This window comes from Anas platyrhynchos, chromosome 2 (genome assembly GCF_047663525.1).
Source record: "Anas platyrhynchos isolate ZD024472 breed Pekin duck chromosome 2, IASCAAS_PekinDuck_T2T, whole genome shotgun sequence".
NCBI lineage: Eukaryota > Metazoa > Chordata > Aves > Anseriformes > Anatidae > Anas > Anas platyrhynchos.
The window spans coordinates 116,911,980-117,026,928 of NC_092588.1; the positions used below are offsets into that span (position 1 = coordinate 116,911,980).

The following is a 114,949-nucleotide window of genomic DNA, read 5'->3' on the forward strand; positions in this document are numbered from 1 at the left end:
ATGCTTTTTGGATACTATGTTTCTGCTCTGTTCCACCTAAGCAGACAAACAGAATTGAAAATAAAATCCTCTGGAACACATAAAAAACATGCACATTGCTTTTATGGCCCTGGCTGTACCAGAGTGAAGAGGCACAGCATGAATTCACTTGCTTACCAGAACTAATCCTAAGGACACTTGTGCAAATGGGCAGGTTTAAGAGGAATTCACAACACCCCTCTGTTTAAAAGTCTTTATTAAAACAAATATTATCCTGCTTACCTGTAACATCTCGGCAGGTTTTCAGAAGGGTATCCATATTTATCCTAACCACTTGGGAGGAAATTCAGCTCCATTTGAGAGGCAAGAAGGTATAGACAACCATTTATGTCTCACTTAGAGCCTTGTTTTGAAGGTTTAAGTGCAATTTTCTATACGGAGATGAATTTGATTCTCTGGTAGTTTTAAGAGTGCTGTTAAAATTGGCTATATGTCACACTGAAGGAACAGCTCATCTCATGGTCTCTGTTAAGTTCCTTTACCTGTTCTACATGTACAATACCTCTAAAACCTGGAACAAAATTGCATCCTCCTTCCATCCCTCCTTTAATAAGAAATAGACCATATTTGGTTGGTCAGAACAATTCTTGAGTTTGAGAGGAATTCCACAATTATGTTGGCTAAGGCAAACAAACAAATGAAAAAGATAGTGGAAATGACAAGAATAGTTCTGATATTGTCCAAACATGAGTACTTCAGCATTAGAAATTTGATTCAGAAAGGAAATTGGATACTGCTTGCCATAACAAAAAAGAAGGGGGGGTGGAGGGAGGAGGGAAGGCGTGTGCCTTTCTTTTCTCCATTAATATCCCATATTCCAATGGTTCTTTCTTGGGGTTTAGATAAGAAGGTTTCTAATCCAAGCCAAACCTAAATCACAGCAGTGGCTCTCATGTCTTGGAACAGCCTTTGTTACTCATCTCTAGGACATTGTGTGCTGGCTTCCTCCCATGGGAACATCTTTCTGTGCAGTGATACAGAAAAATACATCACAGCAGCAAAGCGAGGCCAGATAGCATTTTTACAAGAGAGCTAGGTCCATCCAGAGTGACTCTTACTGTTCTTCTCTTGTTAAACAATTATTTGAATATGTCCCATATTAAAAATAATGTTCAAATTAAATAAAAATAGTTAAGTGTTGAGTCAATATTTTCCCCCATTTTTTGGTTTGGTGGCTGAACCAGAAAAAAAAAATAATTATTATTTTTAAAAAATGTTATTCATGACTCAAGACAGAAGAGCTTTCGAAGAATATGCTTTTAGCAATGTACATATTAATTATGATGTGCACTAGTAAGTGCTAGAGTAGGAAGTTTTGAGCAGATTAAATAATAGTTTAAATAGAGTATATTGCACAGACATAGCTATTTCAGCAGCAAACTCCCACCAAAGGTAAAAACCAACGTAAAACCATACAGACTTTCCATTAACAAGATATAGCTGAATCACCGTACTAGATTGCAGGGATAATAGAAATGGCCAGCAAAAAATATTTGGTAAATCATTTCCAGTTTCCCAGGAACCTGGGCACAATAAGCGAGCTAAGAACAGGGTATGTTAAAATAATTAAGATAAACCAAGCTCTGAGCAGCCCTTAGCTCTGGGTTCAGTGAAAATTATGTCATTAAAACAAGAGGCTGGAGGGAGAACCATGAATATCTACAGAGCTGGTTCTCCTCTGCTGCAGCTCTAGCTTCTTTTTTTGGCTATGGCAATAAGAAGACAAAACTCAGTGCCTGCAAAATGGATCTGGTGATGATAATTATTGAAATCCAGCTGTGCTATTTCCTTTGTTCAACTCCTATTACATAATATCTTTCTGCAAATTCCCAAGATGAATTCCTTTTCATACACACTTTTAACTTTGGTGTAGAACTAATACTTTTCATGTTGTGTCTCTGAAAATTTGCTGAAGTAGGAAAAATTGCACAGCTTTTGCATTTCTTTTGTTCTGGGAAGGTCTCCAAAAATCTGTTCCTTAATACAGGCTAATTTCCCCCTTGCCCAACCTCTACCCCCAGCATTTACAACTCTCCTCTGTCTGGCAAGTCTATTATGTTTAAAATTAAACTTCTGTTAGCATTTTGGGTAGCATTTCCCAGTTGTCTTGTAAGGCTCTCTCCCATACAAGGTATTCTCTTTTTAAAGGTTGTACCAGCTGTCTTAGATGAAGGTTACTATATACCAGATACACCCTCCTGGCCTCTCACCCACAAGAAACAACTTTAAAGCCTTCTACTCCAATTGTTACCACTTCCATTTGGTTGACAAGCATGTTTTAAAAGTGGACTGTCATTTCTTTCTTCTCTTCTTTCTCCCTGCTCTTTTCATTCCCTCCCCCACCAAGTCCATTTGTGATATGCTTGTGGAGTTGTTCTTCTGCTTCATTAGAGCATTGTTTTTTTTAGGTTAATTTACCTAATTCCCAGTCAAATGAGGACATGGTACTTGTAAATCATTTAGTTTCTCATTAATCTCTTCCAGTGTTGGCTCCAATTTTCAGCTGTCTCCCTGTTTACTATCTCTAGCGAAAAATATCCACCGTTCCCATCGCTTGTCACAAGTAATGTCACGGTTGCTGTGGATCCATTGACCTGCATAATCAACATTTTTTTTTATATTAGAAATCAAAATATTTGCTGCTGCTGTAGAAAGCTGCATCTTAAGACCCATGCAAAGAAATTCAGTAAATGAAATGCAATAAACCAAAGATCTAAAGCTTACCCTGTTACTTCATGCCAAATCTTATTCATTAGATTTTCTTTAACAATAGCTGTTGAATTTTAAGATGCTGTTTAGAAGAGCAGAAATCCTGCGAGCTGCATCCTTATGCCTTGATACCTCTCTGGCAGAGATCCCACTGAGAAGAGGGGAACAAGGACTCGGCATTCATTTGCGAGATGCAAGTATCCAGCTACAGTCAAGCGCGGAGATAAAGAATTCTCTGCGGCTGTCCTCTACCATAAAACAGTAGTATCACATCTGACTTACAAGCTATTTACACATAGATTGGCAGGCCAGGCGGGGTGCCTGCTCACATTGCAAACTAGCAAGAAAATTTTCTCCTGAAATGAAGAAACGCTTTTCATGGCAATGGGTTGTGCTCCCCATCGCAGGTCAGCACCAAACAGGGCCTAGGGAGTAGGAAAGAGAATTAGGCGAATTCCCATCTAAAGGGAATGGCTGTTACTGCCATTGCATGGTCTATGTTTATTAGTTTTGTTGTTGAGGTAGAACAGGCCTCACCCTTCATGTCCCCATGCCAAATCTGTCCTTCAGATGGGTGCAAAAAGTTGACTCCTTTGTCCCCTAACATTGCTCTGTGCCATATGACAGCTTTTCAATGTGGTTTTTGTTGCATTTCAGAAATGCTTGCGGGTTATTTCAGTTTAAGTCTGTATATGCTTTGTGATCTTTAGATCATTAATCTCTTATTATTGATCTCATTGAAAATACTTTGAAAAGAGACAGATTTTGCCAATAGACTCTTGTTTGGCATCACTCATCCTGACTTTTCCCACAGGCTTTGTGCAATAGTCACTGAAAACAACTTCAATGCCACTGTTATTTCAGTTGGCACTCAGTGACTCATCTTCCTCTAACTGTAATGGGATTTAAGGAGCATTTAATGTTCTCTGCCATGTACGGGGCAGCCACTCAGCCAAGAGAATGATAAGCATCTTAGACCTACTATAGATAGAGATGTTAGGCTGATGGGAAGGATTAAAATGTGTACGTGTTTTGTATTGGAGACAGCAAATAACAACTACTGCCACTTTAAGAAGTCCTGCGTGGGGTAGATCAGGCCACAGTGTTCTTCATGTAGCAGCAAAGGCAAAAAATATCAGAGGAAATGGAAGGAAATTGATGAAGCTTTGTTTATAAAGTATGTGCCGGTTAAATTGCTGCCCCTTGCTGATCAGTCTAATCCTTTTAATGAGGCTAGGTAAGCAAAAAGGAGGCGGTAATGATGTTGATGACTCAGAGATTTCTCTCTGTGAAAGAAAACAAGCAGAAGCTGGTTGTCTAAACAGTGCAGTGCAGTGACTCTCCAGGTGTCCTTTTCACCTGTGAAATGGTTGCTGGATGGCAAGCTAACCGAACTCAGAGGCTCCTGGTGTCCCTGGGTATAAGTGCTAGAATACAAATCTATATATTGTAAGGGTGTGAGATTTGTTATCTCTCGGTCACCCTTCAGCTTGCAGTATGCATTTTTCTGAAGCCTAAATTTATGTTGGTCCTTTTGGTTTAAAGAATGATGCAGCACAACAGCAGCTCGGGGGCTAGGACCAGCATGCAAAGACGCTGGGACACAGTGCTCTGCTCTGCCTGATGGGATTTAACCCATCTTTCCTCATGAAACTGCCCTGATCTGAGGGTAAAGGACGGTACTTTTTTGCACCTCCTCCTTCTCATTCTGGTTTGCTTAAATAATTAAAGACCTGGGGGAAGATATACCTTGTAAAAAGTGATTCCCCTGTGGAAGACCCTGGGACACCATCTCTTCTCCATCATTGTTTTCACTGTTTTTTTTTTTTGTAGGTTTTATTGCAAAATGTGTAGTCACTTCCATAGCCCTGGGAATGAGAACTCCCTGGGGAGAATCCTGACAACGAGGTGACAGAGTCAGGTTTCTTTCCTTCACCCAATGCACTCTAAATTTTTTATACAAAGTGAAGGAGGCTCAGCCAGAGAGATGGTGAAGGCGTCTGCCTCATGAAATAGCCAGACCCTTGTGATAAGAGCAGTTTTCTGGAGAGGCAAATTTGCATGCCACCAGGCAGAACGTGGCTTTGAACGTGTGTTTTTCTGTTGCCTCATTTGCTGAATTTACCACTAGATTGCTGTACATAAGGGGGAGCAGTACTTCATCTGTTAGCTGTGCTTCAAAAGGCAGAAGTGACACTCTTCCTTTAGACACGCTGGTAGACCACCAGCTGGATCACCCACCAGCTGGAGCACCAACTGGTGGGCCCCAGCAGGGCTTGCCACTTGATTGCCAAGTCATGTTAAGATTTAAGTGTCTGTGTCCATGGCCAGAAGTACTTTAGATACTTGGGAAACACTCATGTTTACGCTTGAGTCCCTTGAGGAACTTGGGGATTTATGTGCCAGCTGAGGAAGGAAGCAGCCAGCAGAAGTTTTTTGCATCCGAACTACAGGGTTGGGTGGTATATGCAGAGACAAGTACAATGTAGATGCCCCATCCTTTTTGTGCATCTGGTACTTAGCAGCTTTATTACTTGAACAACATGGATTTGTGCCATAGCAACCTCATGCCAAGAAAACCACAGCAATGCATGTTTGGTGCCAGCTGCAAAAGTTACACAAAGAAATCTAGATGGAGAAAAGTTTCGAAAATCTGAATGTTTCCTGCAGGGGATTCTTTTTTTTAACTTTTTCGTTTTTTTTTTTTTTTTTTTTTTTTTTTTCACCTGCAAGGCTTAATTAGCAAGACTCCAGATTGTAACAGCGCGGTGCTTGAAAATGTGTTGGATTGACATGCATTTTATGGGATGTTTTCATATGCAAGTTTTAATGATATAGTAAAGTTGTTGAAAAACCTAGCAGCATTTGCTCAGACAGCTCCAGCTCACGCACACTGCTTTGGATGTCAGAACACATTTTTTTTTTGTGGGCCAGAGAGTTTCACTTTGCCTCCTTTTTCTTTGTATAGTCCTTGCAGCAGTTTTATTTTTGGATTTGTCACTGTGGAAATCTACATGACCTTTACTATAATCTTAGGTAGTTGTAGCAGGCTCAGTACAATGTATGTTCAAATGTACAAGGCAGGTGAGAATGTTACATGAAGTGCAGAACATCTCTGTGCTTTGCCTGGGGAGCTGTTAGCGTACGATGCAAAGGAAAGCAGAACAGAGCCCAGTGCATTTCACACTGCATAGGACTAGCTGAGCACTTAGGTACTTTTCCCCCCCTTTCTATCAATAAACCATGAAGCAAAAATGTTATTGTACCTATTTCTAGTCAACAGCTCATTTTTGCACATTGGTAAATACCCTAATTCTCTTCTGCTTGTCAAGATGTACTACCCACGAGTGTGGGGCTTCAAAGGAGGCCATTTAAAATCATAATTTTCCAATCTGGATTGGCACGTACATGCCCCCTAAAAGCAAGTCATTGAGACAGCAATTTTGAAATCCTTCTCAAAAAACACGTCACTCTCCTGATGTGTCTGTGCACTTACGGCTGGAAACCAGTTAAATCGAGGGAATATTTATAGCACCAGTGAGAGAAGAAAGTTGGTCTCTTAACTGTGACAGAGCCCATTTGAGTCCTGTCAGCTGTCTTCCCTTCTTAGCCGAACATCAGAGAGCAAGTGCTGTTCAATGGTGGCTTCATGCTGCTCTCTGCTGCTAGATGAATCTCCAGTCAAAGTCAGTGTGAGTTGGTTATTAGACTCTTCTGTCTGTACCGGCTGCAGCTCCTGCTCTTGATCCCTGCTCTCCTGCATCTTGCCCTCATGATTGTGTAATGCTTCGTGGAAGTTTTCTAGTCCATCCCTATGTAGGAGATTTTAAGTATATGCTAATGTTATTGTAAATTATTGACAGGACGAACATGGAAAGATCTGTTTGTTTAATCCTTTAGATACAGGAGAAATCTGATCAGATGTTTCCATCCAGTAAGCTGCTTGTCCTGTTTTCCCCTCTTTGTGTGCTTCATTGTGAGTGTCTCCTGCTTGGCAAGTGGTCTGGGAAACTAAGAATGAGCTCCCTGAGTGTTCATAGCTGCAAATACGTGAAGGGTACAAACAAGTTTAGGCAGCTCAGGCTGACTATTTATGTTGGTGTCTGCACTTCAGCACCGTGGTGACTATCACCAATTCCCTCCCTGTGGGTTAGGATGAGGACGCCCCTTTCTCAGACATGCTCAAGAGGGCCCAAAGAACAGCATTTAAGGTGGTTGGATGTCGTTAAAATCACAAATGAACTAGCTTAAAGTTAATAGCAATTCTTGTTTGACCTTTCAGTTATCATGGGTTGATATAAGAATTATTTTTAGGGTGTTATCAAGATGATTGTCATTAGGAATAAGGGGTCCAAGCTTTTTTACTCCAGAAAAGATAATATATTACTTTTATTTGAGATTAAGGAAATCACAAATCTGTCAAATCTCATGATTGCTCAAGAGGTTCTTGCCATGGAGTCCCATCCTGTTTTCCTCACCTGCCTTTCCTTTGTCTTAGCCATCCACTGTATAACATCCTATCCTTTCTTCCTTTCTCCTACTTTGTGGAGGAGGTTCTATGTGACCGATGTGATCTGTAATCTGACTTTTGTTGGGCTGTGAAGGGTCAAGGCCACAGTGCTGCCATGAAGCGCAGATACACCATCTCATGAGATCCAGTATGTGAAAGAGATTTCCAGAACTTCTTCAGCAGGAGCCAGATCCACTGCTCTAACACACACTGAAGGCTTTGGTACTTGAATATTGGGAAAGAAACAGCTTGCAAAGACTGATATCAGGAAGAAAAAACAAAGCAAAACAAGCTAAAATGATCTCCTTCATGATGGCTACAAACAAAAAATGTTTGCTATGCTAAGGAATCTGAAAGCACAATATACAGAATACAGGCACTGCATAAATCACAGAATTTGAGAATATTGCTCTGATGTTCCCTCTGCAGATCCCTGTTATTATCTGAGTTTTAGAGAATATAGTTTTTATTTCCCACCTGCAAATTAATCTTGCATATACTTGTCTGACATACATTTTTTTTTATTATTATTATTTTTTTTAATCTTTTTTTTTTTTTTTTTAAGTTAAAAGAGTCTGTAGCTCTACATTTGCTGGCACCCCAAGTTCCTCCAATTAGCTGCCAGAACTTAAATCCAGGCTCTTTGATTCATGACCATGTCTCTTTTCCATTATACTTGAGCACTGATATCCTAAATATTGATTTCTGGGAAATTGATTCTCAACTTAACAGTCTTGGCCTCTCCATCTGTGTGCACATACCCAATGGGTACCATGTCCTTATATGCTCTCAATTGCTATCTCTGTTTAGGGATTCTTGTCTGATATTTCTAGAAGTTGGAATTTGCTCTTTTGGATTTTCTTGGCAGAGAGACCTGAGCTTGGTCCTCTGCCTGCTTCCTTTGGCCTTTAGCCTTTGCAGTGGTATGTTCTTCTTTCCTGAGACCTGCCTTCATCTCAGCTGCTTGGGAGAACTCTGTGACTTTTCTCATCCTTTGCCCTCTGAGTCTACAGAGAGTCTGATCTGATTGGGATCTGCATGGGTCACTGATACTGGAAGGAATGGATTAGAAGGAAGATTTCTGAGAAATCTTGCTCCTGATGTTCTTTTTTTTTTTTTTTTTTTTTTTTTTTTCCCTTTCCCTTTCCAAGTACCTATCTTAACATCTTTGCTTTTCACTTGGTCTCTATTTAATATTTCATGCACTTTGTCCACTTCATAGCATTTTATCTACCTGATAATGACATTAAACTAATTCAAAATGTTTAACAGATTGCTGATTCAGATATATATAAATCATATATATATAATATAATATAATATAATATAATATAATATAATATATAAAATATATATAATAAATCTTAAAATACTTTAAAAAATATCAATGTAGGGAACGCTTCTCAAAGGAGATAAAAAAAAAAATCCCTATTATTGTCCTATTATTGTTTAAAAACCAACCAAACAAAAAAGTACATCTGTTGTACTTGGGTATAGACTGCTGGATGTGAAAAGGTCCTTTTTAGATTAAAAATTGTGGAAAATTTGGTCTGGGGTCATTAATGACTTCAAAATAGAACAGTTAATTTTCATTTCCCTTCCTCTTGAAAAAAAAACACACATGTAATTTGGTGATCTAACCTGTGATGATGTGAACTCTCAGTAAAAGTTTTACAGATTTCCTGAGTGTTTGATAATTTTCATTGTTGGAAAAAGTTGTCGTTCTGTCACACCTACGTACATATCTATTTTCTTTCAGAGAACCTTTTAAAAATAATTTCTCTTGCCAAGTTTTAATTCATAAAGTCATAGAATGACTTGGGTTGGAAGGGACCTTAAAGATCATCTAACTTCAACCCCCCTGCCATAGGGTGGCCTCCTAGGGGACACCTCCCACTGGATCAGGTTGGCCAAGGCCACATCCAACCTGGCCTTGAACACCTCCAGGGATGGGGCATCCACAGCTTCTCTGGGCAGCCTGTGCCAGTGCCTCACCACCCTCGGAGTGAAGAATTTCCTCCTAATGGCTAACCTAAATCTATCCTCTTTTAGTTTAAGTCAATTCTCCCTTGTACTATCATTATCTACCTGAGTAAAGAATCCTTCTCCATCGTTTTTATAAGACCCCTTTAAGTATTGAAAGGTTGCAATAAGCTCTTCCCAGAGCCTTCTCTTCTCCAGGCTGACCATCCTCAGCTCTCTCAGCCATTCTTCATAGGAGAGGTGCCCCGGCCCTCTGATCATCTTTGTAGCCCTCCTCTGGAGAGCTAATTATTAAAATTGTTTCAGTCTCAGTGAGGAGACAGACTGAATCAGAGTGAGTCTCACAGATTAAGATTGAACTTCTTGGTATTTTAAGTTCCCCCGTTGCACATTAGACGATGATTACTGTGATGGTAGGATCATAATGATAATGATTATCAACAACACTGACCAGCAAGGCAAAGAACATCTGCTATTAATAGCTAACAATTTCCATCAAAATTAAATAAACTTAGAAAAGATGTGAAGCTACTCCTGTTCTCCTTACTTCATTCGCTTTGGATGGATTTCATATTATGTGACTACGAATGTGTAAGTGGGGTAAGAAATCTTTGCTCCCTCAGGGAAAATATACAATTAAATTAAAAAAAAAGACCAGATGGCACCTTTGACTTGGAAGTGTTGCCACAGTTAGAATATTAAATAATTTCTTTTTGGTCTGAAATAATTTCTTCCTATGGAAAATGTGCATTTGCATGTTGCTACTCTGAGCCAAGTATTTTCAAGCTTTTGCCTTGAGGTACGCTGTCCTTGACAATTCTGATCATGTAGCCATAATCCTGTGCTTTGGTACAAGCCTTCCTTTTCATTCCTAAAAATGCTTTTTTTTTTTTTTTTTTTTTTTTTTTTTTTTTTTTTCAGCTCAGTTATAAGATGACCTAACAAATGTATCTTCTATAACCTCATCTGTTGTTGGAATGGTCAATGCAACCCAGCAACAAATGTCAGAAAATTTCACTCTTCCACTTTCTGTTGCAGTGAAAAGGAGCAGCAGTTCAACATGTGGTAGGTCAGAGGTGGACAGAGAAGCATAGCACTAATTAGCATTCCCTAGGTGATTTTCATCCAGTTCATTTTTTTACAGCTTGGCAGGACAGTACTGTTTTCATAGGTCTATGATCTGAAAGTCATAAGTGTCAAAATGGATCAGTGTTCTCTTCCCCTAATGCATGACTATTATCTTAATTTAGTTTTTTGTTTTTAGGAGAATAATGATAATCCAGTCACTTGGTTAAAACATAAAGGCCTCTGGGAATTCCAGGTCCTATTCTTTTTTCTAGAAAATTCCAGTTAAATTGATTTCTGATAAGCTGGTAAGTTGATAATATCCTTGAAAATTATTGTTATTATTATTTTTAAAGTAGCATTTGATCATTTGAATGTAGGTTTTATTTATCTAGGAAAAGGCATGAGGAAAGAGCTTATTATGGCACAGTTTTGTGTATGACTGCCTTTAATAAGTCCATCTGACAAGGGGGTGGCTCCTGTCAGGCTCGTTCAGGGATAGAAACATCTATCTGTTCAGCCACCCTATGAAGACAGATGAGGACAGGAGGGAGCTCCACTGGGAAACTGCAGAGCACAGCCCTGCTGGTGTACCTGGGCTGGATTCAGCGAGCAACATCACTGAAGGAGTAAAAAGGGTCAACCTTGCCTACAAGCCCTCTTCCTCTGGAGCCAGGCTGCTGATTTACTTTCATCACTGGTAGATCTACTGAGAATGTGGCCAAGCAAAGGGATGTGGCAGGAGATAACAACTTAGCATCCATTTGGTGAAGCTGCTAGAACTTTTTTTGTTTGCTGTTCAAGCTAAGCAGTTGCTAAGAAAACAGCTGCATTGGTTTAAAGTCTTACAGCCCCTTTGCTGTTTGCTACCCTCCCTCTGCCAGCAGTTACTGTTCCTGTAGGAGACCTGGCAGGAAGAAATGTGTACTCATGCCTCAGCCATTCCCGTTCACAGTCTGGCATCTTCGTGGAAACCCACCTTCTTTGGTGTTGCAAACTACCAGGCACATTGGGAGATAATGAGATTTTGTTTGAAACTTGATGAGCGGGACTTAAACTAACACACTTTGTGTTTGAATTAATTTAAATTAACTTAAATTTTAAATGACTTTAAATGAGTTGGAAACCAGTTTTGGCTAACCTAATGTTACTTCATCGTGAAGTTAAATCCTCTGATTCATATCTGACTACTCAGAAATGTGAGTTGTTGTGAAGATTTTTTTTTCCTTAGCATGGAATTATGATTTTTGTTTCAGACAGGAGTAACAGTTTTTGGTACTGCGCCATCATAAATGTATGTTACTTGAATCTTTATTGCACCAGATCAAATGCTTCAATGCAAACCACAAAAATGAAATCCAAGAAAATTGCCTTCATTAAGGTATAAATGAAACCATTTGCTGTACTTACAAAGACATTCCCAACCTGCTTTTGGCATAAAACGAGTCTTTTACAACCTATCTTTGGCGCACGACTCTCCTGCCTCCCAATTATGAATGCCTTGGGGTGACCAAGTAAGCAATAATTCCAGCTGCTCCTGACAGAAGAAGACAGTGCTGCACTGCATTATTTTTCTGATGAATGTATATTCTCGATAAGCTGAAATAGGTTTTGCATCAGCAACATCTGCAACAACGGGGATTTAGAAAGTGGGTCAGGTATATTGATGGATGGGAGAAAGCGAATGTGTAAAGGAGGGTGCGTGTGAGTATGTGTATAAATGTGGATCTACTTATGCCTTCATATTTTCCTCCAAATGCCTCGCTAATTGATTCAGGTCCTCTGACGGTGGTCATAGAGGGAGCTTTCAGCATAAAGTACTTAGAGCTTTGGTCACCACAGCAGAAAATCCGACTCTGTTGCAGTTAGTAGTGATTCATTCTCTTGAGTTGCATGGAACAGCATTTTTCCTTATAACTCCTAAACTAGTTCAGGGCAGGAACTAGGTAGCACATTGATTATGCCGTTTATCCTCAATACCTCTCTTTACTATTGTCTTTGGAATTGCACACGTGGCAATGATGGTAGGTTGTCTGAGGCTTAAAATGTCTGAAATGAGATGAAATTTCAGGAGGGAAAGGGCTAAAACCTGCAGACCAAGGACTACTATCAGCTAAAGGAAAGGGTAGATGGAAAAACTGTGTTCTTTTCAGTCTGGTGTTAAGATACCAGGCAACTGGGTGGGGGGATGTATTGTGGAAACATCTGCAGTGTGAAGTTTGATTCCCTGGGGTGAGAAAGGAGATGGTGGAAGCAGCAGCAGCTGCAGTCAGACTGAGAAATCTCTGCTTTTATTGTTTATTTTAACAGCAATACTGTGCTTATGCTGTGTTGATGGCTCTGGAGACTTTCTAGCTTTCCTTTCAGTGGCTGGGCAGGACAGATTTGGAGCACTTTTCCTGGGAGCTATCCTTGAAATTGGCTAATGCATAAACTGGAAGGGCCAACTGGAGGGAGCAGGGATCTGGATGGAAGCACACGAGCCATCAAATTTAGTCCTTTGCAGTAGCAGGCAGCCCTGTGATGAATGTTTAGTACAGACAAACCGACAGAAATGCTACTCTGTGTGTATCCCAGGAGCCACAGAACACTTCTGACAGATCTGTGGTAACATAAAAGCCCATAATACAAAAGCCTGAAACAAAAAAGCACACCATGCCACAGAACGAGAGCAGAAGAGGCTGGGGGCATTACAAGTGTGTTCAGACTCTAAAGTATAAGGGAATTTGTCTGCTAAAGAAATCTGGAAGGTCCTGCAGAGTTAGCAATCCCTCGTGCTATTGATGCAGACCAAAACCTTCCAAGGCTTTCCTGCCAATCTCCCCTGAAAGAATTTTTGGGTTCCATACTTGGAGACAAGCTTAACTTGATGCCTGAGCGAGATGCATCATGATTTGGATTTATCCTCCATGCCTGTTCAGATCTGTCACTGGCCTCTGGCCTCTGAGACAGGTAATGAAGTTGTCTGGCAGTAGCAATTATGGATGCAGTGATATTGAGACACACTGTGACTAACTGAAAAAAATAAAAATAAATCTGAAAATAAGCTAACTTTTTATGTTTGTTTGTTTTCCAGTTAGTCCTTGCTTCGAGAGGAAGGAGAAAGAGCTCATTAGAGATTAGCACACGAATCTGGTCTGTTGGCTTGCTTCTGTGCCACCATATGTGTCTACCTTCTTTTTCACGATTGCTGTCTATAGTAACAAGGATCAGATAGAAAATCTGGCCTCTCCTGTGCATTTTTTATAAATTCCAACCCTCTAGGTGGGACTGCTGTCAAACTAGGCTAACTTTTAGACTCTGTGTCATAGACAATGTCTCTTAAATTACCTCATGGGGTTTCAAGAACACTAAGGACCATATGCTTCTGGCCTTTCAATAAAACAAAAGTATGCAGATGGGTAGATGTAAGAGATATCAAGTGAAAAATTCAGTCCATCAAGAAGTTATATAAAGCATTCTGGAGTGGGACACACAAGGAGGGGGCTGTGAAAGAGTCTGTGGCATTTCAGCACACAAATCACCCATCAGTCTGAACTCTGGGTTGCAACCCTTTTAAAGTCTCACATATAAATGGATGACTTGTTCCTAATAGGTGGGAAATACTTGGTTTCTAATACTTTAATGTAAGAAGAGTTCCATATTCTTTTTAGTGCCAAGTAGGTTCTGAAAACCCCCTGAATGCAGTTATGTTTTTACCATTTTGCTGTAACCTTTTTATTGAATTGAATTTTTGGGCTGGTAAGGGAGAAAATACTAATTAGCTCTCTCCTTTTTTGATAGCCTGCCTTATTATAAAACTAATTAGTGCCTGACTTTTATTGTTGTATTAGAATACTGAAAAAAGCCTCAGAGTAACAAAATTAAAAATGTGATATTTTTCTAATGATTCTGTGCCTGGTCAGACACTTAATGTATTTCTTCCAATAAACTTTCATTTTCTTTGTTGAAACAAAAAATGTACACTTTGGGACACTTGAAGTTCCATTACTGCACCATTTCTTAATACTAGCCTCTGAAAAAATGGGAGCAGTAAAGTGTAGAAGATATCCAGGGTTAGACTCGTTAAGTAAAAATTCCTGTTTGCCATCGATAGAGGTTTTTGCCTGAAAAATGATGGCACAATTAGTGCCATTCATTCTAGTACCGAGGATATTCAGGAATTTGTTAGACATCTGGAATGAAACTGAAGCACCCAGAATGGATCAAAAGCCCTTATTGCCACTCCATCACTGTGAATGAAGTGAGTAACAAGGGACCAGGATTGAAAAGTATATAAATGGATTAACAGAGAAGGTAAAAAATAATAGTAATTGTGTTCATTGTCCAGATATTGTAATAAAAAACAAACAAATGGCCCTAGTAGGTTATTTTACATAAGTGGAAGTAGTCTTAGGCACCTATTTTTTCTGCAGTGGGTCAATTTATATTAGTGGACTAAAACTATTAATTGAAAAAATCTGAACAGCAGGGATTGACCTTTGAAGAGGAATCAAATAGCTACATGATTAAGAAGAATTATCTGTATCAATATAAGTAGCCCTATCTTGAAAGGCAATTAAGCGTGCTGATTTGAGCTACTGATTTAGCACTTCTAAATGCCAGTCGTAGCAGAATCTGTTTCAGTGATTTTGTTAGTTTTTCTATGTCTCAACTGCTACACTGACACTAAAATTCAAACCTTTAGAAATGGATTGCTTGTGTGAAGGATGCAACACAGATGATGCAAAATGGCATGTTTTGGTTTTATGTTGCTGTTGACATTAAATGTTTGGAGGCAGTTATGATTCAGGAGGGAATGTAACTGGTTTTAATGGAACACAGTTGGTTGAGGAGTATATAATTTAATGGCATCTTTATGCCTAAATGTGTTATATACCACTCCGTATTACTTTACATAAGTAGGTACTAAAAGAACATGTTAAAATGATGCATTTGCTCTTTGTTTAATTTTTATCAGTATGTATGTTTATACATTTTAGAGTTATATACTTGTCAAATATTCCCCGTAGTTCAGTTTGTTTGTTAAATGGTACTGGCTTCTTTCCTAAAACAAAGGTGGAAGGTCATTTTGATTTCTTTCAGTTGCACTGCTTGTACTTTGTGACTCATTATGCTCTGCTCTTTCTGATACGGCTGTAGAATAGATTTTTGTAGCTGTATCCTTCTGTGTTGTCAAGCACAGAAGACTACGCAGTGTTGTCATCCCTACTGTTTTGAGTACAACCGGTTGAGTGAGCAATCGCAGCCTGCATTTCTTTACCTGGACAGTCCAAAGAGAGCTCAAGAGAAAAGATGCCTTAGCAAAGAATTCCCGAAAGGTTGGAATGGAGGATGTCTATGAAGAAAGTCAGTTCTGAATGATGAAATAATAATAATAAAAACATCTTGGAAATAATGAATCCTTCTTCCTGCTTGGGCAGTCTGACAGCAGCACACCCTATGGAGAAGAGTCCACATAACTGAAAGATCCAGGACTCAAAACCATTTCTTCAAGCTGCAACTTGCAGCTGACTATTTTTTTCTCTAATTTTCTTTCTAGAAAGAAGTCTTAAAAATATGGTGTGAATTGCTGTTTGCAAGAGACCAGATCACATAATCCTAGTATTTCCCAAAGTGTTTGATAGTGAAAGGAGTAGTATTGCTGCAGTTTAGCTATTCAGTTCTGAATGTCTTTGCCAAAGTGAAAATGGGGCTGAGAACTGTCAAAAGGCTCTCCGGGTTCAAACTCCTCCTTTGCACACTGCCATTTCTACACTGGAAATTCTAGTTTCTATTTGTCATTAATACATTAATCAGATTGCAAAAGCTCTGTAGGTGCCCATGTCAAAACTCTACTCCAGAAAAAAAGGTTGTGCTGTACTCATTAAGTACGACATCGTATGTTATATCAGCACCTTTCTCAGGTAAGCCTGAACTAGCTTTGCTTCAGCCCTATCAGCAGAAACAGCTGGTGCTTTCAATGGGGGTCTTCTTTGGGGGAAGTGGTCTTTCTAGTCCTTAAGAAGCAGAAACAAGGGTTGCAGTCTTTCAGTAAAAAGGATATGCTTTTCTCCTACTTAAGTGTGTGTGTGTGTGCGTGTGTGTGTGTATAACAATTCTGTATCACTGGCTCAGTCTCAGAACAAAACGTACTCCAGATGCAGGGCACTACACAGGACACAGGAGATGAGAATACAGATCCCAGCTCTCTCAGGAGTGTACCAGCTAACTTACTTCTAGAAAGTCATTTGAAGTGACATACCCTGACCTTTCTGTACACCATATTGTCTGGATGCAAGCTATGCAAGATGTTGTCTTTAATCTAATAATAGGGACTTTTGAAAAGTTATTTAAAAGCGAAGTAGGCTAAGAGGAATGAGGGCTTAGCATAAAATTCTTGTCCAGAGAGGTGCTTATATTTTCTGTTTGTCTCCTTTGGTCTTAGAAAAGGTACTTTGTCACAACCTAACTTTTTATTTATTTATTTATTTTCCTCACTAGAAAATAGTTGCTGGGGGAAATAACTAAAAAATATATATATATATAAAAAAAATGAGGCTACAGATATTCCAAATATGCACCATATTGTGCCCAACTCCCAGTCATCTCTGTTTCTTGATGTTTAGCTTGAATTTGCATGGCCAGCTTGTTGCATACGTTGCCTATTTGTAGATGGCAATGTAGTTCAGTGCTCTGAAAGTTACATGACAACCCAATGGATCACAACAGATTCTCATTGAAGTTGAATGTGTGTCCATTGAAAGTAACAGGTCACTTTATGTTCTGCGTGGAGCCCTAGATATTAAAACTCCTTTCAGTTATCACAATAACAGCCTTTGGCATAGCTGTGCCTTTTAACCAACAGCATACAGGGAACCAAAAGGGCCATTTAACTCCTTCAATCCTGACTATGCTATCATGAGAGAGCTGACACAGGCCAGAAGTGCCTTCTGGTTTCATGCAGCTAACACTGTCCTGATGAAGTTAGTCCTCTCCTTATTGCTGCTTCTTTTCTCCTAAAAGCCACCTGACTGAAACTAACTCTCTAATCTACATGTGATATTTGCGTTATTTAAAACATGTTACCATTAAAAAAATAATACTTTGTTCTTCGTGTGGGCTGGCGACATCTGTTTCCTTCTTGCCTTTGCCTAGGCTCTATATCCCAGCCACAACTATTACTGTGCCTACATACAGCAGATTTCCTTTCACCCTAGACTTTTGGCCAAAACAGGTCTTAGTACGATTACAAGAAATTGTACCAGGTAATATCATATCTTAAGATGATTCAAAGAAGTGTTTTTTTTTTATTTATTTATTTTTGGTCTTTCCTAATGCAGTTTCATGATGCTCGATGTTTATACGTAGAATTCTACATTTGCTATGTACAGGTGAATGTTGGAGTCATTTCATTTGCAGAACCCACAGGCTCCTTTTTTTCTTCCTCCCTCTAAATAACACTGCTCAGTATGATTCAGAAATTGCCTGCTGCTTTGCATCTTTCTCAGTCTTCTGTGGTCCATGACTCTTATTTTGCAAACAGAAAGAATTCATATAAAATCTGTCTGGAATCAATATTAGCTTTTTTCTGAAGTTTACAGAGGCAGGAAACTTATGCATTAGCCCTCCTTACTCGATGTGGTTACATGCTCTGGAAGGCATTGTAGATGTGTTCCTCTTATACTTCGAGGTATCCGTATATAATTCCAAGTGTTTCCACACAGTGCCCTGCACTGTATGGAGTGTTAGACATGATGGTGTGCATTTCTTCAACTTATGTTACTTTTTGGTGGCTGCAGGTTACAAAGGACATCAATCCTGATTATAGAAACAATATTAATGCCTCTCGTTTTATGTGTTGCTCATGTGAAAATGGCAGCTTTTTCCATAGATGTATTTCAAGATTGCATACACTCAGCGTAGCTCAAAATTTCCTAGTTGTTCTTTTAGAAAAATACAAGAGTTTTTGTTGTTGTTGTTGTTGAAGTAACAAACATGCAAGCTGATTTATGTGGAAAATCAAGTATATAGGGTATTTTGAAGAAAAAGTGTTCTGATACTTCAAAATGTAAGTAAGGGTGGACAGTCTGTCCCTTCTCCACCTCATCCCCCCTACTGTTGTACTCTGCAGAGTTCATTCTCTCAAGAGTATCTAGTGAATCAAGCTTGATTTGAACATATTTATAAAATATCTTGGAAAAGAGCCACCATGGAAGAGTCTAACTGATGCAGCTGACTCTCATGAGTCAAAGCTTGTATTTTTGCTAATTGCACCTTCAACTTTTGTTATCTTCACACGTGGATTTTATCTGCTAACTTCCAAGGTCTGTTCTGCCAGCACATATAATACCCTGTGACAGCCTTGTGTATGGTGTATGGTAGCGCTCTGGCTACAGCAGAGTGTAGCTCCACGTGGGCCATGTGCAAAATACCCAGCCTTGACGAAGAGTCTGTGGCTTGCCTTGAGCATTGTGCTACTTTTGCTACTCCATTAGCAATATCCAGGCTCGCTAGTTTAAAGATAGCTCATACGTGCCCACACTAGCTGCAGGGACTGCAGTAGAGCTGTATCTGGTGTTTCTCTAATTTTTCTCTGTCCCTCCTTTTTGATCCTTTTTCTCTTTTGATGCTTGAAGAAGCATGTTAACACACTTGCACGTTAAAAAAAAAAGGCAGCTATGTTTATTCTAGTACCTTTGTTTATTAAACACATCAAGTACAGATACATAAGGATGAAAACACCTTTCTTTTATTAGTCTTTTTTCCCTAGGCTTTTCTGCCTGGAACACAATGAAACAGGCAAATACAAATTATATGCCTATCAAAGATTTTGATAATGGTATAAACAATAAGAATAAAGCTTATAGGCTCTTTTTCTTTGTAATCAATGAGATCTTGAGATGAAATTAGAGCCTGAAATTTGAAATAACCTCATTTATTTGTTACAATACTTGAGCATGGTTTCCTTATTGCTTCTGCTCACTCTTTTGTCTGCCTGATTCAAATAGCACACAGAAGCCCTGCTCTAATCGGTTGATTGTCCTATTTTTAATTTGCAGGAGTGATTTAATCCCTCTGAATTACAGAAGGGGCAAGTGACTTCATAAACCTGAATAATGAGATTTGTTAAGCATTATTTTACCATGAGGATCTTTGCTAGAGAACATATCTACCCCAGAAAACATCTAATTAAAACACAGTGGGTGAAGCATTGTGTTGATCCCCACGTCCTGCAAGGTTCTTCCTGCTATGAGGTGTTACATTCCTTTGCCTCCCACCAAAGCCAGCATTAGCAAAGGGATATGGGATGACCTGGTTTGCCATCACTGATTAAAGGAGAATGTACAAGATGCTCAAGTTCTTCAAAAATGGCATTATAATTTGAAGATCAAGCATCTTGGGTAGCCTACACTTTAATAATGTATGGTGCAAGGCTTCTTTTATTAAACATGGGAATAATAACAGTTAGATCTGTAATCGTTATTGTGTTGAATCAACAAAAGCCAGTCCTGAAAGTTTGCATGTTCAAGCGTTATAAATAGCCGCATTTAGATTTCACTACATTTTTTTTCCCAAGAAAATACAGACATGATTTACTAAATTTAAATACACAACATGGGTGTCTAAACTGGTTCTGTGAAACCACAAAAGACTTGCCACCAGTTTGAGTCAGCTTCCATTTGAGCAGCAAGTGAGGGTGAAGCTGGTGACATGGGGTTGCTGGTTGACATGGTGACATAGTCCAGTCCAGGCCTGCGGTGGAAGGATGGGCTGTTCTCTCAGTGCCTCTGGTTCTTTTAGGCTGCTGTTGTCTCTTGCTCACCCTGCCCTGGGACCAACTGCAGAGACAGCAGCCAGTTCTGCCATTTGATAGCTCCTTGCCCTGCCTCCTAAGAACACGGAGGCTTTTGCTGTTTGAGAAGTGTTCCCTGTGCTTTCCTCCACCTGGACTCTTCATAGTATGTGTGACCTTTGGGTAGCTGAAGATGCAATGTCTGAGAGAAGATGTGGCCTATGTGTGTCTCAAGGGAATGACATTTCATCACCTCTGATATGCCAAGTAAATCTCCAGAAATTGTCCTGTAGTGATATTTTGCTGCTTGAATTCACTATTCCTACTGCTGGCTCTGTTGTCTTTGTTGATGCCTTCAGGGTCCAAGCCTCACTTATTGATGTTTTGTTGTTTTAAGCCTTGCTGTTCTGAACAATGTGTTTTGCCAGCCAGCTAATGTAATAGTGCTCCTTTGAAGGCATCAGATGCTGCAACTTGAGAGTCTAACTACTTCTCCACTTTACTGTGTAGAATGATCAAGTCTTCACCTTCGGCTGGCCTCCAGTAGCACAGCAACATTATGCCTCTAGGCATCGAAAAGGTAATGAATGCCCTTCGACCTCTTAATCCTTTTTCTTTCCCATCTCAGTTACCTGCACTGGACTACTAATATTTGAGTTCCACAGGTGATGTGGATACCAATAGAGGTAGCCATGACACTTCAATTATTAATGCCCCAGGATCTGATTTTCGGAAGCTCAGTGATCCTGCAGCTTTTGTTTACTTCGTTTAGAGTTGGGAATACTTTGTAATTCTAAAAATGAAGTCCACAGTTTCTCCTGGTGAAAACACAAAAAGAGAGGTGAGATGCTACTTTATGCAGCTTCCAGGTTAGACTTGCAAAAGTATCTGGTGATTTTGAAAGCTTATATTCTTAACACTTTCTAAAGGGCCTGCATTTTTCTGAATAATATACAGAAATTGGAAACATCCATAGGTTTGCATACCAAAATTAGGCATTTAAACATCTTTGAGATCTTTATGAACAATATTGTTTTCTTGTTTGGAAAAAACTGTGTTTTGGATTTTAGGGTAGTGGAACTGAAAAAAAGTTTACATGGTAAGTCCAAAATGAATTGTCTCTCTCCCACTTCATTCTTTCTTCCATCAGTAAGGAATGTATTGTCTTTCCACTGTTTTGTTTTATCTATCTGTTCAGGGCTTGCAGTTTTCTGTGTAGGTTAGAGGAGGTTCTGTACTTGATGAAAAGGTTGTATCTCCGTGTAACAAACTTCAGAGAGAGGGGAAGATGATGAGAACAGAAAGGGCATTGAGGTAAATGTTGCCATATCAACTTTGTGAACAGAAGAGAGAAGATGCAGGTTCACATCCTAGCAAATACAACAATTTAAGAAGAATGTTAGTTCATTAATGTTTAAGCATAGTTCTCAATAGTTTATGTGCAACACAATTCAGTTGTGTGGTCCTGGCTGCTTTCAGAGAGCTAGGTATTACTTGTCAGTGTCAAACCTTTTAGTCCTCATTGCATACCACAGCTCATTATGGGGGATCATAGCTTCAGGTGAAGTAACTTGATTCATTTATGCACAAGCTGGGCAAGAAACATATAAATATTTAAAACTGATGTATATTTACTAGTGTAATATTGCATATAGAATTAGTTGTCTGGTTTGTCTGCCAGAGTTTCAAAGCTTGCAGTTTAATTGTCATGCTAGCTTAATCTGACGGCCTGTTTTTAATGGATTCATTCTTCTGTCCCTTCAGCTTCTCCTTAAGCTCTTCTGAGCTCCTTTGTGACCCAGATGAATCGAAACCTTGTCAGCTTAGCTCACTGACAAATGAAAATAGGTGACTAACGTTGATTGTCTTTTGATATTTCATACTCTGCTTGCCAAGAATGCCTCCAGTCCTGTGATCATTTTAAATCCTACACATTGTTTTTCACACAGACTGATTGCAGTCAGTTGATAAAGAATATCATCTTGAGCAGATGCTCACCGGTAGCCACCTCTTCTTATATTTACTTAGTATAACAAGAAACAATGAAGATCACTTAGTTATATGGTCCAATCTCCTCTGTCTCCTATGTCATTAAATTTCATAAACGTACAAGCACTGAGGGCAGTAACCTGCACTTGGCTAAAACCTGTCTTCCAGAAAGGCATCTTGTCCTGGTTGGAAGACATAAAAACATTAAAAAAATCTTGTTGCCCTCGTTAGCTTGTTCCAGTGACATACTGTCAATTTAAGAAGAAAAATAGAGTGCTTCATTTGAATTTATCTGACTTCAGCTTCTATCACAGCTTCTTGTTATGCCATTCTCCACTAGATTAAAGAGCTCTTCAGACTCCTGTATTTTTTCTCCACAGAGGTACTTATATGCTGTAATCAAGTCAATCTTTTTGATCTGATAAACAGATTGAGCTGTTTAAGTTTGACTTAACAGCATTTTTCTTCAATTCTCAGATCCCATTTTCAGCTCTTAATCTGCCTCCTCTGTAATTTTTCAGTAATTTTTTTTTCCAAAACATGGACAGGAACACAGCATACAAGATTGGTCTCATCAGTGATATATCCAGAGATAAAACTATCTCCCTATTTCCTACTCCCCTGATGCAGATTAATCCTTCGTTACACTGTCAGAGTGAGGATTTATGATGAGTTGGTGACTACAAGCCCTAAATCATTTTCAGCAAGTGCAGTCTCCCTTCAACACACAGCACCTACAATCCTTCATGTTTATTATAGGGATTTACTAACTATAAGTGTACTTTATTGGATTAGGCCCAGTTTGCCATTTAATTCAGATTATTTCACCTGGCTACATAGTCCTTATTACACTTACAATTTCTCTCATCTTTACACCATTTTCTGATGTGACCACCTTTTCACAGAAGCATTCCCATTTGATGAAGGTTCCTTGCTGTCAGCTACTTTTTTTAATCAGTCATTTAGGCAAGTCTTAGTCAATTTAGCGTGTACTTTAATGATATCATAGGGTACTATATTTTCTTCCATACTGTCATAAAAGTCTAAAATCATCAATATGCACTCACCCAAATGAGCAATCTCATCAAAGAATAAATTTAGAAAAGTTTGATGAGACCTGGTCTTCATAAAAAAGACTGGATTTATTTCTGTTCCTTTCTTTGAGACCTTTTAAAATTAAATCTGTTATTCACATTACTATTAAGGGTTCTGATTTTGGCCTGTATTTTCTTGTCACTTGTCCTTTTCTGACTGCTGGTATAACATTAGCACCCCTTTGGAATTTCCCAAGTATTCCAAAGTCTGTTAAAACACCAGCAGGGGAGTAAAAATTATCCAAGTTTGGTGGTAAGGGAATGGTCATGGCTCCTATCTTTCTTAATTACGAGCAGGCTTGAGCAGTTCTTCATAGTCCCTAGGAGATCCATGTGCTTGTTTCTGTTGTAGTACCAAAGTATTTTCTAAACATACATTTGCTGCATCAGCAAAAAAAATAAATCACTTAGGAACTAAATTTACTGATAGGCCAATACCACCATTTTTCTTATTTCTAATGCACTTAAAATGTTTCATTTGTCTTTAGCTCTTACAACCACAGATTCCTCCTATTAACTTCCCTTATCAATTTTTGATATTGTAACTTGTAATTTCTATCCACTCTGATTTCTATAATTTCTCTTTGTTTTTCATTTTATTTCTGACTGCCACCTTTGAGCTCTAAAGGGAAAGTTACTGCCTTCTGTGATTGCAAAATCATAGTGTTTTGGACATTTAATAGAGACTTTAAGAGAGTCCCTCTCTTGGTGATCTCACTAAATATATATATATATATATATATATATATATATATTTGCCTTGCCAGTTCCCCTCACTGTTCTCCTCAGCTTGAGGAAATTAGCTCTTCTGAAGCAGCAGAAATACACAGTTTTGATTGGGGTTGTCCTTCACTTACCCACGGTGAATGTAATCAGGCCAAGATCACTTGTTCCCAGGCAACTAGTAACTTTTAATTTAGTGATATCTACCATTTCTATCTATCACCATGAGGTTCAAGTACTTATCTCTTGCAACGTAGGATATCCATAGGGCTACAAAATTACCTTCTGTAACTTGTAGAAGTTATTAATGACTTGGTACAGGCTGCAGTTGAATCTAGACAAGGGCTACATTTGTTTTCTCACAAAGAAGGAAAACAAGGATACTACGAGTGAATAAATGTTTAATTCACGCCTGAATATTTCAGTAGCTTCCAAAAATCTTTGCCAAACTTGAACTGGGCCTGAATTTTAATGAAAAATGGGCTTTGGGGGGCTCTGTTAGTTAATTTTTTGACATTTTCAGACCTTCTTGTGACTACAGCGCTAACACCTTCTGTCAAAAAGTTTTTTTGAATATATTATATATGATGGTAGTAGTTATCAGGAACTAAAGGGATTAGAATTAGAAATGCGTGTATAGCATTGAATAGGGTTCATGCCCTGGCATAAACTGGAATAATGAGGTCAGCCACAATTCACACGGAGGCCTGAAAATAGCTTGTGATGGCTGTGGATGCCACGCCAGGGCTTTGATTAGCCACGGTGCGTAAGCACAATTGTGCAGGCTTGGCAGCAAAGCCAGCTTCCCTGTGCCAGCACCACTGCTCACCCACCCGGAGGGTTTCTCCTCTGGGGGCCAGGCTCTCAGAAAGGAATTGAGTCACCAGCAGCAGCAATCTCCTTCCTTCAGGAGGAAGGACGGCTCGTGGATGTTCAAAACTCCTCCATCCTACCTATTGCAGCTTCTCCAGTGCAAGCTGGCATCGAGGAGTCAGCCAGGGGCTGAGACTGATATTAATATGTTTTAATTGTGTTGTAACTCTTCAAATTTGATTCAAGCATTTCTCATGTTGACTGAAGTAGTAGAGGTGGATGCGGGTGCTTCAGCAGAGCTTTTTTACCTCAGTCAGAAAGGTCAAACCAACCGAAACTAACTTGGGTCCCCTGACACCCCCAAACCACCCATTCTCATTTTACAAAAACCCCAAAATAACACACCGCACAGCCCCACTGGGCGCCGGGGGTGGCTTCAGGCTGAGGCACAGGCGGCTCCGTGCCACCTCTCCCCTTCCCGGCCCCAAACCGGGGAGCTCGGCACCGCTCCCCTGAGGGCCGCAGCCGCCCCCGGGGGCCGTTGCCCCGCCGCCATCTCCTGCCACCCCCCCTCAGAGAAGGCGGCGGCTGGCGGCGGGCCAGCGGCGCTGCGGGTATTAATAGGGGAGCCCCGGGGCCAAGCTCCGGTCCCGGCTGCAGCGAGGAGCAGGAGGGCTCGGCACGGAGGGAGGCTGGAGGAGATGGAGGGTAAACGCCGCGGGGCCGCAGCCGCCCTTCTGTCCCCCTCTCCCCTTCTCCTTTTCGCTTCGGTGGGGCTGGGGGCGAGCCGGGCTCTCGCTGCGAGGTGCCAGGGGGTCGGGGCTTCGTGCACGGCTCCCGAGGGGCCGGGAGCTCCCCCGGGGGTGCGTGGGGAAGGGCAGCCGGGCTGCCCGCCCGCTGCATCGCTCCCTCGAGCCTCCCCTCGCTGAGGTGCTGCAGAGACGCGTCCAAACGCTTTAGGAAGGTGTAATGCTTGCAAAGATTGTGTTACAGTGTTTTTGTTGAAATAAATTATCTTTAAAGACTCGTGCTTTTTTTTTTTTTATATATATATATTTTTTTTTAATTTACATTTTTTTAGGCGCCAGAATAAAACAGGCATGGCGCTACGGTGATTCGCTTCGGAGCAAGCGGTCTCAGGAAGGGAGAAGTTAATCCCCTTTTAGAAATGTATTAGCAAGTTAAATTGCTTACCTGCGTTAGCAGGGAGATCTAACGTTATTATGTAACAAAAAATAAAAGTTGGCTGTGTGTTAGTGGAAGTTGGGAATGTGAAAGACCTACGGCTAGCTCAATAATGAGATTTCTGGAGACGCTGGGAAAATAAGTGGCTAAACTATGGTACACCTCAGCTTCAGATATAACATTTGCAAGGTTAAAATGAGGAATTCGTTGGTAGCGTAGAAACTTGTTGCTAAGCCAGAAAACAGTACAAGTGTTTGCAGGTGGCTGTGTCCTCTCCTGCAAGATCGATGCTCTTAAGATCTTGTCCATCTATTGCAAATTGGGAATCTCTTATGGAAATGGTCGAGAAGGCTTGGGATATACTATGTTTCTTTTAGTTTTATGCTAAGCATGGATGAGACTTTAAAAAAACAACAACAACAAAAAATTAGCTGCCAAGTTGAAATAGTCTCCTAGTGTAATTCCCAAAAGTTTAGTGTCTTGCATTTATGGGAGACGTAAATCACCAGAACTCTATTGGTGGAAAATCTCCAAATAAATTAATGCATTTGAAAGAAAGCTCCAGAAACTTAGTATTTAAAAGTGATAACTTTCCTTTTGCTTAATTTGCTGTAAGTGAATGAGCTTTGTAGCATTGTATGACAATTTTCTTAGGCAGTAAGGTATGTGCTAGAGTGCACAGTAATGTAAGCCTGTACTGTGCACGTAGCAGTAGTGGTGCTGTGTGAATGGCAGAAGCTCCAAAAGTGCCTTCCAGGACCATTCATATTAATATCCTCTGACACAACACCAAAGATAAGCTTCTGGTGGTCACAGAGATCCCAGTATGCCTTTCCATTCAGTAACAGTGCAAATATTGCCCAAAGTAAGCTACCAAAAATCTTAATTTCCTTCCAAAACAAACTGCTTATGTTGGTAAACTGAGTGTAGCGATAATCAAATCCCCTCCCTTACTGCAGGTTCTTCACTCTTTTATTACCTTCCTCATCAGTAGTACCTGTAAGTGCAGCATGCTCCCCCTAATCAGAAATGCTTTATTCTCCCTGTCCTCTCTTCCCTTTGCCTTGGTGACTTGCTGTGTTTTGTGCCAGGCTCTGTCTGGTGAATAAAACCCACGTGGGTGGGGTGGTGAAGGAAGTTGCGTTGGTCTGTGGCCATTGCTGAGGATGTTGTCTGTAGCCTCGTTCCTGAACTCAGGTGATTTTGGAAAAGGTCTTGCTCCTGTTATCCTGAGCTGTTGGAGAAGGGAAGATCTTTGGTATTTGTGCTGCTAAAGTCTGTTGCTTGCTTTTTTTCTAGCAAGCATGAGCCTGCTCTTAACTACCCAGCAAGATCTGTGGTTTATGTGCAGTCGTTCTTCTTTTGGTACCAATTTATGTACTCTTAGCTGGATCTCACTAAATCTGCACAGAAAAACATCAGGGAGAAAATGACTGAAGGGCACGTGCCTGTTGCAGCAGTAGTGTTGGGTTTGTTTTGTGTTAACTAGAGCAGCTGGCAAAGGGACACAGTTGCAGTGGAGCCATGAGACGTGGATGTGTTTTCCCTGTGCACAGAATTATCCGTGCTCTGGTTGTGAACGCAGTGGGAGTGCTCTTGGGGAGTGACATTGATTTTAACACCCTTAATGTATCTGAAATTGTGCACTTGTGAGGTTTATCTTCAATGTTGCTGATTGAGCCCAATTTCTCTCTGACATTATCAGTGCTATCCGCAAGGGCAGCCTTACTGACTGCACAGGGATGAGTAAGAGGACTCTAGGCTATGCCTTCACTAACACCAAAAACTGCAAAGCCCCTTGGTTAAGCAGGGACCAAGCTGCAGGTTCCCACTCCTACCCAGCTGCAGAAGCAGATCCTGACTGCATGTATCCTGCAGTCATTTGGCATCAGTGTAACTTTCTAAGGCTGTTTTGTCATGGAGAAAGCCTGGAGCATTCTGTATTTGGGGAGGAGAAAAAAACAAAACAAAACAACCATGAGATGTTCCCTTGTGGGGCATAAAGGCTGAGTCTATTAAGCAGAGTCTCAAGTTGTAACTAGTTCATCAAGTACAGCAAATAGAGTCAGAGCTGGAAACCACAAGAGGAAGGGAGCAGACAGCGTTTGTGTAATATGCTGCCTTTTAACTTCTGAATTGCTGGCTTCTCAGTGTGTGTATATGGCATGTTTGGGGTGTTAGGTGATTTGAGTCTGCCAGCAGAATGGGGAGATGCGTCAGCAAACAGTTATTTCATGTAAGACGTTGCCATCTCAAGCAGGTGTAATGTGAAGCGTGGTAGAACACTAGGGTGACTTTAAGGCTTGGGTAATGTGACACTAGGGGTAGTATTTTAGTCAGAGCAGAGGGATAGGGTCTCTCCTGGCCCTGGAGATCTGCTCTGGTAAAAAAAAAAAAAAGATACTAGGATCTTTGTGAATGTCACTTTTTGAGATGAAGGGAAACATAAATTTGCAAGAAATAAAGGTAGTATCAATTAAAGTAATTCTACATGAGTAAAATTAGTAAGAATGTTATTGGCAGTTAATGTTTAGCAAAGAAGCTCAATTTGATATTTGAGAAGTTCCAAAAATAATGTTTCTTTCATCATTAAGGCATCTTTTAATTGTGATTATTTTCATTTGTATAAATAACTTCTTAATGCATTGGAGGAATCTTATTCATACTGATTCAGCTATTATTGCCTATTAGACAGCTTAGATTTCATGTGCCTTAATTTCCCTGGCCTTAATTGTATCAAGCTGCCTGCTTCTGTTACGGCCATTTGTATTTCCATAAGCATTTAGCACATGTGCAAATGTGAGAAAGGACACACGGAAATACATCCCTTTGTATTTGTCTGTTTTCTCTCTTTCTTTTTTTTTTTTTTTTCTTTTTTCTTCCCCACATGGTCAGATTCAGGCTAGGCAGTCCTGATATTCATCCCAGATGAGTACAGAAACCACCTCTTTAGGCTTAGCAAAACTCAAGAGCTAATTTTCTTCCATTCCTTTTCACTTTGTCTGGTCAAGAACTGTAGAGGTTGCTGGAGGTAATTGTTTGTAAAGCATTGATGGCTTAAGGAGACCCACCGGGACATGGCTAAATTGAGGCCATTCCCCTTTTTATTTTTTTCTCTTCCCTCTGTGCATACAAGTCATCTTATTTTATTGGGCTTATACACAGGCAATGAGGGAATAATAAATTTAAAAGGTAAGTGGTGGTTTTGTGACATGTCAGTGGAGGTTCTTTCTGTTGATGGTTATTGTTGAAAAACATAGGATTAGTCAAAGGATGTTTAGTAGTGTTTTTCACCTGACTCATATGTATCTATGTCCATCTCTTTTGCTGCTGCTTTTATATATGTGGTCTTGATTTTACCTAATGAAGAGCTTGTTGAGCGTTGGCAAATAGAGGTGTCTTTAAAGAATAAGTCACCGGACCAGAGGTTTTTTGTTTTTTTTTTTTTTTCTTTTCAGTGCCACAAATATGATGAGGAAAGCAGTTTTTAGAGACCAAGCTTTTTTGTCAGGGAAGTAGCAACAATTCTAGTTGGTTAAATCTAGATCATTTGGAATAATTTTTAGCTCTAAGGCTTGGATGCCTCAGCCCTTTGTCACATCTCACCTTATGCAAGCTGAAAAGCCTCATAAATATGATCTTATCCATTGGCAGATGTCAGGGTTTCAACAAGAAAAGTTGTCTCGAGGTTCTTGGCATTGCTCTCCTAGTTACACTGCAAGACAGCTTGTGTCTATTGAGCTTCTTATACTTATTTTTCTCAAGCAGACCCAAAGTGGAGGGACAAGACATCCTGTGACAGCAGAACTGCCAGAGGTTTGACTCAGTAGTAACCTAGGCTGTAGTCAATGCTGAACTGGCCTCACAACACGTGTGGCGAAAACTACTTTCATCTTTGCACAAGATGCACTCATATCAGTTTTAGAAAATCTAAAACTGCCAACAAACTGTTGTGAAACACTTGACCACAAATGATAACGGGCACAGCATATAACCAGGCTGGGGCAGCTGGCTTGCAGAGGTGGTGATCTCCCCTTCGCTGGGGATGCCAGCTAAGGAAACTTCCCTGGCACTGAGTGGCTCTCTGGACCTTGGAAGGTAAGCCAAGGATAAAATTAGCATTAGCATGGAATAGTGATTAATCTTCGCAGATTAGTAACTACTGTGTGATGCCTGTTGCTAAACAATTAAACTGACACCTTAATAGATTTCTCTAATAAAGTTGCTGTGCTGAACCGACCTGACTGGTGTAAGTTGTTACCCAGAACGATCTCAGCACATGATCACAACATGTACTCTATCATTTGGGGACTACTGAGCCCCCTTTGATGCCAATATATCATGTTAAAAAGCTCTGACACTTGTCTGAAAGTCAGAAATCACTATTGTGCTGTCGCTGTATGTTTTTCTTCTGTACTGCATTTGCCTTTAGGGAATTGTCAGTGTATACAATGGAAAGTTAGAGAAAGTAAAGATTATCACCAACTTGCATAAGTAGGACCAATGGGTCTGTGACCTGGAGTGCTTTGGGCTGGTCTGAACAGGGAAAGAGTAGTGAACTAAAACATGAATTTATAGCACAGTAAGGATGCTGCTGAAGGAACAGGTCTGCATGAGGTAGATTGCTTTGTTTTGAACGAGGTTTGAACTACTTTGCTATACATAAGATACTAATAAATTATGAAGGTCTACATAGGAGCTGGTTCAGAGGACCTGGTGGGCTGGACAGTTACATCCTGATTTACAATGCACTACATTTCCTATGGTAGTAAATAAGGGTGTATAATGTTGTAGACATAAATTAGTGAACAATTATTATTATTATTATTATTATTATTATTATTATTATTATTATTTGTAGGAAACAAAACGTGGAAGTGTTTATGATATTAAGAAAAAGTGAAAGGGGGGAAAAGTTTTGACTGCAAATTGAATGTAGAAGTAAAACTTTCTAAAAATAAATTTACTCTTCATCAGTTTTTACATTTAACTTGCATTGAATCCCAGACAACTCAGTTTTTAGTAAATTACTGCTTTCTTAGTTGAATTTTCAAAGACTGGCATTAAAAATTGTTTATGTTATGACTAAAAATATAGCTCTTGCATGAAATTACAGGCTGTCATACACTCTTTTAAATCAAGTCACAGGACTTCCATTTGAAGAAAAAAAAATAAAAAAAAATAACCCTTCTATTTTCACTTCAATCTTTTCCAGTGGGAAGCAGAGATTGGATTCTTTACATTCAGTGTGGGTCACACACACATTAGTCATTTGCATTCATACTCCTCTCCGTGACATTGCTAACCCTGTATCCCATGCACGGTGCCCGGGTCTGACTTGAATGTTGCAAAAATAGCCACTTCCCTGCAGAAAAAGGAAAGGGCATGAAAAGTTCCTTCCTAATAAACAACTTTTAATTAAAATAAAGGCTGTTTAATGTATCAGATGCTCTCCACTCTGTTGACAGGTGTTAGAATTTTGAAAATGTGAGCTGAGAGAATTTTGTTGGGGTCAGGGAGTTAGGATTTCCATTTCAGAGCTGGCATCTGCCGTTACCCAGCTTTGGATCAAGGTGAATTCCAACTAGATGCTGCCTTTTTTCCTAACTGGAAATGTTACAGCATGAATCATTCCTTCAGTTAGTTGGTGAGGCTTTGAAATGTCATTATTTTAATATTAACATCTCTTCCTGAGGTTTGCCTGCATAAAGGTTCCCAGTTCTTGTTCCTTTTGTCTGCTTTTAATTTTTGTTGTAGTGTGTCCTTGTGGTACTGTTCTGTATAACAAGCACTTGCCACGCAGCAGCTGGGTGCAATGTTATGAGCATTCACCTAACAGCAGTGCCCACTCAGGGCCCTGGAAGCATCTCTGAAAGCAGAACCTGGCTCCTAGCATGGACCTGCGTTCATGGTGAGACATCCATTGCTGGTGCCCCTCTCCAGGATTCCCTCTAATCTCCCAGCCTTTCCTTTAGGAACGGGAATTTCAGGCATGGGGTGGAGAATAGGGCTCATTGTGGTGATGCCATTCAGTGCTCAGAGTCTGCTGAGCAGCCTTTGAGTCCAGACACAAGTGCTTTTGTCTTCCTCAGGACCTGCTCTATAAAAGTCATTTCTGCACGTTCATGGTCAGAGGATTCCTGTGCAGATGGCTGTTGTAGACCCTCAAGATGGAAGCACCCAAATTGTTCCCTGTTCACAGGCTGTGCCTGTAAACCTACCATCCAGGAGGACACCATGCTGGGGCAACGACCCTGTCGCACCTGTGCATATATATGTTTTCACGTGGGTCTTTCCCAGGGCACCAAGTTAACTTGTATACTGGATTCTAGATAGCTGCATCCCTCTTGCTTGCCAGCAAACCTGAGAAATCAATTTTCTAAGAAACAGTGCATCTGCCTTAAAAGTGGAGTGACTTTATTTCAGTCCTAGAGATATCCGTAGCAGTGATTAAAGAAGTGTCTGTGTAGATTACTTATGCCAAGGGATTATAGTAGTTGCATAATGAGACAAATTTGCATTTTAATATCCCAATACATGATACAGCACCGTAATAATATATTAAATGTGGCGGTATGGAGTCCCAGTGGTGAAGTTCCCTTGTTTTCTTTTGCTTGACACATTGAAAGAAAAGACTGACATCTTTTGAGTGAAGAAGCATGGCTAGATCATGCAGGATGAAAAATGTAAAATCCATTTCTGATTGATGTTGGCAGTTGTTGCTGCTTTTGTTACAAAGCAGAAGCCAGTCTTTGGTCGAAGTCAACCTTTTTCATTCACTTGAACAGCCAGTGGTACCAGTAGTATAAACTGAATAGGATTTGGTTCTTGCTTTCAAGCACAAGCCACTCTTTCACAACTACCCCTTTCTGTTTTTGTCACCTCCCTATGAGCAGTAAAGCTTTCTAGGCATTTTATGGTGCTCTCTCAATGTTGTCAGAATGTGCCAACTGCAGGGCTACAATTCCTTTTTACAGTGCAAGAATGTAGCAGAGAAAGTTTCTATATGTTTACAGAAATACACACAGCTTTTTAAGTACTTGGTTCTTAGGTATTGATAGGGCAACATCTGAAAAATATTTATTTTTCTGTGTGTTATTTCAGCTCTAATTAATTTCTTTTCTGCTGGGACAGTAATATTGATCATAAAAATGAAATGTTAGTTAGAAAACCTTAAGCTTCTGTAATAGAATATTTCATTCAGGATGAAAAATCAGAATTATGAGCTTGATTCTGCTTTTGGTGAAGCCAGTGGTTAAATTTCCAATTACCTTAAATTGGAGCAGGATCAAGTCTTCTCTTTTGCAGAAAGATATCTTAAACAGTCAATAATCCTTAATCTCTGATTTAAGACACTTCCATTTGGTAAAGTTTTTGTTCTATTCCAAGCCTGGAGCCATTTGGCAGAAATTGCATTTGATACACTTCCTGGAAGTCTGTTTTCTGAGTCTGTTTAGGAGTCTGTTTCTGTAATCTTAAATGAAAAAGATATATTTGTTGCTGCCACAAGCAATATAGATTGTTTGCATACCATGTTGTTCATAAACAACAGAAAAGGTACATATGGGCTCCACATGGAACAGATGACTGGCTGCATTCCTTTAATGCAATAAGGTGTGTTTGAGACAAAGATATGCAAATGAACTAAAATATTTGAATTTTTTTTTTTTAAGCATTTTATTCTTATTTGATAAAGAAACAGTAAATTATCAGCTTAGAAAGACAGTGTGAATGTTTGGAGGCTGTACTTGGAGAAGGTATGTCATTTCACTTGAGTAATGTGACATGAGAAGTGAAACCTGAATGTTTCTTGATAGCCATAAATTGTTCATGGGATCCTTTAAAAAAAAATATGGTTAAAAAGAAAAGCAATTTAAACAATAGGCTCTATTCTGGAAGTTTGGACTTGTATCATCCACTTGGTTTGCCTCTGCAAGGTCTTTGCTGCAGCTGGGAGGAGACAAGTTCATTTTTGAGCAAAGAGGAGTTTAAGATTCTCATTAGAACTCTGGAAATCAGACTGTTATAAGTAGAGGATTAAGTATTATAGGATTTGCAGTAAAATCATGAGTATATTTATCCAACAGTAGTTTGCAGAACCTGAATACCTTTAGCTCAGAAAATGTTTATGCTTGCACCCAATTTAGCTGCTGATTTGTGAAACAGTTGTTTCTATTATTTTCCATTAATAACCTTATACTATGTTGTGGGGTGGAATTTAGCTCAGCAAATTCAGATTGAAATGGTGATTACCATTTTCTCACTATTTTTTGTTTAATAGCTGCAAGGTGTATTATTTCATGTACTATAATGTGGGCTAAGTCCCCAGCTCCTTACTAGAGCTTTACACAGGTAAATTGCTGTTGAAATCAAGGCTCTTTTCCCTCCCTTCCTTCTGACCCCTCTGCTTTGCATTTCTCTTTCAAAGACTGTGTTTGAAGTCCAACACAGATGCTTTGGGAGTTAGGAGTGGGCTGTCACCCATTTTCCAGAGGATGTCTTCCTCCTGAGGCTCCACAGAGTATCCTCTGGAGACTGTAAAACTGTGTGTAAAGGTTAATAGATTTGCTTAACATACAGAGCTGTTGTTAGACCCATCATCCTAAGGACCTGGCAGGAAAAAAAGTAACCTTAAGTAACCTATGATCTTAGAGGAATTCTATGAAAAGTCATGGAAGCACTGGTAACTGCTTGCTATGCAAACATGTCAAAACTGATGCTGATGGAGTTATCAAAGAAAAGCCTTTACATAGCTCTGATTTTAGCAGAGACTGGAGAGTGCAGCAGAGGAAAAAGAGGAGTTAGTAAGTTCTCTTGCTCCAACATCTTTGGGAGATTTCTGGAGGAAAAAAAGAAAAAAGTTAGTACTAGTATCTGTGCTCTGCAAGAGATTATAATCTCCCATGTAGTTTTTTTCAAATCTTATCCTCTTTTTCATAGAAACAAAACACCGTTGACATACATGGAGATGGTAGCATCTGAACATGAGCCAGCAGTGTGCCTGAGTGGCCAAAAAGACCAAAGGCATCCTGCCCTGCATCAGAAATTGCGTAGTCAGCAGGACCAGGGAAGTGATCATCCCTTGGTACGCAGTGCTGGTGAGATTGCACCTCCAGTAATGTGTTCAGTTTTGGGCCCCTCACTATAAGAAGGATATTGAGTTGCTTAAGTGTGTGCAGAGGAGAGCAGTGAAGCTGGTGAAGGGACTAAAAACCAAGCGTTATGAGGAGTGGCTGAGGGAACTGGAGTTGTGTAGTCTGGAGAAGAGGAGGCTGAAGGGAGATCTCATCACTCTGTACAACTAGGCTGCAGTGAGGAGGGTGTCAACTTCTTTTCTCAAGTGACCAGTGATAGAACATGAGGAAGTAGTCTCAAGTTGCACCAGGGAAGGTTTACACTGGACATGGGGAATAATTTCTTCATGGAAAGGGTGGTCAGCCATTAGAGTGGATTGCCCAGGGAAGTGATGGGATCCTTGTCCCTGAAGATATTTAAGATACTTCTGGATGTGACACGAAGGGACGTAGTTTAGTGAAGGGAATTGGTAGGGCAGGTTGATGGTTGAACTTGATGATCTTGGAGGTTTTTTCCAACCTAAATGCTTCTGTGATCTCCAGATGGTAAGACTGAGTTTTTCTGCGTTTATATTAAGCTCTGGTTAGTACTTTATGAAGCTGTTTATACATAAAAGATTTGACTTTTAATCCAAAAATAGTTCCTATTCTGCCTGCCCAAAGACCTGTTCTCTTCCCATTCCTTAATACGTGATGTTTTAGGTCTTGTAAAGTTGGCCTACTAGCTTGTCTTTTCAGAGAGGGACCTTTAAGACTTTAAAGCTGTAATTTCTATACGATGCCCCTGCTGTGGTATGCTAGGAATCATGATGCTCAGAACTGAGCTCTCAGATGTAGAGGATTTTCCCTCTTTGCTTGATGAAGATGGAATGTTGTTTACCTGCTAGTTCTGTATCTGTCCCACAAGAACATATATGCCTCTTCTACAGTAATATACAAAAGTACTGTTCATCAAAATATTTCTCCTTTGGATCAAAAATAGAAGCAATTTTGGAAATGCAGAGGCTTGGTGTATCATTTGTCATCCTATGCTAGAATTTCATTTGTAATATCTGTCTTAACAAGTGAAAGTAAGCTGAATAGCTACTCTGAGTTACCATGGGATTGACAGGGTTTCTTTCAGCCAATGGACTCCAAAGATCTTCACTTTTCCAGACAAGAAACATTGTTCTTCTGTATCCTGGAGATGATAAACTGTAATTATGATGAGCATGATGAGTGTCAGACTGTCTTGCAATCTTCTGGAAACTTGGTTGTTTGTTTAGACCTATGAAAAAGCTCCCTTTCATCTGTGCTTTGCAACTGGAGAAAAAAGCAAAGCAGATGGTAAAGTTGTTTTGGGCATAAAATTTTCTCCTACATACATCCTTACCCATCCAACATCTTCACTGGAGCTTTGGCTCAAAAAGACCCTCTGAGGCAATGCTGCCTGGCTTCATAGATGGTAGCTATTCTATGGCAAGCTCATACAGATGCCGTCTGTAACCCAGGTAATTCAGATGTGGTAGTTACCGCTTCTCCTTTCAGTGCTATACTGTTTCAAATGTCTGTTCTCTTGGTATCTCCTAATGTCTCACTTTCGTCTTTATCCTCACGTTGATTAAAGCTGGAGTCCTGATCTCAGCATATGCAATCAATACATGAAATAGATACGCAGTTGCCTCTGTTGTCCAGTGTTGTATAAGCATCCTGGATGTGCTTTCAGAAGTAATGTAAAGGAGGGAGTAGCCATGTGTTTATGCAACACATCAGGAGAATACATCTCATGGATAAAGTTGAGGGAGGTGATCACCAGTGGAGAAGTGAATACACAGGATAATACAGCAAGTTAACAGGTGGCTCAGGTCTCTTAATAGGGTAAGGACAGAAAAGAGAAGAGCAGGTATGTGATGTTGATAGGAATCTCAAAAGGTTTTGTCTTTGTGGAGGTGGGGTCAATGAAGCATTGCAAAAGACATGGAGGACTCTGCGATAGAACTGGCTGGTGGGAAGGGTGAGCAGAAAGATGTGGGAAGTTACATCATGGAAGAAAGGGGGAGCTTGAGGGCTGATGTGCAGGGGGATGTTTTCATCTAAGGGAAGTGCTTATTATTTCACTTCATTTCTGTTTATCCAGCTGTATCATGTTCTAAGCCAGAACTGCATTTTCCTCCCAGGTTGGAAAGTGCCTTGCATGCTTTCGTATGCTAGAGAAAGCAGCAGATACACAGTAATAGCCAGCTATATGGTATGTAGTACTAGTCTAGGTGTAAAGTAACACAAGCAATTTGCTTGTGATGTTTCCAAGGATTTTTCCACCAAAATCTAGGATTTTTGTACATGTGGAAAGGCCATGTGTTCTTTTCCTTACATTCACTGAATAATCAGCAATGAACAAATATTTAGTACTTTATGATTTAATTGCCCAGGCCTTGTCTAACGCAGAGCTTTTTGTCTTACAGTTGGTATTTGCAAACAGGATATGCTCCAGAAGAAAAAGAATGCTGTCTTGGTGGATGGGGTCATCCTAAATGGTCCAATAATGGACTCAAAAGCAGGAGAGAAGTTTGTGGAAGAGGCCTGTAAGATTATCATGGAAGAAGTGATCCAGAAAGCTAATGATGTCACAGAAAAGGTAAAGCACTATCTGGTGGCATACTTCACTCCAATGGGCAGTTCTGGAAAACAGTGCTGAACACGGTGCTTACCTGGTACCTTTATGACTTCCTTTTATCTAACCTGTTCACTGCTGGTGTCTCCCTCCTACCTATCATTAGGTTTGTGAATGGCGGGCCCCGGAAACACTGAAGAAGATTCTTGATCTGGAAATGAGAGACACTGGAGAATCTCATCAGAAACTCTTGCAACTCTGCCAGGATGTTATACAATACAGCGTCAAAACCAGTAGGAATGCGATTTCTAGTGTTGTCTAATTTTGTTGTATGCTAACCTAGGAAGACAGGATAATGCCTATAAAGTTCTGTTATCTTCCAGAAAAACCAGCGGTTTAAATGTTTGCTTTCTACTTGCCTCTACAAGCATGCAAATATTTGGTTGGGTTTCAGTCGTTTGACTGAATGCTAGTCACCATAGGTGTCTATGATTTATTAAAAGGTATAATCAAAGGAAGCTAATCAAAAGCTAATTCCTGTAATGCTGTCGTTGTTCATGTCCTTTTGAAGTCTTGTGAAAATTGCCTAGACAGGTATGACATAACAGTCTAACAAAGTAGATAGAAGAAAAACCTTTGTATGTAATTTCATGAGTGGAGTCACCCTTGTACAAATAAGGATGCACTCTTAGTGATGATCATCCTGCATTTACTATTGCTTTCTATGGAGCAATAGTCTTACAGGATGTTAATTTGCTGATAGGCAGTAATTCCTGTTCCAGACGCTGTGAGAAGAAGAGCCTGCAGTGTTTTAGAGACAGTACATGACATCTCTGCAAGATTAGTTCTCTACAGCTAACCTTTCGGCAATGTGAAGTACAATTCAATCTTAGCAAAAGAGGGATGAATAACATCTGTTCAGGAAGTAGTGCGCTATATCAGAAGCTCAGGATTTCAGATGTGACACAGCTTAGGATGTTTATTGGAAAGTGAGAAGGACATGTGATATAATAGCTGTGCATTTCCAGGGCACGTTCCCTGCTACAGTCACTGTTGCTACAGTAAGTAAAACCATAAACTAATTTTGAAGGTGAACCTATGCCTTTGAAAACCATAGAAAAGTACTAATACTGATCTAAAGGGACAGTGCACTAATAATATGCAGATATCATTACTCAGTTAATGGAAGACATTCTGTTTATCTCACTTTTGTAAATTGACTTCAAATTTCCATTTGTTGCACTGTCACTTTGGAAAGAATATTAAATATGAAAAATTTGCTGTGCAAATAGTTTTTAATCTAAGTATAAACATTTATTGAAGCCTCAGCTCTAGTATGCATAGAGCCATACAGTTTATCTGACTTTGCATGTAGGAATACTATGCAGTGGATTAAAATTTAGGTGGTGACTCCTTTGCCGAACTGACTTGCTAGTAGAGTCAGCAATAATGTAGATTTTTCTCATAATTTAGTTATATCTCAGTGTTTCGAGGCAGGTAAACAATTCCTTTCAGCTTCTCATTCTAAGTCTGCAGCAAGCTTTTCCAGACTGTTACACTGTCTACCTATACCAGCACTGAGTCTCTGGTGGGAGCACAGGCACAGCTGCCTGGGATCGGCAGGCTCCCGTATTCTACTGCTGAGCAAAATGTCTCTGAATGTCCATCACAGCCTCTAGAGGCTGCTGGTAAAGGCCACTGTGCATACTCTGTTGTCAGTCACTTCTTTTTTGATTTGTAAAACTTGTGAATAACCCACATTCATTCTGTGCTCTATTTACGTCTTTCAAACCTTGTTTTGAGACCTGAAAAGGCTTGTGACTTTTACTTTCAAAGGTTTGTCTCTCCTGAAGAAAGGACAGTATGTCCATAAAATACTGAGAGAATGATGGAACGAGTTGTGGTTTGCAGTGATCGGCATTCAGCTGAGAGAGCCTGTGATATATTCTCTTTTCATGTACATTCTGTCATTGCTTGCTTTTCATCTATATTTTCAGGTCATCCAAGATTTTTCAATCAGCTGTATGCTGGAATAGATTATTACTCATTAGTGGCTCGTTTCATTACCGAAGCATTGAACCCAAGTGTGTAAGTGTAGTTTTTTGTACTCTTAATGATGAATCTAGCATGCTTTTTGAAGTAACAGCTTCCTCCCTTCCCCCCATCATTTTCTGTTTTCAGTGGTTTTCAGTGTTATAAAGGAGAAGGTAGGAATTGTGCAGGAATTTGGGAAAGAATACAGTCTGGATTGGCTGAATAGCTCAGCGGAAAGTTGGCTAAGCTGATGATTTTCCTAGTTTGTGAATTGGGGCATAAGAAGAGAGGTCTTTTTTTCCAACACTTTTAAACCTAGACTTTTTTTCTTACTTAGTGCATAAAAAATATAAAAATGAATTAATCAAACTTACTCAGTTGTTTGCTTCCTTTGAAGCACACTGCACAGAGCTGAATGCAAATGATTACCTGTCTACTATTTACTTGCAGATATAAAGCCTAAACAAAAATGTGATTGCTGCTTGCAATAGATCATTATAGCTGAAGCTTAAGCATTGTGACCTATGTTAAAATCAAACTCAGATGTATTACTTTGAGAGTGGAACTGTCAATGTGATGCTGTCAGGAACTAAACAATTGCTCTTCTGTGTCAGATCCATGGTGCTTTTAGTTTAGAGTTTTACTGCTGATGGTGGTCAGCTTTTAATTAAGAAACCTCTAATTTTCGCAAGATTCTGTAGCATGAGTTGCGTAATCTGAACACCAATCATTATGCTTTTATTTTTGTTCAGATATACATATGAAGTATCCCCCGTGTTTCTGTTAGTGGAAGAGACAGTCATCAAGAAAATGATTGAGTTCATAGGCTGGGAAGAAGGTGATGGCATATTTAATCCAGGTAAGAACAATTCACATTTTCAGGATGAGTAATGATAAACCATCTAATATAGTAATTCAGTGGACATTTGATTTGTGTAGGCTATTTGAAAACGCATGCAAAATCCAGTGATGCACAGATGAAACTATGACATCCAGGCTTGTTTTAGGTATTTCTAATAGAATGTGAATCTGATCAGCATCTGAATGAAAACTGTTCTAAATATAATTGTGTGGAAATAAATTGCTTGCAACTGAAGCCCTTCCTGAACTTCATAACAATACCAACAGCTTTATTGGACTGAGTCACTGGTTGACAGACGGAGCTGATGTAGTTGCTAGACACCAAGCAGTGGTGCCTAGAGGCACTGAAGTGTGTATCCTGGGTATCACATGTGGGAGCCAGAGTTTGTTTTAGTGGGTTTGTCATGAGTTTGATTTCTTTGAGTTTTGTTAGTTTTTTTTTTTTTTTTTTTTTTAAATGTTACAAATAGACCAGTCAAACAAATATTTCTTAAGCTTCTTGATTGGCCACAGTTTTCAAATGTTCTGAAAAGCAGCATTCCAATCCTGTACATGGAAATAATTAAGTGTAATGATATTATTCTAAGTTATGTTGGATGTGAAACTTTCATATCTAAGTTGGGTATGGGAAAATAAATTAAATGAGGAAATGAACTTAGTGCCAGCCCTTAAAAAAAACAACACAAAACAAGGCCAGGAATTCAGTCCTACATGCAAGTGGTAGAAAAATAAATAAAATGAAATCCCCTGGAACATCTGTGGGAAAAAAAAAAATAATATGGATTTTTTTATGTCAGATTTGATGCGTACTTTCAGTAGAATCCTTGCTTTAAATGTAGAAGTGCTTAATTCAAACTTACCAAGATACTGCCAATAGCTAAACAAATTGTACTTTTTAATGCTAGTTTTATGTAAGGTTTTTCTTATTTTGTTTTCTTTTTCTTTTAAGTAAATAAAACCTGTCCAAATCATACCTTGCAGATCTTTCAGATCCGACTCCCTGTGGATTTTCTAATTTTTTTTCCTCCATTTTCTCCTCATAATACTCTGGCTGCCTGAGAGATCTAGGCTCTGTTAGGTATAGCAACAGTTGAGCTCAGTATAGGCAGCTGATCTGGTGCTGCTTTGGTGTCTATCAGAAGGCTCTGTTGCAGGGTATTCTCTGCCAGGGAGGGCTGTTCTTATTTCTTACTTCTTTAATTCTTACTTATTTAGGAAATACCTCCAAGGAGTATTCAAACCAGCTGTTTCCATTCATGGTGAAGAGCCCACAGTTCTTATATCTGTAGGTTTTTGGGGAGGAATTAAGTTATTATGGGTGCATACTATGGTTTATTTTCTGCCTAATATGTCAAGCACTCAGACACCAGAAATGTGCTAGAATTATGGTTAATATGATTCATGTATTTCTCTTTCGGCAGGTGGCTCTGTTTCTAATATGTATGCTATGAACTTGGCAAGATACAAGTTTTGTCCTGAGATAAAAGAAAAAGGGCTTTCAGGTTTGCCAAGACTAGTCCTGTTCACTTCAGAAGAGGTAAAAACAAAAAAGCTTTTGTATTCATTTTAGAGCTTCTAACAATGAACTTTATTTTTCAATGGCTGCAAAATTATATTTGCCTATCTGATGGAGCCCTGGTGCAATGAGTTTGTCATCAGTGAATGATATGAAATATCGAAGCTATATGGAGAAGTTGGATGACAAATTTCCCTGCAGAAGCTCTCTTGTTAGACCACAACAACAGATGCTTGCGTTCTTGGGAACAGCAGATAAAAGAAAAGGTTGTATCTGGGGCAAACCTGAAGATGAATGCATGTGGGATGTTATAGAGGTCTGCAGCTTTTGATTTCCCACAGCAAAAAGTCTGGCAGGAACCATGTGTAGGTTTCAAACGTCAAAGCTTTTTCTTGCAAGTTTAATTTGTACTGAGCTGAGCACTCATGGACCTGTGAAATGGCTCTCTGCAGCTCCCATTATACCCTGTATCTGAACACGGATTCTCTGTGGTAGAAAGCCAAACCTACCATAAAGTATTTTGGCAAAACCTGCTGGATCTTTAGACAGCTCTTTTTTAAATAATGGAAAAATGTGGCAAGTCTAAAGGTTTTTGAGTAGTATCTGCCCTTGGGAAATAGATTTACATTCATACATTTATTCTGAAGGTAATTAATATATTTTTTAGAGGCTCTTTTCTCTCACCTGTCCCTCCAATTTTAAGTTTTTCATTGGTTTAGTGCAGAAGTATTATTACAGACTCCACTGTACAAAATTCCCGATGGCAGTGAGGACTTCATTGTATTAGGAAGTATATAATTAGCGACATAATTTTAGTTCTTAGGTTTTTTATGCCCCAAACAGTTTGCAGGGTAAGTAGGCAAGAGATGCTTATATTGAAGAGGCCTGAGGGACACAAGCATTGTGTAAGTTGCCCAAGACAACGTGTATATTCTGAAACTGAATCCAAATGTCCTAAAGTTGTATTTTTATGTCTTTTCTTTCTGAAAAACATGTATATGAAAATGACATGCCAGTTCATGCTTAATTCATCACATTTCATCTTCAGGATAGCTCAGGAGGAAAAAATGAGGTTGAAACCCTTTATTTTAATGCTTCTGAAATGAAGCATGGAGAATTTTCATCATAAACTAATATCTGATTTAATTGAAAGATTTAAATAAAAGTATGCTCTTACACCAAACCAAACAAATTGAATTTACTTTGGTATTTTTGCTTTACCAGAAAGATGAAAACCGTAAAACACAGAATTAACCAGAAAAAATAAATTGTTAAATTACTTGTGAGGCAATGGTCTTCATCTGTTATACTTTGCTTGATTCACAAAACCATGTTGTCTTTAGTACTCAGTAATCACTTGCTTTAAAACTGCCATTTTACACAGCTAGGTGTTGTGACTGTTGTTTAATATCTCTAGCTCTTATCCTTCATTATAAGGGAGGAGATGTATGTATTCATGTATCCTTATTTTAGATTCATCTGTACTGAGTCCAAGTTATGTTACCTTTTGGAAGTTAGCTTCATTCAGATACGTTGTATTATTGTGATTATATTTAATAAATGGCCAACACTGAAAAGTACACAAGTGCTCATATCACACACTCTTCAATTATTATCTTTTATCTTGAGGTTTCTTTTGTTTAGCATTTTGTTGTTGTTTTCAGAAGTACCTGGAGGGCATAGACCTGTTTTTCACTGTGCAAGCGATTAAAAAAAATAAAATAAATATATATTAAAAAAAATGGAAAAGTTACATCCAGTGTTTAGATTTAAAAGTGGGTAAGGCAAATAGTGTTGGCATGGGGAAGCCATGAGGCTGTAATGAACTGAGAGTATTGATAAGGAGTTAAAATACAAAAACACACTGTCAACTCAAGACACTCATGTTATTTCAGGGCTTGGCTTCAACACTGTGTTGAAATGAAATGATTTTTGCCTTGAGTTGCCAAGTCCCACAGTTCCAGTCTGGCACTTGGCAGACGGAAAGAGTTGCCGTGCTGTAGAGCAGGGGAATGCATGAACTTGTCACTGAGTTAATTTTATGTGACCTGGGGCTATGTATTCTGTGTATGTTTGTGGATAATCTGAAGGTGTATGTTTTAATGTGTGACCCACTGAAGGTCCTCAAAAGCTCTGTTTGGCCAACAGCAAAAATGCTCCTAATTCCTACAAGTAAAATGCTAAGCTACTTAAAATTGTGGCCAAATGATGTAACCACATTGTTTTGCTGGACAATTACAGTGATTCTTCTTGAGATAGAGTTAGCTGTAGACAAATTAATTCCCACTTTCTTGAGGCATTATCATTGTTTCTGTAATACCTGAACACAGCTGTAGTTGTAGAACAGAGCCCACATTTTGATTATTTTTCACTGTTTGAATTCCATTTCAACTTTTTTTTCTAACCCAAGAACTTTTTACATTGATCTGAAAGGTAGGAATTAGTGAAATTTGAGGCAATTTGAGGGTACAAGTGTATGTGTAAACAGTTGAAACATATATGCTTATACGAGCAATTTTTTGGATGCAATGAAACCAAATTCCTCCCCAATGCAACTTGATCATGAAAGTAATAAAGTGGGAGAACACAACATTAACGCACCATGTTGTCCCCTGTTGAAATTACAGCAGGCAAAAATGAGTAATAAAATCTCATAAAATTGTAATTGCTTTATGCAATCATGTTTCTAGGAAACTCTTTAAAATCAAGAAAATCCAAATCTATCTTCTATTTTAATGAACACAGTGGCAAAGTACTTTATCTTTGCAAATGTCATTAGGAAAAGAAAACTGTCTAGCTGTAGTTAAAAGACTACAGGAGCACATCTTAAATGCACTGTTTTGGTTTGATCTTGTGCCTAAACGCATTCACTTCTCACTCCTAATGGCTACCGATTGAATATGTCCAAACAAAACCACAGAAGACATGGCAAGAGAAATCTGAACTTATAGTACTAAAAAATATTACTTGATATTATGTATATAATCTAGGTACATATAATATCTTTTATCTGAGTACTCCTTTCTCTTTGGAAAGGGCACTATGAACAAATGAACTAGTTGATGTTGTGACTAGAGCTGCTAAATGTTCTCTGGTGTGTGTGTATATACATATGTTTAAATGACGTGGAGTAACTTAGTGTAATAGCTTCTGGTTATGATAGTGAAAAAAGGAAATTCTTGTATGTATTCAAACAACAAAACTGAAAGATTATTCATCAAAGGAAACATATTCCAAGTCTACATTTTAATATGTCTTGTCCCTTTTCTGTCCTACTGTAGACCTACCAATTTTTTTCAGGTCTTCAGTAGGACAGAAGGAGGAACAGAAGCATTTGAGAAACAGTGTATCTTGCAACCTATTTTGTTTTGGCATTCCCTTTATTCTGCTCCCTCCTTATGCTCTTTGGTATAATCTCTGATGTGCTCAAGCCTCTTATCTTTCTCCAATCCTATTTTTTTTATATTAAAATACTTGATTTAGTGATAGCTTCTTTGTTAGTATGCTGATTTTGCAGACCTACAGCTTTCTGAATGTGAAGCAGTCATATTATTCCAAGTGATTCATACCTTTCATTTGAACCAAATGGACAGAAATCAGTGATAGAGGCTACTTGTATTTCAAATTATTCACTAAGTTGTTGAAAACATCTCCAAACTTCTACTAAGCAACACATAGCTACAGTCATGTTGCCATTATCGATATAATGTATGACTAATTATCTACCTATGTATCTTGTTATTCTTGTAAAAGTCTAAATAAATGAGTCCTAAAAGCTTTGTGAATGTGTCATGTTACAAAACCAGGAGTTCTTAGAACTACCAGATAGTATCAGGTAGTATTTTTGCATGCCTGTATTTAAAAAGTGGGCGATGATGGGGAAAACCTTTTTGTCAAAAAGAAAAAGAGGCCTTTGAGATCATCTGTCTCATCAAAATCAGCATGACAGGCTTTAATACCCCTAATATATTCATACCCACACATTAAAATGTTGTACATTTTTCATAATTATGTTCTGCTGTAACTGCATTTATGTGAACTCTCTGGAAGAAAATTGAATTAATTATCCACCTGGCTTCACCTCCTGTATGAAAAGCAACAATTCTAGACATCTTCACAGTTGCTGGAATATGAGTTATTTAACTCTTCAGTAATAATGTTAATTTTTTTTTTTTTTTTTTTTTTTTTTTTTTTTTTTGAGAAGTGATAATCCAAGGCTTGGATGATCTTTATTCTGAGAAGAGAACTGTGTAGTCCTATGAGATGCTGATATTCTCAAAACTGACACCACTGACATGAGTGGGTAGGCATTTGTCATGCTACAAGTTGCTCAGAGTAGTTTTGATATTTAATAATGAGTTCAGATTAAGAAGGTTATTGCATTTTGAATTCCCAGGCAACTCTTGAAGATGGATTAAGCTGCGTGAGTTCAGCATACTATTATTTTGGAATAAGACTCTTATGCTGGAACAACAGTACCCACAACAGAGCAGGTCCTAGCTTATAATGGTGAACATTGGAAAGATGGTAACATAAAGCCTTGACTATTAGTTTAACAGAAAAAAAGTATACAAAGTACAGGGTGGACAGTGAGCTCAAGTATCCTTTTCACCTGAGACATGTCACCTCTTTCTGATTGAATAAAAAACAATTTCTAACATCCTTTAGTCAGGTGAAGAGACATCTTTTACAGTCACATTACAGGCTTCATACACTAATGCCCTTTATTCAGTGTAAAGTGAGAAGTGCACTGTGTGTTTCTGTACTCATCTGCATTCATTTACAGACATTTCTGTGGTGAGACCTAGCTAAAATTCTTTGCTGAAATAATAATTAGTGGAAACGTAGATAGGTCCAAACTGGAACTTCTTGCAAAATCCATGTTAATTTATGTGCTAAGTCCCATGTAAAGCCTTTTTGCTTTCATAATGGCTTTCAAGATCAAAATTAATGTGGACAACCTTGGTCTAAACACCAGGATTTTCAGGTCTTTTTTTCAGAGATAGGAATTTGAAAGCTTTGGAAGTCCTGACTGTACCACCTCTAAAAACATCGGTAAATCCTGGGACTTGAACTCCTTGAGTCCATGAGACCAGAATTGCTGGATCAGACCAAAGGTCAATTTAGCATGGTATCCTGTCTCTGTCAGTGGCCAACAGCTGATGTTGAGAAAATGTATAGAAAACATTGGAATTATGAAGTGGTAGAAGATTTAAGCATTTCTATATACATCCTAATTAATCCCAGTTTACGAGGAGTGGTGCTTTTGGGCTTTCAGACCTATAGGTTGCCTCTAGGCTGTTGTGCTCAATAGCCTTTGGACCTTCCTTCTTGTGCATTTGCCTTTTATACCTATTGATACTTTTAGTTCTGTTCTATTAAAACATGCTGAAACAATTAATAATTCTTTGCTGATGACATTACAAACTTTCTATTTTTCATTGTAAAGGAGAATCAGCTTAAAAAATGTGTATGTAATAGAGCTTTTTATTTCTAAGTTTGTGTTTGAAACATGGTGCACATCTTTTTTTGTTGTTGTTGTTGTGTTTTTTTTTTTTTTGTATTATTTTCCTGCTCTTTACTGTGTCATTAATTGTGAAGTATGATATGTCTTTTTGCTGCATAGCTTTGTCAATTTGCTTTTTGTGTTAGATTATACTGTTGTCACGACTGTTATATGCTGATATTAAATTAATTTCAGTGTCGCTGTTTCCTATACTAAGGAACTTTTCATTCTTTTTAATTGTTTACTCACTCTTCTTTTTTGCATGCTCTTTCTTCTACAGTGTCACTACTCCATGAAGAAGGCAGCCTCTTTTCTGGGTATTGGTACAGAGAATGTTTACTTCATCAAAACAGATGAAAGGTAAGCAAGCAAAAGCCATGGCTGTGATCTCTGAGTCTTTTAAAATGCAGTAGTGCTGTACTAACCAACCTATTTGAATGTAACTGAAAAAGTTTTACATCTGTGTCCCTTAGAGGTAAGATGATACCTGAGGAACTGGAGAAACAAGTCCAGCGGGCCAGGAAAGAGGTGAGAGGGGGAGAGAAAGCATGAAGGAGAGAGGAGGAGTGCATGCAGACTGTGTGCTTGTGTCTGAGTGAAAGGAAGGAAAACTAAGAGTGAGTGAACTCTTAAAAATAGGACAGTTGATGTGCCAGTGTTTTTCTTACAGGTGTAATCCAGCTGCCCCAGACTTGTGGAGCGAGCCAAGGCTCTTAGGTGTTACGCTGTTCTGGAGAGTAAAATTCCACAGGGTGTTCACTATTAATGAAAACCCTGAGTACAATGCTGCTCTGAAGTATTTAGCACATTTCTTCTATACCTAGGATTTATTTTGCCCTTAATCCCTTTTCAAGCGAAATATATGCAGTATCTGCTTTCCTTAAAAGGCAAATGAAAGCTGTAGGTTTTTCTGTTATTACAGAAGCTATTGCTTTAGTCTCTGCAGTAAGCAAGAGCTATAAGATAAGGCTTTTTGTCTCTGAAACAGTCATACATGCTGAAAATGCTAAATTTCATCCTTTCTGGTGCTGCAGGAAAAGTGTAGAGATTGCATTCTGCCTCTTTTCCCACAGGGACTTTACCAAGCAGAAAGTGATAGATCACCGTTTGGAAATGTACTCGTGTATATTTGGACAACATTAACCTACATTACCACATTCTGTAAGATAGAACTTAATATAGCCAATACAATTTACTTTAGAGAACTTAGGGGACTAAATGTGACTTAAAAGGCACATTGCATCTTCTTTTGACTTGATTGGGTCACCTCATTTCCAGTTTGTTCATGACAACAGTAGGATTCAGAGCTCAGCCCTTAGTCCATGATCTGGGAATACTAATCAGCTAGTGCAACATCCATAGTGTGGACATTGACTACCATGAAATCCTACTTTGGAAACTATTGTGGCTGACAGAAAAGGCATGGCAGTGCTATTGTGTTATGCACTGGCACGGTCACAGTAGCTTTCAGTAGAATGTTCCGCAGATACATCTTCTGCCAAACAACCATCTCCCCTTGGAGTTTCATGTTAGGTATAATAGCTAACGATATATGGTGTCCCTAATTACTTAGGAAAATCTTGCTTACCTCTCTGTGTACTTTGCCTTATCCATGAAAGACAATCTGTACTTTGCTCATCTGAGTGATCCACAGGAAAAAAAGAACTGAAATATGAAGCAAGAGAAAGCAAGCAGGAGAATGAGATCTGTGCTCTGCAAAAACAGATTTTTTGTTTGTTGGTGTAATAAATTTGGTTGTTATTTAGAAAAGATTGCCTGGCATTTATGTTAATAATAAAAAAGTCAGCCTCAGTACAGTACTTTGCAATTTAGAACCAATGTTCTGTATTAAAATGCTCCACTTACAGGAGTGTTACCTTTGAGAAACACTTACTATTTCACTTGCCTTTTAATGGAAGTTAAAGGCATCCTGGAAGTTTTCCATCTCACCTGAGCTTCAGTAACTATGTCTGTCCTTGATAAAGTGCTATTTTATAAGTTTTTACAGAAGGACACTTCAGTGAATTACATTGTGTGTTCTAATGACTCTTAAACAACAGAGAATGCATTCGTAGAATCACAGAACCATAGAATGATAGTATTCACTAGTGATAGGAGCACAAAATCTTCACTGACTGTGAACAGCAAGAGTCTTAGACTTGTTTTTTGAGGATCTGGTCAAGAAAATCTATTTAATTTTATTGGCAAAAAGAATAAAACCATGATTCCCTTCTTTGCAGAAAGGTGTAATGGTAACAATAATCTTTTGAATTTGTAGAGATCCTAGACTTGTCCCCATATTCAGTCATGTTACCTTCTGGCAGCTGAGGAAGCTTTGTCATTGTGATGTAGCTGTGGGAGAAAAATGGTGAGAATACTAACAGAAACTGTTAAGTGTAGCAGATAAGCCCTTGCTTCACTCAAAAGTGTTTTGTACTTGAGCTTCAGACTGGTTTGTAAGTTTGATTGACTTTTTTTTTTTTTTTTTTTTTTTTTGTAGTTTGTAGTAAGAGTGACCATGCAGTGAATTACAGGCTGGTAATCCTTTGTGAATGTATGAGATGAGTTTAAATTTATTCCAAGGCTACTTTTCACTGCTTTAGTAATTTATGATTTGTTTTTAAAATTTCCTTACAATTATGCACCATCCTAACAGCCATCTACACTGTTAAAGAAATATAAAACCGTCAGAATGCAGAAGTTAATCAAGCCTGCCTGTCTCTGTAGTAGATTTTAAAAGTAGCAACACTTAAAAAAAGAGGACAGCAGAGGAGATCAGATTTCAGCTGAAGTGAAGCTATATAAAAGACTTGCATGTAGAGTTTGATTTTTCAGCTGGTGTCTGATTTCAGTGAAGCTACAGTATGTTACATCAGCATAGAGATTTATATTGAGAGATTTAATTCACTGCAAATGAATCCAGGGATCCAAGATTATACGATTTATAACAACTTTAGTGCCTCTTCAGTAGCAGCATTGTTATGCTGCAGGCCAGATGCTGAAACAAGCAGAACAGTAACTTCAGCATGTGTTTACCAGCACGTGAGATTGGTCAGTTATTGCTAGGGCTGACACTGTCAATGTCATAAAGTCACTATAAACCCTACCAATTCTTTTCATTACTTTGGTTTCTGCTCCTGTGTACATGCAGGCACGTATATTTGCAAGGGTAGGTACAAGCTGCTATATTTGACCTGCTCTGCTATTGCACACCTGGTATTGGTTGAATGGGAAAACGATGAGCAAAGCCATTAAAGCCAAAATGGATGTCCTGTGATAATTGTCTGAGGCTGCAACCTGACAACAGTCAGAATTGCACTTGGCTGTAGACCAGGCATTTGGGTCAGATAGCGATGACTGTCCCAGTTGTGGCGTATGCCAGTGCTGCCCAAGGCAAGTCATGTTCCCTAAATGAAGGTTCCTTTTCCCTCAGCAAAGAGCCATAGGCATTGTAGAGGGAATGCAGGTGAAGTCCCTAGAGGGGTGAGTCATGTCCCTGAGGGGTAGCCTGCTGGCTGAACTAATAGCTTGATTTGTGTTTGGCAGAACGGCAGCAAAATATAGTAGTAAAATGGGGAAGACTGAGAAATGAAAATCAGTGTACAAAGAGACGTTGAATATCCAGAGTGCTTTCATCTTGACAAAACTAGCATCTGTCAAAACAGTCTGAAACTGGTGAAGTCTGCCCTGTGATGGTGTTAGCTGGAAATACTTTTTTTTTTTTTTTTAAATAGTCAGCACTTTTTAAATGCAGTAACTTCTACATGAGGCTCTCAGTGCTGGGAAACTAAAATGTAGACTGTCACATTTCTGTCCTACTTTCCAAGACCTTGTTATACTTCAACTCTCCAAATATACTGGAGGAAATGAGCAGTGCGAATGACAATTTTTTGTTTTGAATCCTATTGCAGGGGTCAGCACCATTTCTTGTCTGTGCTACTGCAGGCACAACAGTGCTGGGAGCATTTGATCCTCTGGATGAAATTGCTGATATCTGTGAAAAGCATGGCCTCTGGCTTCATGTAGACGTGAGTTTGTATACTGTGTAGTTTTCTTTAATTTTATTTTTTTTAATAATTGATATTTTTCTTTGACTGTTAATGTTTTTCTGTGTAGTAATAAGTTGGGCTTTAATATATATATACATTTTGCATAGAGAGCAGAAATACTTCCTGATTTGTCTGTGTTCCATGAGCTGAAAACCAGCAAATAATTTGCTTGTGACAAGCAGTCAAAATTTTCTTGTCATTGTCAGGTTATATTTCAAAATGATTTTAAAATCAATTTCCTGTTCCTTCTTGCGACTGCAAAAATGCTTCAAGGATGATTATATACAACTAGAATTTCAGATTGTTTCCACAGTCTATTGGAGAATGGACATGTTAGAATTGCGGTGCATGGTTCATACAGGTTAAAATGAAGGTATGCTTCTGGCTCAAATGACAATAAATTATTTGGTTTCACAGGTTAGTTTTCTGTAGGTCCCTTGAAGTTTTCCTAAATGGTTCAAATTTTTTTTTTTTTATTGAGTCATTTCTTTATAATTTTAGCTTTGGCTTTAAAAAACCATTTATGAGCCTTTTTGGAATAATCACTGAGTCCTTTTATTACCTGGAGGAGTTAGCTATAAATGTATTTTTCTAAAAGTAGGTCTCTTCATATTTTCTAAAACTGGATTCTCTTTATAGTGATAATGCCACAAACCCAGAATGGCTTTGCAAAAATCCGTGGAACAATGAGAGAATCTGGAGCAACATTAATAGAGATTTTTAGACCTGCTTTAAATTTAAGTATTTGCTTAATGTTGAGTATTTAAAGAAAAATAACATAGACAAGGATGTGCATTTCAAATAAAAAATGGCTCAGACATTAATAAATAAAGTTTCTGTGTGTGTGATTCAAAATTTCATTTTCTTGGAGGCAAAACCACAAAATTCAGCCCCAGTATTTAAAGTGCCTGCAGAACTTCCTCGTGGTTGTATGCTGGTGAGGATGACCCAGCAGATGTTCAGCAGGAGTGTAACATTCACATTAGGTGCTAGTGCCTTGTACATCTGTTTGCAGTGTACTTAAAGTCTGTGTTGGATCTGAGTTTTGCTGAATAGACACTGCTGGAGCCATCTCCAACAGCTGTAGGAGGATGATGCGTAATGTCCTAGCACATTCCCTGCAGCTGAATAACTTCAGTTAGGTGGGATGAACCTGGGCAGTACTCTGAGCTATATTTCATAAGCAGTTGCTAGTGTTTAGTAAATAATTACATTTCTTCTTCCAACTTTACCTCCTGTTAAGCTAGGGTAAAAATGTCAGTGAATATCTTAAAGTTAATTTTCTGTTTTCACAGTGACTGTAGCTGTCAGATGTTAATTGATTGCTGGTAGAATAACAAATGTACAATCATAAATTGGGTAGCTTTTGGTCTAGAAGACTAATCTTTCTATTAACATGGGATTCATGTTATGAACCTCTCAATGAATTCTCAGTCTTGATTGGTTCTTAGGAGTTCTATCAGTGCATTTTCCATTTTTTCTTTCACCCTCTGTTGAACTGTCAAAAGTTGAGTGCATGGATATTTTATTTTCGTTTAAAGTTTCTGACTATTTATATGGGAGCAGGGCATAGGGAAGAGACTGGAACCTTTGCGTGTAAGTGATATCAGACATATGTATATATAAAAATGTGATATGGTAAAATGAGCAGACTGTAATTCATAATGTGACCTTTTTATCTCACAGCACCATTAAAAATAGGTTTACTGGAATAATAATGGGGAAAGTACAGTGAGATCAGAAATAGTGTATAAGAAACATAGTGAAGAGTTCGAGATTTTTTTTTTCTTTGCCTTTAAGCAAGCCTACCTCCTTCTAGCCTTATAGGCAAGAATGTAGTGTTGGAAACCTTTCCAGGATCTGCATTCCTCTGAAAGGTCTTGTTTCCAGCTGAATGATTCTTACTACTTTTGAGCCTGCTGTAACTTAGGAGGAAAAAAAATATACAGTACTATTAAAACAATAATTTTAAAACAGGGAAAGCTGTAATTTAGGACCAGCATTGGTGGGAATCAGCATTATCTACTGCAAATGATCTTGAGAACAGTTTATACAGTTATTACATGAAAGTCTGTGATGTTACTTGCAGTTTTACACTGATGTATCTCATTTCAGAATATTTTCTGATACCAAAAATTGATATGGTTGCCTTAGGGAGGCTTTTCATTAAGTGTGAAATGATAAAGCTCATGATTTGTAGGAAGGGTGAATGTGTGAACATCAACATAAAATTAGTGGGTTTCAGGAAGTAAAATTTAATTGGAGTCAGAAATTGCAGATAAGTTCTCACATGGAGACAAAACTGAAGAGAAAAAGGGACTTAAGGAAAAAGTTTCAGGACAATACCAATATGATGAAATTATCTCAGCAGTCAAGCCACTCAACAGCCAGTGCAGTAACCATATTTTGTGCACATTACAGTATTCATACATTGGTTATGGCAATCAAACCTTCTTTCTCTAGTCTTGTGCAAGGAGAAGAAGCAGTTCATTTACTGTGTCTTGCCAATAACTCATAGGAAATTCTCATCAGAAAGCCTGCCAAGCTGCAACAGTGGCAGTGAGTGAAAACCTGGCTGGAAAATCATACTCGGAGAGCAGTTATTAGTGGTTCACTGCTGAAAGGGGAGAATATTTTGAGTAGAAATCAGGAGAGGTCTATCCTAGGTTAGAAGTTACCCAGTATTTTCATTAATAACTTGGATGAAAAAAAATTCCACTGACTAAATTTGAAGATAACATGAAGATGACACAGAACTGCAAGAATTAGTGGGAGGACAGGATTAGAAGATGGAGATCTTGACAGTTTAAAGAAAAAAAGTGGAAAAACCAGGCTGTAGTTCAATGTAGATAGTGCTCTAGGTTTAAGCTCCAATAATCAGCTGCACAAACATCTGGGGAATGTTGGCTAGATAGCAGATCCCCAGAAAAAGATACAGGGTTTGCCGTGCATCACAGATCATCAGTCTTAAGCCTGTGCAGTTGGGATAAACATCTTGACAGCTTCTTTGACTAAAGATACATAAAATAATTCTTTCTGCTTGGTGCTTCATCTGCCTTATCCAGACTGTGTCCAAATAAAAAGCTGCATATCAAGGAGGTTAAGGACCTACAGGATAAAGATTAGAAAGGAGTAGAGCAGTGAAGATAAATGGAATAATAGCCAGAAGTTATGACCAATGAAGAAAGATTAAAAGCAGTGATGTTATTTAAACTAGAAAAGATAAAGAGACTATATGCAATACTCTACAGATACTTTAAAAGCTGCTACAAGAAGAAAAGAATGTGTTTTCCCTGGCCACTGCAGATACAAGGGGTAACACCGTCTAGGACTGACATTTCAATCTGTAGGGTTGTTATTGTTAAACACAAATTAGGTGGCTAAGTTTTGCAGCCTCCATCATTAGAGCTCTTTAAAAACAGACAAAGTCAGTGATTCTCGGTATCCTTGGGTGCCTTCCCATTTACATTTGGTTTTTGCCAGCCCTGGATCTCTAAGCACTTAGTCCGTGAACTGAGTAAAGAAGCACAGAGCACAAATTCATCTTGTGGTACTGTGACTCCAGGAGACATTGGTAGGTGGTAGAGATGTCTGGACCTATCATACCTCTCTTCAAGATACCTAGCAGCAGTTTTTAAAACGAAGGCAGACAGAAGTACCAATCAGGTTGTGTAGGCAGCAGTTTCACCTTATCTTTCACTTTCATATTAATCCCAAAATGTGTGTGTTTGTTGGTTAATAATCTCTACAAATGTTTGACAGGAATGACATAGGTATGGCTGATCCTGCCTTTGGGGGTGGCACACAGGTGAGATGAACACTTGAGTGCCTTCCTAGTCCTATTTTTTTCAGAATGGTGTGAAAATGTCAATTATTCCAAATACCAACAGCTTTGGATGCAAATTTTTAAAAGATTTATGGTCTGCCAGTGCATTGCTTATGAATTGTAAAAACCGGGGAATAATTCAATGACTACTTTGACTGTATTATAGAAAGAGAAGAGCAAAATATAGCTATAAAGAGGAGGATCAAATTGATCGTCCTTCAGTAGTAACATGGCTAGTTTGGGCTATCTGGGGAACCCAGTTTAAGGTCATGGTTCTGCCACTGGCTTACTGTGAAATTTGAGGCAAATAATTTCCTTTCTTAGGTTCCAAAAGTAGATTGAGCAGCAGCCTTTTTCTCAGCACGAATGTTGTGAGCATGACAACATAAAATATGATGTGGTGTTTGTGTTTTGCATTAATGAGAATGATAAGTGTTAGGACAAGTTTTTAACCGTTCATTTCCCTTGTGAGCTTTTACTATTCCTGTCTCCCAGAAACAGAAGATTTTTTCCCCTAATATATGGCCTATAAACCAAAAACTGATGCTAAATTCATAGATCAGCTCTCACAGCTGTTTTGTTTGTTTTCAAGCAAAAACCAAAAGCAACTCCCCCCCAGCACCCCCGCCCCCAAAACCAAACCAAACCAAAACCAAAAAAAAACAACCAACAACCAGAGCACCTAAACCCCAAAGGCAAGCAAGTATGACCTCACTATATTTAGATCAGGAAACAGCAGTGTTTTCTTCCTCAGTAACCCAAAATATATGAATCTTTTTTTTATGATATGCTGAGTCTGGGTGTTTTTTGGACTGATGCCTCTTCTGCATCTCTGAGGAGCCTTGCTCGTTTCACAGGGAACTTTCTTTTGTGGATTCTGTCTGTATGAATGCTGAAATCCCTTTTTTCATATTTAATAATATTTTCTCAAATGCAATATATGACATGCATTCTGTTTTTTGTTGTGTGCTCTCACCACACCACCCTGACCCCATGGATAAATGTTGCTTGAGAAATGAAGATTTACTGCAGCTAGTGGGTGATGTCTGGTCCTTGCTGAATTCATAGACAAGTCACCTTCCCTAACTTAAGGCGACCAGAAGTCAAACTTGTGTAATTTATGCTTATTGTCTGAACTCCTTTTGTAGTGCATGGAGAGAGACATCTGCGAAGGTGTCACTCAAAGACAGGTATCTAAAACAGATAAGAGGACACTTGATAAAGAAGAGGACACTTGATAAAGAATGTCAGCGGAGAGCTACTCACTACAGAGAATGCCTCACTGATGCTTAGGCCACACAGCTAGTTCTTAGATGACCTGAGATCGATGTGGTGAATGCTACACCATTTTAACATCAGTGAGATTTCTGGTCACAGAAATGCTGCTATTACCTACTCACTGACTTCACTTTTTGTATCAAAACTCCACGGAGTATCTGAGCCTGGGCTTTGCAATTGGCAGAGATTATCATTCTCTCTTCCTTTGTGAGAAACTCTCACAAAGAAAAAAGCTAGGAGGAGGAATGTGTACAAAATAGGTCTTTTGACTGTCATTGCTTAGGTTTAGGCTGGAGGAACAGAAGCACCTCCTATGTCCTGGTTATGCAGAAGCCCTTCAATTCATGCTGTTGCTTACACAGAAGTGAAAACATAGCTTGTGGTTCACATAATGGCACAAACCCTTGGTTCCTCTATTTTAGGCATAGTCTCAGGCAACCACCTTTGTTTGTAGCTGCTGCTAAAAGCAAAATTTAGTCCACTAACCATGTAATAAACTAAATTTCAAATAAGATAAAAACATTGTCAGTAATCCTTGATTGAAGCATTATCAGAGAGCACCAAGAACTTTATACAAATAACATTGTCTTGGCTTTGTAATTTTTCCAATAGGCTTCTTGGGGTGGCTCAGCTTTGATATCAAGGAAGCACTGTAGACTTCTTCATGGCATCCACAGGTAAGTCAGTTTTAGTTTATGGGCACACTTACAGGAATTGAGATGGACAAGCCTCCATGAGAGCTGTATTTTTCAGAATGCGTATTGTCATTAATTGGAGGGATTGCTAAACCTATGGGTATGTGGAAAAATTGGAAAAACTGATTTATCTGCTTGGGTTGCATTTGGGCATTTTTGCCTCTCGTACCAGTGATTTTAGGTGCAATTCCTATGCCTTCTCCCCTATCTCCTTTTATGAATTTTGCAGGGCTGATTCTGTTGCTTGGAATCCCCATAAAATGCTGTTGGCTGGAATCCAGTGCTGTGCTCTTCTGGTGAAAGACAACTCTGTAAGTCCTTTCGTTTTTGTTTTTGTTTTTGTTTTTTTTTTCTTCCTAATTTTTTAATGCAGTAGACTGTCATTGCTGCAATGAGGAAGTGGAGATAAGAAAACAGCTGAGTCAGTTTTACTACACTGTGGTGCAAAAGCTGTATGACACTGTTTTGTATTTCACCAAGAAATTAGTAAAGGGTGACTAAGAGTAGGGCCAAACTGATCCAAGTCACTATACTCATCAATGGTCAAATGCAGCTGGTGCCCTTCCTAGTTTGCTTCTGTGCATTTATATTCAGAATTGAGTATTTTGTCACCTGTGTCTCTAGCAGTTTAAACACTAAGCTCATCAAAGTCCCCAGAACAGCTATCATCCACTAGGACTGCAACAGCACTGCATCTCTGTTTAAAGAATGCCATGTAGGCAGAGCTCCTCTTTGCATCACCTTGCATGGGTGTACCAGGGTGAGAAAAGAGTTGAAGTGCATGCAGACAAAGATGCTGAGCCTTCTTTTACTAGGATGACTGGGACTTTCCAAAAAACATGCATAGTGAAAAAATCTAGCAAGTAAACAACAAAGCTCTGATGTCAAGTGGCACAAAAGACACTTTAGTCTGCAATGTGATTGAAGTCCCTGTTTATATCTTTGTGGAATTCTTCTACCTTAATAAAGAAGCTAGTGAAGGGTTAATTATTTAAAACACCATTGCAGACTCAGCCCTGCAAAAGCTTATGTCCGTTCTCTAGCATCGGGATAAGTTTTATCTAAGTTCATCAATGACTGAACATTGTGAGGGTATGGAGTCCCTGAGGTTTGCATCACTGTTTTGTGGCCATGGCTTGTAAATCACTTTTATAAGTCTCTGTCAAAACAGCTGATGGATTCCATTCAGCTGCTAGTGGTTACCTGTCCATGTAGCTGCTTACTAACTCCTGGTAGTAAGAACTAATGAGGACTGAAGAGCATAGATGCTAATCAGTGCTCCCTTGGAGCAGATCACTCCAAATCACAGGTGAGATGGGGTAGCAAGAAGTGTGCTTCCTCGTTTCCTTAGACTAGAATCCGTGGGATTAAAGAGGATTACAGATTCCAGAACTACCTGTCCATCATTTTACCTTTATTCCAGGATGAAAAACAAGCAGAATGAAGTTATTGACTAAGGTTAATGTAGTCTCTAAATTTCAGGCTTGGGAAGAATTCAGTGCTGTATTTGTAACTAATTAGGCCCAGTATGTAGATGTAGCCTCAGGTAATGATTAGACTACTTTTGCTGCATACTGGAAACTTCTCCGAAGGAGAGAGGAGAGAAACAGAGAGGAATGAAATATTCTAGCTGCCTTGGCATTTAGAGTCACTTTACAAACACTGTTCCAACTTCAGGGCTCTCACTACTTCCGTGGAGAGTGATGGCTGGTAGAGCAATCCTATTCCACTTCCAGATCACAGCTATGCAATGTTGTGCCAGAAATACTTGTAGATAACAATTCTAGGTAGTTGGTCAGCAGTACTTCTGTGTTTTCACCTCTCATACAACCAGATCCAGTTGTACAGTGAGATATGTTCTAGAAAATAGAACACTTTTCTGCATGGGGAGGAGAAGGTGTTTTAGTCAGGCTTTAATTCCTAGAAAACCGGCATTTATGCATTTTATGTTTGTGCCAGTGCAGACCTTATGCAAAAACACGTCCAAACTTGGTTACTTTCTTCAGCTTTTTGAAAAAAGTCGAATATAAATCTTTAAGGAAAAAAAAAATCAAATGAATGTTTATGACACTTTACTGGAGGAGCCTTGCTTTACTTTGATCCCCAGATCCTCCTTCTCCTCTGTACAGCTTTCCAGCCACTCTACCCCAAGCCTGTAGCACTGCATGGGGTTGTTGTGGTCAAAGTGCAGGACCCGGCACTTAGCTTTGTTGAACCTCATCACATTGGCCTCTGCCAATCAATCCAACCTGCCCAGGGCCTTCTGCAGGGTGAAGCCATTTAGTTTGGCAATGCCAATAGTCTTAAGACTAGATTGCAGCTAGATTTTTAGAATGAAATACTGTGTTTATCTATTATTTTGAAAATCTATATAGGAAAATATTTAAACAGCAGAGAAATGCTGATAAGAGGCAATCTTCTCACCTTGATGAAAGTAAATAGGAGTGGTTTCCAAAGAAGTTAGAGATAGAAGAGAGAAATATGTGTTTGACTTGATTAGAAGGGAGAAGTGTTTTCACCAAAGGGAAAGAGAGATTGGTTAATCCTCTGAAAAAGCTCAGATCAATGACAATGGCTTTTCAGTGCTTAAATCACTCAAGAAATGCACAGCTATCCCTTCTTCACTGCCATGCACTGAGTAACTTTCATCACTTTTGTGATGAGAGACTTACTCAGAACATACCTGTATTGCTCTGATGTGAATTGCAGTGACAGTTTAAACACACAGCTACGGGGACTGATATTCTCAAAACTTTAGTAAGTGAACTTTGTTCTTGAATGTTCTTAAAATGCTATGAATCAGTTTTAGGTCGTGCATTTTCTCTTAAAACCAGACCTGTTCCAACTTGTTCCTTCTGTAATCCTGTAAGCATGATTACTGTCACCATATACATGTGGAACTAATATTTATCACAAATGCCAAAGTTCTGTGATTCTTCAGATCTTTAAGTGCAGCACTAGGTTAGGTAATTAGTAATCAGTTCTAGGAAACCAAGAGAATTCTAACTAATAAAGTTAAAAATAAAATCTAAAAGAATGTAGCTGATGAAGTCCTAGTTTAGCACAGAGCATTACTGATTGATCATGGTAAACATACCTGCAGTATAATCTCTTCCTCATCATTAGCAGTGTCACAAAGATATCTACTTCACTAATTTCTTTCCAGAGCAGCTGCAGGAAACAAACTTGCTTTCTATTTGGGGTTAGTGCTACTGAGAGCTCCTTCTCACCTCTTGAAATGAATTACAGGGATGGCCTTTTGTAATACACTGCTTTTGAGAATTTTCAAGTATGCCATTCAAAAGATCATCCTTTTTGCTTCAGATGAAGCAAATCAAGAAGACGTTTGTCTTGGGAGGAAAAAGCTGTTCATGTTTTGTTAACAAAATTCAAGTTCACTTAGTAATGGAAATGGAGGGAGATCAGAAGACTTGCTGTAGATAAGTCTGTTCAATGAGAAAAAAGGTGTTTTGAATTATGTACTGTAAGAAACTGGAGCTTGTCTATATTTGTTTTAGTATCAATAATTATTCATTTATTTGCCACTAATTATAACACATAACAACTATCTGTAGACTTAATCAAAATGAAAAGTTGCTTGAAACTTCATAGTGGACCAGGGCCTTTATGAAAATAGTATTTCCATTTTCTGAAACTCTTAACAGCCTCAATATAAGGCAGAGAACTACCGTTAGCTTCTGATCAAAGGACAGAAACAGATAAAAGATACTGAAGGAAGAATCACAAATTTGCAAATGAGACAGTGCTAATGAAATGTTTGCAATTTTTCTGAGTTGCTGGAGCAGTTCAGTTACTGTGCGGACAGTCATCAGGATCATCTTGGGACTGATAATACTGAGTTAGAAAGCATATTTTCCTTTCATTTTTTTCTACTTTTCCTTCATTTCAATGGGAAAACTGAGACGACATCTTATGTCCTCAGCTTGTTTGAGTCTATTCCTTTCAAGACACTAGAGATCAAGGAGTAATTGCTTTTTTGAGCAGAAAATTTATCTTGGACTTTTTCTTTTCCTCAGCCCAACAGCCTATCCTGCAACTTTTCTGTTCTCCTCCCCCTTTGTTATCCACCTTGCTTCTTGCATTGGTCTAGAAAATTCCCTTTCCCTTGCACAACACGCGATTTTCATTTCTTCTCCTGTCTGCTCTAGTGATGTGCGAGGGGACGTTACTGTCCTTGCCTCTGGAGATTGACAGAAGGCAAGATCTTCAACAGGATTTCTTGAGCGTGTTGCATTATCAGTAAGATGATCAGATGGAAAAGGGTCATCAAACCAGCATATCTCGTCAGCTTTGGATGCACCATGAGAGTAGGAGAGTACCTGTGGTTTTGTTTGTTTTTTAGAGGAAAGATCTTCTCAGGAATTTGAATTCACTGAGATATTTGTTCTTGCTTGGCTTTTCACTCTAGAACATTTGTCTGACTCCTTCTGTAATAATACCAAGTTAAAATTTCTTGTGACAAACAGAAGTTATTTCTCAGATGATGGACATTAGGGGAGCTAATATCCTGTGGTGTCCACTACCGTGCAGCTGTGTTACATTCTGATAATGCAGAAGATAACCCCACATTAACTGGCCCTGCTATACACTTGCTGCTGAAACATGATGCAAAACTTTAAAGTCAGTGATAAACAAAGCAATTAACTTCAATTTGGGGGTGTTGCTCTCTTTTTTGTTTGCTTTCTTTTCTCTCTCTCTCCTTTTTTTTTTTTTTTAATTTTAAAATTTATTTATTAAAATTAATTTAAATTTTAATTTAATTTTAAAATTTATTTAAAGATTCAGGTACAGAGATCTAAGTGAGCATGGCACAATGTCTTGTCAAATGGATTCCCTTTCCTGTTGGGCAACTGGTTAGCCAGAGAACACAAAGCTATATAAAAGTGGTGAAGGATGGATGTGTCAGTGCTTGACTTTTCTTCAGTTTCCAGTGTCATCTTTTTGCCTTTTGTTTTTCCTCTGAAAAACCTGGAAAGTGTGAGAATCTGAGGTGTTGCAAAAATACTAGGCCCAGCACTGTCTTTCCAGCTAATGCTACAGTGAGCTGCAGTAGCACATTATAATTCTTAGCAGCCACTATCCCTTTCTTCCCAAGCTGTCACACAAATTGTCCTCTCACAAGGCTGAATGTGCTGGTCCTGGGGCTAGAGAGTTCATACTGAATTTGCTGTCCTTTTTGCAAACCAGGGGTATTACAACAGGATTGTCAAATCCCTGCAGAAGTAGTGGAGAAGCTTTCTTCAAGGTTGTTTTTCTCCTTTTGTGCTTTACAAATAGGTGTTCATGGTATCTTTTCTTTCCTTTCCTTTACTTTTTTTTTTTTTTAATCATTTTCTTTTTTAAAATATTGACAGAGGGAATTGAAAAGGCTAGGAGAGAGGGAAACTTTATCCTGTTTATGCCAGTGGACTGTTTCTCATTTTCGTGTGTTCTTTGAATTCCTTGTCTTAAAGTCTTTTTCTCTATTTTACTGCCAGTGCTAAAGTTACCAGTAGTGTACTGTAACATTGATTAAAAACTGTACCTCTGTTGCAGGAATATCATACTTTGACTAAGAGATATGTCAGACCCTGTCTGCCGTTTCGAAGTCAAAGTTGCTGCAGATGCAGAAAAACGGCTGTGATATGTGAAAAGCCTGTTCAGTTGGTTCAAAACTGAAGAGTGACGTTGAACTGAGAAATGAATTGTTATTTCCTAGAGTAGTTTAGCATCTTTTACCATGTTGTGTGCTTCTGTTCCTTGGTCTTTGCTGTATGGAAGACTTCTGGTTCAACTGTCACTTAAATACACATTTGCAGATCTGAATCGGATGCTGTAGCCATGTTTTGAAATTCATCTGAATTTCTATTTTAGTAGCACCTTACAGATTTTCTTTTCTCACCCTCTTTTAACTTCCCTGACAAATCCACAACCTGTCCTGTCTCCTGGGCCCATTGCAGGACCACCCTCATCTCTGCTCTCGTAACTTCCTTTCTGTTAGCCCTTGTCTCTACTTCTTATTCTTCAGCCAATGGGCCAGTCCTGTGTCTCCTTTCCTCACCTGTACCTTTAAACATCTAACAGCCTCTCTGCTTTCTATTTCCCAGCTTCGTTCTTTGCTGGAGCATGCCACTGTACTCATTGATTTTTGTCTGTTTTCTGCTGGCCATTTCTGCCCAGACAATCTCCTAGAAGTTGGAGCCTGGAGATTGCTGAATAAAAATAATTTCGTTAACAAATCATAGTTAGGGTGCACTAAAGCAATTTTCTGAGGCTTATTTTCAAATGTTAAAGTTGTCAGAACTGTGAATAGAGATGAGACATGGGGTTATGCTAATCTGTCGGTGGTGTTTCCACTAAAACAGTCAGATAACGTATGCTAAATCTTCAGAAGCTCTCTACTGGTAACAGCAAAACATTGGGTTTGGGGCTGAAATACTCTTTGCCCATAACTAACTGTGCCATATGTGAAGTCTTTTGTCAGAGGAAAGAAGAAACAGATTGAGCCATTTGTGAACTTTCTGGAAGCTTTTCAGGCTGTTCTTCCAACCTACAGGCTGTAGCAGTGGGCACAGGCTTCCCCTTCTCCTGCTTCACAGAATCACAGAATTTCTAGGTTGGAAGAGACCTCAAGATCATCGAGTCCAACCTCTGACCTAACGCTAACAGTCCCCACTAAACCATATCCCTAAGCTCTTCACCTAAACGTCTTTTAAAGACTTCCAGGGATGGTGACTCCACCACCTCCCTGGGCAGCCTGTTCCAGTGTGTAACAACCCTTTCAGTATAGAAGTTCTCCTTACCCATACATTCATGTGTTTGGGCAGCTGGTTCTGTGGTACCTGCTCCCATGGTTTCTTGAGATTTGGGACAGAATTGCTCTTCAACCTACAGTTCTTCAGTGACACTATGAAGTAAATCATCAGAAAAAAAAATAATAAAATAAATCTGTGTGGTCAATGCTGACTTCACTGGGTTCTTCCAGGGTTCTTAAACAATGCTGTAAGCTGTGAATGGTGACGTGCACATCCAGTTCTCTTTTACTAAATGGTTGGTACAGACAGGAAAAACTGCTTTGGCTTGTGAAGATAAAAAGGTTTAACAATGCCTATCAGCAATCTAAGCCTCTGTTGTGTTTCTGATAGGGCCTCCTGAAGAAGTGTTACTCTGCCAAGGCTGCGTACCTGTTCCAGCAGGACAAGTTCTACGATGTCAGCTATGACACTGGTGACAAGTCCATTCAGTGCAGCAGGCGTCCGGATGCATTCAAATTCTGGCTGATGTGGAAGGCGCTGGGAACCACAGGCCTCGAGGAGAGAGTGAACAGGGCACTGGCTTTGGCTAGGTACCTCCTCGCAATTTTGAAGATGTCTACTCTGTGTCATTGACTGTCTGAAATGTTGACAGTGCTCACACTTCTTATCTTGGAACAGACCAAACTGTTACTTTTTTCCCCCCTTTTCTTTCTGTCTAATACAAGAAAAAAACTATTAGCAATAGCAGTAATAACTAGTGTGATTAAATTTGCTGCAATATTTAATAGTAATTACTACTTGTAGCAATAAGCATAGATGTCAGTTAAAAAAAAGAATCTGAATTCAACTATTGATATACTTTGTTTAACATCCATGTTATCTGAACCATATGTAGGACAGCATCTACCAGCATCCCCTCCCTCTTCTAACTCTTAAATGTATGTTCTGGTATTAATGTAAAACAGGCACCATGTGCCAGGTTCTAAGCTATGTCTAGCAAGAAGTGAATTTTCCATTCTTGTGTCCACTTCATTCCTCATGACTGAGAAAACACAGAAAAGTATTGTTGTGGGGAAACATATGAGGATGCTCTGTTAATGTTAGGGTATAGTAGAGCTATACGAAGATAACGGCAGGTTGCTGAGGTTGCTCAGAGCTAATGGATGTTTATTTTTTCTTCATGGGTTTGCTGAAATTCTTAATGCTTGTAGTATATTCCATTAGGGACTGAAGCATGTCTTTTTCTGGTGTTTTTTCTCCATTTTCAATTTTTACTATCTTTTTGGTCTTACAGCACATGGTTTCACAAGTGAATTCCATAAAATTCTTGCTAGAAGGTGTTTCTAAAGTGACAATGATGTCTCAGTGTCTGGAAATAAACTTCCATACACAAGTTTTTTTGTCTTCTAATAGAAAATATGGTCTTGAAATAAGATAATGTCCCATTACAAACAATTCAATTGAAGTATGTTCAAAATGTATTCAAGATAAAACTGAATCAACATCTTCACTCACTCCTGGGCTAGCTACACACTACTATAATGCAAATCATTAATATTTAAAAACAGTCACCTCTATCATACTGGCATTATATTTTGGATATGAACCACCAAGTTTAAAAGAACTGAATGTTTACAGAAAATTAAAGGAATGTTCTCACTTTAAGAAAGTCACTTTAAAGAAGAAGTTGAAACATCTATGATGTAAAACCAGAGTAGATTAGAAATGGAGAAAAAAAAAAAGTAAGAAAGAAGCAAACCCAGAAAATCCCAAATGAGCTCTGGCCTTATTCTCTATTTCTTCAAAGCCGCTCATTATTCAACAGATTATGTGTTCTTAAAATCTTCAGGTTAGATTGCACCTTATTTTTGTTCCTGAGTATTGTACTGGACTGTGTCTGTACAGACTATGCAATTCATTGCACTATCAGTAGGCGAATTCAGCCTTATCAAAGTCACTGGCCAAGGTCATCTAACTGAACGCAGTGATTAATGACCTTTCTGGGATCGATATTTTCTTTGAATGTTAGGATTCAGCTTCTAAGCTGAATTCGTTTCTAAGGACAGAATGTTTTTTTTTTTTTTTTTTTTCCTTGTTTGAAGAAGAAAATTCTTTGTCATTATCTGATGAAGTGTATTCTTTACAGTAGCTGCATTGCTATCTGGAATTTGCGTGGACATGGGCACTTTGCAGCTGAGACATCAGGTTTGCTGGGCACTGTGCCAGGTCTCTTAACTACTCAACAGCTGTGCAGCCTTTCTCCTGTTTGTTACAGTAGGTTTTCCTTTGATGTTGCAAAGATAGTATTTCAGTGTTCCTGAACAGAGACCTAGATTAATGATGGAACTGGTGCATTGGCTCTACAATTTGAGAACAAGATTATTTTCCATGGATAGGCAGAGCTGCAAAGGCTTTAGGGTAATTGCAGTCATGCATTTCTGTTGCATCAAACTTTGCTTATTGGCTATTCCATCAATTTCTTCTTGGTTTAGAGGTGAATCATGTTTTCAACATGGTAGATAGCCCTAATATATTAGATGTAATTATCCACCTCTTCACTTTATGCTTCAGTATCTTTGCAGTTTTTATGCCTGATCACTCTGTTGACAACACCTACTTTTAACAGACATATATCCACGTTTGCTGCAGTTCCCCACCCCTCACTTTCTGCAAGGCTTAATCGTAGCAAATAGCACTTCTCTGTGCACTCCAGTCCTCACTGAGATTCGAGCCCTTCTGACATTCTGCAAACGTGACATGATAATAAAACTCCTCTGTCAACTGTGGAAAGATGCACAGAGTAAATTACTCCACTGCCATCAAATGGTCCTGGCAAGATAAATCATGGGTGATGGATTTTTCTAATGGCTGCCTTCTTAGGCCATTGGCAGTGTAGTTAGGAACATGATTAACGGTGTTGTGAGCTTGACCAGCATCAGATATCCTATGTCAGACAGTGGTATAAGAAAAAAGGTGCTTGTGGTAAGAGAGCAGGGTATTATGAAATGAAAAGTAGCTCTAACACACTTTAAGACCTCAAAAAACTACGTGTTCATACTTAGATCCCTTCAAAGAGTTTTTTTTTTTTGTTGTTCGTTTGCCTTTTTTTCAGGATTAAATTAAAAAATGGTTTGAGAGCCACTGTTTTGTGAATGGCCTGCTGATTATGATAGATGTTATTTTTTCAACACAGACAAGAATCTTCTAATCAACAGAATGGAAGCACTGAACTTGTTTTTGCTTAAATTTACCTACAGAAGCAGGTTCCCTCCCCAGTTATATCTATCCTCCTGCATGCCTTTCAGTATGCCTTGCTTTCAACCTAAACAGTAGCTTGGGAATTAACAGCCAGGTAACAAACAAGAACACACAGTAGGATTTAAATGGTCGTGGCAGACAAGATCCAGATCATTGACTTATTGCAGTGAAGAGAAACACCTCAGCAGTGCACAGTTTGGTGCAACTCATAGAGCTGTGCTGTTGGGAGCTGGCACTTTGTCACAGCAATCATTTTACGGGGACGTGTGCTAAGAGGTAATGAGTCACATGCACAATACTTGTTAATGATAAACAAAGTGGCAACTCCCCATGCTCTGTTTTGAAAAAATTAGACCATCTAGGGTATTGTTTACTGCCTCCCTAGCCAACCAGTTTCTGCAGCACGTCTGCTGAATCTCAGGCTTTGTGGATACAGCTGTGCTAGTGGTGTCCCTGTGAAGGCAGATTTCAGGCATGTGAATAGGACCAAGGAGGGTTATTCTAACAGTATTTTTCTTCCTCTAGGAGTGAATAAAAGAATTATTTGTGTGATGACCAATAAGGCAGCTGCAGGCAGGGAAGTGCTGAATTAATGAAACAAAAGAGCATATTTATACAAAATCTGTAGTTTAACTGCCTCTGTTTTATTACTGTTAGACAGCAATACCTCTGTGTAGAAGACTAACATTCTGTTGACATGGGAATGCTGTATGAGTTTGAGGTAATTTCTTTGGAGTTTTCGTTGGGAAGGTTTTGAGAGGGCATGTAATTAAAAGAGCCCTAGCTATGACAAACTGTCCTCTTTGCTTCAAAATGCTGGAGTGACATCTGCTAGTGGCAAAGGTGAGGTCATGTTTTAAAAAATTTATAAAAATTGGTGCTGTTTGGATCAAAAGTTTGGATTCAAATCCATCTTTGTACTGAAGGCATTTTTTTATTATTTATTTTTTCCATGCTGACAGGTGAATGATACAAGAAATATTTAGTTTAGTGCATTGTTAGCATAGGACGCCCAGGGATTATTGTGCATCAGCAGAGGCTCACTGAAGGGAAATGTGCACTGTTTTGTAAAGTACAGGACAAGGACAGTAGCAGGAAAACTGACGGTCTTTTGAAGTACGTGGAAACTTAAGTTCTGGGCCAAGATCCTGGTGACAATGGTAATAGTGCAAGAAATGTCAGGGTGACCATGAAATAAGATGGCAGCACAGCATCAGCACTTGAGGAAAAGAGATTGAGGAATTAATTTGTAGAGAACAGCATCAATAGAAATTTGCATCAGGAAAGTTCACAGCCTGATGTAAATAGGATCAATTTGTGCCATGTGGCTCCACTGAAAATCTGTGCCTGAGGACAGAATTTGGCCTCTTCTCAGTACTCCTTGGCTGGTTGTTGCTTTTATTTGTTTCCAGGAGCTGATAGCTACTGTATTTTCACAGCAGGTAGAAATGAGGTTTAACTCTGTGGTTTCTTCAAGTCGGGTGGGGAAATAAAATAAAATAAAATAATAATTAAAAAAAAAAAAGATGTTTATGTGTTTAAGGCCTTTTCTGTTGTTGCCTCTAAGTATTGTATTGTTCAATGTCATAAAACCCTGTGTTTTTAATTACAGATATCTAGTGGAGGAAATTAAGAAAAGAGAGGGATTCCAGCTTCTTCTGGAGGTAAGTGAAAATGGAATTTAACATTTTTTTTGCCTGTTGTTTGTCTTTGTTCTTTTTAGCCAAATGCCATTTCGTATTTGAAGTGTGTAACTTAATAAGTTGTGATGCACAGATGTGCTTGGACACATAGTATGTTCTGTATTCCCTACCACCAGTCTAGCCATTTTCATAGCTTCTGGGCCTGTATTGCCTTAGGGTGTATAAATGGAGCATTTTCCTGTGAAAGAGAAGAGTCTGATTGCAAAAAGGCAGTGCCTGCCAGGCTTACAGATGAGACTGAGTGCTGGAAGAATAATCAGAATATCTTGATCCTAAAATGAACTTTTCATCACTGAAGTCCATATTTTTTCCTTAATTCTATTTCTACATCCATCTTCCTAAAAACTACCAAAAATAAGTAGTTTTCACCCATCTTTGCTAAACCTGTCAGCTTTTTCTCTTATGATGGTTTTGCTTAGGAGAGAGTGAGCAGGGCTAAAGATCTCAATTTTTTCTCCTATCCCCAGCTCTTTGGTAAGTGAGGTTAATATCTTGGGAGGCACTGAAAAGATCTGTCATTTTTAGAACATATAAGTACGTGAAAGACAGCTGGGTGAGTACCATGGGGAGGAAGAGAGCTCATGGAGAACAACAAATGTAATGATGAACCAAATTTTCAAATTTGGTTTACATTTGTTGATCCAATAAGCATTCCAGGTTAGGATGGAATTAATATGAAATTTAAAAACTATTTTATACCACTTGTAAAACTTTTCTGTTTACCTTTGAAAACTGCTAATTTGGAAGTGCATACTGGGAAACTTTACATGAAGGGTGCTGGTAGCAACATATGATTGGCAAATGATGACACAACATATGATGAGTAAAGTGGCAAGTTCATTAAAAAGATAACCCTTCTCTGTTGTGTAGAGCTTAGTGTAGAGGGTAGATCCACCTTAGGTGTGAAAGATGCTGGTGAGAGCAGAGTGTTGTTTGGTTCCTGCAGGAAAAGGACACATGGATTGAGAATAGGATTGGAAGGAGTGCGATAGTATGGGCTATGAGAAGGAGGTTGAGCAAGGGTTAAGAAGAAATTTTCAGGAGCACAGGAGGACAAGCAGTGAGAATTTAAAGAAAGACTGCTGGTAGGCAGCTAGGCCCCATTAAGTGAGTCCTTTATGAACGGAAGTTGGACTTCGGACAAGAAGCTTGGAAGATGATCCTCAGATACATGCAGTGAAAGTCCTGTAGTGAGGACTCTTCTACAGCCTGGAAATGCCAGTTGTGCGTCTGTCATCTTGAACTCCTCTATGGTATAATTGCTTACCTGCTTGGATAAGAGCTGTGAGAAGATGACAAGTAATCATGAAGCGTGGCTGGGGGTAGTTATTTCTTTCTGGGATGAATGGTATTTTCAGAGGGGGATGAAGTTATCTGATGTGTGAAAGGAAACTGAGACAATCAAGGAGGCAATATGATAATATATGCCATCTGCTTAGTCCTGCCATCTGATTTTAAGCAGCTTTAAAATAAACCCTCCAACAGTCAACTAGTGCTTGCATTCATGAGGAAATCGCTGCCTTTTCAGGGTCCGTGTTTGTGTGTACTCAATGCATGCTCTTTGGGGAAAGAAATGGGACTTTAAGCACTGAGCTTTATTTCATTCAATGACAGCAGGTGGCAGGTTTGCAGTTCTGTTCCAGCTGACAACGATATTCTCCTTGATGATTAAATTGTATTTAATGCATTCTTTGAAGTGAGGCGGAAAATGATATGAGCAGTTCTCAGTGCCCTTTCATGAAAGAGCATGTCTCAGCTGGTGGGCTCTCCTCATTCAGGAACTGCCTCAATTGTAAGAGCAGCCGCAGTCACAGTGGGGCAACGAGATGGTGTGACCCAGCTATCAAGCTGCCTTTTAACTTCTTTTTTTTTTTTTTGTTCAGCCATACTAATGAGGATGGTGTGTGTGTTGGGGGGTAGGGGCGTGTTAGTTTATACTCCATGTTGTAATTTAGACCCCAGGTGAATATACTGCATTGAAAACAAGGTAGGTCAACATTAACTGAGTGTTGTTATGGGTAGTATTGGGTGGGACTGGAAAACACATCTATTCATCATGCTCTTGCTATCTGCACAGGTAAAAAATAAAATATAATTCGTTCCAAATTAGCAGGAAATGTAGGCAGATCCTGGGTTGGTCTGCTGGAACATTTTCTCAATCATGTACAAAATAGAAACCTCATAAAACAAAATGCTTTATTTTATAATGCATGATGAACATCCATTCTTCTTGTCAGGAGGCTTGCAGCTAAATCTCCGCTGAGTTTAAAGGCAAATTTGCCCAGGAGGGAAGCAGAGATGTGGAGTCTTTGCTCAAAAGGCCTGCTTAGTTATTGGACAAGATATTTTCAGGCATGTATCATACAAAGCATCCTGAGATTCTTAAAACATGAAATCTGAGAAGGCCAGCACTAACTCCAGAACTACATAGTGGGCTGTATGATATAAAAGGAGAGTAGTCATTCAGTAGAAAAAATGACTAGGTGTGCAAACATTAAATAGTACCAAAAATAATGAGTTTGTGTGTTTTGTGTAAAATGCATCACAGGAAATTTCCCTTCTGAAAAGAAAATGTATTTTTCTCTTTCAACTTCCTTCAGTTTTGAAATCCAAGTTAGCTCTCAATGCCTCTCTTACACTTTTTTTTTTTTTTTTAAACCAAAATTTTTATTAACCAAGGCAAAAGAAGAAATAAAGAAGGAACCCCAGCAGGCTTCCTCTTCCTTCCTTCCTTCCTTCCTTCCTTCCTTCCTTCCTTCCTTCCTTCCTTCCTTCCGACAGGGGGGAGATAAGTGGACAATGTTAAAACTGTTTCTTGTTTCAGAAAAGGGAAACAATCTGTGTTGGAGAAGGAAGTCTTGATTAAAAAGGTGTAAACTCCTTCTGTCCCCCCCGATCCCTCAAATAAAGCACAACTTGCTGATGAGCTGCAATATATATCCCTCTCTCATTTTGTTATATTTCATAAGCAATCACTTCTTCTCTTGTTTAGCCGGAGTATGCAAATGTTTGCTTTTGGTACATTCCACCGAGTTTAAGAAAAATGGAGGATGGACCTGAATTTTGGCAGAAGCTACATGAGGTGAGTGTCACATGAACAGTGTTAGCTTACTGATGTATCTGTATAAGAATGTGAAATAGCCCCTGGCTTTTCCAGACATAAACCTATCAGTGGAATGGTGATTTAATCCTCAAATAGATATTACTAGGATTTTAAAGTTTGTTCCCTATTTAGACAAAGCAAATTATTCTTTTTCTACATGCAAAAAGATGCACACATTTCCAAGTATTCCGCTTACTATCAAAGCTGTTAGCAGATGGCAGAACTGAGAGAAGATGAACAGTCTTGTCTGCATCTCTTGTCTAGACAGAGTATTCATTACCTATTGCAGACACTTAACATTGTCCTTGGAGCTTGTCTTGCATTACTGTAGAAAAGGCAGGTGAGGAAATGCTTAAGAATACATTTCTGATGTTAAACAACCTGTAAATGAAAACAGAAATACAATGGGAAAAACTTCAGTGATGAGCATTTTGGTAACTCTGCCTGCCATTCATATACATCTTGGAAAAAAGTAGCAGTGAAATTTTGAAGTAACAAACTGGGAATAAGTTGTTAAGAATTAATTAGGAAACAATAGACACTGGTATTAATTAAGCTAATTGCTTGCTCCTCCCTGTAGCAACTTCAGTATTCTGCATTTATTTTTTCCCCTAGAATTTCTTACTAGAAATTTAAACTAGAACTTAGATATGTATACCATAGACAGACAAAACATGCATACTTCCTATAGAGGCTGCTTTTCTTCCAGCAGCTTTTCCTTCACAGGAATTGCTTTCAATTTATAGTGGATGCTATTGTCTTTTTTGGGGTGAGGTCTTCCTTAAACCTGTCTGTGTTGTTTTGGAAAGTATATTTAACCCTTGCAGTTCAAAGTTGTTCAAAACCACAGTGTACATTCACTACATTTTCACAAAACATGAATGGATTGTGATCCTTTCATATGGGGCTTACCTTCCTTTTGTTAGAGTGGAAGGCATATACATACATATCTCCTGTACCCATGAGGATTTGGAAAGGGTGCAATGGGAAGGCATAGAAGAAATAATGCTGCACCTACCACCTTTGATTTATGTTTGCAAGTGACAGGACTGAGGAGGGAATGGGTGAGGCACAATGAACGTCTTAGAGCACGTAAATTGTGTGTGATTGAGTGGATTTTTGAGTTCCTGGTTCCTTGCTGGTGCTTCCAGTCAGAGGGTGGGGAATAGATGCCTAACTTTATTATATGTATGGATACAGACAGATTCCTAGCAGGTGTTTTGTGAGGGAGAGATTGTGTGCAGATTCTCCCAAGAACTGAGCACCACTGCAGATCTCAAACATTCTTTTCATTGGCAAGGTGACATATTCCTGATTCTTAATGCCTCTGATGAAGCACTAAGAAAATCAATAAAATTATTTATATCCTAAACTATAACCTCTCCCTCCCCAAACTACCCCACAAAAACAAACAAACAAAAACAAACCAAATGAACAAAACCCAACCAACCAAAACAATGTGTCTTAGCAAAGCAAGACACTGAATGGCACAAATTTCTCTCCCAGGATGATGAGATGGCAAGGGAGGAAATAAATGAAGAGTGCTAGTCGCATTGATTTAGGCACTGCTAGGAATTTGTTGGACATCACAGAACTGAGCTTGTTACAGAACTAGAGGATGTTATTTCACCTCCCTGATACTTGGCAGAGACAGGTCTGGGGTTGCTTTGCCTTTTGGATGCTAGGGTCCAGTTTGGGGCACAACATGCATCAGTGAGCAGAGATGATGACAGCACTGGGTTGTACAAAATAAGGCTGACTTGACTTTTCTAGCTAATGTCAATTTGTTCTGTAAGATTGCTGTTGCAAACACCATAGTCATTATATTAATATTACATTAATCAGTACAGATACATAGGCATGAAGGAATGTACCCTTACTAGCAATGTGTAAGTGATTAGAAGATGCAGCCTGGAGATATTTTTGCATCATGCTATCAGCAGGCAGATGAAGATGTGTACAGTTTCCTGACTGCAAGTGCTTCCTGAATCTTCCCACGTTCACAAAAATGAGCGTTAAATACTTTAGTTCACAACCTGTCTTTCCACACAACATTTTTAACATCACAATTTTTCCGTTTATCCAGAAATCAATCTTCCTTTTTTGTTGACCTGTATATCTGACAATAATTAAGGAAATGTATGTCTTAAAACTCCCTTGAGCAAATGATTGATTTTGTTAAACTGATTGTTCAGCAATATTTTTTCGAATAACATGCTGTCATCGAAGGTTAGTTAAGTGAGCTTTAGTGCTGGTGAAAGTTGATAAGCCAATATCCCTGATCTCAAGTCCTCAGCTTTCTGAAGAATTTGCATAGTCCTTTGCAAAGTAACCCTGAAGGTTTTCTGCTGTTCTGGCTCTTCTCCAGATTTCATGGCCCACTTTATGTGGAAATGTCAGGGCTGACTGGATGACTGGATCACAGTGTGATACCTGATTCTGATGTCAAGTCTTCTAGCTGTCCTACATAAACTGTGTCTATCTGAAGGTGATTTTTTTTTTCTTTTTGGTGTTTTTTTTTTTTTTTTTTTTTTTTTGCTTCTTTTCCTTAAATGAGGGGGCCTTGGACTTTAGGTCTGCCCTTTTCAGAGTCTCCATCATGTAAAATGGAAAGGTGATGGGAAAGAGTGGCATGGACAATTTGCAACAGCCACAAGGTGGTCATGTGAGTCACCACCTAAACACTTTAGAGAACGAGAAACAATATGGTGTTGGTAAAGTAACAACCAGTACAAATGGTACATTATCCTGTTACCCAGTGAAATAGGGAATTCTGTGTACAACTGTGGTCTTACAGCATTTTCATCGCTTGGAATTACAGCAGCAGTTAGCGGTACAGTGAAGCTGGTTCTTTTTTACAGTACAGCAAGGCACTGAAGGCACTGGATGCAGGTGGGTGGTCCGAGATAGTTCATACCCTGAATATTTTGCAGTACTCAGTATGTAGCACGATGTAACCTTGCAATGCAAAGTGGCTTTCAATGTCATTGCTTATAAGTGAAGAGGGATTTCTTCTTGTAGAAACCATATGAATGGCACTCTGTGGTAATTGGGGAGCTACCGTTTAATTCAGCTAGACATATTTGTAAGTGTGGTTGTTTTGTCGTTGCAAAATCGAGGCAGTTACTGCTGACCTGGAGCGACATAATTCATGGATGAAGGAGCCAGACTCGGAATTGCTTTGTTAGTGCTCTATGTGCCCCCTAGTGGTGTTTTTTACTCCTTTCCCTTTTATGAAACGCGGTAAGATTTACTTTGTTTACTGCTGAGGACAATCAACGTGTCACTTAGTCACAGTGAGATAAGCATAACTGGAAATTACAAACCAGAAGTGGAGGTGAGAGAAGTAAAAATTTTCAGCCCAGACAATTCCAATATTCATATTTTATCCATAATTGCAAATACCTTTGCATATTCCTACTTGTAACAATCTTCTCTTCAAAAATTCAAAGGTTCAGAAATTCATCTCATGCTGGAATGTCTCCAGGTGATGCAGAACCAGATGATTATTAGTAATACTATCTCTGAAAGGCTTTCTGGAGGCATGGGGTGTGCTAGGGCACAAGAAGAGTTTGGAGGGATAAGTCTAGAACTATTGCCATCCTACTGGTAACCCAGCCAGCCAGCCATGCATTATATGTTCTGGATCAGCGTGTAGTCTGCTCAAACTCATTGTGGTCTAGAGGATTAAGATGGAGATGCAGAAGTAGCTCTCTTTAACAGAGCCCCTTCTACTGAGCCTACTGGAGCCTGGCCTTGCCAAAAAGTCTGGAGTGTAAAAGTAGGTAGACTGCTGCATGTTAAATATTGCTCAGAAAAGAAAGCTAGTAGTACTTATTGCCAAGTATTGAAGTTCTCAAAATGGGGGTTAAAAAACTTTTAGTAGGTTCCTGGTCCATCTTTTACACTTTACTAAACTTTACCTACTCTGTAGTTCTAAACAACACATATTGGAATATTGGTTTTCCAAAGCAGGAAAGCTTTTGTACATTGTTGTTAGTTTCAATTACTCAAAATTCTAGCATCTCAGTCTTGGATTTTTTTATTTTTTTTTTTAATGTTTATTTTTGGCCCTATTTTGGATTTTTGGCCGAAGAATGCAAAACTTATTGGTAACGTTAGAAGGCTCGAGATACAATTTCATAATGAGACCTCTATAGCTTGGAATGTCATTTTGGCCCCTCCCTTCTTCCACTCAGTAAAAGGTAACGTCCTTCCTCTTAAGAATATGATGTCTGCTAACTGAAGGTATATTTGTAAAATAGCCTGTCATGCTGACTGGTGTTTTGATACATTTATATAATGAGAGGTTTCATATCAAAGCAGTAATATAAGGAGGTTGAAGTGGTGTTGCCTTGGCAACCTCTGAATCTTGTGGTCTTTGTGGTATAAATCAAACACTAATCAAGGACCCGATTCAATATTCTCTATATATTCAAAATATCTATTGACTATGGTAATAGGTTTGAATGGGAAGGGAAAACAACACCTTCAACAAATTGCATTAATAAAGTTTGCCCTCAATATATTGTAACAGCTAGAGAAAAATGGCATAGATTATAACCATGGCATTAAATGCAGAGGGCCCAGTTTGATGCACAAGATAGGTTCCTAAAATGTCACTGCAGCTATATTTCCACTTAAGATTTGTATTCAAGACGTTGTCAGTAAAATGCCTGGCATCCTTGCATAAAGTACTTTGTGTTATTTTTACATTTGAACAACAAAATACTTAACTATTTTAATGTGTGTTAAAAGCGTAGTATATGAAACCTGTTGCTATGAATTATTCTCACATGAATAATTTTTATGGTAACAAGTATCCTTACTGACTCTAGCTTCTAGCTCTCCTTGACATGAGTTTCTTTGGAGAGCCACATCAAATGACAGGGAAATCAATGGTAAAATTTACACAGAAGTATATGGGAGTTAAATTGGCTAAATCATTGTGACTGACAGCTCTGGAGATGTTCATCAGTCATTTGTGAATACTGTATGCTGATCTAATTGTTTCTGTTCCCATGTGTTTTCTTGTTGCGTTGAATTAATGTAATCATATAGAAATGCATTTGGACAAGAATAGAGAGAAAAAGAATGGGTCAAGGTGTGTTTGTTTGTTTGTTTTTCCAAACGTATGTGAAGAGATGGTACCATGACTTTTTTGCCTTCTCTCAAAGCCACCTACAAATCTGTTGTGAACTTCAAGAAAAAAGACTCTACAAGTAAAAGAGATTGCTTTAGTAGGTTTAGAGGTCTAAAAAGAAATACCTTCCAGGGGGATGGATGATCATTTCAAAGAACCAGATGGGGATCTTCCAGAGAGGTTGTCTGAGGAATCTTGGTTTGTAAGGGAAATCTTCATAGTCAAAAATTCCAGCTTCATCCTCTATGACTTGAGGCAGATACTCAACGAGGAGGTGGCACAGCTTCCCTCCAACTTAAGCACAGAGGAAGTCCCAGATCATGACTCAAGCAACCTAAAGTCAAATCCACCCTTTGGAAAGAGTTGTCTCTCCTCATTATTTGAGAGAGGAAATTTAGAGATGCCAGGATCCCAGAATGGATGCCTTAGTTCATAGACACAAATAAGGAGAATGCAGTACCAAGTCTTGAGTATGTGGCCTAAAACAGGCCTTCATTTCACCAGCCCTTGAAGAGAAGAGCTGCAAAATTTCCTAACTCAATGGGCCCAACTGAATTCTCTATTTTATGTTCAGGGGAGGCAGAACAGCAGCATTCTTGGAGAGGTGAGAGCAGGAGGCCCAGCTGAGGCAGGGCTGCAGGCAAGTACCACAGGGAGAGAGGCACAGTAAGCCCTGAAACCACAAAATGAGTAATACAGTAATAAGCAGGACTTATGTTGTAGTATGGCTATTTCTCAGGAGAGAATGGTGCTCAGAAAATCAATAGTAAAATGTCACTTGTTAAAGTAACAACATCTCTTATTTTGCAATTAATTGTACATAATATGCAGTAGTAGATGAATAAAATCTTTGTAGTTTAGCTGCATATAAATTATTGTTATTGTTAAGCAGAGAGATTTAGGCTCTGATAAATGAGAAGAAACAATGCAATGAGCTGTAATAGTACAGGCAAATTATAGCACTGTGTTAGTACCTTGTTAATGAGGGATTTGCACACTTCCCTTTTCATATGTATTTTCTGCAGTTTTATATGACTCAGCAGTACAAAAGTATTTGCAGCTGTTAATTAAAGAAGAGATTTAGCATGACTTTGTTTTAACTGTCTCATCTGTAGGTATGAATTGCAAGAACATAAAAATATTATGCCTTTAAAAATGTATTAATTCAAAATATAATACTTTGTTTTCTGACTGGCAATCTGCACATACCTGGAGTTTATGACTTTGCTCCATGTTATATTTATTCATGCTTGAGTACTGAAGTAGTAGCACTAGACTAAGGGGCCAGATTCACTGCTAAAGTCTCTTATCAGTAGAATTAGGGATCAATACTTTTAATATTAACAGTGCCGATCTCGTGTTAGACCTGGATGCTCGCAGCACTCCAGTATGTATATTACTTTGGTGGAATTGTACGCCTGCTTAACTTTCAGTCTCCATGCAATGGTTTGGGAGACTGTTGACCAACTCTCAAACTTGCTCTTCGTGATGTTGGCTGGCATATCAAATGGGAAATAGAAGGAAGGTATATTTGTGTCAATGCATTGTATCCTACAGTAGAGGTAATAAGACAAGGAACGATGTGAACTGCTTCCAGCCTGTGCTTTCTGCAGTAGTACTAAGTGGTATTTTAGTAATTCATGATGTGGCATTTGTAGAGATTTCTGTTACAGAAATCTTTACTTTTTTTTTTTTTTTTTTTTTTTTTTTTTTTTTAGGTCAGAGAAAACTTTTCATTGAGATAAATAGGCAAGAATCAATATCAGTAAAAGAGTTGATTAAAAAGAGTTGATAATTACCTTCCAATTCATTTCACCCATCCAATTTCTGTCCTTTGGATAGCTGGCTATTTCTTTTCTATCCCCTCAGTCCCTTCCTAGACTTGTAATACCAGGTTATAGCTGGAACTGATGATATTTACATTCTATCCAGCAACAATAACATATCTGGCAACAAAGCATTTCTACTGTAAGAAGACTGTTACACAGCTTCTAAAACTACCCCTCAATTCTCAGAACAAAGAAAAGAAACCCAAATGGCTTTGCTGCTGTACTGTTTACCAGATGAGAGTGCAGGGCAACTTTTGTCAGAGACTTAACGTTGAGCTGTGCATGTTCAGGGCCCACTGGGGACTGAAGTCTATTGATCCCTAGTGCTCAGCCTACAAAAACGATCGAAGCTGTGGGGAAGGAGTCTGCTGCAGCTCCATCTGTTGCATTCAGGCTGAACAAGGATTTCCTCTTCCCCAAGCCACCTGCAGAGCAAGATTGCTCAGATCTCCAGAGGTGAAGTAGGTTTCACACTAGTCGTTTTCTTGCTTGAAATTCTTTAAAGGATAATGGAGGGTCCGATCATTTCTCTGTGTGATAATACACATAATGACATGAAATGAAGCGGGGGTGAGGGGGAATGGACAAAGTGGAGAAAAATATTGTGAGGAAATAAAATCGTGAGACTGACAGATCCAAAGCAAAGAACCCAGTCTTTCAAGGAGATCAATGCAGGATGTATTTTCATCACAGTATGTAAGGCTGTGTAGCCGACTCAAATGCTAGGAGCAGTATAGCCGTGTAAGTATGGCGCGTAGTTAAGGTTAAAACTATCTCACTAGGAGTAGTTAGCTAACAGGACTGTTCTTTCAGGACCCAAGCAAATCACCCCACCTATAGTGGGGTATGTTTTGTGTAGATGTACTCCCTTCTTACAGAGGAACCACAAGTTCAACTTCTCCACTGCCCTAATTTTTCATGCTGTCTTACTGAAACCTAGGGGTCTTCTAACTATCCATTCAGATACAGAAAACAAACAAGTAGATTTCAAGCACTTGCATTTCTAAAAGCTTTGCATACAATAAATCTTTCTGTTTACATATACATGTAGAAAACATCTAAAGAGGCTCATTTTCAAACTGAGATCACAGAAGCAAAGGGCAAATGGAGCAGTGGAAATCTTTGTTAGAAGATTGTTTATGCCTTTGTTAGAAGTCTTGCTGATTACAGAATGAACAGGATTGGAAAACTAAACTCAATTTCTTCAAAAAAAGTTTTTTTTTTTTTTTTTTGGGGGGGGGGGGGGGGGAGGGGGATTAAATGGAAGTTGGCACAGTTCAAACAAATTAAGTAGGCAGGTGGTGACATACCTCAGAAAATTGTCCTTTCCACATTTGTGAAAAATTGGAAAAATATCTAAGATATCTAAGTGCTTCTAATTTGGAGATAATGGTCATCATCATGATTACACTAGGGTAAAACTGAAGTATTGAAATGGTGTATCTAATCATGAATGACCAAGGTAGAAAAGAAAAATAATGATCATTCCTGTGAACGTAAGAACAAAGAATAATTTAATATTCTCTATTACAGCTAGCTGGTCCTTAAGCTAGTATGCAGAATAGCTAATCTGAAAACTAATTCAACCTTGTAATGTTTTTTATAAGCAAATGTTAAACAATTTTAAGAGGATAGGAAGCCAAAGGGAATTTAGACTAAATCTCTCCCACTAGTTAAGCCTTGTTGCATATTTGAAAGGCAGGTAAATTAATGATGAATTATCAATATGGTACAGATAAATAAGGGAAAAAAGGTATGGATGTAAGAATTTCTAGCATCTGTGCATTTCTTTGCACTAAGAGCACTCCAACACGTTATCCTTATTTGTATCTCTTGTCATTTCAGAATAGCATAATAAAAATAAACACTTTATATTTTGAATCATGCTGCCACACAGAACAATATTGCATTTTTGTTCATTACTGCTATAGAAATGAAAAATTACATATTTCGTAATGCAATACTACGAGACTTTTCAGAATCATTCACATGCACATTTTGAATATAAATGTGTGTGCACGCTCATGCATATATATGTTTATGATTGCGTATATATTTACATATTGGGATCATCTAAAAACCATTCTTGAAAAGGGGAGGGATAAAATAAGGCATAGTATTGAATTAAGTGTATTTTTAGAAAAACTTGTTAATGTAATCATACAATCATAGAATAGTCGAAGTAGGAAGGGACTTTTAGAGGCCATTTGGTCCAAACCCACTGCTCAGGTAGGGACATCTAGGGCCAGTTGCCCAGAAGATTTTGGAGATCTCCAAGGAGGGAGACTCCACAACCTCTCTGGGCAACCTTTGTCAGTGCTATCACCTTCACAGTAAATGAGATGAAGTGTTTCCTGATGTTCAGAAAGAACCTCTTGTGTTGCAGTTTGTGCCCATTACCTCTTTTCCTGGCACTGGGCACCACTGAAAAGAGCCTGGTTCCATCTCTGCACCCTTCCTTCAGGTATTTATATACCTCGTAAGGTCCCCCCTGAGCCTTCTCTTCTTTTGGTTGAACAGTCCCAGCTCTCCCTTCATGAGGTTCTTGTCAGCCAATTTCTCCAGCCTTTTGAGGTTAAAAAAAATCTGTTGTCTGCATGTTCAAATTTCTGTTAAACATGGTCAACATTTTTGGTATTTTAAGTCTTTGTTGGCTACCTTTGTAAAAACAAACAAACAATAACAAAAACCCAACACAAAAGCAAATACCTCCTCATCCCTTGCAAATATACACTTTCTGAGACATGGTAACCTTTAAATCTATGGTTTATTCTTTGAGAAAAATGTAGTATGACTTTTTAGCCTATTTACAGTCAAATATTTTCCATTCTGAGATTTGCTTATAGCCATAGCAAACTGCTCTACTCTTGATATATTTTGTTGGCTTCCACTAGTGCATCCACATTCCGGACTGTGCTCCTTGTTTGCCCAAACAACACGTATTTTCCTCTGCTTAATAAGACTAATTACTCTTCCTTTCCTTTGCTTCCTTTTGGAATTAGAACATATTGACTAATATTTTAAATGGCCTTTTGTGCTTGCCTGTGAAGAGAACTGCTTTTAATAAGAAAGCTGAACTTGAAGACATTTAACACAGTTAATTTAGTTCTGGTTAACCCTATTGACTATGTTCTTAAAAAGCAGCACTCTGTTCCTACATATCTGTGCACCACTTCATTATGCTCTCTCAGTGCCATATGCACATTAATAACCAATGATGGAAGAAAAAAAAAGTTTGAGTTACAGGCTGAACTCCAAACTACAGCTTTTCTGAAAGTGTCATAGATCACGTTTAATAGCCTGTGGATCAAAATGAAACCCAATATACATCACAGGGTAACTCAATAATTGAAGCATCCCAGGAATGTCTAAGTACTGGAGTCCTGAGGTCACTAGAAGCTTCATTCTGTGCTCAGTTTTTACCTGAATAAGCACTGTCCCCTCTCCCCGTCATCTTTTCTTTCTATAGCAAATGGTAATCATATTTTAATGCACTTAAATGATTTTACATGACATTTTGGAGGACAATGAACTCTCTTGTCTTCCCCTTCCTCCTCCCTTTTTTCTGTCAAATGAGAAAAACAGTCATTCAGAGGTATTGGCATTTCTGAGTTTTCAGTACATGTGGATTGCAGCTATCTCCTTTCTGTGCTAGGTGTCTGCAGAATGGTCCCACAAGGGCACTGAACATGGGCTCTGGGTCTGTGAAGCTGATCTGCACACCAGTTCTGAATTTCCTCCTTTTGGGGGCTCTCCAAAGCATCCAAACTGGTCCCTTGGTGCTGTGAATGCAGTAATTTGCAACCCTGGGGCTGCACAGGTGGTACTGTGTGGGTAGGGGGGAGCACACTTAGGAAAGCAGCAGTTACAGAAGGGTTTTATAGACTCTGTGGTTTACATAGGGGATAAATTTCATTCCTATGTGAAAGGTGGAAGGAAGGTTGAATTTCATAGCATCCTACTGACATAAAAACTAGGAATGTAACCGTAAAAAGCCTGGCCAAACTGAGGCCCTTGGGCCTTTCTTGAGTTGCGTTCACAGGGCTCCAGTACCAGGACTGTACCATATGACTGTAGCAGAGCTGGGCTGGTGCAGGGTGTGCTGGTTTGTCCTGAGCCCTAGGGCCCTTAGAAGTAACGACACAGCCATGCAGCCCAGGCCAGTCCCATCCTGCTGTAGGCGCCAGTACTCCCCAATGCATTTTAGCTGCTCCTAGAGCTGCCCTTTCTGCAGCTGTCTGCTCTGTGGTTCCCCAGCTCTGTGAGGATTTTGGAGAGCTGCTCAAAGAACCCAAGGTTCTGTCTTTTCTGATATACGGTGGGACTTTGAACTCAGTGGGGTTGATGACTGATGAATGCAAATAAGGGAATAACAGATGATTTTTAGGTGAACACTTCCAGTGAACATTCCGGGAATGATGAGATGATTGTCCAGCAGCTCTGGTCTGATACATGATCATTATATATATTCCCTATTCTTGCTAATATTTGCTATTCCAGCACTGTAGGATTTATGTAGGATAAAAGTAATGCCTGTCCCTCTCACTGAGAATCTCACTGAGAGTCAAAACAAAGAAGGCAGCTAAGCAAAAACTATTTTTGGTAATTGTTTCAGTGCCAATGCATTTCTTAGTTTTGCACTCAGCAAACTGCAGTGTTCTATGGAAACCACCAGCTCTTGGTTTGCACCTTGTCAGTGCAGCCTCTCCCTCTGCAAGGGCGTGGTAACAGGAGATTCTCCGAATGCTTTCAATATTTTATGAAGGTCCTTGAATATCAGAAGTTGCAGGCGGGCTAATGACAATCTCATGAATGAATAATGACTGCCAGTGTGGTCTGTTGGTCACGGCTTTTTAGACAAACCCTTTCTACGCTACACAATAAAGTTTCCTCTAGTTACAAATCTTTCTAGTGGCATTGTTGCCATTCTGCCCTGCCAGCTGGTGCCTGCTGTGGTATCTGAATGAACAAAGAGTTTTCTAGCATTCTATTGTTTTTGGTGTGTTTAATAAATAACAGCAATGAATTGGCTATAGTGCAATAATAGTGATTACAAGATTAATAGTACAGTGATTTTTCTGGTCACTTTATAGGGAATTGGACAGAAGGAAAATATAATCTGAATTCCATCCATAGTTAATGGACCCCTGCAGCATGACCTGATATGTTTTTGATGGAAAACTAGATAAGATACCTTTTTGCCTAGTCAGCCAGAAAACAGCAGCTGCTTAACAGTAAAAGCCTTTATTTTACTTCAGAATTAAAGGCAGACTTCTGCTGTAGTCTGAAGCCTGGGCAGCAGTTTCAGCACTGTCTTAACCTATTTGGAGAAATATTTGATTGTATTTGTTATATCAGGTATAAGCAGGGAGCTCCTGTGATGTATGGGCATGAGGGCATATGCAGCATTTTTGGAAAAGAATGACAGATATCCAAGGGTTGCAAATGTCTGATCAAAGGGTTGTGAATGGTTGTGTTGGGGTACAGGAGAAACATTTATGGCTTTACACTTCTGTGCGTGCTGGGCAGCTTGTGTAGATTTTGTGGAAGAGCAGCAGTGCATGGAAATGTTCTTGCTTTGTCCCTCTTCGTCCAGATGATGCATTTTTTTGGAGGGGCACCAGAGCAGGAGTACAGGTACTGTAGAGGAAAGCATGTTCTCTGCCAAGGAAGAGCAATGAAGTTGTTGTGTTTTCCCTGCCATTCCCGTCTCTCTTCCCTTTCCTACACCTTCTGCAGCATCAGTTCTTTATCACTACAGTGTTCGTGTTCTTGCCCTCTGAATTGACATCTCTTTCTACGCTGGGAGACACTCGTGTCTGGACAAGGGATGTCCAGAGATCTGTAGAAAGACATCAGCTGGCTTTACCTTTTTTCCTTGAAAGGATGCTTCAACTGTGCTTGTGCTGGACAGGAATTTATGAGCCCTTATTTATTGAGCTTTATATTCCAGCATGTGAATTATGAAACTAAATGAAAAGCTACAGGTGATTTGCACCTAGCCATGAAACTGAAGCCTACAGTCAAAAAGAATGGAAGGACAAAAGCAACTACAAAAGCAACTACAACAAAAAACAACTCTGTGTTTTGGGGACTTCTCCCTGGGAAGCCCCTTGACTTTCTACAAGGACATCTTACAGAAGGGCATCTATTCTTGACTAGAAAAAATCAAGGAATGGCAAAACTGCCATTTTCCTTGGCACCTCCTTTCAATGGTCAATTAGCCTTTCTGTATAAAAGGAGATTGGGAAGGGATGAAAAAATACCTTTACAAAATAAAATAGCCTTCCCTAGTCTATTCTTCCACCCTCACATACTCACAAGTTGTCATCAAGTCACCACTCACTCTTATTTATAAGCTAAATAGATTCACATCTTTAAGCTTTCATTGGCCATTGAATCACTTCTGTGGATGTCATCAACATTCTTCCAGTTTTTCATTATCATTAAAAAAATAAAAATAAACATCTGAACTCTGTATTGTTGCCAGTACCTGAGTGTCTGATACAGTATGTGGGGGAAAACTGCCTCCTTAATACTTATGTACTTGTTCATAGCAATCACAGATCATACTAACTTCTTTCTTCTGTTTTTCTTTGGGAGCTCAAGCTGATGAGGCTTTGCAAAATACATACAAAGTAATGGTGAATACTGAAATGAAACCTTTTTTACATGTATGTTTTTGTATACATGACTATTTCAGGAACAAAAGAATTTGTGTAGACACTTTTAATTTCCCCTCCCCACCCCCTGGTTGGGACTGGGAGAGTAATGAGTGGTGCTGGGATCTGGGGATCCATGTTTAAGGTCAGCCCCAACCAATTTAAAGCATCCAGGTATATGACCTAATTACAAAACTTTGTTGTTTGTCTTTTGGAACTTTTAAGAGCTGATTTGGGGTGTGATGTAGAATGAAAAGAATTGCTGAGAACTCAGTTCTTAGTTTCTTGTCAGGAAGGATTCTTGGTTTCTGATAGGTGACCTGGAAGTCCATATAAATTTTGATATTTTTTTTGTTGACTACTACAGTTTTCAGAGTCATTATCTTTAAGATAGTCATCTGTCCTTAGCTGAGTCTATTATTTTTTTTTTCCCCGTAATGCATAGCTTACCTTTTGGCTATATTAAAAAACTGTCATTAGAGTGGATTTGAGCACATCATGGCTGTGCAATTGCCTGTCTGCCTGTTTTCTTCATTTACGAGCCTCTTGCTCATGAATAGTATCAGCTGTCATTTATTGACTTCCAGAAAATTAACAATACGGATTAGCATCAAGACTAATCTCGATCTCTGTGGAGCCTCACTAGCAACTGCGTTTGATTAATGCTCTATTTGCTGCATGTGGAGATCTGCTAGTTATTCAAATCTTGCTTAGTTTTACTTTATTACTGTTATGTAGTCCTTTTTTTCTTTTTCTCTTTCTTTTTCTTATTTTCTTTTTCCTGGGTGCTGTTGCTGTGTGGATTTTTCCTGCTATTTTTCATCTAAATGGCTTTTGTAAGGCTTTCTTATTAGTGCTTTGTGCGAGTAACTCATTGAGAAACTTGTAATATCAGCAAAATAGTGAAGGCAGGCTGACCCCAAAAATGGCATTCGGCAAAGATATAAATGTAACTAAACACAAAAGGCTGAGTTTAAAATTTGTTTATGTCAATTTTAAAATAACTATATATTCGTACCCTTTAGTTCATTATAAATTAAATTAGGGATGAGTGTTTCCTTTGTTTTACTTTGCCCCTCTCTTTGCCACTTCTAATCCTGGTGCTTGTATTCTGAAATTTTCTTATTATCCCAAAATGTATGCAAAGATTCAGCTTTTTTCAGTTTTGGGTACAAGCCATCCAGGCCTGTGGATCTGAAAATTTGCCCTCACTAGATGTTTAACATCCCAATAGCTGCTAATGACTTGGAAAGTTCATCAGCTTTGTGGGAATCCTTCATTCTGCTCCCTCCCTGCAGAAATGAAAAGCTTATTGAACACTTCTGCCTCGTCTACAGTTTTAACGATTAACCACGGCTTGGGCTTCGCTCATCCCTAACATACATACTTACCTACTTAAGATGTTTCTTCTTTTCTTAATCCCGTCAATCAAAGATTCCTTTTTCTTCTGATAAATTTTCTCCATGTCACATTTGTATTGATTGCTATCTGATCCGTTTCCCCTTTTCAACTTGTTAAATATTGCTTTGCTGCCTTTGCTTTGCCAATGAACCAGGATGGACTTTTAGATAAAGCTGTCTTCTTTCTTGATTGAAAGATTGCAGCTTTTGCCCTTCTAATCTCTTTTAAAAGAGCTGTAAGCTTTCATCTATTTTCTACCTGAAATTCTCTGGAAATTAAGACTTTTGAAAGGCCCTCTTTGATTGGGAGCATCCTTTTCTTTTGCCTGCACTGCGCCAGGATGTGATCAGTTCACAGAGGCTGATTTTTTGACCAGTGACAGTGTCTCTGTGCCCCAGCGTGGTTGAAAATGAAGATGTAACATACTGGGTGCGCTCCACACCCTTGCTGGTGAGTTGGGACAGGATGCAGTGCTGTATAAAACTTGCTTGTGGACCTTGCTGGGGACAGTCTGGTTGTGCTGGGTCAGCGTAAGTGACAGTGGGATGTGGGGAATGGGGAACCAAGGGAAGGCACGGTCAGCGCTGGGTACTGCGTATCTTAGGCACTTGAATAATGTCAGGGTTCATTTAATTACATGCAGTTTTCCACAGAGACTCAGTAAGAAGTGTCTATCCTCATGAATCGGGTTCATTTTCACAATCAATGGTAGCTACAAGTAGTTGCGTTGACCTGGAAGGTTTGTTGCCCAAGCCGCCAAAGCAGTCTGCAGGAATTGTTTTGGGGTTGGTGGTTAGGACCTGGCTGTAGGACTGGTACTGTGTGCCCTACTCTGGAACCTATATACTGAAAATATATAGTGCAGGTAGCTGTGCCTGAGCCCAGAGCTCAAGCTTTCTGACCCAGCTGAGTGGGGAGCTACCCATGCATTTGGGGATTGCGTCTTGAACACTTATTTCCAGTAGCTAGTTTTAAGCCATCGCTAGCAGTAAGCCAAGGCGACCATCGGGGGGCACCAGAACAACAGTAATATGTTTGAACTGCTAATTAGTGCACACACTGCTAATGTCTGTTTGGTGCACTCAGAAAAGGAAAAACAACAACTATGTTTGAGGAGAGGAGGAAATATCTTCCAGTTCTTAAATCAACATAATTTCCATAGTGATACTGCTAGCTCTGCTTTGAAGGCACGGACTGTTAGAGTGAACTACAGCAAGCATGAATTATCTCCTGCTTCCCAGGCAGCACGAGATTTTTCTTCTTTCTCTCCTTCTCCCTCCCTCCCTTCTTTCCTCCCCTCTTTCTTTCTTTTTCTTTCTTTTAATCCTTCATATAAAAATACATATTACTTACAAGATCTAGAGTTAGAAAGTAGATATTTTGAATAAATATCTCTGAGAGGTCAGTGTCTAATAAAAACATGAAATTGTGCTTGTAAAGATTTTACAGTTCTCTGCTTCCCAGGCATTTGGATTGTGCTCTGCGAGGTCTGAATCCCACGATGAGGCAGTACAGTTTTAACAGCAGTTGCATGCTGAGTGACAGTTCAGCTGATGCTCTGAACTTGAGACTCCATCTATATGGATTTTGGCATGGACAGATATTGTGTAGCAGTGGCTGAAGGCTGCAGGGAAATCACGGTGTCAAAGTGTCTTTGCCTGCTCCTTAACCTGACCTCACAAGGACGATGAGGAGCATGCCTGCCTTTTAGTGTGGGGAAGAGCAGTACTTTTCCTTTGAAAAAAGAAGGCTGTACTGTAGGCAAAGACTTATTGCAAGCGTGTCTTCTGTAACATCCTGAGATTCCTCCTGGTAATCTTTGATGAAATATTGCATGATTATTATTTAATTCTGAAGGTGTGACCCTGTTTCAATAAAGACATGTCTTTTTTTGTTTTGTTCTGATTTTGCCTTTTAAAGTTCCTCAGTAAAGGTATCAAGTTCCTGTGTGTTAAGTCACAGCATGCTTTCTGAAAGACAAGACTACTAGCCAAGATCTGACCTTGCTTGGCTGGTGCTATTGGAAAAATTGTCCAGGTTTTCCTCACTGTCCAGTTGCCTTACAGATTTACCAGTCTTGAGGTAGTGTCCATTTTGCATGACTCAGTGTTGAGCCCACAATTACTCAGAATATGGGTTTTATCCATAACAATACACACAGTCTGTTTTTGTAAGTGAAAAATTTTGCAAATAATATTTCTGACAGTCTTGACAAAAAACAAACAAACAAAAAAAAACAGATGATAATGACATAGATATAACATTTAGATACTGAGACTTGAAAATGTTCCTGACGTGAAACCATGTTGCTTTTTCTCACTAAGTAGTTTGGCTTGAAGAAAGGTCTTCACCATGCAGATCTTGCCTTTATATCTCTTGACCATCACCGTCACAGCACCACCGTGTAGAAAACAGTGTCATTATGCAACATCTGGCTTTCATCAGGCAGCTCAGGATGCCTGGAAATTTCTGCGTTCTCAAACTCACTAAGCCCATCTAAGGTCTTCTAAAAATGATGAAAGGAACTGTTAATCCCGCTGCTGTTTACCTTGAAATCAGTCTCTCCCTGAATTTGTGCAGTTCCTCACTTTCTGCACTAGATGGTGATCAAAAGCAACCCATGCCGGGTTCTGTCTTGGCCTCCCGTCTGTTGACAGAGGATAATGAAAGTACATGAGACTGACCATTTTTCCTGCCAGCTTTTAAAGTTTTTCTCTGTCCCCGAGTAATTAATCTTTTTGGCAGAATCCTCTTAAAGTAGAAGTGAAAGTCTTTAGTGGCATTGCTAATTTCTAATATCATATTGAACCTGTGATTTTTAAATTACTTGATAAACACATAGGAAGCATTTTTTGCCATTGTCATCACCAAATATTCATAAAATATCCCGTATCTTCAAGATAGGATTAGATATAATACAGAAAGTCAAATATGCCAGTTTTCAGAATAGTTGCTACAGACCCAAACCCAGTTGCTGAATGTAAAAATTGAGTACCGGTGCTTAGTACAAGGTAGTAACAGGGAAGGGGGAGCACTGCTCTGAAAATGTGCTTACAGATTTTTATAAGGTTAAAAACAAACTAAAGAGAATCCATCTCTGTACATCCCACTCCAAAATTATAAAAACTGCACTAGTCCTGTACCTTGGGAATAGTGTTGGCTTCAAAGGGAAAAAATGCAAGATGTATTTTGCATTATGTAACTGGAAAAATGAAGTCCTCTGAAGAAAATCAGTCCAAAAATGCTCATTTTACAAAAAAAAAAAAAAAAAAAAAAAAAAAAAAAAAAAAAAAAGAGTAATTTTCAGGTATTGGAGTCTGGTAGATGGATTTAGACAGATTAGAAACATGGGAAAGGCTACTTCAATAGTGCTTAGAGTGATGGTTTTTAGAAAATATCAAAGGTGCAGTGTTTAGGTAGTAGGAGAATGTGCAATGCACTGGACTTGTGTGATCTGTACAGTAGACACACAGTTGAAAGAAGGAGGGTGTCAGATTAAAATAAGTCTTAATAGCTGGGAGGGTTTATTTTTGTCTTGTGCTTATCTCTTTAAGTGAAGCAGCAAAAGCATGACTCAGGGCTAGTTACTGTCATGCATGCATCCTTCCTCTGGTGGGATTAAAGCTGGTTGAACCAGCCCTCTTGCTCCAGCTGGGAGACAGTCCCATGGGGGGTGGCTATGGCAAAAGATACAGTGCTGTGGGAAGGTGAACTATTGATGCACAGTGTATGGCTTAAATTAGGCATTGAGAATCCTCTGTTTCTCTTACTGAGCAGGACACACACGCTCAGTCCTGAGGTCTTGTCCCAGGAGCTGGATAAAGAGGTCTCCCGTGGTCAATAACCTCAAGTTTAATATTTGCAACTCTTTGTGACTGCTACAAGGCAGTGAAGACACAGATGATCAGCCGATAGGAAGCTGGAGAGCAATAAATAAGTATCTATTCACAGGCGATTGTAGGGTTAAAAAAGAGCAAAAGGAAATTTGATGCAGCTACAACATGTTTTACACTGGTGATGTGTGTAGCAATGAGGAAACGCATGGCAAAGCCAGATTCCAGACAACTGAGTTGATGATATGATTCATACACTTACTTTTTAACTCAGCACTCAGCCTGATTATAATGAGAATCATCTGAGGGAAGTAAAATAACAACAGTTTGAAGCTTGTAGGAGGGCACTAGCCTGCAGCCATGCTAGATGCAGAGGACCATGTCAATTGCTCTGCAGCATGTTGGAGAAATGGAGGTTATGCTGTGAACTAGATGGAGTTTTTTCTTTGCCTTGTGTTTTTGTGTTTGTGTTTTTTTCTTTTCTTTTCTTTTTTTTTTCGAGGAGTCCTCTGTTAGTCTGACTTTTGTTCTAGCTTGGTCCTCCATGGCTGCATGGATGTACTTGTATGCATGTAATATATGCAAGCATATAGCCTGTGTATAGATGAAAACTGGATCGTTGCATGTACACACAGCCAGCTTGGCAGCTGTGCACCAAAGGGATTTGCATGCACTCAACTTACAAAAACTGGCTCTGAATGTATGAAGGGAAGTAACGTCAAGAGAGTCGAGGCACACCCTTAGTATGGTATTAGCACGTATTCTCACAACTGTTCTTGGTTAAAGATGGTTCTCCCTCAAACAGAATCAGAACTGCAAATCTCATTTTGTCTCATTCTGTACATTTTAAGTTTCTGAGCTCAGTGACCTTACAATACAATATGATAATGAGGTAAAAGCCTATGCGAATTTTATCCTAGTCTGAAGTTCTTCATTTCATTTGTGGCAGATGAAGATCCCCACATACATTTAAAAGGCAGAGTTTTCTAATGATCAGTATGCATGTGTGGGACCAACGGGACACTTCTGGGATCAAATGCAAATGAGTTCTTTTTTTATAGGAAATGATTCAAAGCACATGTCCCTGCAGTTTCAGTGAAAATTGTCACCCGTCAATTGCCAATGACAGAAAAGACTTCAGAGCAGTAGCAATGCAGTGCAGTGTCAGAAAATGGCTGAATCCAGGTGCCCTGGGAACCCAGGGGGATATCTCCTTTTCTAGCCTGATAGGTATGAGGCCACTGTGGTTCTCTGTCCCTGGGTCCTTAGAGTACACGTACTCACGTACTCATTTCAATATGAATACAGACTGTGAAAGCAGGACCTCACAGTCCTGACTTTTGGGGTACATACACACACACACACAAAATACACAGCTGGCCACACAAAGAGCAGCGTCTTTACTGGCATCAAAACATTTATAGCAATCATACAAACAAGAACAGTATGAACCACCCAATTCTCTTTAGCTGATCAGGACTCAAATCTAGTGGGATAAATACATGCATATTATGGTCTCTCTGGTCACTGGTCTTAGGTCTTGAGTCTATCCAGTTGCTGGTACCTGGATCTGCAAACCCTGCAGGTCGCAGGTACTCAGACCTCTTATTTCACTAGTTTTGTCCATCTTGAAGTTCATTAGTGTTTACGCTTCCAACAGAAGATAGAAATAATATTTAATGGGAATATAGGATAGACTGTGGTGATCAAGAACAGGGTTCATCCATGCGGGTGTACTGACCAACAGTTTTTGTATCTGATGGCACTGTCTATGTTTTTCTTCTGATTTCTCCTAGTTGTTTCTCCCCAATTCACCTTGACCCTTCCCCGTCCACACCTTTGGTCCTTTCACCTAAGCATCACAGAATACATTTTTTTTCAGTCCCAGACTTTTCTTCCTTCTGCATCCTGTAAGATGTACTGTACCCCTCTTCTTGCATTTCTGTGAGAGTTTTTCATTCATTGCTCTTTGTGGGTTTCACACCACGGGCAAGTGCTCTCCTTTGATAGTCAGAGGAGTAGTCCATGTGGTGTGCTCCATTTTCACTGATCAGGTTACTAGGGTTCCTCTGCCTGTCATTGTTTCTCTGATCCTTGCTGAGTCTTTGTGTTCTCTGTGGTTAGCCTTTAATCACATCACCTAACACATATCTACCGTGTCAGTAACTGGGGAGCACATGGCTCTGCATGATCCTGCTTGTACTCTGGATATGCTCCCTCTGCACTGTGACCAATGCAGATCTTAGGCCTATGCAGGAAGGTAGATTTTAGATATCTTTGATTATGGATAAACTGTCAAGATAAATTTAATTTTACCGTGCTTTAGTCACCTAAAAGCTGGGCGGAGGTGTTCCCTGAGGCCCATAGACAGGGAGAAAGGCTTTTCTAAATCAACCCCATATATCTTAGATGCCTGCTCTACGATGAGATAAATCACTCTCTAGAGGTGCATCATTTCCTTCCTTAAAAGCAAAGCCTAAATGTTTAGGCTAGATGTCTAACCTTCAGACTGCCAAAATGATGGGAGTTGAATCCTACCTTCCACATTTTACCTTCAGTGCTGGAGGCCATTTCTCTGGGTAACACATGATGTACAGTTCAGTGCACCTGACACATCTTCTCAAGTTATTGCTCCTCCTATGTGTGAGGCTCTTACAAAATTAAGTAACTGCCTTCTGTATGCAATGCAGGTTCTGATGGAAAAATACCACCCAGGATTAATATTATAAGGACCTGAAATTAGGAGCTAGGGGTCTATATTACTCATGTGTTTAATATAAGAATGGAATGACCAGGGTTTGATTTTGTGTAGTCCATCGTGTCCATGCTAAATCTTCATGATCCATGAAGTTCACACCAGTTGCCAACCGTAGGTATGTGTTGTGTTGTGCGGAGTGTTAACCACTGGAGGAGTTGCCATCTGTGCTGCAAGTTTTCTAAAGGAAACCACTTTGAGCCAAATGGCAGCAAATTTGTCTGGATTTTGCAAGTCTATTTACAAGGCAAATATGCACTAAAAATATCCCATCCTGCTCAGTAAATCACTAATGTACCTGAGTGGTGTCTAGCTTTGGCATAGAGTTGTGGTTAAATCTTGGTTATTATTTCCTTTTCGTGTGCCTCGGTTACTTCGACAGTAAGGATACTACTTCCTCTTGCACATTCAAAGGTAGATACGGAAAGCACTGTAAAACTCCAAAATAAGTGTAATTTTTCACTTAGAATTATGACTTCTGTTTGTTGTTGTTGTTGTTTTTTTGGTGGTGGTTCCTTCCCCCCCCCCCCCCCCCCTTTTTTTTTTCCTGACAGCAGCTGCTTATTGATTTGTGTTCTTGCTCCTTACCTGCCTAATGGATGCATGTGACTTTAGCAGTACCAGGTTTTAAGACAAATGAGAAAGTTCAAAAAATGGTATAGCTCAAACAGAGTTTTTGAATTCTTAGCTATGCTGATCCTGGTAGAAGAATGAAAGGAAGGTCTACAGCAGTGTGAAGGAAGAACCAATAAAATGTACAATAATGCAGTCATGATAGAGAAAAAATATTTCCATCCTCAGGTATTTAGTTTTATTGGAAATTATTTGATTCAATTATCAAAAGCACAGTAATTATGACCCATGCAGTACTAATGACTATTGGCAACAAGACTCACGAGGACACACAATCTAATTAGCTTTAATGAGATGGATTTAATAATACATTGGATTAACATCTGTTAGAACCAAGTATCAAGATTTATTGTTCTCTGAATAAATATTGACCTCGTGTCTCGGGTCAATAAATCTTAAGCTTGCCTGCACTTAAATGAGTATCTACTTATTATGTTAACACTCTTTTGTTTTCTATCACCAACTTCAGTATGAGGAGAGCTGCACTTCTCTCCTGCTGTGTCAAACACTTCTTTAAGAAGTAGCAAGAAAGCATTGAATTTGCAAATTGAAGACAAAAAGGGTTGGAGCCTATATCCTTTGTCTTTTCTTCTTAGAAAACTGCTCTTCCTTGTTGCTTGCTAATTAGTAATCTCAGAAATGTCCAGAAAATATCAATAGTAATGCCACTGAAAAACTGTGTAGTTTGTATCATCTGCTCAGTTAAGCAGTCTGTATTTTGAGTAGCATTGTGAGTGGTGTTGGGAAGATGTGGGAGGATAAGTTGGAGGAATTCCTCCTCCTTGATGTGTACTGAGATACCAAGATACTTCAGATTTCATTTTGTGCTTCAGATATTTAAGAGCATATTCCTTTCTAGCTGTAGGCATCTCAAGAGGATTGAGATGGAACATGTTTCTTTTTCATGCCTACAGGGTAGGAACTTCTTGATAATCTCAAAAGGGATCACTGTGGTCAGAAATATCCTCAAGTCTTACAACATTTTTTTGCAACCAATAAGAGTTCCTTTTAAAACAGTAGAAAATACTTGAGACTGATATTCTTTCAGCAGAATATTTAGACCTTCCTTTCAAATTTAATAGTTATAAGGGAACGTTTGTTAGTCTAACTAACAAACCAGTCCTCTTTAATATCTTCATCGATGATCTGGACGAGGGCATTGAGTGCACCCTCAGTAAGTTTGCAGATGACACCAAGCTAGGCGCGTGTGTCAATCTGCTTGAGGGTAGGAAGGCTCTGCAGGAGGATCTGGATAGGCTGCACCGATGGGCTGAGGTCAACTGTATGAAGTTCAACAAGGCCAAGTGCCGGGTCCTCCACCTGGGGTGCAATAACCCCAAGCAGAGCTACAGGCTGGGAGATGAGTGGTTGGAGAGCTGCCTGGCAGAGAAGGACCTGGGAGTGATGGTTGATAGTCGTCTGAATATGAGCCAGCAGTGTGCTCAGGTGGCCAAGAAGGACAACAGCATCCTGGCTTGCATAAGAAACAGTGTGACCAGCAGGGCTAGGGAGGTGATCGTCCCCCTGTACTTGGCTCTGGTGAGGCCGCACCTTGAGTAGTGTGTTCAGTTTTGGGCCCCTCGCTACAGGAAGGACATCGAGGTGCTTGAGCGGGTCCAGAGAAGGGCGACAAAGCTGGTGAGGGTCTGAAGAACAAGTCCTACAAGGAGCGGCTGAGGGAGCTGGGATTGTTCAGCTTGGAGAAAAGGAGGCCCAGGGGTGACCTTATTGCTCTTTACAGATACCTTAAAGGAGGCTGTAGAGAGGTGGAGGTTGGTCTGTTCTCCCACGTGCCTGGTGACAGGACGAGGGGGAATGGGCTTAAGTTGCACCAGGGGAGTTTTAGGTTGGATGTTAGGAAGAATTTTTTTACTGAAAGGGTTGTTAGGCATTGGAACAGGCTGCCCAGGGAAGTGGTGGAGTCACCATCCCTGGAAGTCTTTAAAAGATGTTTAGATGTAGAGCTTAGGGATATGGTTTAGTGGGGACTGTTAGCGTTAGGTCAGAGGTTGGACTCGATGATCTTGAGGTCTCTTCCAACCTAGAAATTCTGTGATTCTGTAACTCTACTCCAGGTGAAGTCAGCTATAAAACTGCTAGGATCTCTCATGGCAGAATTCTGTAGGTGAATGTTGATTAATGTAGAGGATCTGTTTTAGTAGAGACACTGATGAATTGGAGACCTTATAAATTTTGTAGGAAGATTATTTGTATTTATTGAATTCTGTGGAAACTTTTCAGTTAAGGAGGTGAAATCTGGCAGACTTTAATGGATGAGTTTTATACAATATATCATAACTGCTTTCAAAGATCAAAAGGTTTTCTTACGCATGTTCTCTCTCTCTCTTGTAAAAATATGTATGCTGTGCAGAAACCTAGCAAAAATGTTTCAGTTTTTCACCTTTTTTCACCCTTCTATTCTTTTATTTCTAACTGTATGACCAACCTTTACCTTTTTGGTGTGATTTAGAGGTTGCTGTGGCACTAAGGGAAATTGTGGAATTTACCATAATCCATGGTGAATACCGTAGGCCAGGCTGGAGAAAGAATAAGGTTCTCAGATCAATTTGGTGTACAGGATTAGAGGATTTAATCTGTGCTTCTGAATGTTGAGCCATAGCTATAAGGATGTAGAGTAGGCCCAATGTTAGCGATTTTTTTTATTCCCTATATTCCTTTTCAGGTCAGTATGTTGTTACAAGTCTCTGCAGGACAGATGTTAAATGTTGAGCCTTTCCCCCTCCAACTGCTTTCAAATTTTCTAAGGATCAACTGCAATCTAGCTCCTTTTAATCATAATCATATATAATTTTGTTCTTTAACTGCAAGCAATTGTGGGTGCAAGCCATTATTTTCCCCCTACTTTGCAGCCTTTCATAGTGCAAGAAAATTTGCAAATTCTGAAACCCTAAGGATCCTGCTTTGCTCTTTCAGTTCAGTGTCTGTACATGGGCTTAAGGACAAAGATTTGTAACATATGTTGCTTTTCACTTGTGGAGAAAAAGGAAAAAAAATATGCTTACTGGGGATGAGTTGATGAGGAAGGCTGAGCTGGAATGAGTGTTATCCTGGGACAAAATCTATATGGATGAAGTGTTGTTGATCTTGGTAGGACTCCATGTGAAAGGGTTTGATAGCTTTATTTCACGTCCAGATTAGGGTTTAAGTAAATCAATCTTGGACAAGCAAAACAGTTATAATAAATGACAGGTATTGGTCCTATATTTCAATGGATGGAAGGGAGAAGGGGTCATTTTTTTTGTTAAATTGGGTGATCTGTTCAGACAGCAGCCCTGCTTTTGTGGTAGCAGTGTGGGTCATGGTAGAACAGCCCCACCTCTCCCAAACAGATTAGAAGCAGCCTCTGTGAAGGTCATTATGCTGTTTTTAAAGGGGGGGAAACTAGTTTTGTTGTAATACTCGTTTTTCTTTAGAACTTTATAAAGAATATGAAAAAAGACTCCTTCCTGTCCTTTAATCCTTACTCTAATGCAAATACATAAGGTGTTACCAGTTGGGAATCGTTCCAATTTTCTGAAGCAAAGTTCGTTCTTCTACTCAAGAAGTGTATTGAGTTTTTGAACTTGTGTCATCAAATAATGTAATCTTTCTATTGTAAAGTGCTCCTCCCAGCCCCAGACATTCATGTTGCACTGTTTTTTTTTTTTCCCCCAGTGGAGAAGGAGAACAGAAGCTCATCCCTATGCATACAAACTAAAAAGGTTATTTTTTTCCTGTTAGTTACTCTTGCTTTCAAGATGACAAGCTGCCCTTTCATCCTGCATGGAGAAGAGAGAGCTTGTCTTTGGCAGCATTGAAAAGACTGGAAAACCTAGTCACTAAAATGGAAACTTAGCAAAGTGTTCTGCAGAACCTTGTGTGCACTATGAAAGCTTTTAAAACAATTGTTTTTATAAAAACCAGTAGCACTCGACTCTCTTGCTACTGTTTAAACAATTCCGAGTGCTCTTGCCTTTGGAGGTTTCTCAATGCCTAGACTTTGCACATGACTTGTTAATAAAACCTTGGTAAAGCAACACAGAAATGTGAGAAATAACAAGGAACGTTATTCATAATAATAAGGAATCCATGTGAATTGTCTTGAAAAGATATGTGTACTCAGACAGAAGACAGCACGGGACTGTGAACCTGGAAAACAGTGGTGTCCAACAAAAGTTTTATCTGTAAGTGAAACCATACCCAACCATCTTCACATGCTGACTCGTGGCTGCTGTCTGTTCTGCCTCCTCAGAGGCAAATACTGTTAATGTAAGAGCTTTGATCTGAACACTTTTTTGTTGCATAAATGACCAGCTAAAGAAGTCATTCAAGGCAATCAAAATCTGAAGCCAACCTGTCATCTCCTATTAGTCAGGTCGTTTGCAATGATTTGTGGGGTTCATTAGTGGGTCTTCTGGCAAAAAGTAACCGGTGAGAAGATGATGTGCAAAATATGATAGCATAGACATGCTGCACAGCCTTGCGTTGAAGGTGCATGAAGAATGTCTGTATCAAGACAAAAATACAGCTGCATCTGGTCTCCTTTGATATGCTAGTTGTTCCAAAGAATGTGGAAGTGGTTACTGCTATTTTGACAAATGCGCTTATTTCTCCTTTTGTTGCCTGGTGTGGCACAAGGGGAACACTGGCGCAATAGTGTACAGCAATAATTTATTAGTGGTTTAGGGATGTGGGCCCAGAACAAATTCTAGACAAAAGAAAAACATGTTTGGGTTTTACAGAGCGCCTTGGCTACAGGAACAAAGCCATGATTGGGTGTGCAAATATTTGGTATTTCGATTGTCCCAGTTGGGGTGACAGCTGACAAATGGTCTGAGTTTGTTTTTAATTATCACCAAAAGAAAAAAAAAAAAAAAAAAAAAAAGGCTTGTTGTTTCAAAGCCAGCAACTGATTTTGCAGCACAAGGCAACAAAAGATATTTAACAGTGGAGGATATACTTTCTCAGTGTTACAATATGCTGAAAGCGCTATTACTTCCAAATATTTGTAGTCTTTAGCTAGTTTTGTGATTACAACCAACCAAGCAAAGTGTTTTCTTCACTTGTATTGCATCCAATGATCAATACTAAAATGCCAGCTACCGTGCTCACTTAACACTAACAGGTATCATTGGTATCAATGTTATCTTCTGCACACACTGGAAAGAGCAGGAGATATGCGGTGACAGATGCTTGTGAGACCTATTTGGCACAAAAATTACTTAATATATATCATACTAGTGTACAGAGCACCCGTGAGGTATCAGGGTCAATTACAAGAGATATATGAACACACAGAGACTTCACTGCCCGGAAGGGTTATAGGCCCCCTGTGAAGGGAAGAAGAAGCATGTTACCCAAAAGAGATTGAGTCATTTGTCCAAGACAACCCAAACAGTAGGGCAAGGGACCAATCCTGTTTGTTGAGTCTGTATCCATTATTTCAACCACCTCGCTATCGTTTAAGTAAGATAAGAACAATGTTGAGAAGACCCACTGAAATTAGAAGGCCATATATAAAAGTTTAAAGTTGTGTCCAAATGCTTAATTGAATTGGGGTTTTGTTTACTTCTTGGTTGCAATTACTGTACAACAGTTGTTTTCTTGTGAATATACATGAATCTGAATCATTTCTTGCAGGAAGTGTAACTTGTCAGAATTTGAATAGCCAATAAGTCACCTTTTAAGTAAAAATCATGAACCTCTGAACAAATTTGCCCTTTCTAGGGAGGCCAAAATGGATTTTTGTGGTTGGATGAGAGAGACTGTTCTGCATAAACTTGTCTTCTATTGCAAGAAAGAATTGAGACAAGAACACAAAATGTGTTTTCCATTTTTGTGAAATCATGAGAATGTGATCTTTCCATTTTGTCAAAAGGGTGACTTTTTTTGTCTTCTAGCTACAGCCCTCTGCCAATTTCTAGTGCAGCATTCAGTACCTCGGAAAGTTTCATAAAGGCTGTATTTGAGGAAGAAAAATAGTTTGATCTGCGAATATGCTGCTGTCCTTCCAACAGTGTCTAGCCTGCTTTTGCAGATCCCTAGAAAGATTATTGATTTACTGCAAGTGTGGTTTTCTCTAGTAAAGGCTGAAGGCTGTTTGCAAACTGCCACCTGAAGCGGATGCATAAGGAGGAAATTTAGATAATTGCATTCTGCTTCCATTGGAGTCTGCGGCAATTTTGAAATGATTTTCAGGAGGAGCAGAATGGGCCTGGTGACTGCGAGTCCCTGCTGCCAGGAGCTGGAAGAGCTCATCAGCTTTACTTTGCATAGGTGCTTGGGGAACTGGGAGCTGTTGGAAAAAAACATTGCAGATATAAGTTGCCAGTATTAACACTAGTTTTTATAGACACTTTCTGACTTTGTAGTACTTGCTGGGCTAGCAAGATTAGAGTCAGCTATAATACTAAAAGCTGTTCGCATGAGATTCCCAGCCAATTTTTGCCGACAGAACAGGCAGTCCCACAGATTTTCTCATACTTTCTGTCTTTTCTGGGGGGCAGAAATTCTACAGACGTTTTAGTTAAGTGGTGTCAGCACTTTTGATCCCATGTATTTATGGCTGTACAAATAATGGATTTTATTATTTTTGGTTTGGCCACTGAATTAAGAAACTGAATAGAATTCTTGGTTTTATTTGACCAGAAATAATTTTTGTTTTCAGATGAACTAAGATGAATCAGTCTGCTTGGTTTCAGTTTCCTTATTCTTCTTCTACTCCCTGCAATAAAAAATGGGTCAATTTCCAACTGAATTTAAGTTTTAATTGAAAACATTGTTTTGAAACAACTATTCAAAATAATTTTATTTTATTTTAAACTTTTCTGGTTTCTGTATTTTTCTGACTAATGCTATTTTTTCATTTGTGCTAGTTTTCAAATTGACAATCTTTCTTCCTTCAAGCAATATATTTTTGCAAATTCATTGCTTAGTGGATTTGTTTTTAGTCAGCACTGTTACCAATTTGTAACTTATTCCCGTTGGCTTAGCATGTAAATAAAGAAAATACAAAATTTACAAAATGTTGCCCACAGTTTGGAAAACCTGTTGTGGTGGTATGTTAACATCTGATACGACTAGACTAATACAGCCAGAGTCTTTGAGAATTACAACAGTGCTGATAGCATTTGGGTAACAGAGGTATAGTGTTAGAGGTACAGAAAATTGTTTGTGATGGGACAGTTTGAAAATACTGAATTAGGTCTAAAAAGAGATTCATTACAGGTAACGGAAGGCTTTGAGAAAGAAATTCATACCCAAGGTAGGACAACCTTCCATTATCAGCAAGCTATTCTGTAGAGGTCCAACCTGAGTTTCCCTTACAGTGAGTGAAATCAAAAGTGTTATACTGTGACATGAGTAATGGGGCAGGAATATCACCTATTCAACAGAGCTGCTCTGGAGATTTCACTTTACACAATAAATCCATGTGCTAGGAAATTATCATATCTTAAGAGCCATGTTTACATAGCATGGCCACTTTGAGAATGGTTTTGGAGGTCTTGCTGTCTGGAAGGAGAATAAATGATCTCAAATACGTGTTCCATCAAGTCCTCTGAAAGGATTTTAAGAATCCAGACTTGGGAGCTAGCTCTTGGAGACACTAGGCGTATGCTTTTCCTGCTGAGAAAGTGCTCAGCTTTGTTGATGAATCAGTCCTTGATAGCTGCTGAAGCATGTTATGTGGTCACGGCCTGAGCTTGGTGGAAATTCCTCAAGTGTTAGAGAAAGCTACATTAATTACCACTGAGGAGTCAATCGTGGGAAACACAGTGGTTTTTAAGGTACTGGCCTGTAGCATGATTGTGCAGACCCACTGTTCTCAAGGATACTTAAGATACTGAGAGGGAAACGTGATACTTTCCTGGTCCTCCTGGTGCATGTCGATACTCCAGCTGCAGTGTCCATGCTGGCCCTTTCTACTTACCACATAGCTCTGTGTCTGTTTATGCGCTGGGAAGGAACATTGTCATCTTCCACACGAATGTATATAAGGGTCAGTTGCAGATTGGGCTCTTGACAAAAACAGCTTAAATTTTAGGCTAAAATTTTCTGTTGTTTCTAGTGTGGCTGAGTGCTGGCAGGGAGTAGGAGGAGAGACTATCCCATCACCCAGGTAAATGGAGAAGGGTTTAACTACATATGTCATTGCTGCTCTAATTTTAAAAACCTCTGCTATTAAAAGTAAGGGAAGAATCCAGGTGGCATGAGATGTTACAGCCCCTCTGTTACAGCATGGGGAGAACATGATGTGCAGATCAATCCCCAGGCAAAGCCATTCCCTGGGCCTCCAGTTGTGTGCCATGTGTGTATCTCTGCTGGAGGAGGGCCTTACACCCACTGCACTCCCTCCCTGCCTTCCTAGTGAGTCTGATACCTAATACACTGCTGAACTGAGCTTTTAAAATAATAATCTCCAGGGTGGGCTGGCAGGGGAGGGCAATGGTGAGAAGGCAATGGTGAGGAGAGGGAAAGAGAGAAGAGAGTTTAGGTTTTAGGATACATTACACTTAAAATTCTGAGACTGTTCCACTTATGGGCAACATAAAGAATTAGGTTTACAATATATGAAGTAAGTTCCATAGTAAAATAATCGGACTGTTGAAGCAATCTTGCTCTCACTAAATTGCTTTCCTAGGAACTTATCCTGATTGGGGCTGTGCAGCTCTTTCTGATATTTGAACATCCTCTGTTCTCATTGACTTCAGTGGGAATTGAACTCATTGAACTCCTCACTAGGTAATTAGTTCCTTATAGGGCTGATTTTTCTGCTGCAAATCAGCAGTTGCCTTAACTTTCAGTTAGCAGTCATACCCAGTGCTCCTCAAATTCATGCCTTAGCATCCCATGCATCATTTAATGGTTTTTTTTTTGTGAGACATGTACTCAAGCATTTGTGCAAATGTTCTGTTCCTTACTGTTTGCCGTGGATAGGATCCATAATAGTTTTGTTACACTGACTGCATCACATTAGCAAATAGAACATGCAAAATACGTGATGGAAAACCTTTCCAAAAATAATCCTGTCAAAAGCCTGCAAGACAGCTTTTAGTTTAGTTTAGGTTTGTTTTCTTTATAAGTAGGAAGTGTTTGTTTTGTCTTCAAAAAAGGAAGGATGCACTTCAAACATATTAAGAGCACAACTTCATTAGTATGGAGGACGAATGAGATAATGACTGAGATAATGAAAGAGAGATTTCCTACCTTTCCTTTCTGTGAGAAGATCTACTGAAATGCAGTATATTTACAGAACTTCTGTTGCTAAAGTTCAAATCGTGTTTGCTTTCATGGTCCCCATTTCTGCTGCTGCACATTTTGGAATGATGGATTGTGGAGCATTGGGTGTTGAGATGAAGAGAATCAATAATATGATACCAAAAAAAAAAAACGGAATAATTCTTGATAGAACATCAATAAAGGCTAAAAGTTGCCACAGGGATTTGAATCTTAAAGAAGAGCTTAAGAAAGTATATTAAAAAGCATTCACTTCTCCCCTTGCACTTGTTCTGCTTTTGTTCCCTGAGTAGAGGTCGCATGGGGGTTCTTGTCAAGGACAGGGATGGAGGTGTTTGTTTTTTTTTCTGTATCAGTAGGTGCTCAGTATGGTATCTGCTGGTGTGATGTCTTCTGAGCACTGTCACAGCATTGTTGCAATCTCAGCCCACAGCTGGCATGAATAAAAATGGAAGAGTAGAGCTCTTAGTAGTAGCCTTATACACCGTTGAAGGGTTTAACACAGCAAACTATGGGAGAAGTAGCAGAGTATGTATCATGACAAACTTACTTAGTGTTTAAGAGAATGTGTGTTGCAGGTCTATACATTGGCATGAACAACCAAGAGTGATCCCAACCAAGAGTCTTTCCATTTAACTCCACTGCTGGCAACTTGGGCAAGAATAATTGGAGTCCAGATTTTGCCCTCGTGCTAGCACTGTACTGTACGGCATTCAATGATTTGTTGGGACACAGTTTGGAATATTTGATCTGAAATAGAGAGGACTGTTTGCCAAGAAACATACTTTTCAGGACAAAGGAGGCTGTCTCATGCAAAATAACTGCTATCTCCATCCAAGCAGAACTCCAGTGCATTTTTCTTTTTGCTTGAGTATGGACTAAATGAGGTTAGTCTGATGTGATTCTGAGCCATAGAACAACAAAACCGAGGAAATCTTGAATCATTTGCCAAGCAGACAGAAACCCAGGTGGGAGATGTTTTTCTTTCCATGGTATAGGGAACGATTTGATGAATTCTCTTTCTAAATGATGCACGTGTTGCACATATACAGTAGAATTGTGATTTTGTTGCTGGCTTTCACTAGGATCTTTATGCAGGAGGCACGCCCGGAGCTCTACATTAGATTTTATGGAAATAGGTGCTGTTGAATGTGAGTGAAGGTATCACAGTATGCCTCTAACATTTCTGCTGTAATTCTTAGTCTTCCTGTCCTCATTGTTATCTTCATGTTTCTCAAATGTTTATCAGAACTACTTTCATAACTTATTGCTCAATTTTTGCTTGCAGCATTATGCAAAAAAACAAACTTCTGTTTACAGATTGCATTCTGAAAGGATATTCATTGCTCTCAGGTGTATAATTCATACCGATGTCACACTCTGGACTTTAATTAGAATGCTTACTCCATCACTCTCATAGTTTAAAAAACAAACACTAAATAAAACACGTAGCTTTGTCACAAAGATAAACCAAATTCAGAGAGGCAAATTAAGTTAGAACCATTCCTCCTCTGAATTCAATATACATTTTGAAAGAATGGTAATTTAGACATCTACCACTGAGCAAATATGGAAAAGCTAGGCTGTTAGTGTTGAAAACTGTAGGTGTTTCTATCTAAGCAAACCGTATGGGAGTTGCCTCCTAAAATGTGCCATGTGAAAATAAAGCTATTAAGGCATGGCTGGCATCATCATTTTTCTTTTGCAGATCAGGTGGTAGTTTCCAGCACTAACTTTTAGAGCTGAAATAAATTAATGCAGAAACCAAGGTTAGGTCATACACATTTTTGCTTTGTTCCAAGTTAAACCATCACAAAAGGCTGCAAAGGAGTGCACTGTTCTGAAATACATTAGTGTTATTAGTAATATATTAAAATGCAACATGTCTTTAAAATATTACTTCTGTCAAAATACTTACGTGTGTTGAATTCTGTCTTTCAAGGAACAGAGTACTTAATCCAGCAACGCATTTAAGCTTATGACTTATTTCAAGCATGAGGACACAGAAGAACTGCTCGCATGCTTAAAGTTAAGCATAAGATTAATTGGACAAGGTTAATAGCCCTGCTGGGATGAGATCAAGTGTTCAGCTATAAGGACCTGACTCTGCCAATCTTACTTATGGCTCATCCTGCACTGAGACACCTATGAGATTTCATCCCGTTCAGTACAAGAGCGGAGTAGCCAAATGCTACTTGCATCATAAATCTAAGAGACGAAATCTTAACCTCCAGGATCAGGACTTCTCCCTTAATATTGCATCACTCTGACTTCTCTGGCAGCTCAAGGTTCGCAGGGTTTTAATGGAGAGTGTCCTCTAGGGAGAACTGCTTTGCAGATGTGGTGGGACAAGGGCCATGAAGTACAAGTAATCACGCTTAGCCTAGTTAGCACAAGGAGATAAACTGTACCCTTAACCGGCTGCAGCTGATGTTCTGCCTGAGTTCAAACCTTTCTAAATCTAGGGCTTAGGAACCTTAACCCAAGCTTTCCCACGTGGCAGATGAATGCTGCAAGCAGTAGGCTTTTGAGTGATTTAGATCTTGCTCTGATTCCCCTCGGAGTCCCAGAACCTCAGGGTCTCAGTGCACGGTCTGCCTGTAAGCCTTCAGGTTTGAGCCTTAATGTTTCTTGGGGCAGGCAACTGGAAGACAGGCAAGGGGTGCAAGACTCAGACACTTCAAAAAAGCTTCATAAAGCAAAAAACAATTTCTGTCCAAATCTGGCATATTTCTGAGGGTGACAATAAGCCTTTTCTGTCTCTGCTTTCAGGTTGCTCCAATAATTAAGGAAAGAATGATGAAGAAGGGCAGCATGATGCTTGGGTACCAGCCTCACCGGGGCAAAGTCAACTTCTTCCGCCAGGTGGTGATCAGCCCACAAGTGAGTCGAGAGGACATGGACTTCTTGCTGGATGAAATTGAACTGCTCGCTAAGGACTTGTAGCTGTAGCTCTTCAGCACCAGGCGCTGCTCATGTGTGATATTTATGGACAGAGAATGGCAGCAGCATCCTGGTGCTATTTTGTGAAAGGTAGTAAAAAGCTTGACATATAGGTTGGAAACCGTTGTTTAACATAGTGATGTTCAGAGAGCTTTGCAGGTAGAATACCTCTTCACACAAAAGTATTTGCTGATGGGGGCTGAGACAGACCAGTGCTTGCAGCACCACCACCATTCTGGGAAGTGTTTCCTTGGGGGAACACTTCTGAAAATGGTGTCCGTGTCCCAAGGAGGGCAGCTGTTTATGGGGTGCCTGTGCACAGTGTAGCTCAAAGTGATCGCTTATATATACAGGCAATACTCCTCTTGAGTTACTGGTAGTAGTGAATTTAGCTCAATGAGCTTTAAAATGCTAGTTAGTTCTCTGTCTACTCTGTCAAAACTGTATTTTGGTATGTGTTTAGGGGTAGAGGCCTAGTTGGTATTTACAGAAAGACTGGAAATCATGAACTTAAGGAGTTCCTCAGGGCCCCTTATTAGGTGAGTTGCCCAGATTTTCCACTGTGAGCACCATCAGGCAATAGAACAAGGGCCTGGCAGGGTTGTGCAGTCACCGTCCTTGGAGATTTGCAGGGTCTGGCTGGACAAAGCCCCAAAAAGTCAACATTGACCCTGCTTTTAGCAGGTAGAACTAGATGACCTTCTAAGGTCCCTTCCAACCTAAATGATTTTTTGATTCTGTGAAGTCAAATGATTAGGCCTGGTCAGTGTTTGCCAACGTTGCCCACACAAAACATCACCAGTGCTACAGCAGTGCTGAGAATATAGGAAAGGTGTCTTAGAAATACTTAACTCTTTGGTAACAGGAGTTACCTGTAATTTCGGAACTGTTGTTCATCTTCCTCTATTTTTAAAGCATAAATATTTATTTAACAGATTTAGATGCGCTTTAAAATTATTGCAGAGAAAAAAAAAAGCATATTTACCTGAAAGATGTGTATTTTTAAGCATAGTAACTGTATGTTAAGAATGTAGCAAAAATACGTATTTGTCATTGTCTGTCTATATTTGCCTACAGATTTTAGGTGACTTGGTTTTATGTTATGAGTGTATAATTTATATTTTGGCACTGAAATTAAGGTGGCAGTGATCAGTGAAAGCCTGATTGTTCTTAGGATGGGAACTACCAAAGTATTTCTGGTCAACCTTAAGATGCAAAATGAGGTTCTAAACTTTGTCTTCATGTTAAGAATTATAGTATACTTCTGATTTGTTTTCATTCTAGCTATAAAATAATCAATTTTGTGAAGACAAAAATTTATTTCTTGGGGTAAAGTTCTTGCAGCAGATTAATTGAAATAACACTGTATTTCACACTGTAATCAACACCTACTTACCTTAGTGTTTTAATGGTTGTTCCCTATCCTGTATTCGAGGTAACACCGACCAATATGAACCTTTCTGCTATAACATTTTCTGTATTGCTGAAAGTTGTCTTTAAACACAATGCTTTTATGTTTTCAATTCCTACATTGTACTAGGATCCAAAATTGCGTGACATTCCTACTTCCAATCTCCAGGATGATGGTATAGAAAGTTTAGAAAAGGTCACGATAACCAAGGAGGTCACAATATCAAAGCAGTAGATAAGAGGAAGAATCAAATCTGCAGAACTTGACGGATGTCTTTAACAGTGTCCTGGAAGTGAATTTTCTTGTGCTACTCTAGGGAGTCATTGGATTTCAAACCAAACCCCGTGTTGATATTAACATGAAAATAAATGGCAGAATATGGCCCCTGGATTCTGCCCTGTAATATGTGCAGAATACTTTTTTATTACTTTGTGCTTTTGGGTTTACCAGTTATCATGATTTTGGAAAACATTTCACTAATTTCAGGGCCCATAAAGCTTATTTAGCCTCCCAGCCAGTTGCAGAGTGTGGCAAGGGGTGCTGAATGGATGCAATGACTTGGCTTTTGCTTCTTATGGTGGATAGGACTGCTAACCCTCCTCCTTTTCTTTTTCGTCCTTGAAGTGAAAGACATGATAGTGTCAGGATTTTTTGATTATGATCCGGAATCTTGGTGAGTACTTAATTTTTGATTCAGGGGAAGCTATGTCACCTTCCATCAGCGAAGAATTTGACCTGTGGTGTTTTTTTGATGACACTACTGTCAAAAAAGTGTTGTCTCTCTTCATGTTAGTGCATTTCTCTGTGCAGATACTGTAGTGGCTGCAGTTCTTTTTTAAATGAGAGAACTTTTTCAATGTTTGCAGAAAGTGTGTCTCAAGCCAACATGTGGGCTGATGTCTTTGAAGGTGTAGTTTAACCTTCCAGTGTGATGTGAGTACTTCATCTGATCTCTATATATTTTCTATTGTTTCTGACCCTTTAACACATCCAATGTGCGCGATATGGTGGTCTCATTTCAGGACTAATGTAATTTTTTCATAGCTGCTTATTTAGAACTGGTATGTACAAAACGTGTATTTTGTAGCTAATCGTTTTAATAAAAAGTGAAGTAAATGATACCCATAAAAATAGAGGCTGTGTTTGTCATTTGTCGATTTAGAACTGCAGGGATATATATAAAGAAGGTGCCGATGAGCTCTCCAGATGGAGAAACAGCAAGCTGCATGCACAGCTTTAAAATGTGAAATCTAGTTTAATCCTGCTTCAGGACGTGGTTTATCTGTGTGTTGTGCCCATATCATCTTTAATAAACATCTTGGATGAAAATGTGTCACAATTTATCTTGCTCTTGCTTTCAAATGCAGAACTTAAATTATTTTTGCAGAAATAGCTGCCTTTTTATTATTATTATTCTTTTTTCTTTTCTATTTAACTATATGGGATTGGCTAATGAGTTCCCAACTCTTAGTTACAAGAAGTGCCATTTCTCAGCATGCTAAGTCGAGTTCTGAAAGTAGTGAAGTGCAGCTATAAATCAGCGTAGAAACCAATCCACTGGCAGATTCACTGTTTGTAATTTCTTGCGTCTACTTTTAATAATCTTTTTTCAATATGGAGCTTTAGGAAGAGAGGAAATATTTAGACAGAAGGGATGCTGAGGTAGTTTTTGCTATCAGTTCTGTGGGTGCATCTTGTGAGAACTTTGGGCATTTTGTGTTGGATCCGGTATGCAAAATCACATACACAAATCATCATGCCTAAAGCAAGCTGTCCTGGTCTCAGGGCTTCGAGTACGATTTTCTGTGATAGATTAATACTAATCAATAGAGTCTGGTTATGTATGATTTTAGTTCCTCTGTCTCTGATTTAAAGGGAAACCATTGCTGGATTGGGCCCTGAGTTTTATCACTGGGATCTTTCATTTCAATACCAGCAGTTTGGCACTCACAACATCTCAGTTTATCTAGTCAAGGCTCATGCCTGAAGATTCAGATTTATCTTTATTTCTGTAAGACTGAATTGAGATGTATTTTCATTTGTATCATTCCATGATGCATTAAGACGCTCTTCAAATATCATTTGACCCTTAAAGGACAAGAAATGTCCTTTCAGAAAATCCTGGTAGAACAGGAGAGTTGCCTTCCTAGAATGCCAGGTAAGAGTGTGTAAAAGCCTGCTCTGTGTTCAAGGCTTTCTCATACACACAGATCATAGCATTAGGTCATGCTCAAATAATTTTTATTTCTAAATCCTTTGGTAGCATGATCAGACTTAAGAAATTGATACGAAATGTTAACTGCAGAGGAGGAGAACAACTCAGAGATATTAAAGACTAAGTATGCTGTCTCTTTTTATATCACGTGAGCTCTATGAAAAGTCAATGGTACACTAAAAGTGTCATTTTAGTCCCCAGTTTTCAACAGCTCCACATCAGCATAGCCTCTCTTCCCTGGTGGCTACTTCTGTGGGCCATCAACAGGAGAGTAAAGTGTGCTCATCCTGGAAATTGGTTGTACGTAAGGCCCACTCACGTGCCTGCCCTCCTTCTTGTATAATTGGTAAATGCTGATGAGTCATTTGAGCTTATAGGCACTATATCTCGTACAGTAACTGCTAAATATTGCTACCCTTACGTACTGAAATAATGCAATTGCACACATTCATTATGTCTTAATTGCACATGCTAATTGCAGGTTAGATGCAATCAAAGCAACGCTGCCTGGCAAATGCACACTGCAAACCATGAGAAACCCTGGTGAAGGGGTTTTCTTCCTTTAAATTGAATTTAGTTTCCCACAATTACATGCTTTTGCTTCAGATGTACAATTAGATGTTATTACTCTAATTCTGTAACTACACAATAATCAACTAAAAATTACTTTGAGAAGCAAAACAAAACAAGGAAATTTGCACAGCAAGAGGTACAATAAAGAGAACGTCAAAGGTTTAAAGGCAAACCCACAAAAGGAAACAATGGTTATGGGAACAATTAACCTTTGCTAAAATCTAATTTACGTGAATGCATTGTAAAGCTGTGCTGCAGAAGCAGCACGGTGAAATAGCACCCATTACAGAATCACCAAAGAACTTGCATAAACCTAAACATTGCAGCTGTCTGCCCCAAAATATCATGGTCCATCCACTGATCCTAGAGAAGCCCTTAAAGAAGGCAGCACACATTGTAGTATACTAATGACTTTGTGTATATCAGGGTATATTAGGGTTAAGTTTGTTTTAGAGCATTCTTAATAATAAAAGTGAAACTGAAAGGGCAATCTTGAAGAAGTCCCACAGAGATGACTTTATGTCCTAGTACCTCATGTACATTTGAAAAACAAGTGGTCACATTTTTAGATTAATTAAAAAAATACGATATGGTAAAATCTTTTGTTTTATGACAGATAAGGCAAATAATAGAAAGTGACGGACATGGGCCGTTAATAGTCAGTCAAACACAGATGTTCTGTTTTGATGAAGTAATTTCTTTCTTGTGAGGAACTTGGAGAGCATTAATTTCTACAAAGCTATTTAAAAAATGGAAAGTATGAAGAAAACACTTGCCATGAAAGAGCGGAGGCCCATGGAAAATAACATCTGTCTTTGGGACTATGTGCTCTACATTGTCCTCTGCACAAAGCTGCTCTTCCAAGAAACTTTCACCCAGCTTGTCATTCTGGGAAGTGAGTCCTTGAAGCTGGCAGGCACTGATACTGGAAACTACAGCTTTATCCATGCTGCTTCTTTTATTCTGTCTGATAGGGATTTTTTTTACCCTTGCTCTGTTTCTGTACCTTCTCGTACATTATTTCTAGAGGGATAAATACAGGATTTTTTCCCATATTTGGCACTATAGGAAAAATGTCAGAATAGCAGAAGGGGAAAGATTGAAAGCTGAATGAAAAGCAACGTTCAGGGTGGTATCTTGGCATGGTGTTTTGCCTCCTCTGTCTCACACATGGCTTTTTCTCGATGCTCGGGTGATTGTCAGCAAGATCAGGGCTTTACTATGCATTGCACAATAGCGGAGACCAATTTGGCCTTGGGAAACTAAGATAAAGAGTGGCAGAAAGAAATGTTAGTTCTGTTTTATAGAAGAATGATGGACAAGCAAGTTAAAACTTCCATTTTTTGCCAGAACTTGCACTGCAGCTTTGGATAAATTGTTGAAGGTGTCAGTAAAAGACATAGTGCTGAGTAAAAAATGGGATATAGTGCAATAGGAACACAGAGAGACATGGTGCTAGGCTAACCAGATAGTTTCCTGGGGAAAAAATCATTTGCTGGATTGGACATTTGGGAGAACCTACATAAGATGGGAACGAGGACAGAAAATGTGAGGTGGTTACAAATATCTAATGAGAGATGAAAATAGCTAACAAAGAGAGGAAGGCAACCACTCAAGTAATGGTATTGATTCAGGGCTAATCTCATTTCATACGGTCATCGCTGACTCTTTCACAAAAAATAAATGTATGTTCATGAAGTTTGCTGATGAAGCTAAGTTAGAAGTTTTAGAGTTTGACATTCGTAGAGAACTAGGTGATTTTCAGAGCTGGTGGTGGTGGAACATGGTCAAGCAGTGCAAACTCCTCAGGGACTTGCAAAAAGCTACGAAAACATTTTGCTAAGAGGTAACATATTAAACACTCGAGAAACAGAAAATTGTAGGGATAGATACAATGATAACAGAAGTAGTGAATGAGCTAAGCCTAAAGTGCAATACTAATAAAGTCAGACAAGAAATAAGTTTGTAAATATCAAAGCAGAAAAAAATCCCTCATCAGGAATACAGCAGCAAGAAAACTCAAGCTGGGCATAGAGTTGGTGGCCATTCCTGTCCTCCAGCCCCCAGCTCTGTTATCACAAGCTGTGTGCAGTGAGGAGTGATTATATTAATTGTTTTTACAGCGTCAAAGAGCAGCACTGTCTAGTCTTGTGCTCCATCTACTGGTGTTTCCTCTGGTAACAAACTTTTGACATACAAAGGCTTGTCTCTTCTAAAGAACACTCTTGGACATGGCACACATGGCAGATGTTGGAAAATATTGCTTTACTCTAGCCAAAGTTTCCCATGTAAACACTGGATTTCAATGGACAGCAAGGAATACACGCAAAGTGTCACTGCAAATCTGTGGTGAGCCTTTTGTCAAAACTACATAGCAATGGGAATGCGTTTCCATGGTGTGTAACTCATGATGACACTGGTGTGCTTGGACATCCAAGGTTTTGTCTGAGCAATAGGGAGCTCAAATGCTTTGAGACCTTCAGCCCCTCAGCTGAGCAGTGAGTCCTGACACTTGATCTGTACCAAGACTGAAAATGGATTCAGGAGCCTGCAAGCCACATTTAAAATGCATGGCATTAGAATGATGAGTTTCCAGACTTGATTTCCTTCTGAAGCAATCAAAATATCCTTTTTTATTTTTACTTTTTATTTTTTTTTTTTAATATTTTCTTTTCCATGAGGACCATCACGGTTCTATGGTTAGTTACAAAAGAGGATATCCTATACTCTTAACCCTGTATGGTTTGGAATTTCCCATAGAACAGAATTTCTGGCTTCTTGGCTGCCCTGAAATAACACCCTTGGAAACAGAGACCAAACACACAGACGCAGCTGCTGTGGCAGGGTCTCAAGATGTCATCCAGACACTATGCCCTCCATCCTGAGATAAGATCAGTGATACAAGAGAGCTAATGTGTAATCTTGCATAGCCTGAAAGTCATGATCTTAAATTCTAGCCATTCTGCAGCCTTCCCATGAGGTTACCTTAATGGCTAATTCTAAATCTATATTTTCGCTGTCCACCATCATTAGAGACAACCACTCCTAAGACAAGAAATATTGCTCCTTTTTGCAACTTCTGTGTGTTCAAAGATTTTCTTTACAGCTCCTTAATCATCATCTTTTCTAGTCCTGAACAGCAGTCATTCTTTCCATGTTTTCTCAGAGGCCATGTTTGAAAGTCTTCTGCTTACTCTGCTGCCTCAAAAGCCAGAACAGTCTTCTGAAACCTTACCAGGGTTTCAAAGAGAGGGAAGATTGCTTTGTCTGTCTCTCAGCCACCAATGCTGTTTGATGAACAAGATGTTTGCCTACCTCTTTTGACTCTTGCTAGGTTTGTGATCCACTCTGACCACCAGAGCATCTTTGGCTAACTGCTCTACATGGCTTTTCCCCATTAGACAGCTGTATATTTAATTACTCCTGTTTAAGTGTCCTCACGAAAGAGGATCAGGATTTTTCAAAACATTTAGTCAAGCTGTCAAGAACAATTTGACTTGTAATTCCATCCTGCATCACACTCGCAGCCTCTCATAGCATGCTAAGGCTTGCAGAATTAATAAGCATAATATTTCAGCCCATCACCTAGGCTACTATTTAAAATACTGAGTAGGGCTAGACCCAGGTCGCTGTGGAACTACACTCAGAAGCTCCTAGGGATGTACACGGTAATTATTATGTCTTTCAAGAAAGCTTTGTGACCACTCTTTACTTGAATGTAGACATTTTCCTAGTTTGCTAATGAGAATGTCAGTTGAGGCAGTGTGGAAAGCCTTTCTAAGCTCCAGATGCATGATATTTACTGTTTCTTCTCCACTTATAAGGGCTACTGCCATACAGAAAGACAAAAACAAAAAGCCATGACAAGGCCATGTTGACTCCTACCCTGTTGAGTCAGACAAGTGCCCCCAATTCATGCAGCATCCTCTAAATAGTCACAGATAAGCATGAATGGAGCTGAGATTGCTTCTGCTAATCCCTTTGGAAACCAGAGGAATTTCAGCTAGATCAGCAGGTCTGAAACAATACAACATATCCAAAAGTTTTCTGCCCTACTCTTACCCTGTGCTAGATTGAAAATTCATCTTTTGACACTCGAGAGGACTGATATAACCACACAAGTGCCAAACATTTTGGCCTTTTCAGCCACCCTTCTTTTCAGTTGTGTGGGTTTTCTTTTC

At 39.2% G+C, this 114,949-nt stretch overlaps 1 protein-coding gene across 1 annotated transcript; it reads left to right on the forward strand.

Moving 5' to 3' along the window:
- Positions 1 to 25,159: 25,159 nt before the first annotated feature.
- Positions 25,160 to 107,847, forward strand: GADL1 (glutamate decarboxylase like 1). Its single transcript, XM_027451099.3, has 15 exons — positions 25,160 to 25,408; positions 37,401 to 37,573; positions 37,716 to 37,842; positions 39,547 to 39,637; positions 40,336 to 40,442; positions 41,866 to 41,981; positions 47,747 to 47,826; positions 47,940 to 47,994; positions 51,378 to 51,494; positions 57,232 to 57,296; positions 57,544 to 57,625; positions 64,460 to 64,659; positions 68,940 to 68,991; positions 72,023 to 72,112; positions 106,399 to 107,847. Exons 1-15 carry the CDS (start codon positions 25,402 to 25,404, stop codon positions 106,570 to 106,572), a joined length of 1,536 nt encoding a protein of 511 aa, XP_027306900.2. The 5' UTR covers positions 25,160 to 25,401; the 3' UTR covers positions 106,573 to 107,847.
- The last annotated feature ends 7,102 nt before the right edge of the window (positions 107,848 to 114,949 follow it).

Excerpts from the sequence above, each read along its gene's own strand:
- GADL1 (XM_027451099.3), top strand. Across the intron at positions 37,574-37,715 it reads CTAATGATGTCACAGAAAAG|GTTTGTGAATGGCGGGCCCC; the intron begins GTAAAGCACTAT and ends ACCTATCATTAG. Across the intron at positions 37,843-39,546 it reads ACAATACAGCGTCAAAACCA|GTCATCCAAGATTTTTCAAT; the intron begins GTAGGAATGCGA and ends CTATATTTTCAG.